This window comes from Carettochelys insculpta, chromosome 4 (assembly GCF_033958435.1).
Source record: "Carettochelys insculpta isolate YL-2023 chromosome 4, ASM3395843v1, whole genome shotgun sequence".
Lineage (NCBI taxonomy): Eukaryota > Metazoa > Chordata > Testudines > Carettochelyidae > Carettochelys > Carettochelys insculpta.
In genome coordinates this window covers 64,258,688-64,402,866 of record NC_134140.1, presented here as the reverse complement: position 1 = coordinate 64,402,866, position 144,179 = coordinate 64,258,688, and the positions used below count along the sequence as shown (strand labels likewise).

Genomic DNA, 144,179 nt, shown 5'->3' with positions numbered 1-144,179 from the left:
GCGCTCAACTTGAGACACCTTAGAGGGGTCTAACTTTCAGAAAATTCTGAGTACCTATTTCTTACTCTTTTGCTATTTTCTAGTACATGGAAACCTCGGTGTCACTAATAACTAACTTTTCCTTGTCACAGTCTCCAACAGCCTCTGCTGTCTAGATATGGCCCAACATGTAGATCACTAAACCAAATTTTTTTCAAAAGTCATTCTCCCCTGATCACAGAAGCACAGAATCATAGGGCTGGAAGGGACCTCACGAGGTCATCTAGTCCAGCCCCCTGCTTCAAGCAGGATCAACCCCCACTAAGTCATCCCAGCCAGGACCTTGTCAAGCTGGGACTTAAAAACCTCGAGGGATAAAGTATCTACCACCTCTCTAGGCAACGCATTCCAATGCTTTACCACCCTCCTGGTGAAGTAGTTTTACCTAATATCTAACCTACACCTCTCCCTCTTCAACTTCAGACCCTTACTCCTTGTTCTGCCATCTGACACCATTGAGAATAGTTTCTCACCCTCCTCTTTAGAGTTCCCCTTCAAGAAGTTGAAGGCTGCTATTAAATCACCCCTCAGTCTTCTCTTCTGTAAACTAAACAACCCCAGATCCCTCAGCCTATCCTCATAGGTCTTGTGCTCCAGCCCCTTAATAATTTTTGTTGCCCTTCTCTGAACCTTCTCCAGCAAATCCACATACTTTTTATACTGGAGGGCCCAAAACTGGACATAATATTCCAGATGCAGCCTCACCAGTGCTGGATAGAGGGGAATAACTACATCTCTAGATCTGCTCAAAATGCTCCTCCTAATGCACCCTAGTATGCCATTAGCCCTCTTGGCTACAAGGTCACACTGTTTACTCATACCCAGTCTTTCATCCACCATAACCCCTAGGTCCCTTTCCATCATAATGCTGCTGAGCAAGTTGATCCCCAGCCTATAACAATGCTTGGAATTCTTCTGTCCCAGGTGCAGGACTCTACACTTCTCCTTGTTGAACCACATCAGATTTCTTTTGGCCCAGTCCTCCAATTTATCCAGATCACTCCAACATATCTACCTCTACCCCTAGTTTTGCGTCATCCACAAACTTGCTGAGGGTACAATCCAGTTCCTCATCCAGGTCATTAATAAAGATGCTGAATAACACTGGCCCCAGAACCAAGCCTTGCAGTACTCCACTTGAAACCAACCACCATCCAGATATTGAGCCATTGACCACTACCCGTTGGGCCCGACCGTCAAGCCAGCTTTCTATTCATTTTATAGTCCAAGGATCCAATCCATATTTCCTCAACTTATTGCCAAGAATGTTGTGGGAGATCGTATCAAAAGCTCTGCTGAAGTCAAGGTATATCATATCCACTGACTTCCTCATGTCCACAGAGCCTGTTACCTCAACATAGAAGCTAATCAGATTGGTCAGGCAGGACTTGCCACTGGTGAATCCATGTTGGCTACTTTTGAGCACTTTCCCCTCTTCCAAGTGCTCCAAATGGATTCCTTGAGGATTCCCTCCATTATTTTCCCAGGGATTGATCTACCCCCAGCCTCCAAAATATGGGGGAAAAGCCAACAAAACATTTAGGTTGTGTCTACACTATAATATAAAATTGATGTTATTAAAATTTATTTCTTAATGCTGGGTTTTATACATTCGATTTTGAGCATCTTCACCTTCCCACGTGCTCACCACAAAAATCGACTTACTGATGCTACAGACAAGTCACTTAAGGTGAGTGCTGAAGCAGTGTATTTTGTATTGTGTATTTAGACATTTTAAAAAGTTCACTCTCTCTCCCAGTCTTTTGAGAAGCCTTAACACTGAGATGTGATTGGGCACGTGTTTGCTTTTGACAGGGCTGACATTTCAAATTCTAACAAACAGAAATTGCTCAAAACAATTCTGGGTACAATTTTCAGAAGCACTCTACTTTGGCCTAATTCCTCTCTCACTGAAGTCAATGATAAAGCTACCATTAGTCTATCTAGTAATGAGCACTTTTAAGTTGTTTAGGGGCAGATCCTCAGCTGACTTCAAAGGAGCTATGACAATTTACATCAAGACAATTTACAACTGCTCCTCCATTGAGACTGTCAGAAGTAAATATGACTGAAAGGAAATTAATTTTTTTTTGCATATTGCTTCTCCTCCCATTCCAGTTTTACACCAGTAAAATTATTCATTTCAAAAGCTACTCCAAACTTATGTTGGTATGGGAGGAGAATCTGAACAAAGCTTCTAAAGCAAAAGGGAGTGTTTGGATTGTGCAGTAAAATCTACCTATTTAATCCAGTCCTAATCACAGTTCTGCATTATTTCTTCCCTCCACAGTAGCAGAAATATTTTTTTCTTTACTTTCGGAATGGGAATGTAGGTCAATGATCCACACAAAAATCTTTTTCTGAGAATTTCAAATAATTCACATGTCAGCCTATGGAGAACAAACCCCCCCAAAAGTATTTCACGTACTGTAAGAATAAAGAAGGTCTTCAAAATGCTCTCTGGAAAATCTTGTAGAAAAACTACCTAAACATCAAACACAGGGAGTGCTTAATACTAGAGTAGATTGAATGAATAAAAGGTTATGAAATAAGTGAAAAACATGGATGCCCTATTTAGCTTGTGATAGAAATCATCACAATTTAAATCCAATTTATAGCAGAGTTTTGCCTAGTGCCCTGCTAGGGGGCAGTGATATAAACCATGACTTGAATCTTTAGACAGACATATTAATCACTAGACAGATGTTTGCTGCCTTCAAGGTCACCAGCTCAGGAAAGAAGAGATGGAAAATAAGAGAGACCGGTAATCAAACCTGACAATCTCCCTGTTAAAGATGCATGACACTTTGAACATAATCTAATAATGACGGTATTGATTTTGGACGTGAAGTAGTGATGGAAGGGAAAACTTTATTTAGAAGTCAGTAGTGAGGGAGGATGATGCCTCACAAGTCCAGGAAAGAATGTTAGACACCTTTAGGCAAGAGTCCTCAATGTACTTAATATAGAAACTATGTATTTCCTATTTGTTGACCAAGAAAATGTTTACAAGTGCTTTTTAATCTTGGCCTTATTCTGTTGTTCTTTTGTTTTAAAAAAGGAGAAAAGTTACATTATCCATGTTTTCCTTCTCAAAAATATATATAGTAAAATATTTATTACAAAATATGATACTAAAGGGAAAGAAAGACCCAAGCTAGATATCACATTGTTCTCACACGAAAAATGAAAGGAGATTTGCTTATAAGAGCTAGCATGTAGAAATAATCATGCAGAACTAGGAGGAAAGCATGTGGATAAATCAGGATGGATCTAATATAACAAGTACTCCTTTGTACCCATTTCCCTTGATGCAGAGTAAAAGTGCAGTCAAAACCAAGTTTCAATTTCTTTAAAAGTAATAAGCCTTCCAACAATTTTTAAAACATGGCAGTTTTTTCCACTTTGTGGACAGTTTAATTTGAAACAAGCACAAGTAAATTTAGCTTAAGCTTACATAATTTTTGCATTGTATTTTATGGTATTTCTATATATTATATAGACAAACAGCTAAGATGCTAATTCTGAAAAAAACACAAAATAAAAAGTAATGAATTTTTGGCTTATTGTGTATGGCGTAATTCAACATTTGCTATTTTATACTTTTATTTTCCAAGCTCTCTCTCTCTCTCTCACACACACACACACACACACACACTCTTGATATTTTTAATATGGTGTCAAAAGGACAGCCTGTGGGCTGAATTCTCCCTATGGAACACCTGGCCCCCAGATTTCTCATTTGTTTTCAGGCTCATCGTTGTCATATGGAGTTTTTACGTGAGATGTGATTGGTGGAAAGTCACAGTATGTTGCACTCTAACTTCCCCATGTAGACACTGCTAGGCTATGTCTACACTAGTGAGTTCTTTCAAAAGTTTTTTCAAAAGAAGGGGTCTCTTTTGAAAGATCCAACACAAAAAGCATTCTTTTGAAAGTAAATGGAAAGAATGTGGCCTCTTTCAAAAGCATTTTTCCTTTCCCATTTCAGGAAGAGCACCCACTTTTGAAAGCTTCTTTTGAAAGAAAGCATGTGGACACTCCACAGCACCCTTCTTTTGGAAGAGCAACTCTCATCGTGCCTCATTTTTTTGCTCCCTGTCCGTTCTTTCAAAAGAGCAGGGGTGGTGTGGACTCTCTCTTTCTAAAGTGCAGCTCACTGTTTTGATCTGCATTTTTGTGTGTGGACGCACTCTTTCAAAAGAAGTTCTTTCTGAAGAGATCTTCTAGAAGGGCTTCTTTCAAAAGATCACTGTAGTGTAGACATAGCCCTGATGTGCACTGAGGTAGTTCTGTTTGTGCAGAACCTGATTTTTCAGTGTATTTAACTTTGTACAGCACTTTATACGTTCAAATCAGAGTTCATATTGACATCAGTTGCAACTGTAAGTGCTCAGCACTTCATAAAATAAAACTTGTTGACCTGTGGGTCAATTTGACTGGCTTCTCTAAGGTTAATTACTAAGTAAGTTCAAACCTTACTAAAATTGACACCAGAGCACAAAGTCTCAAATCAAGCATATATAATGAGGGACATGCAATTAGTGTCCAACTGTGAAAATTTTGATTTGAGTGATTTCCCTAGCATAACAAATGAGACAGAGGTCGCACAGTCAATAAATAGCTTTCTTCAATACATAACTGATTCACCATCCAGAGAAGGTCCCATCCTTTAAATAGAAGGATGTCCCTGTGGAAAAGGCTGTGTTGCTATAGAAAAAAGTAGAATATTCATGTAGGTAAAGAGTGTACCATAATACATATGTGCAAAAGAGCTGGACTGGTTGCATCTTTAATCCTGGCATTTTCTATCTTTTTGAGTGCTTGATTTAGCAACTTTAGCATGTAGTTTTTGTGTATCTTGCAATATTATTTAAAAAGCTAAATGAAAAAAAATCCATTGTATGGCACCATATTAACATTCAGAGTCCTGTAACAGGAACAGAACCTTTAGATTAATAGAACAGATCTTTCCCCAATGAAGCAAGAGCAAAAGGCATGTAGATCACACCAAATAAAACAGACACAAAGAGCATTTGCACAGCTATTCCCCAAGATCTGACACCCAGCACCTGGATCAGTGACTTGGGCTGCACTGTATGTTTGAAATTTGCTTCTTAGAGAATATGGCAGAACTGAAGCACTATATAGCTGTGTCTACACATGCACGAAACATCAAAATAGGTGGGCCCCTTTTGAAAGAACAGGAGGAGCATCTACACATGCAACACGTTCTTTCGAAAGAAAATTAAAGGAACGGGGTACAGACATTGAAGTCAGAACCCTGGTCTCTTATCAGGAAGATAGTCCCCTTTTGAAAAACTAAATCAAAGGAGTACATGTGTAGACGCTCCACAGTCTGCTCTTTCGAAAGAGGTCATGGCACCAGTCAGAGTGCAGGGCTGCTCCAGCCGGAAGCAGTAGGGTTTTATGATCCCTGCATCTGGCCACCCTTTAAGAAGCACGGACACAGGAACCCCGTGGCAGGAAGCTGAATGTGTGCTAGGAGCAGCCCCAGCATAAGCTCCAACAGCACGCCCTCTGCACAGCCCTGGAGCAGCATCAGGCACCAATGGCCAGCAGCCAGCCCCCACGGGAGCCCCATGGCCTCCCCTCCAAGCCCTCGCAGAGCTCTCAGGGTTCTGGGGGGGTGAGAAAAAATGGGCCCCCTCCCGGAGCAAGCAGGAGCTGAGGGATCTCCTGGGCCTCTGGAAAGAGGAGGAGATCCTCCATGAGAAGGGAGTGAAGGGCCCCTCATGAGGCGCCACCCAGAGTGCACTACAGACCAGGTCCACAGCAAAGTTAAAGAACTTGACCAGGGCTATGCTCAGGTTCAGGCCCAGAACCAGGCTGGCTGCTCTGGGGCAGTTCCAGCCATCTGCTCCTATTTCTGGGAGCTCCAGGGCATCCTGGGGACCCAGAAATGCTCCCCACCTCCAGCAGTCCGGGATACATTGGCGGATGAGCTGTAGCCAGAGTGGGAGGAGCAGCCTGGACCAGGAACCAGGGAGCTGAGGGCACCACCACGTGGTTAAGTGAGGAGAGAGACTTCACCATCTATATCCCCTCCTGCTCATCCAGCTGGGTGACCAGGAGCTGGGCATCCCCAGATGTCACCAAGGGACTCTCTGGTACATACATGGTGAGGAGCACACCCCTGTCTATGGGGTGGGGGTGATGCACCAGCCAGCCAGTCACACACAGGACCAGTAGTCTTGGGCTGCACACTTCCCGGCCCAGGGTGGTACATGGCACCCCGGAATGGCCCAATGGCAATGGCTAGCACCCGCCCCCAGTGGACAACACCACAAGCCACTTGCAGGATGATGGGCAGGCAGGCTGGGCTGGACAGCATCTGGGGACCACTCACCATGAGCTGGGAAGCCCCACCCACCTGAGATGCCCCCCAGCCACCATGCCATCAGGTGGGATGCCAGCCCCGGGAGGGAGGCTGGTGCCCCAAGCCAGGGGGATACTGCCCCTTTGTCAGGCCCCCAGCCATACCCAGGCCCTAATATGGTACCAACACTCTGTTCCCTCTCTCCATACAGCTACACCATCCAGGGGCCAGGAGAGCCCCCCACCAGCGGATATTAAGGGTGCCCAGGCCCAACCCCCATGAGGTGCGCCATTGGGGCCATGGCTGCAGGGCTCATTGGCAGGCAGAGGAGGACCCAGCCAGCTGCTGCTAGGCCGTGATGGCCAAGAACACCTCTGGCTCATCAAGGCCGACCTGGAGTGATGGAGGGCAGCATGGGACAGTCTGCTGACCACCATGAAGCGCATCAGCATTGCACTCCAGGAGCATGCAGCCAATGTAGCCCACTTCCTGGAACTCCAGCCAAGTCTGCTGCTGTCCCCCCTGCTGTGCCCTTCCCGTGGCCTTACCTGCTGGTGTTCTCCACTGGGGACCCAGCACTCAGTGTGCAGGGGATCCCAGGGCCTACAGGGCTTGCAGCCCACTACCCTCCTGCCTCCCTCCAGGTTAGGATCCCACCCCCCATACATAGTTTCATGTACCTTTCAGTTGTGTATAAATATTTATTTGCCATACATGCACTTGTGCTATGCTCCTCAGGGAGGGATGGCAGGTGGTGGATATGTTGGGGTGGTGCTGGTTGGGGTGGTGGCAAGGGTAGGGTGGTGGTGGCAGGGGTGCATGGGGGATGAGTGTGGGTGTGGGTCACAGATGGCCATCTGTGAAAGCCTGCCTGAGAGCCTCCCTAATGCGGAGGCCATCCTGGTGGGCCTGGCAGATGGGGGCAGCACCCAGCTGCTCATACTCATACTCAGACCCAGCCCGGGCCCCATTGGCTCCTTCCAAGACATAAGCGGCCCCCTTGCCCTCCACAACATTGTGGAAGACTCAACAGGCACCCACCACCTTGGGCACATGGAGGACTCCAACCTCCAACCTCCTGTAGATGCCCCTCCACCACCACTTAGGGTGCCCGAAGGCCCACTCCACAATGTTATGGGTGTGGCTAAGGCTCTGGTTGAACACGTCCTGGGTGGAGTCAAGGTGGCCCATGTATGGTTGCACGAGCCACAGCTGTAGGGGGTAGGCAGCATCTGCCACCATCCAGAGTGGGATCTCACACTGGGGGACAAAGGTGCCAGCCCCCATGCACCAACAGAGGCTGGAGTTTCTGAAAACATGGGTGTTGTGGGTGTGGCTGGCCCAGCCCACGTAGATGTTCGTGAACCTGCCGCTAGCATCCCCCAGGGCCTGGAGGACCACCAAATGGCAGCCCTTTCTGTTGACATATTGGCCAGTGCTGTGTGCCAGGGCACAGATGGGGATGTCCTTGCCATCCAGTGCACTGAAGCGCTTCAGGAATCCTAGGTCCTTGAAGCCCCTGATAGCGGTATTTGGATCCCCCAGGCAGACAACCCTATGCAGCAGCATCACGTTGATGGCTCTGATGACCTACGTGGCGGGGAAGGGAGGTGTGCTCCCATGAGGGTGTCACAGGCTGTCCCCCCGACCCTTTGCCTGCCCCCCACAACAGAGGGTTCCCCTTGACCCAGGCTCCCCACCCACTTGTGGGAGGCATGTGACCCGGGCCTGACTTACCTCCATTAGTATGGCCCTGATAGTGGCCTTGCCCACCCTGAACTGTTGTCCTACAGAGTAGGAGGAGTCTGGGGTGGCCAGTTTCCAGATGGTAATTGCAACACACTTCTCCAGAGTGAGAGTGGGCTGCATGCAGGTGTCCTGGGTCCGGAGTGCAGGGGCTAGCCAGTGGCAGATCTCATCGAAGGTCTGTCTCAACATGCAGAAGTTCAGCAGCCACCTTTCGTCATCCCACTCCCACAGCACATGGCATTCCCAAAAGTCTGTGCTACTGGGGTGAGTCTAGAGGTGCCAGGACACCTGGGGGAGGGTACAGCTGTTTCCTGGGTGGGGGCCCCATGGGGGCTGCTCAGCCACCCGAGCTGCTCTGGGGCAGCTGCAGCAACAGTGCAGAGCACTGCCAGAAGGTCCTCCAGGAAGGTCTCCAGCTCATGGGGGTGGAGGGAGCAGCTGCCTGTGGCCCCAGAAGGGCTTGTCAGCCATGGGACCCCGTTCACAGCATTTCCTGCCTCCCTTCTTTCGAAGAAGTGTTTGGAGCCATGTGGATGCTCACTTTCAAAAGAACGCAGAGGCCCTTCGAAAGGTCAGATCGACCCATCAATCTGCTTTTAGCATGCAGTTGCTCCCTTTCAAGAGCTGTGCTTTCGACCGTCCTCTTTCGATTTTTGCCATTTCAAAGGGGTGCTCACATGTAGACCCGGCTCATGAGTCTACATATTGTTATTATAATGTTGTATTGGACATTTGGTTTTAAATCATTTAATCCTATTTGCTTCATCTATCCTCCAAAACTTCAGTTATTACCCTTATATAGGCAGTACGTCTTTACATGTTGCTTTATTCTAGTATGTTTGTTAATCACATTCCAATAGTGTGTATTTGTTTTTGCAACCATAGCAATGGAATATATTTATTGGCCACAATAATAAGGATTATAAACAAATATCTGTCTTCATTTAATTTCACATAAGAGCATTTCCCTAACACTAGAGCAACAGGGATTTGGGGAATATGACTATGAAATATTTTATTTCAATTTACTGACAATAGACCAGAAGTCTTTCATATGTGACATTTCAAAACATATAATGATATAGTATCCTATCTGATGGTGGTTTTGCCAGAATTTTGTCTGTGTGTTTTGATTGTTTTGTGGGATATAAACCACTTTGAAAAACATAATTAAGTGCCATATTGAATATAATGGAAATCTTGTACTATTTGTGAAGAGTGGGGGAAAAAACAAATACTGGATTACCATTACATTTACTCTGTAAAGGACTGATTTACTGTGAACTTTTCCTATTCATATTCACAAAAACATAATGTCTAGCTATAATAAAATGGCAGATTTTTTTAGCTGTATTTCCAACTCAGAACATTTAGGATTTTTTTTTATCAAATTTTAAATGAAGTTAATCAGTAAACCTTCTTTGTTTTTTTTTTATTCATTTTGGTTTTAATTACCGTTTCAGCCATGTTAAAATACTAATACTTGAGGATATTTACTGGTGATTGTTGGTTGGGTTTTTTTGTTTAACAAACTCCTATGGCATGATCCAAAGCCTGCAAAATTCAAGGGGAGTCTGGTTATTGACTCACTCAGTCAGGCCAAACAACAAAGCATAAAGTACTAGACTACCGAATGTTTGACCATCACTGAAAAGTTGATGTCATTAAAGGATGATTGCCACAGAAATCCCACTTTCTTTGCCCAGAATTTTATAAAGTTAAATTTGTCAGTTTGAATCTAGTGAATTTTAAGAATGGAATAATATTGGAATCTGTTGTATATTTCATTGCAAATCCAAACTGAAAAATAATAAAAATGTAGACCAAGCCACTTGTAGTGGAAAACCCACTAAACCACACACATCTCCAAATGAACAGAAAGCTTTTTTATCTTACATCACTTCATATGTCTGCAAGAACGCAGAACTATATATTGTCATAACTAGACAAGCAAGCCTGTCATGAACTGAATGGCAGTCACATATTTTGTTTTCAATTATTTATATTCTTTCCATGCTTAATTAATGCCAACTTTTATCTTTTCTTGCAAAAGTAATGGACGCAATATATAGTTATTTTTTCTTCAAAGTCCCAATTTACAATTTCATCTTCCCTTTTTAATCCCCTCTCCCAACCTACTGCTGAATCCTTCAGCCCCAGCTGGCATTTCCAGTTATAGCTTAATATCATCTTCTACTTCAAAAAGATGTGTGTGGTCAGTCTAACATAGATTAACAAGACTTCAGGCAAAGCCCATTAGATGTAAGAGACAGTGGGACCATAAATCCAATCCAGTTAAGAATTCTGGCAACAGATAGATGCTGAAGGGTGGCAGGACCAGAACTGTGATTTTTTTCAATTACCACCAATCTCCAGTAACTTTTTGTCAGCTGACCTGAATGAAGGCCGTGTATCTTAGTGGTCAGAAGGGTGGGAGATCTAGCAGCTGCAGCTACATTATGCCTAGAGGGCAAGGCAGGCTTTGAGAACCAAGGACCAGGATCAAGTCTGGAGCCAGTAGTTTGAAATGGGAGTGTAAAGGTCAAGCTAGAAGTCAGAAGGTAGATACCAGCACTGTGGATCAATAGAAGCCAAGAGGTCAGGGACTCAAACTAGCAGGTTATCAGACAAGGACAAATTCAAGGTAGGGGCAGGGCAGAGGCAAGGCAGGGACAGAAGAAATACAGGAACAGGCACAGTTGCTGCTAGTTTAAGAGCTGTCTGCTGGCCCCTCCATCTGACTAGCTGGCATAGCCCATCAGTTATCCTGATTTAGGTCAACTGTACCAATGAGACTGGCTGAAGATTAGTTATGCTGTAGGCTCTGATTCCTCACAGTGTCCTCCCTTGTACACAAGTATGTTGTCTAGGGGCCTTCAGACCTGATTTCTCAGAGTAAACAATGCAAAAGGCACACAGGAGATCCAGGGCTTGGACATTTTCTGAAGGTTTCCATAAACATTCCTCTGGGCTGTACCCATGCCAGTCAATTAGATTAAGGGTTCTGCTGGTGGTATACAGAGGTCTTCTGGGAGGGGTATATTAACTCATCTAGGTTAGTGTTTCTTAGCCTGTTGGGGGATTGCTGGATGGTTTCAAGTACAGGGCAGCATTAGGGGGTACAAAGTGCGGCAGTTGCTTGAGGATCATGATACAGGGGGCTCTTTGAAGCTAAGCTTCAGGCCCAGGACAGTAGGGCTTGGGCCTTCAGTGGTAGTGGGCAATGACACATTTTTTAAGTCTGATTCTGCAAGCAAGTAGTATCGAAGCAAAGAGGACAAAAAATCAGACTCTAGCAAGGGGTACACTAGTCTTGAAACCTTGAGAACCACTGAATAAGATGTTGTAGTTTTCCTTAGACCCAGCAAAAGTCTAGAATGATGAACCATGTATTTTTCTTAGCCCCAAATGGTTCTGGGGGGCAGCAGTATCATGTGGGAAAGAATTCTTGACTAAAGGTTTAAAAAAGAGACATAAAAGATGGGATGAATCTTGGAGAAATCTGGTTTCTGTAAACTTGAAATGAATTGAATCATCTGTTTCATGAATGGTCCCGGCTTCGCAGAAGGCTGAGTTGATCAGAAATATTTGCCAGAGAACCTTAGGTCCCCTAGGCTGAAGCCAGGTGTTGGCTGCTGGGGTGAGGGGCAGTTGCTAGGGGAAGGGACGAGCTGGCATACCATTTGTAGGTTGCCTTGATGACTTCTAACAGCCTCTAGAGTCATCAGTGTACCTCCTGGATTTGGCCCATGAATTCAGTAGCAGCAGGCATCAATGACCTGGCGCACCACATTTAAGGAAGACTTATTAAACATTGGTATATCATGGGAGGAGGAGGAATTATTTGCAGCCGACCGAAATCACTGGCGAGCACTTGTTGCCCAATGTGCCCCGATGCACAGGCGGACCTAAGTCTAAGGCATCAATGATTTGAAGGAAATCTCTGGATGAATGTAAAAATGGAAATCAGAGTTAGAAAAGAAAGGTTGGTATTGCAAATTAAGACATTGCAGGTATTGTTCAGGGGCCTGACTGACCTTCTCTGCCTACTAGTTGGTATGAGGGTGATAGCCTGTAGACACTGGAACAAGAATAATTACTCAGATGTCACAAAAATTCTCATTAGAAATGGGACTTAAACTGGGAGGCACAGTCATCTACCACACCAATAAGCGAAGTGTGGAGACTAAAGATGTTACTCACAAACAGCAAGTAGTTTCTTGACCACAGGGAAGCACCTGGAATGGAACAAAATGTTCCATTTTGGTTAATTCCTCAATCACCCATAGAATGGTAGTGTGGCTTTGAATTTCATAGTTCCATGATAAGGGCCATGAAAATGATGGCCCAAAGGTGACACATCATGGATAAGGACTGGACAAAACTGAGGCATCTTGAACAGAGGTCTTGGTCTGGATCCAGAGATTGCAAGAATCTACATGGAATGCAATAGAGATAGGTATGGCAGGCAGCCAAATGTTCCTACAAACCAGATCTTGAATCTCTGAACAGCCGAAACAGACTGTGAGGCAACCATGGCAGAGTTGTAGGATTCAGCACTGAGTGGCCCTTTCATGCACATAGATGATTTCCTTACAATAAAGAATCCCATCCTGGAATGTGAAGACTGTGAAGGTCTTGTCTAGGTCATGGTCTAAGGTTTGACAGGTTTTGGGTGCAAAATGGATTGCTAGATAACTGAGAACAGATTGAGGACAATAGATTAGGCTATGGGGCTAGGAATGAAGTTTGTCTATGATTCTCGAGCTCTCATAGTCCCTCACCAGGTTTGTAATACTCATTTTTTTATGACAAAGAATATGCCTACCCCTCTTTGTCCCAGGTCTGGAGGAGATCACAAACTTGAAACACAGAAAGGAGGATTGATTCTACAATCAGTGGGTCCTATTAATAATTACTTAGAGATTGCTGAACACTTCAATTTGCTGACATTCCAATTTCACATTGTCTTCTAAGTGAAGAATTAATGTTCATGTGGAAAGCTGTTGGGGTGGGAGGGGCAGTACTGCCATTTACCTATGTAAATACCTCTCCACTTTGTTCTCTGCTTAGGTTGTACAGCTCTCTCAAGGATAGGGTTGAGCCACCAGCGGCAGCCTGACAATATTAACACCTGGTAGAATTTGCAGTAGAAAAACATGAACATTTGCCAGAACATAATGCCCTGAACAGCAGGAAAACACCCTGGGTTCCTTTACTCTCCAGACCACCAGGTTTTTTTCAAAATCCAAGCTTGACTCACATGGCACTGAATCATTCAAGGTAAGAGCACATGCCATTTTGTCCTCTATCAGTTTGCTAAGTTACATGTGTATTAGCCCAATGAACCCCCCAGTGAGAAGAATTTAGGAAGGAAAAACTTCCCCATAAGCTCTAAGTTTAACACCCTCGTTTAACAGCTTTTTGTCACATCCTTTTGTCTCGTGTCACTCGCTTCCTCAGCTTTTTAGTCATATCTTTTTAGAATGTAAATTTTACAAATCCATCTTTGGACATTTAAGCCCTTGTCTTCTGATTGCTAGTAAAAATCCAGCTTCAGTCTAAGATCTTTTCCTCACAGAGATGAGTTTAAATGTTAATTCAAAGTCCTTGTATAAGACATACGTGGAAAAACTGACTTGAAAAGTGATAGTTCTTGACTTGAAAAGTGATAGTCTGTATATACCCCCTCATGGTAACAATTTACACTGAATTTACTAATTTGTAGCATTAGTACAAAATACGATGTCAACTTGTGCAGACAATGTCATATTCAAAAATCATGATAGGAGGTAGTTTCTAAACAATTCATTCTTTGTGTAATTATCCACAAAGTCTTTGTGCTGTACTTGCATTTGGGTAAATAGATGTACTTCGTCGCAGGTCACTTCTCCTTTTACTTTACTTCATTTTTTTTAACCAACTTTTGACTAAAACTGAAAGCCACAAATAATAAAAAGCTTAGGCTGCTCCAAGCTGATTAGTTCTTACATTTAAAACAGCTGTTCCAAAAGCTGTAGAATAAAGTGTATTAGTTAAACTAATCTATCCGACATGACTGAGATACATGAGAGCCTGTACTTGGCTTTTCTTTAGCTTTACAGATCTCAAACTTCAAAGTGATTTTCTTCTGGCTAATAAGTTTCCAGAATATCCATATAATCCTTCCAGGAGTTTATCTAATTGGGTCAGTCTTTCTGACTTAACGTTGACCCCACAGAGCACTATGTTGAAGTATGTTAAGTACCAAAGTTTCCGGATATTGACTCCATGTATAAAATAGATAGTACAATAAGTTTTCTGTGCTCACTGTAATAGAGTAAGTACTTAGGAGTATGTAGACTATAGAGCTTTGTTAGCAATAAGTTTCTATCAACAGTAATAAGGTCTTTGATGACATTAAAGTTGTGACCTGTACAGAGTTTGTAATGGAGAAAAATATCAAACACCTTTTCCATGAGGAGATATGACTACATAAAGTAATATATTGTGGCTCAGATGGTTAATTTAGAACCCAAACTGAAGTAAACTGGAGAATAAACCAGTGCTATGCGGGGAAACAATGGAGGACAGACTATTCAAGCTCCTGAGTCCTAGAATAATTTTCCTCATAGTTACTACCACTGATCATGGACTTTTTCCATACTGGAATTGCTACTATAGCCTTGGGCATAAATGCAAACTTATTGGCCACATCCCCAGATGAGCCTCCAAAACTTGTGTGACAAAATGTGAGGGAGCAAGATTAAGGCCTTAGTTAATGTTAAACAAAATATTTTCAGTACTTTTTTTGTGCCAGTACTGAGTACCAGCAGTTCTGAAGCCCCAGCTGCAGGATCCTGAGGTGGGGAAAGGGGCATGACTAGCAGCTCTTTTAAAAAACAAAACAGCAGTGGATATTTTCCTAGATTAGGACTTGTATTTAAATAAATACAAAAAAATTTCAAGGGCAGAATGGTTGCTATTTCAGAATTTTCTTTTTCTGCAATGAGAATAAGTGTTTATGTAGTGTGTACGTGCTGAAGAAATGTTGCATGTTTCATATCCCTTAGAGAGGGAAAAAAGCTAAACAAACCCTGCTCTATCCTTGTGGTACTTTTAGCCACACAGAATTCCAGCCTTACTCTAACAGGACTCTGAAAAATTAAGTGCAAGGATCTTAGCTGGTTCCAACCTAGCACAGGAAATTGTGTTCTTAATGGTTATTGTGTGTCTGTCAACCCCATTCCTAAGGACTTCATTTTATTGCAGGATAACAGAATTTTAGTAAAAGTAATTTTCTGAATGAGTTGCTTTCTATGACAGCTGAATCATTAAAACTGAAAATAAATTTATTCAGATTTCACAGTAACCAGCACAGAGTAATGGGATACATAGAAATGTAAGATGTATGAATAGAAGATTAATGTTGATCCATCTGAATGTAGATTCAATTTTGTTCATGTCTCAGGATGCATGAAAAAAATGAAGTTCAGTCTAAATACAAAGTTTAGTTTACCTGTCTAAGTTTTTGAGAAATTTTGCAGAAGAGGTAGGCATGCTCCCTGTAAACCTTGTAGACTGGTCCAAATAAATTGTGTACAATCCTAAAGTGAAGGGGACCTTTGTAACCATCAGTAGGCCCTTCTGCCAGATCCTCAGCTATCAGGTCCTACGATATGATACTGTGATCTTCCTGGTGGGCAAGGATAATGTCACACAGCATCCTCCTACCCATTGTCCTGCCTGAAACAGAGTTGTCTACAGCTCAGAGTCTGTAGGCTTTAGTGAGGAGAAATGAGCAACTTGGTTCTCTCAAAGTTCTAAGTTTTTCTACACATACCTGACAACCAACAAATAACCACTTTCTGTGATCTTAGAGGACTAGTATCCTTGAAAAAACTTTTACATCTGTTCAATAAACTATGTATTTAAAAGGCATTTCTCAGGGAACAGGTGAATCATTATTACATATGTCACTCCTCTTTAAAGTTTAGAGTAACTCTGTTCTAAATTCAGTTCAATTCCTACATTTGGTTTATGTAGGTATTTACAGGTTCATTAATACTAAAATAAGTCTGAGGGCAATGTGCCATAACATATTTTATACTACATGCATTATTACCATGACTTCATATTTATAGAGTATTAATACTCAGCACTTGCATACTGTTTCACAAGTGTCAAATGCTGTACAGCACTAAGTGATGCATCCTCCCAGTACTGTATTTAAATATTATCCTCTGCAACTTACCCATGCAAAAACAGAGTGAAGGTGGGCTGCCACTCTCAACAAGAAGGTCCCACAGCAATTTCCTTTTAGCCTATGTTATATACCTGGGAAGAGTATGATTATACAGATCAAGAGTGGGCCACAAGGGAATCTATTTTACCAATTTCAATAACTTTTTGTAACCATGACAAAAGGGCAGAAACACCCCATTCACAAACAAATGTATGTTTACTTCCCCAGGAAAAAAAATATAGATAGAATATGATGCAAGTCAAACAAGTGTGTGTTTATATAACCATGAATAGAACTTGTGCAGAAGAATGGGGATATTCTTCAACAGGAAAAAGACAGTTTCTTTTTTTTGTGAGGATGGGTACAATACCCGATACTGTGTTGTGAGGGGTACAGCAAAAGGCAAACAATTTGCTCTTCAATAACATTTTGTTAGCTTCAAGAATGGATCCTTGGAATGGATAATTTAGCACTCTCCAGAGAAAGAGTGAAATCCTAAAGCCAAACAAACAAACCAACCAACCCCCTACAACTACAAAATACAAAAATCAAAAACACCCCACACTGGAGTTCACTGTTACCAAGCCACGGCTGGTCTGCCAGGTCATACTGTCTACCAGAATAGTTTCTTACTGAAATTTAACAATGTTTATCAATGTCCATAAATTCAAGTGTTCAAAAGTGTATTTGTTCTTCTATAAAACTGGAAAAAAATATTGACTATAGTAACAGTTACCAAAGTTGGCAAAGAAACTACATTATCCTCTTACATATTACCCTTGATCCATGTGTGCCAGTGCCACTAGAGGCAGTGGAATTAGCATATACAGAGCAAGGGCAATATGCTAATCTTAAACTAGCGAACGTGACTCTTGACTTGAGCAGATGATTTAGCTTTTTACATGGAATAGTTTGCAAAAAAATTCCACCCAAGACTTGTAAACAAAGCACACATATTTTACCAGGATTCTATTACAGGTCACCAAATGCCTTGATCTTAACAGATTGCTCTGAAGGATGAAGGTTATGTTCTTATAAACGATAGGATTCCCATGTGGTTCAAATGTTAAGAACTTTAGATGTAAGGTCACATCTTGCTAAAGATGATTCTAGAAGATTTATGCCCAGGTTTGGAGGGCAAGTAAGCTTGCAAAAGGAAATTCATAGCTAAACATTTAATAAACTTATTTTTTTTACTGCTGTGAGAAAAAATTATAAAAACATGAAAAATACTAAATTAATACTGAAAATTTAGGAGCACACAAGCTTATTACTCTTTCGTATATAAAATGTCATGCTTTGCTTGACTGTATGATCACAAAATTAATTTCAATCATTTGTCCAAGAAAACTGTGTTTCTCTTCAGATTATGTCTAGGATGGAAGATGCAAAAATCTCTGAGCGTGGAATTATTTAGGGGAGTTTGCAAACTCTCTACACTTTTCACAAGTGTTAGACTTTCTAAATCAGAAGTGTATTTAAAAGCTTGTTTCTAACTGTGTATATTCTTGGGGAAACAGTGAAGCCATTAGTAATGTATGGCGTTAAAGTGTTTCATTATTTTAAATAGAATTTTAAATTGTTTCGTTCACATCATTTCTTGTTAATGTATATTCCTTTAACTTGCATTATGTCTCTAAACTTCCTGGCACAAGTACATTTTCACCTAGTCTACATAATGAACATATGCAATAATTAAGCATCACAATTATGTTTAGTTTGTGGTTTAGTTCATGAGCTCATGTCTCCCTCTAGTGCCTTACCCCAGCAATTATTATTGGTATTACAGTAGTACACAGAAGCCTCAGTTAAGACAGGGAGTCCTTTGTGCTAGGAACTCAGTAAAATGTGGTAAGGGTCACAAAGCACTTACATGATGCAGATTAAGTAAGCCAAGGGATGAAGGGTAAGCAGCAAATGGAGAGGAAAGGATGAATGAAGGTCACACACACACACACACACACACACACACACACACAATAAAGTTCTCTTTCAGTTCAAATGATTAAGATATTTTTAGTATCTATGGTTTTCCAATTTTGTTTTTGTTGATAACCATAATATATGCATATCACCATGTGGCCAAAGTTTCTTACAGCATAAGATTTCTGGTACATCTCTCTCAATTTATTTCCTTCAATGGGAAGAAATTTTGTTATTTAGAGGTTGTGGGCTGAATCTCCACCATGTTCAGTGGAACCTATGCAAATATACTGTATCGCCAAGAAAGGTAGATCAAACTCAGAAATTATGCTTAGATTCAGCTAGACCACAAAAGTTTGGCTCTGGCAGAGTTTCCAAATGAGAAACTTCCTACCAAAGAAAATATAAACAGGTCTGAAGAAACGAAGAGGAAACAGCTTTCTACCCACTACCTTCAAATCCTCCTTGACCTACTATTGATAAGAAAATAAGCACTTCAAATTGTTCAACATCACACTAGCCAGCCACATCCTTCCTTGAGGCTACTATTACCAAGTGAGACTGGTTCAAATTAAAGTGAAATCTTGTTTTGTTATATCAGGCAATGGGAGATGATCAACTAAAGTTCTGTACACCAGTTTAAGAGACCTCTTAGGATTCACTTTTCCATAATAGAGTGCTCTTATAGGCTGTGTCTAGACTATGGGGGACTATCAGCAAAAGGTATGCCAATTGTGCACCGCAATTCTCTTATCTTTTGCTGACATTTCTGTCAAAAGAGGCTTTTCTGACATTTGGCCCATCCACTTGGAACCAAATGTATGAAAAAAATCCTTCCATCTCTTCTTTCTCATGCAACGAGGTGTACAGGGATGTTGACAGAATGCTCCCGACTGGCAGATCTTTTCCAATAGATCTGCAGTCTGAATGTGTGCTCTGTTGACAAAATTTCTGTCGAGTGAAGCCTGTCATCTAGATATAGCCACAGAAATAGTTGTATGCAATTTGCACAACTCATCTGTGTTGTTGCCTGAACCATTAGTGTTTTACAGCTCTTATTATACCTAACAATTCCCAGAGAGTTATCTTAGCATCCCAGTGTTCCCAAAACTGAAAGTGTTGACATACAGCTTACGATAATATGCAGTTTTATCTCCTTGAGCACATTAACAAAAGCAAATATGGTTGCTATATGCCAGAGTCTCCTTTCTTATGAATCAAAAATTTCTTAAGTCATTTGTCTGGCCTGAGGAAAGATGTGTTTCATATACAGTATTTTCTTTGGTAATGAATACGTCCACAGTGTTTGAAGGTCTTACGATTATATGTCTCAATTAGTTGCAGTAGTGTATAAAAAAGTCAAAGACATCATATATGATAGAACATGCATTCTAGCACTATTGGTCATTTTATTTTGTATGGACTGAAACCTGAAAAATTGGAGAGTTTTATGTCAGAGGAATCAAGATGATACATTCTATGAAGGTTTCCTTACATGTGTCAAGTGTAAGAAAAGCCGGAACGTTCTTCTTGAGCCAGGATAGCATTTCTTTTCCTGTTATTTCTGTTACTTGGTGGTTGCCACAGGATGTAATTCATTCCACACAAAATACTATATGCTACTTATGTCCCACAAATAAGTCACAAGTGGAACTCAAAAATGGCCTTGTGCTGGCTCTTTGCATAGGGTGAATGCCACCCATTTATGTTTTAGATTTTTGGAATCAAGGTGGCACTTCCAACTTCCCAGGACAAAGAGGAGAGACAAATATATATATAGATTTAAGAAAACATAAAACATCATGAAGTCTTCCTGAAAGAAGAAAATCTCAAAAATATCAAGGCTGTGTCTACACTAAAACAAACCATTGAAATGGACATGATAATGGCCGTTTTGAAGATTACTAATGAGCCGCTGAATTGAATATTCAGCACCTCATTAGCATTAGCATGCTTCCATCCATGGCGGTTCGAAAGTGCTGCTTTCAAACACACACGCAGCATGGTGCAGCTACACTGGCTTTCTTTTCAAAAGGACCCTGCACCTTTTGGCCGTTTCTACACAGGCCACTTCCTTCGGAAGTGGCATGCTAATACACGGAGTGAAAGATGCTAATGAGGGGCAGATGCAAATTCCCCGCACCTCATTAGCATAACGTCACATGATTTGAAGTCTGGAAGACCTTTCTTCCAGACTCCAAAATGGCATGTAGAAGTGCAGCCCCAGGGGTGGGGCTTCCGGAAGGAAGTCCTCCTTCCGGAGGCCCATTCTTCACGAAAATTTTCAGGAAGAAGGGGCCTCCAGAAGAAGGACTTCCTTCCGGAAGCCGCCCGGGGGCCATGCTTCTACACAGCATTTAGGAGTCTGAAAGAACAGTCTTTCAGACTCCAAACCACATGGCGTTATGCTAATGAGGCACAGGGAATTTGCATCTTTTGCTCAGTGTATTAGCATGCCACTTCCAAAGGAAGTGGCCTGTGTAGAAATGGCCTCTGAAATCCTCTTATTCCTCTCTGCTGAGGGGAATAAGGTGATTTCAAAATGTGTGGGGGTCCTTTCAAAAAGGACCCTCATGTAGCCACACTCAGCCATGTGCGTTCAAAACCAGCACTTTCAAAGCGCTGTAGCTGGAAGTGTGCTAATGCTTACGAGGCACTGAATATTCAGTTCAGTGTCTCATTAGTATCTTTCGATTTGGCCATTGGCGTGGCCATTTCGAAGGTTTGTCTTAGTGTAGACACAGCTGAAGTAAATGATGGTAGAACTTGGCTTTTATGCCACTCTCCCTCACTCTTCTAAATTATATTTAAAATGTAGACTGTATACAAAGAAGCGATTTAGGAATGTATTGTTCATATAACATGGAACTGTAGCAATTTGCACATCCAGAACCTGCACTACTTCAAACCTTGATGTATTCCCTCATCATTTGCATCTGTCATCCTCTCTTAATACGTATTTAAGGAAAGTAATTTCCAATGTGAAAATTTCAATTTCTCTAATTAAAATGTAGCATCTAAAAATCTAAGCGACTTTTAATTGCTATTAAAATATTAAAAGCAACAATCTTTTAAAAGTGATTAAGAATGATTAATACTTGCCTTCTCCAGTTACAGCACTTAGATGTAAAACACAGATGCTAAACAAAATTAATTACCAGTTTATAAATTAGCCAAATTAAAATTAAATGTGTTAGGCAGAAAATGGTTTTTGACAAGCAAATTGGATTTAAGTAAAACAAGTAATATTACTACTTGACTTTGTGCATTTAAATTAGTCATTGTTGTTGTTTGAAAAGCTTATTTATTGATGTAAAAAAAGATGAGAAATGCTACTCTAAAACACACAATTTTCATGGACACTATGAACTACAGCAGAAAACGTAAGGAAGGAAATATAGTCATCATAGGCTCGATCCCAAGGTCCTTTAGCCAAAGGAAAAACACCTATTGACTTCACTGTGATTTGGATTAATTTTATAAAAGTCAAATGTTGATCACGGTACCAAGCCAGAAAGGTTAGAGGAGTTTCAAAATATCCTCCCTTCTTGCCATTGGGGCAGCAACAGAACTCTTCAGCAATTTCTATGGAGACATCAGTTCTTAGTTTTCACTCTCTTCTCTTACCATAAGGAGCTCAGTCAGCAAATCTTTTTGGGAGCAGTGACTAGCACTATAGCTTTGCTAATATAGCAAACATATTTTTAGAAGGAGTTCCTTTAATTTTTAATAGTTTCTTTCAACCATGATCCTATCCTTTTCATGATCACTTTCTGTGACGATTCAAAGAAATCAAATTCTAGAAAAACTTAAATCTCATAATTTTATGCAAGTGTGTTTTGTGCCCCCCTATTTTTTGAAAAAGCTAATTACAGCTGACCAACATAGTTCAAATGGAGTATATTGCCTGCTAAATACTTTAAGAGCATTGCTCATGATAAATCTTCATCATATTTTTTAAATCACTTTTTAAAATAAATGTGAAATCAATCTGTTTTTGGATACCACACAAGAGGTAAAATTAGTAACATTTTGAAATGTGTAACATGACAAATTGTTCACAGTGAATAAGTACAGCTTCCTCCGAAGATCAATTTGCTTAAAAAAGGGAAAAAAAATATGATTTTCCCTAACTTTTTTGAAAAGGCCCAGGAGAGCAAATTCTGAACAGGAAAGTGGTAAATGATCCATCATTTAGATGATGTAAAACTCAACCAAGCTCAGTCTACATCAAATTGAGATTGATATTGAAACCTGTATCTTTAAATTGTTTAGGTTCCTAGACAGGAAACTGGGGAGAGGGGGAAGGACAGGACAGGACAGGGACATTTGCAGAAACCCATGTTCTGTTATACAGAAGCAGTTGGACAACTGGCTCACTGCATAAAGATCTCTTAAACTACCTACTGTGAATACTGAACAAAATAGGCTGGGTGACCTAAAAATTTTCCTCCTCCTAACTAACTTACAAATTTAGTACTGTAACTTAATTGTGTACCGAACTTTTCATTTGAATGTGTCATGTAGTCTCAAATTCCTAGAGTCATATGTTCCTGTGGCTTCCAGATCAGAAATGTAACAGCTTAATACAAAATCTGCCACTTTAAAGTAAATTAATGCCATCTATTTGTACTGGTACAGATGTGCATTGCTAATTTAATTGAGCCTGAATCACCAATGAAAATTATTTTAAAATAACAAAAAGTCTTGTGGCACCTTATAGACTAACAGATATTTTGGAGCGTAAGCTTTTGTGGGCAAAGACCCACTTCATCAGATGCAACTGATTCATCTCTTGAAGCAGGTCTTTGCCCACAAAAGCTTATGCTCCAAATTATCTGTTAGTCTATAAGGTGCCACAAGACTTTTTGTTGTTTTTGAAGCTACAGACTAACATGGATACCTCTCTGATACAATTTAAAATAGTTTATGTAGCTAGGTTTATTGAATAAAGACAAATCTTTTTCACTGTAAGATTTTGGTGAATCTTTAGATACATTTTTGGAATAGAGAAGACAACCTACAAGATGCTGGGCTACTCAGTCCATCACGAATAGAGAATAATTATAACTGGAATGAGATAAATTTTCTAAACCAGTGGCATATGCCATACTTCAATATGATTACCAGAGCAAGATCAAGAGCTATGGTTCTCACACATACTGAAAAGGGAAAGATGAATATTACTGTAATTTTCCCTGCACCGGTCATTCTCTTTTCTTTCTTTCATAAGAAGGGTTCAGAAGAAATAATTTATTTCTCAGGAATGTTAGAATGTTGGTATGAATGGGTACAGCTTGCTCAGGAAGGATAGACAGGGGAAAAAGGGAGGGGGTGTTGCCTTATATTAAAAAGGTACACACTTGGACTGAGCTGGAGATGGACATAGGAAACGGATGTGTTGAGAGCCTCTGGATTAAGCTAAAAGGGGTAATAAACAAGGGTGATTTCCTGCTAGGAGTCTACTACAGGCCACCTACCCAGATGGAAGAGATGGATAAGGCTTTTTTTAAACAACTAAAAAAATCATCCAGGGCCTAGGATTTGGTGGTGATGGCAGACTTCAGCTATCCAGATACATGTTGGGAAACTAACACAGCGAGACACGGACTATCCAATAAGTTCTTGGACTGCATTGGAGATAACTTTTTATTTCTGAAGGTTGAAAAACCTACTGCGGGGAAGCTGTCCTAGATTTGACTTTAACAAACAGGGAGGAACTGATTGAGAATCTGAAAGTGGAAGGCAGCTTGGGTGAAAGTGGTCATGAAATCATAGAGTTCACAATTTTAAGGAAGGGTAGAAGGGAGAACAGCAAAATAGAAACAACGGATTTCAAGAAGGCAGATTTTGATAAACTCAGAAAGCTGGTAGGTAGGGTCCCATGGGAAGCAAGACTGAGGGGAAAAACAAAGGAGGACAGTTGGCAGTTTTTCAAAGGGACATTATTAAGGGTCCAAAAGCAAGCTATCCCTCTGCACAGGAAAGATAGAAAATATGGCAAAAGACCACCTTGGCTTAACCAGGAGATCTTGCATGATCTCAAAATAAAAAATGAATCATACAAAAAATGAACACTAGGACAAAGTACAAAGGATGAATATAGGCAAACAACACAGGAATGCAGGGGCAAGATTAGACAGGCAAAGGCACAAAATGGGCTCAAATTAGCTACGGCCATTAAGAGAAACAAGAAGACTTTTTATAAATACATTAAAAGAAAAAAGAAGACCAAGCATAGGGTAGGTCCATTGCTCAGCAAGGAGGGAGAAATAGTAATGGGAAACTTGGAAATGGCAGAAATGCTTAATGACTTCTTCTTAATGACTTCTTCTTCTTAATGACCGGCCAATTTAACTTCTGTGCCAGGAAAGATAATGGAACAAGTAATTAAGGAAATCATCTGCAAACACTTGGAAGGCGGTAAACTGATAGGAAACAGCCAGAATGGATTTGCAAAAAACAAATCATGTCAAACCAATCTGACAGCTTTCTTGATACGATAACGAGCCTTGTGGATAAGGGAGAAGCGGTGGATGTGGTATACCAAGATTTTAGTAAGGCATTTGAGATAGTTTCACATGATATTCTTATCAATAAACAAAGCAAATATAACTTAGATGGGGCTACTATAAGGTGGGTGCAAAACTGGCTGGATAACCATACTCAGGGAGTAGTTATTAATGGTTCTCAATCCTGCTGGAAAGGTATAACAAGTGGGGTTCCGCAGGGGTCTGTGTTAGGACCAGTTCTGTTCAATGTCTTCATCAATGATTTAGATATTGGCATAGACAGTACGCTTATTAAGTTTGCAGATGATACCAAGCTAGGAGGGATTGCAAATGCTTTGGAGGACAGAGTCAAAATTCAAAATGATCTGGACAAATTGGAGAAGTGGTCTGAAGTAAACAGGATGAAGTTTAATAAAGACAAATGCAAAGTGCTCCACTTAGGAAGGAACAATCAGTTTCACACATACAGAATGGGAAGCGACTGTCTAGGAAATGGTATGGCAGAAAGGAATCTAGGGGTTATAGTGGACCATAAGTTAAATATGAGTCAACAGTGTGATGCTGTTGCAAAAAAAGCAAACATGGTTCTGGGATGCATTAACAGGTGTATTGTGAACAAGACATGAGAAGTCATTCTTCTGCTCTACTCTGCACTGGTTAGGCCTCAGTTGGAGTATTGTGTCCAGCTCTGGGCACCGCATTTCAAGAAAGATGTGGAGAAATTGGAAAGGGTCCAGAAAAGAGCAACAAGAATTATCAAAGGTCTAGAGAACATGACCTATGAAGAAAGGCTGAAAGAACTGGGCTTGTTTAGTTTGGAAAAAAGAAGATTAAGGGGGGACATGATAGCGGTTTTCGAGTATCTAAAAGGGTCTCATAAGGGGTGTGTCTACATTTACATTCCTCTTTCGAAAGAGGTATGCAAATGAGGCAAATCAAAAGTGCAAATGAGGCCTAAATTTTCATATTTGGCACCTCTTTTGCATATTCTAATTTCAAAAGAGCTTCTTTTGAAAGAAGAAAGCCAGTGTAGCTGTTGCTCTTTTGAAAGTAAAACCCATCTTCCAAAGAATCCTTCTTCCCATTAAATAAAGGGAATTCTTTCAAAGATGTGGTTTACTTTCGAAAGAGCAGCGTCAGCCCTGGCTTTCTTCTTTCAAAAGCAGCTCTTTTGAAACTGGAATATGCAAATGAGGTGTCATATATGCAAATTTGTGCCTCATTTGCATTTTGATTTGCCTCATTTGCATACCTCTTTCAAAAGAGGAATGCAAGTGTAGATGCACCCCAGGAGGAGGGAGAACACTTGTTCTTCTTGGCCTCTGAGGATAGAACAAGGAGCAATGGGCTTAAACTACAGCAAGGGAAGTTTAGGTTGGACATGAGGAAAAAGTTCCTAACTGTCAGTGTAGTCAAACACTGGAATAAATTGCCTAGGGAGGTTGTGGAATCTCCATCTCTGGAGATATTTAAGAACAGGTTAGATAAATGTCTATCAGGGCTGGTCTAGACAGTACTTGGTCCTGCCATGATGGCAGGGCCTGGACTCAATGACCTCTCAAGGTCCCTTCCAGTCCTAGCATTCTATGATTCTATCTAGAAATAACACAAGGAATGCCTCCAAACTGATGGTAATGTTATTTAAGGATCACGTTCTCTTTTCCACCATCCCATGTGGTAGATACATGTGGATGTGGGGAGGGGAGAAAGATTGAGTGCACTAGACCCTAGCAAGATGGCTGCTAAAGTACTGCCAATGAGAGAGAGAGAACTGATGGCATCAAAAGGGAGTGTTGAGGTACAAGACCTCCACTCCAGTAGCCTTGTGTGCCTATGGTTCTCCCAAGATCAGGAAAGAATGCTATCATTTCCTCAACACCCCTTCCTGAAAAGGGAAGGATGTAAAATCAATTACAGTAAACCCTTGAAATGTGCAATTTCAAGTTGCGCTTAACTCACATTAAGACAAGTTAAGCACAACACAAAACCCACTACCCCCAGCCGTGGCTCAACCTCCCATACCATGCAGCCATGGTTCAACTCTCCCCAGCCCCATTCACCATCCATGCACAGCTCTGGCTGTCCTGCCTGTCCCCAGCTCACTACCCCTCATGCACAGCTCCATCTCAACCCCTCCTTGACCCTGTTTCAAAACCCCCCACTTACTCACCACTTGAGCACAGCTCTGGCTCACCACACCCGCTCACAGCTCTAGGTCAATCCCCCCCTGCCCTGGTTCAATCACCCCGCCCCTCCCGCACTTCCCCGATTCAACCTCCCCCAGTGCTGGTTGAAACCCCTGTGGCCCAGCTCACCTCCCACATGCGTCTCTGGCTCACCCCACAACCTCCGCACCCAGCTTTGGCTCCAATTCAACCCCCCCGCAACCTCCCCACAGCCTGCCTTACTACCCCCACATGTGGCTCTAGCTCAATGCCCTCTCACCCTGGTTCAACCAGCCACCCCCTCAGCTTCACTCCATCCCCCTGCCCCCCCACAGCCCTAGCCCACCACCAGGCTTAACCCCCGTCCCACACTCCCATGGCCCCAACCCACTGCCCAGCTTAACCCTCCCCAACTGCCCCCCCAACCCCAGGGCTTACCTTTAAAAAGGAGCACCACTACTCCTGCTACTTCCCCAGTGTAGAACATGCATTCCACCAGGGAAAAAGCCGCCCCCGACTTATGCAAAATTAGGGTTATGACAGGGTGTGCAGGAATGGAACCCTCACATAAATCAAAGCACTACTGTACTGAAAATTGAGAATTTACTGTTCCCTCTGTGGCGTAGCTGCTTAGAAGTCCAATGATATTTTCATCACCTACAAACGACCTCAAGCTTGTTGGAACTTTGGCAACCTTGCGCTCCTCCAGACTTGCTATCGGTCCCCCCTCTTGTCCAATTAATTCAATTTTTGTCCATCCTCCTTTCAAACAAAGGATTAAGAAACAAGTAAAGCTGGAAGCAAGCTGTGTCCAAAGAGATAATGATCTTTCTTTTTCATTTGAACTGTGACAAGTGTGACAAAGTTCCTTTCCCAGCACTAGCAAAGTCAAAAAAAAAGACTCCATTGACTAAAAGTAAATCAAGCTTTACTGAAAAAAACAAACGAACAGCTAATTGACACTGCTCGGCTTTTAATAAATACTTGGCTTGCATAAATTATTACAAAGAAGTCAGAATATGAACAGCCAATTGCACTTACTGAAAGGCAAAGAGGCTTATGCATCACTTTGGCCAGGTCTACGTATGCCCCTCCCTTTTGGAAGGGACATGTTAAAGAGGCACTGACATGCATATCCAGTGCCTCATTAGCATAATGGCAGCCAGTTGGGCTTCGAAAGTGCTGCTTTTGAAATGCAGAATGGCTACAAGCTCCACACTTTGAAATTTCCTTATGCCCCTGTTACCCAGAAGAGAGAGGCAACTAAGGGAGAGTAAGTGGAAAGGGGAAACGTAAGGCAACCCCTGCTTCAAAAGATGTAGGAAACCTTCTCTTCCCACATCTATCACCAGTTGGATAATCCCAGTGTGTGCCCCCCTCCCAACATAGCATAAATAATGAAAGAAACACTCTAAGGAAATTTACAAAGTGTATTGCAAGATTAAATTACAGCAACTAGAAAAATGGGAACAAGAATAATCAAACAATGAGGCAATAATTAGCATCTGATCATAAACATACAACTAAATAAGAGTGCTAGGACTGTATACACAAGGCATGAAGCCTGGGCCCGAATACTCCTCTAATGGGAATGAGGAAGAACTGTAGAAAGGAAATTAAATAAAGTTTATACTTTGGGTGCTGTGTAGCTGAAGCCTGGGACCTACAACCCTTAAGCTAATTTTAAGCTCTTGGGGAGGAACTCCAGGGAGATCCCAACGAAGATGCTCTGTCTCCTCTTTTGGTAGTACAGCTATGATGGCCCAGTGCAGATAGAAGTGCAGACGGGAGCAATCACACCTCTCTTAGATGGAATTGTCACACCCAAACACTTCTCAGATGGAATAGCGAGCTCCGGCTCCCACTTGAGAGCCAGGTACTATATTAGTCTCTGGGCTGTGTGCAACAGTCTTAGTGCCGTGGGCACAAATTAGTGTTGTATATAGAGTTATGCACCTTCCTGAGGTAATGGAATTCTCAGTTAGGTTTTGGCGGGAAAATCCAGTCAAGACCAGCTTAGTCCCTGACCCTGAGTTCCAAGATGGACTCCCTCTTTTTAAGATGGAATCTCTTCCTTGTGATAGGCACAAGCATCCAGATACCTCATAACCCTTATTAACAGTAACATATTTAACACAACTAGTAATTACAATGCCCCTCAACACCCAAAAAGAATTAGGAATAAGGGAATTTCAAAGTCTGGGGTTTATTTTGGAGTGCACGTGTCCATACAGCCAGTCTGCATTTTGAAAGCAGCACTTCTGAAGTGTGACTGGCCACCATTATGTTAATGCCGTGATGAATATGCATGTTAGCACCTCATTAACCTGTTCAAAAATGCCTCATTAACGTGCCCCTTCCAAAAGGGAGGGCCATGTGAAGACATGGCATTTGTGTTTATACATTCTATACTACCTAGTAGTTAAATACTCTTGCACAGTTGTTGACTGATGTACATTTTGCATTGGTTACTTTTGCCATTCATTTATATATATGTACACACACACGCACACACACACAGAGAATGGACAAAAAACTAGGAATTGCTACATTTTCCCAAAAAATCTTTTTGAAAGCAGTTTTTTATATATGTATTTATTTAAGAATAGGTGTATGTGTGGACACAACTGCTGCATAAATACCAGTCCAAACTGTGCTCTCAGTAACACTGATATTGATCTGAGGTAACAGTAAAACAAAGGAAGAAGTCCTGCAGCACTTTAAAGTCTAACAATTTTATTTATGAGGTAATGAGCTTTTGTAGGTAAAAAAATTGTTTAACTATGTATATACTTATTGGAGTCGCACATAACGGTAAAATTCTCTGCCACTGTAGCTCAGAAGAGAACTTAGCTTTATGTCTACACAAACTTTGGAGGCAAGGATAGGCACACCTGTACAATGCATGCATTATATCCTGCAAAAGTAATTACAGTTGCTTAGAAAAAAATTACAATTGATTTTCTAACCTACATAGAGAGAGCGCACAAGGGAGCATGCATGGCCAGCATTAATACTAATACAAAACTGAATTCCTGCAGAACTTACAAGCAATTTTAATATATTTGCTAACTGGTAATGGAAACTATTCTACTAGCTCCACATTTTTTAAAAGGACATATTCATGTGAAATTTATTTTTAAAAGTCCAACAGGAATCAGATGTTTTCTTTTTAGAGATATTTACTAGGATCAAGTGCAAATCTCAAACCCAGTGTAGTGGAGCACACACAATGTGGTGGTTAAACTTCTGCCAATGTTTACATTGGCTTAATAAGTTCCAATGTGTGATAAAATAAAAAAATTAAACACCCCGTCTAGTCTCACTAAATTTTGAAACAGAGCATTTGAATGGATACAGTCATCTGTTTCTTTGAAATTGTCATAACTTTTACAACTAGTTGGTAGCAACTGCTGGAGAAGTTTAAAATCCAGTTATTCTCTGTAAAATTCTTCCTTTTCTTATTGAACATATGGTATCTAAAAGTCTGGTGTTTTTTTTCAGATGTCCATATTACCTGAACACTTAAGCCATGTCTACACTAGCAAGTCCTTTGGGAAAATCAGGCCCTCTTCTGAAAGAGCAAGCTGAGCGTCCACACACAAAATGTGCTCTTTCAAATTCCTTGCAAAAGAACATGGTACTCCTTCCAGAGGCCCTCTCCCTCTCCAAAATGAGAAAGAGCACCTTTTTCCAAAAGATTCTTTCAGGGAAAAGCCAAAAACACACCACTTGTAGCCAGTGTGGGGGCCCTTTATTCAAAAGAGCGCTCCTCATGGTGCTGGATTTTTCAGTCCATGGCCCATTCTTTTGAAAGAGTGAAGGCAGTGTGGACACTGTTTTGAAAGAGCAGAATGCTCTTTTAATCTGCTTTCTTATGTGTGGGTGCACTATTTCAAAAAAGAACTTCTTCCAGAGATCTTCCAGAAGATCATCTTTCAAAAGATCACGGTAATGTAGATGCCACCTCACAGTTATCACTTTTTTGTGACTATCTTTATGATAATAGAAAAACTAAGGTGAGTGAGGTAAGATTTTTATGGGTCCAACTTTTAATAGGTGAAAGAGATAGGTTTTCAAGCTACAGAGAACGCTCTTTCAGGCCTGGACAAGGCAAAAAAATGTGTGAGAATGAAGTCAGGGCAACCCATTATGTGGTCAGATTATTCTTCCACTTCCTTGTCATATGCACAAAAAATTAAAAAATAAAATCCAGAATAAAAGATCTCATTGCTGGTTGACATGAAAGCAATGATTATTCAGTTTCTCTCCTCTCCCCTACCTCCCTGTAAAAAAACCCTCACAAAAACACATCTTCATTTTGGGATCAAACGAAGTGATCTAATAAGAAGCCTCTTATCTAGTTAAAGACAGAATTAATAAAATTTTCCAGACATTTTGCAGTGCTCTATGCTGATACAAGACTGTCCTCTTCCCATTAATCTACCAGGCCAGGTGGACTGCCTTGGAGTTTGGGATTATGGAAGCTTGGGGGTCTTTGTGAGGTAGTCTACCATGCAGCTCCCTTATCAAGGAGAATTTTGGAACATTTGTTTTTCTGCAGTTATCACTGCATGATACTGTTCAGTCAAATAATGTTGTCTGTCAAGTCAACTAGGAAAGGAAAGGGTTAAAAGTCTCAGAGCTTCAACTTTTCACATTTGCCTAAGGAGAATACCCACTCATTGCAATCTTTTGAGGCTTTACCTGAAACCTATGTAGACAACTGGGAGGAAGAAGGAGAAAGCAGAAAGGTTAAAGGCAACTCACCTACCTTCAATGCAATTATGGGTGGTGAATAACTTAAAATGCTTGACTGATAAGATACAGAATTGAAATATTGTTTTAGCAAAAGAAAAATTAAATTGAAAAAACAATGTGGTAGAATTTTCCAAAACTCTCCACCAGTAACATTATTGTGTTTGTTCTAGTATATGTGAACAGCGTGTACTGTATACTCTTCTATTTTGAATAAACCAGAGACATTTGACCATCCAGCTATCAGAAAGAGAAGAGATGGCTTCCAAGAAAGAAATGATGTGTACTTTACCAGCTCCAGAACTGTAATAGAAGAATCAATTCATGCTTGTTTGTTTTTTTCCAATCATGTTGCTACACTGGTTGCTTTGCAGCTGGCTGGCTTATCTGAAAGCCTCACTGAAGCAAGAGAGAAATGTTAAGAAAAATATCTCTGGTATGAGGTTACATTGAGAAAGACTTGTAATCTGTGGTTGACAGGGAGCCAGAGTCACAGACAGGATTGTTTTCCAACTTCACAAGTAGTTATCTTTGTGCTTTAAAAGTGATAACTTTAAACAACAAGTGAGTTCTAGGGCTATGATTATGAGCTTTAGGATCCCCATGAAGCAGAGGCACAACTAAAAGCTTGGTCAAGGTGGGGAAGACATTCCTTGATTCTGCAATAGGCTGTTCTACTGAAAGTGAAGTCAATGAAATACACAGTGGACAGTGAAGTCCATGCTACCATATCTGAAGTGGGGCAATAAGGAGTAGCTTACTATATTCCTTTGCATGACTGGGCCGTCATGCACTTTTCTGAACAAAGAAATTCCAGGATTCTCCACTGTGTAAGGCACATGTGTTCCATGACAGACTGACATGCTTCAATAATTCCTCTCCACAATGTGAAGTGTTGTCATTTACGGTACTTTCCAAATTAAAACCTCTTGGCTCTTAAAAAACCACCACCAACAAAAAGACCAGCCCATTTTAAAGCATCCTTAACTTTTGGGATGAAGTTTTGCTCTGTGAATCAGATGCTATTCACTATTTGGCTTGTGGGTTTTAAAAAGGAAGGCTGGTTTTAGATATGTAATTGCATAGACCTCTTAATTATTATATCTATTTTTGCTGAATATGATAGCATGGGCTGGTCTTTTAGTCCCTCTAAATCCGAATTAATAATGGCATTTAACATAGCCTTTTTTAGATTGTGCTACCCTCATCTTTGCAATAGTGTGTCTGTATAATATGCACAAACACATAAACGGTAAGAAATAAAGAAATAGTGTTTGCTGCTAAATGCTTATGAGACAAAATTAGCCCATCAAGTGAAAAACTCTTTAGCTAATTGGTGTGAATTCAATCTTTTAAAAACACTCGTTTCCATAAACAGAAATAAGTCATTCTACATTACTGTATCCATGAAGTGTAAACTGGGAGGGTTTTTCTTTTGTTTTGGTTTTTTTTTACAGCTCTAGTGATGGCATTCAGATTCTAAAATCAAAATAATCATTGGAGCAACTGCAAGAAATATGGTTTGCTCCCCCTTTACTAAGCTGAGCCACCTTGGATTCTGTATTTAAACTAACACGATTGTTCTAGTCTAATGACAAACAAGTTATAGAATTGGATGCTTTGTATTTTTACATAAATCAGTTAAAATTTGTCCATTTTGACATGGGATTTTTACAAATAAAAAACTGAAATACTTTCAAAAATTTCCTATTTTTGAATAGTTTATGAGAACTATTTTAAAGGCAAATGAACAGATACATTTGTTTGAAAATATCCAAGTCTTGAAAGAACAGAATGGTTTTAAAGACTATTAGCCATGTTCCACTCTCATTTACTATCACTGAAGCTATTCTGGATTTTTTTATGGTAAAAGTGAGATTCAAAGTTGCTATCCCTGAAACTAGCCAGTTTCTTTTCTTACATTTGCTTTTGAAGAAAATATTTACATATTTTCATTATCTCAAAACGTTCATTAGAAAGCAGATCATCCAGTAGTTTACAGAAGGGGAGGACTCTGGTTTATCATAAAGATTTCTTAAAACATATTTTAAATCACCTGTTAAAGCAGGCAAGTCAGGTGTACATGAGAACTCCTTCCTACTAGCTGCACATTGCTCAGTGTCTGCTTTTTAACAGAATTCAGATGTTATTGTAATTAGACTGAAGGGACTCGGGATCATATGTGACAATTAACTTTGCTAATAAAGTCAATATGGCTAAAGTTTTCCTTTTGGGTATCCTAGAAACATGTTTTTGCCCTAGTTCTCCACAACCTACTTCTCACCATAAGGAACTGATAGGTCCTTAAGCTATCTTCAGTCCACCTTTCTCATTATTAAGACAAACATTTTATATTCCATTTTGTTCCTTATAAACAAAACATAAAATTGATGTTGACAATGAAAGATAAGAGTGATCTCACAGTGCAAATTAAGTTGCGATCACAGTGCTGTTGTCTGTGTTAATAATGACTTAACCTGAACGATTCCAGAAACCTGTATCACTTGAGACCTTTGAAAGACCTTCGAAAGATTCATCAATAGCTCATCTGCCTACCGCATTTCCAGCTTCAGTTCAGATATTCTGCATGTCATTTAGAAAGGACTTAATCTTTTAAGGCCTGGAAGGTGAGGACCTTAGGCTTACTAGTAAGTCACATGAGGAGTGGGGGAAGCGAGGAGTATAACAACTGGAAACGGTAAAAACAAATTCATGATAAAAATATTCCCTCATTTGATATTAAACGACAACTGATCAGATTTTGGGATCTGCTTTCTAAGGGGAAAAAAAACCTCTCAAGCTAGAAGAAATTTTATTCTTGGATTACAAACTAGTCCATAAATCCCTAAAAGAACAAAGCAGCTGGCAGTAACAGTATCAGCAGTAGAGAGACTGGAAAAGGAAGTCAACACAAACCCAGCCCATATTTAACCCCAATTATATATAGGGATGTTTTTGTTATGGTTGTGCCTAGAGATAACAAACAGGTTTGGGGGCCCCATTGTGCTTGTCTCTGCATAAACAACACTCCCAAGAGCTAACAACATAAAAGCAGACATGATAGAAAAAGGGAGGGAGAAAAGCATAACCTGGGACCTCTTGATGAAATGCATGAGTCACTTCTGCTTGAGCTGAAAGATAGCAGTTGTAGAGAATCCTGTAGCAGGTTCATCCATCTCTAGCTGACCTTCCCACCACCAGAGGAAGACAGAATTCTACACTGAGTTGGCATGTCTTACATGCTTATTTTACAGACAAAGAACTGAGGGGGGGAAAGGAGCCTCCTGCCCTAGGGGACACATTCTAGGGCAGAAGCAGTAACTTCAAGATCTTTCCTGAGTCCCAGTTCAAAGCCCCTTATCTGTAAGATTATACTTCCAGTCACATCAAATTAATTCCTCTTTGTTTAAGTGATTTCTACTAATTTGCTCACTCACATACCAGCCTGGTGCAACTTGCAGGAACCATCTGCCAAATGCTGCTCTGAAGTGGGTTTTTGCCCGTGAAAGCTTATGCTCTGAGAAATGCATTAGTCTATAAAAGGTGCACCAGGACTTCTCGTGGTTTTTTTTTTTTTTGCACAGATACAGACTAACACAGCTACCCCCAATAAATGATTATTCAAGGATCTAGCAACCCAGGCATTCTGACCTTCTGTGTAGCCTCTTTCAACACAGTAAAGTGTCGATGGATATTGTGGAGTTAACCATAATACCAGTATGGTATGATACCAAACCTGGTTTCTATCTGGTATGACGAGAATAGTGGAACTGTCAGACCTGTTTTCTGAAATGTTCTTGCTGGCTTCCTCTACTCAGGTGTTAAAAGTTCCATGGAGGGGGAAGACAGAGGAAGGATTCATTCTCTCATTTCCTTTTTGGGACAGTAATTGTTGATCAGTTCCTTATTTCCTGCATCACCCTTTGAGTACTCACATTACACATGCTTTAGCTCCAGATCTAGGAAAAATGAAGACTTGTTTGAACTTTTTTTTAAACCACCACACACACACACACACACACACACTTGAGAGGAAAGAGCATATAATAGACAACTTTCTCCTGTTTTTCCTGAAGCAGAATCTCATTGTTCGCTCCTTTTCTGGGAAGTAGCAAGATGAAATAACCAAGATTGGGCCAGCATAAGGGTGCTTACTTATCTATTACGGGTCTCAGAGCCCAGGGATCTTTTCCTGAATACTTGAATTTTCCTAGATACATTGTATACCTCTATTTAACTTGGTGAGCAGGAGACATCTGTGCAGGACTTAAAGGTGCTTCTGCAAGTGCCCATATGTGGCCTTCCTGGCCCATAAAACTGTATGGCCACAAGAAAGGAAGCAGGAATATTCTTAACCTCTGGAGCAAAGATGTATGTTGCACTGGCACAGAAAATAATGGCACAATGAGTCATGCTGCTTATCCTCTTAGAAGGACTTGTCTGAATCAGATTTTTTCTACAAAAACACAACCTACAGTTCTGGGAGTCTCTCTTTTGCTTGCTTTTCCCTTAGGCTTCTGAGCATATGTCACATACATGCACTGTTATCTCCATGGGACTACTTGTAGAAGTATTAGCAAAAAACCTCACTTTTCAATGTTGCAGGGGTTCAACCACAACATCTTCAGAAAGTGTTGATGTACCCTTCGTAGGCACATTGCCAAAACAAAAACGGAAGGTGAGAAACTTGCTGATGGGCAGAAAAGGCAGGTACAATTGGAACCTCCCAGGAAAACAACCGAATTAAAAAAAAAGACAGGTAGAGTTACACCTTGCCTGAACTCACTCTTCTCTTTTTACCTCTATGGTCACAAGTGGCAAGGTGGCAGGTTACAGACAGATATTGTATGTGGGAAACGAAACAATATATGAGCATGGAGCAATCCATTCTATTCAAGGGGTGCATCTACACTTGCATTCCTCTTTCGAAAGAGGTATGCAAATGAGGTAAATCGAAAATGCAAATGAGATATGAATTTGCATGTTTCACATCTCACTTGCGTATTCTAACTTTGAAAGAGTTTCTTTGGAAAGAAGAAAGCCAGTGTAGACTCTGCTCTTTCGAAAGTAAACCCCATCTTCGAAAGAATTCCCTTTATTTAAAGGGAAGAAGGATTCTTTCAAAGATGGGGTTTACTTTTGAAAGAGCAGCATCTACACTGTCTTTCTTCTTTTGAAAGAAGCTCTTTTGAAATTATAATATGCAAATGAGGCATCAAATATACAAATTTACACCTCATCTGCATTTTAGGTGTACCTCATTTGCATACCTCTTTTGAAAGAGGAATCCAAGTGTAGACGCACCCAAGCTGGCTCTTAAAACACTCTTTTTTCACCTCCACATGAGAAAGCAGTCAGTACAGATGGCAAAGTGGGATCAACGGTACTTCAGGGATACTACTTGCAAGTAAAGACTGGTTTTATATTGACTTTGTGCATGTATTTTGAGTTTGCTTGAATTTGGATGGGTGCCCATCATTGTTTAGCTTTGAGTAAGTGTTATGGCACGGAGTATGTGATAGATTATTTTCATATAGTAATGTGTCTCTTTATGTCAAAATAAATTTAAAAACAATGCAATTAACACCCAGTTGGATCCTTTTACATTTAAATTCAAGTATTAAAATCTAATATTTTCTTGAGGGTCACAAGTGAGGACTGCCGCTTATTCTTTCCAATGAACACAAGACTTCCACTTCCTCAGAGATCAGATTGCTTTTCCTCCTGTCCACAGTGACCTAGACCACTTTCCTCACAACATCTTTTGAACTGAGATTCTTCAGTTCCCTCACCTAGGACCGAATATTTAGTCCATAACCATGTCTCTTATCCTGTATCTCTGGAGATTGGAAGCCAGGTTATTTATGGGGACTTTGTAGCTCCCATTAATAATCACTAAGCCCAATTCAGGTCTTCTTATTGAAGACCAAATTTATTACAGAAACTAGAGATGCTCACACTATAATGATTAAATACAAACACTCTTCAGACCATTGTTAAGCATATCTCTAGGCAGACAATGTTATGTCACAAGTTGTGGCACATTACTACCTATAGCACAGCTCAACAGCTGTTTCTCTGCCTCCCAGGTTAAAGACTATCTCCTTTTAATTTCTAAACTCCTTGTTAAAACAGGGTCATATCTCAGCCCTAGCCTGTATGGGCATTCCAGACCTTACTGGAAAGCCTATGGTGGCTTTTTGTCCCTAAAATTGCTACCTTTGTATCCCAAAGCAGTTCAGTTACATATTGCACCATTTTCAAACTCATCTTTCTCCTCCTGGCATGAAGTGATAAGGTGACCTAGAGAAATATGAGGGCCAAAAGAAATGTGATGAGGTTCAACAAGCAAAAGTGCAGAGTCCTGCACTTGGGATGGAAGAATCCCAAGCACAGTTATAGGCAGTGGACCGACTGCCTAAGTAGCAGTGCAGCAGAAAAGGACCTGGGAATTATAGTGGACAAGAGGCTGTATATGAGTCAACAGTATGCCTTTGTAGCCAAAAAAAGCTAATGGCATATTGGGGTGAATTAGAAGAAGCATTTCCAGCAGATCTAGAGAAGTTATCATTCTCCTCTACTCTGCATTGGTGAGGCCGTATCTGGAGCATTGCATCCAGCTCTGGGCCTCCCCAGTAAAAAAGGATGTGGACACATTGGAGAGGGTTCAGTGGAGGGCAACAAAAATGACTAAGGGGCTAGAGCACATGACCTATGAGGAGAGGCTGAGAGATTTAGGCTTATTTAGTTTGCAGAAGAGAAGACTGAGTGGCGATTTGATAGCAGTCTTCAATGTCCTGAAAGGGGGCTCTAAAGAGGATGGAAACAGACTGTTCTCAGTTATGACAGATGGCAGAACAAGGAGCAATGGTCTGAAGTTACAGGAGGAGAGAAGTAAGTTGGACATTAGGAAAAACCATTTCACCAGGAGGGTGGTGAAGCACTGGAATGCATTACTGAGAGAGGTGGTGGGAATCTCCATCCCTGGAGGTTTTTAAATCCTGGCTTGACATAGTCATGACTGCAATCATTTAGTTGGGGTTGATCCTGCCTTAGGCAGGGGCTGGTCTAGATGGCCTCCTGAGGTCCCTTCCAGCCCTAGAATTCTATGATAAGAAATAAACCATTTCCTTTTTTAGTGGCAATACATGCAGGACTGAAAGGAAACCACTTGTGTTAGAGATCCTTTAGAGTCTCAAATGATACCCAATACATTTATATAATGGGAACAAGTAGGCCCACTGTTACTTTAACAAACTTTATGAACTCTGCCCAGCAACATAAACTCATGTAACTTCAGTAAAGCTGAGAAATAAAACAAAATTGTGAAAAAGTCTAGATGCAACTACCTGTCATATATATCTATATCTATATATAAAGATCCCAGCATTACCACAGTCATGCTGATGCACAGAATGTCTACTGAGTCAGTACAAAGCAATGCAAAACAGATAAAAGCCTGGGTGAGTGTTTTCTTCAAAATATTACCAGATCATTCATCACTGGGATTTATGATCCAATTTGTAAATTCTCAGCCATTTTGACTTACACACAAAACTTACAAGTGTCACTGTACAGTGCACCATTGTAAATCAGCCATGTGTCTAGGTCATGCTGAGAGTTATAGGTAGTTGTGATGCCAAAGTTATTTCAGGTCAGTCATCCCCTTTACTCTATAGCGAGTCTGCTGACAGTAATTTCATTGGATGTGTGAGGGAGACTGCACAGACGATGGATTGCTGGGCCCAACTGACACATCCATGTCACAGCACCGATTTCCACCAACTAGTGTCCACTATCAGCCTACATTAGTGAAGTCTGAATGCATGTTTAATTTATAGCATCAGCTGCTTTCCTTAAATCTTTGCTTAAAAAGTGTAAAAAGGGTCTCGTATCAGAGCCAGTTGCTGGAGCTACAGTAAGTACATTTTTACTGTCCTGACATATTGCCTTTTCCCTATTCAAGGCTTACCCTATTCATTGAGATCACTTATTAGCAGTGCCTTTTTTGTTTAAAAAATAGAGAGAGAGTAAGGAGACAGTAAGCAGCTGGCTTTCTCCTCCCCAACCAACCTCCCACCCAATCCCATTGCTAGGTCCAGTGAGGTGCTGATACTCAGTATTGGCAGTATAGTCACAAAAAAAGGCATTTTTATTAGTGCTCCCATTACAAACTCACTGAGATTTTATGAGTCACTAAAATTTCTTGTTTTGGAGTATCTGCTCAGTCTGTGTGCTTTTAAAATTAAAATTAAATCTGTTTAGAGTATATTATTTTGAACAGGAAAAACAACTGTTCATTACACAGAAGCTATGTGGCCCCATGAGATACAGTAGTTGCTAAATTTAAAAATCAACTTATTGTGCTATAAAGCAATTTATCATTCTGTACAGGCAACAAGGTGCATAAAGGACTGAGTAATAGGTATTAAACACTGCTGGGTTATTGAACTGTACAGGTTACTTTGGAATTGTGTAACTGGCCTCATGAGAGTGGCTTTACATATTTCATGTTGTCACCCAGAAGATAATATTTTATGCAGTGATCACCTATGTAATGTTTCACAAATGCTTCTCATTGTAAACACATAAATGCAAGTGTATAAAATAGTTGCCACAAGTAAATAGGCTGTCCTTTAATTGGAAAATAATATGCCTATATTAGCAGCAAATTCCCTGGCAAATCATGTGCAGTACAAGTATTATAAAAATTGTGGAAATAGGAATAGTGGTGGAAAGTTCAAGTCAGGTGCCCAAGATTACACTATATTTTATTACCTGCTCTTTTCACAAGACTATGGTGGTTCAGTGTGGTTAGTTATTCAGGACAATAGAAAACATCAGTTAACAGCTCTTACAAAAGTAAAAAAAATCATATATATAATTACAGCATATACCTAAAGCTGAAGTAATTATGCTAATGGGAGATCTCTCTCCTGTCAGTACAGAACCTCTTCACCAAATGTGCCACAGCAGTGCAGATGTGCCAACTGAGTGCTTATACTACAGATTAGCCCACAAATTCAGGCACAACAAAACCATCAGATAATGCTCATGTATATTATGTTACAAGTTAATAGGCTTTAAAAATATTTTGAAAGCCAACAAACCCAGATTTCCTGTCACTGAGTATATAACTACAGAAAATGCAGTAATTTATGTACACTTCTGTAACCAAAGAAAACAATAAAATTAAACAAATATAAATAGCTGAAGTTATGTCCAGTAAAGTGAAGTGATAACAAATTTAGTTCTCTGATAGAATACTCCCACTGAAGTCAGAAGTTTGGTAAATTTCTTAGTAGGTTAAATAAACTGTATGAATAAGAGAATCTAGTGACCTTCAAAGATTAAGAGAGGTGTGGTTATGTAAAGAATGTACTATATATACACATTTGAATAAGTGTAGAAATGATCTGTGTAAAAGTGTGGGGAGGAGGGAGTCAATTTTTCACTGATGAAGCTCCCCTTTGTTCTTATTTGTAAAGCTTCAGAAACCATATATAACCACATATGAAGCTTTGCTCTCTCAAGTTGTACTTCTTTTTATGCCAAATCCCAATCATGAATTCATTGTCTCCTCCACTCCACCCCCACCACAATTTATTCATCTAGTGCGATAACTGCAAAATAGGTTAATATTTGCATTTCATTTTTGGTATTCTAGTCAAAGTATTACCATGTCACATTTATGCCAGAAACAAAAACCACTTATCAAATGAAAAAACATCAAGGGACAGATTTTCATCTTAGTTACGCTAATGTTAGTTGAGATTCAGCTAAACAAATCTTGAATTGTCTATAGCTGCTGCACAGCTATGCTACTTTGATTACAGGAAACCTGTTTTTAATTTTTGTTTCCTCGCCCTCCACTTCAACAAAGGAACACAGGGCAAGACTTTTCAGAGATAATTAGCCTCCTCAAGATGCAGGTAGTCTCAGTCTGGGATTTTGAAGACCTAGACAGATTAGGTGCTTAACTCCTATTGATTTCAATAAGAGTTAGGCACTAACCCACTTATGTGCTTCTATATATCTCAGTAGGTGCCTAAGTAAATTAGCATCTATTAAAAATCAATAAGAGTTAGGCATCTAACATATTTCCACACTTTTGAAAATCCCAGCAGGTACCTATCCACATCTTCTGCACAAATGTTCATCAGAAGAAACTTTGAAATAGTGAGTACTGAATTGTATTGTTTAATATAGTTATTGATTTTCTGTTTCCCTGCTGTGCCTACAAGGGCATGCCTGAGATAAACATCATTAAATATGCCACCACTCTTTACCGCTCCCTATTCCTTCCCCTCCACCCCCCATTTGCTTCCATCTGCCTGCTGACTTCTCAGTTTCAGCTTGTTGCTGCTGTTACTAATAAGCACCCTCTTGCAGGAGCAAAGGAAGAACATGTGCCCAAACTTCTCTCAGAGCAATCCAGACTGTAATAAATCTAGCTATCCACAAAAATAGCAAGAATAGATACTGAGCACTGTCAAGTATATAAAGTAATCTGAAACATAGAGGAAAGCGCTTCTCTCTAAACTCTTTCAGAGGTACTGGTTTCAGGAGTTACTTGTAACAACTGCAGATTCACAGTTTAGCAACAGAAATCTGAATTTCAAGTTGCTTGATGCACACTCCCAAAAATTTGCAGCATTCCAGGTCCAAGAGGAGACAGAGCAGGGACAGAGGTGATTCGTGGCACTCTAAGAGTGCTAGGAGGAAGGGGAAAGAATGGGAAGCACAGGGCTCTAGTACCCCTGTGTGTGAGAGGTATGAAACAGAGAGGGCAGATAGAGAGGCTGCAAGATATAGGCGGAACCCAAGGGGGCCATAGGTTGCCCATCACCAATTTACACAGAGCATTGGCTCTCTAACTGCTGTCCACAGCCACCTTGCAAGTAGGCCATAGACTCAGGGCTCCCCTCCCCTTTCCCTCTGCAGCAGTGAGCCAGTGCCAGCTTCTTACATCATGGGGCAGAGGGGAGAAAGCCTCTCATTAGCTGTAATTCCAGAATCATGATCAATAAAAACAGTGGTTGCTGTGCCTGGGACATTGTGCGGGAGTGGCAGAGGAATGAGAAGCTAGTTAAGTGACATCCCCCGCTTGCCCTCATGTCCACCCCCTGCATCTTCATACCCCTCATGAATTCCCCACCAGTGAGAGTTCACACCCCAGTCTGCTCATGCACCTTCCTTCCTGGTCAGACACCCTACCCCTAGCCCACTGTTTCACCTGCCCTCCCTTCCAGACCTCCCACACACACACACACACACCAGCCCACTCCTTCAGCCTACCTTCCACCCAGATGCCTGCTCCGGCACCCTACCTCCCACCCAGATCCCCACTCTCATCCCCATCCCTGTTTCATTCCCTGGCAGCCTCCTCCCATACACTGAACCCCTCATTTTGGCCTCACCCAAGAGTTTCACAGAGCTCACAAAACCTACTAACCCTGGGACCCTAAAAGAATTAATCTAGCCCATGGGAAAGCCTCAACCTTGGCTTTCTCTGCTTACTCCCCACCCCTTCCATGAGTCTGGAGCAGCAGGGAGTGAGGTAACTCACTTAGGGGCCACATTAGTGAGGGTTGGGGCGGTTTTGCGGGGAGAGGGTTGCCTCTCACTTGTCTGGTCCCAACTGATTTTTCTGTGGATCACTGGCCACTGACCCAAAATATAGGTTCCTCACCCCTGCCATAAATAAAGACAACACTGAACAGTTTTGTTTGATATAAATTAATATTTTACTTTATTTGAAACAAAGTTTGGTAAACTAAAATGACAAAGCTAAAGCACAATCTCTTTTATTTTGATTAATATTTCCTTTCTTATGGTTATACATGCATGCCTAGGATATAGCTGCAGTAGCTCAATATGAATACATTTAATATTCAAGTTATTTAGAGATAAATGAAGGCATTTTGTCATCATGAGTGCTTTGCTGGTGGTCCATGGAAAAGTTTTAACTTAGTATGGTGAGAAGCAGACCAAAAAATTTGAGAACCACTGACAAAGTAATGGGCTGGCGGGTAAGTGACCTCTACATCTAGTTATCGAACTCAAAGTGAAAGGCAGGCCTATTTACCAGAGGTTAACATGCAATTATAAATTAGAAGGGGCAACAGTATTGTATTCTGGTATTAAGTTTTTTTTTCAATTTTTTCTTATTTTATGAAGATGTTAGCTAAAATAAGAAGTTTCTATCTTCAGTAATGTGGATTATGTGTTTTCACTGTAACATGGGTTATTTAAAACCAGTTTATACTTCTGTAAATGAAACATGCAGAAAAACATCTGCAATAAGAATCATAGAATCCTAGGGCTGGAAGGGACCTCAAGAGGTCTTCTAGTACAGCCCCTGACTAAAGCAGGATCAACCCCAACTAAATCATCCCAGCCATGACTATGTCAAGTCAGGAGTTTAAAAAACCTTCTAGGGTTGGAGATTCCACCACCTCTCTTGGTAACGCATTCCAGTGCTTCACCACCCTCCCGGTGAAATAGTTTTTTTCCAAATATCCAACCTACAGAGGGAGGAGTGTAACTTCAGACCATTGCTTCTGTTCTCAATGGTGACAGATGGCAGAACAAATCTCTCTCCATTGTCTGTAGAGCCCCCTTTCAGGAAGTTGAGGGCTGCTATCAAATTGCCCCTCAGTCTTCTCTTCTGCAGACTAAATAAGCCCATATCCCTCAGCCTCTCCTCATAGGTCACATGCTCTAGCCTCTTAGTCATTTTCATTGCTCTCTGCTGAACCCTCTCCAATGTGTCCACACCATTTCTATACTGGAGGGGCCCAGAACCAGATGCAATACCCCAGATATGGCCTCACCATGCCAAGTAGAGAGGAATAACAACTTTTCTAGACCTGCTGGAAATGCTCCTCCTACTAATGCACCCCAATATGCCATTAGCCTTCTTGGCTACACGGGCACACTGTTGACTCATATCCAGTTTCTCATCCATGGTAATCCCCGGGTCCTTTTCTCTGCACTGCTACTTAGCCAGTCAGTCCCCAGCCTGTAAAAATGCTTAGGATTCTTCCATCCCAAGTGCAGGACTCTATACTTCACCTTTTGAACCTCATCAAATTTCTTTTGACCCAATCCTCCAATTTGTCTAGGTCACTTTGGACCCTATCCCTACCTTCCAATGTATCTATCTGACCCCCTATCACAGTGTCATCTGCAAATTTCCTGAGGGTGCAATCCATCCCTTCATCCAGGTCATTAATAAAGATGTTGAACAGTACCAGCCCTAGAACCAATCCTATGGCACTCCACTTGAAACCAACCGCCATCCAGCCACTGAGCCATTTACCACTACCCCATGGGCCCGTCCATCAAGCCAGCTTTCTATCCATTTTACAGTACATGTATCCAATCCATACTTCCCTAACTTATGGGCAAGAATGTTGTCGCAGACTGTATCAAAAGCTTTGCTAAAGTCGAGGTATATAACATCCATTGACTTCCCCATATCCACTGAACCAGTCACCTATTCATAGAAGTTAATCAGATTGGTCAGGCGTGACTTCCCCTTGTTGAATCCAGGTTGACTACTCTTGACCACCTTCCCCTCTTCCAGGTGTTCCAAAATGGATTCCTTGAGGATCTCCTCCATGATTTTGGAATGTATTCTGAAGCTACTGAATTGTGTGTCAGAAGGACAGGTGGTACGGGAATACAATCGTATGCAATTACTGCTGCATCTCTCAATGATTCTCATGCTTCTCTAATATTTTATATTTGCTCAGAGATATCTACTGTGTGATTGCTTTGCAAATACAAAGCAGGAGCTCCCTCTGTGCAACTCTGGGTGCATTACTATTCCTTGCTTTGTGTTTGTTTTATAAGCAAGAGTCCAGTTATTGTCTGATGAGCATGTAAAATTTATAAAAGCCAGCTATATAGCATTGGGCAGTGTAAGGGTTCAGTATATTTGGAGGAGGAGATATAAAATATAAGCTAAGGAAAGTTAATATAGTAGTAATGAATGAGGTACTAGTGAAGCCATGTTGAAAATACTCTACCAGATTCTCTGGTGTGATGTTGCCATTCTACAGTATTAATGTAAATCAACCCTAAAGGTGGCTTATACATGCTCAGGAGTGCCATCTTAAATGTGAAGGAGATCCTCTGGAGGTGGAAGAAATATTTTTGCCTCACCTCCTAGCAATTGCCCACATAGCAAGAAGAAAGGGGCACTGGTGGAAAAAAGGGACATGGCCCAGGTATTTGGCTACCTTTCAGCAGCCAACACATGCATTTCCAGCCCCTCAGGGCCATTTGTATGGCTCCAACAGGGTTTCAAAGTCAGACATCTCTGCAACTAAAGAAGAAAACCAAGTATCTTCTCTGAAGAAACCAAATAATAAATGCCTATAGGTACTTAATACAGTTAAAGTGTGCAGTTATTATAGATGTTGTTTACCAGTAGGAAGTTTCATAAAATGAATCAATGCTTTTACAGTGCCATCCTAACACATCAGAGTTATTCTTTACCTTCCCTTCCAGAAACAAAGCTTTGGCTGGGACATTTGTTTCCAAACTACAGACACTGACTAGACTGTAGTAAATCTCTGTATATAGTCATTTGTCTTTCTAATGAACCTTGCTGTTTATTGTAACATTTATTACTCTAAAAGAGCAGTAGAGTTGTAATGCCTGATTAAGACTTTTATAGCTGGAAGATATTTGCTTAATTATCCTTTTAAAATTTTTATTTTCTATTCCAGCAAATCATACTAGCATCTCACTCAAACACACACAGGCAAATACAATAAAGCACAGAAGACATTTCAAAGAGGAACAGAAATCACCATCTTTTTTTTTTTTCCTTAGCATGATATATTACACACACACCCCACCCAGAAAAATTCCCACAATTTAAAGAGAGTCTCTGGCAGGCAAAGTTTTTGGGTTTTTTTCTATGCCACGGCATCATAAAAGAGCCCTCAGGACAGTTTTATGATTGGGATGTTTCCATCTATCTGTCTCCCAATGCCTCACTTGCAGCTATTGTTCAAATAATTAATTTTGTTAGCATCACAATAAACTAAACTCTTCCAGAAACTGGAGAGAGGCACTGCATCCCCTCCAACATACCAAAAGTCACAAAGCATACTGAAGTACAAGACAGTGAACAGCTGTGGGTAAGTTACAACAATTCCCCATCCTTCTAACCTGTCCTGAGAACCAGAATGACCCTGGTATTTCAGCACAAAAGTGACCCAGTTCCTCCTCAGACCTCAAAATACACAACTAACAGCTTTTGCCCCCATAACTAGGAAGGTACAGGGATGAGTTTGACTCTCATGAGTACAGCCCACTCACCACTGCAATCCAGGCCCTGGTAATACCCATGAACATTTAAAAAAAAAAGCCAGTGATATGTAGAGCATATAAATAAGTGTTTATAGGCTCGAGACCATATTCATAAACACTTCAAGAAAAGTAAGTCCTTTAATCTGGAGACATGGTGGGACAAACAGATGATTTAGTTCATCCTATTAATAAGGACTGGATCCTCAGCTGTGCTGAGCCAACTTTGTCATTGGTGGCATAAAGTTGCCTGAAATCCATTTCCCCAACTTGCCTGAAGATTTTCTTTGCTTAGGGGATTCCTCCACCAGCCTGCAGGTGGCATAGTGGTTCCATTAGTAATTGGTATTAATAGCACTTAGGAACCTTAGAAACCAGACCACACTGGGCTAGGTGATGTACAGTCATAGAACAAAGACAGTCCCTGCCCAAAGATATTATAATCTAAGAAACAAAAGACAGTTTTAGTCTCTGTGCTCAGCGAGACAGTATCAGGTTCACCCATTCTTCAAGCCTACAGCAGCAATGGTATGGTTACGGAAAGGATAGGTAGGAGAGGTTATTTCCATGTCCTGGCACTGTTTGGTTGCAAGTGGGAAACTGGTAGCTGGCACAGCTCAGTATAAGAAACCTTTCATTTCTTGAATAGGGTTTAGTATAAACTCCAAGAACTCTAAGGTGTTTCCTTTTAAATTCTGTGCAAATACTGAACACTTGTAGATGAAATATATTGGCACTGACATGTCTCCAATGAAGGATGTTTGAGTACTCAAATGTATCCTTTATTAATGGTTAAATGTGGGTCAGACTGTCTATTTAAACTTGCATCCAACGTTCCTTTTATCAAAAGGTGTTTGGCTATGATCTCTGTCTCTCATAGCCTTGTAGCTTGCATTAGTTCAAGAGATCATTTGCTGCATTAATGGATTTTCCCCTTTTAAAAAAAATGTCTGCATGCCTTGTCCCATGTGAATACCCATTTGTAAATAAAATAACAATTCATTATTATTGCTGAAGGGTAGAGGTTTACCTGGGTATAAATTCATCATTTTTAATGCAGCACAGCTTGGTGCTTGAAATCTCATCAAACACTCTGAAAGATTCTTTGACACAGATTGATAACCCTAGCAATTAACTTAATAATGGCAGCAACAACTGCAGATTAGCATCAACCATTGTGATGCCAAGCCAAGTTTGTTTTCAGTGCAAGTCCAAATAAAGTCAAAGCAGCTATACTAGAGAATTTTTTTTGTTTTGTTTTGACATTTGACCTATTTTTATAAGCAGGACTATATTCCATTAATTTGTGTATGGAACACAGTGAAGGAATGTGTTTTCTTTAAAAAAGGCAGGTAATATTGTTTACACACAACAGAAAAACCTCCTTTACATATAGACGGTCAGAAATGGTGTAATGCTGTTGATTATAAACTCTGACACACTGCATTTACTTATGCAAGCAGCATCAAGTATCGAACAGATATTCTAGACTACATGAACCAAAGGTGAAATAAGGGAACAATTTGCTAAAAATCAACATGAAAAATTGTAGCAGAGTTCTGTGATGTCCTTCACTCCTCAGAAGCAGCCTTGAGGGAATCTCTTCTCTCATACTTAAAATCAGAGTTCTGGTTTTCAAGGTTAGCTGAAAAAGTGTCCTAGTCATCTTCGTGACACCAGCTTATCTCCAATTAACACTGAATTGACAACCCTGTCTCTTTTGGGATAGAGATTCTTTTTCTACAAAGAAAATCTGGTGTCTGGTTAGCCACTCCTTTTGCTAAGCGCTCTCCTAAGAAAGGGTGAGAAGTGGCAGAAAGTTAGGAGGGCAGTACCTCTCAGCCCCTAGCTGACAAAGCTTTTCGGAAGAAGCCCTACAGTTCACCAAGATTAAGGTGATGAATGCTGTCTGATTTGCTGAGGTGCACTCCCTCAAACAAGCTGGTTGTTAGGGTTATCTTCACCTAGAAAGGAAAGGAAAGGAAACGTCAAGCTGCCTAACAGTACATATCCTCCGCTCAGATGTACCCTTTACCATTACCACAACTCTTACACACGGACCACACTACAACCTCCTGTTTTTCTGTTTTTACCCTTCAGTTTGCACCCTTTTAATGAGATTCTTTCCCTGGCCCCTGACAGGACATCAGGTACAATAGTTTGATAAAGGTTTATGTGCTGTTCATATGAATGATTGAAGGGGAAGACTGAAGGCTGGTAACCAGAGGAGCAGAGTTAAGGTTGTGGGGTATGGCATGAGGTACAGTAGTTTTAATGGCAAGGTGCTTGCCTGGAAGAGGAGAGAGCATTATTAGATAGTTAAGAATATTTGTTTCCTTACTTTTATATCAGGCATGGTATATGTGTACATATGTGGGTGAGTGTAGTAACCCTAACTACTTCAAAGTTACTTTGTGCATTGTTCCCAAGGTTTATTTGGTGGTGGCCAATGAATGGGGCAGAGAAAGAGGGAGGTGGTATGAAAAAGTATAGTTGGAGACAAGTATCAGAGGGGTAGCTATGAGAACAACAAGAAGTCCTGTGGCACCTTACAGACTAACAGATATTTTGGAGCATAAGCTTTTGTGGGCAAAGACCCAGTTCATCAGATGCACGAGTGGGGGGATGGTTTCAGAGGGGTATTTAAAGAATGGGGTCACAGAAAAAGGGAGGGTCAGAGCTGACAAGGTCTATTCAGCAAGGTGGAAATGACCCATTATCAATAGTAGGTATCAAAATAACCCAGGAAACTACAGGCCAGTCATCTTAACTTCAGTGCCAGGAAAGATAATGGAGCAGGTAATTAAAGAAATCATTTGCAGGCACTTGGAAGGTGGTAAGGTAATAGGAAATAGCCAGCATGGGTTTGTAAAGAATAAATCTTGTCGAACTAATCTGATAGCTTTCTTTGATAGGATAACAAGCCTTGTGGATAGGGGAGAAGTGGTAGATGTGGTATACCTAGACTTTAGTAAAGCATTTGTTACGGTCTCTCATGATATTCTTATAAAAAAACTAGGCAAATACAATTTAGATGAGGCTACTATAAGGTGGGTGCATAACTGGATGGATAACCATACCCAGAGAGTAGTTCTTAATGGTTCTCAATCCTGCTGGAAAAGTATAACAAAGTGGGGTTCCGCAGGGGTCTGTGTTAGGACCGGTTCTGTTCAATGTCTTCATCAATGATTTAGACATTGGCATAGAAAGTATGCTTATTAAGTTTGCAGATGATACCAAGTTGGGAAGGGTTGCAACTGCTTTGGAGGACAGAGTCATAATTCAAAATGATCTAGACAAATTGGAGAAATGGTCTGAGGTAAACAGGATGAAGTTTAATAAGGACAAATGCAAAGTGCTCCACTTAGGAAGGAACAATCAGTTTCACACATACAGAATGGGGAGAGACTGTCTCGGAACAATTACAGCAGAAAGGGATCTAGGGATTATAGTGGACCACAAGCTACATATGAGTCAACAGTGTGATGCTGTTGCAAAAAAAGCAAACATGATTCTGGGATGCATTAACAGGTGTGTTGTGAACAAGACACGAGAAGTCATTCTTGCGCTCTGCTCTGCACTGGTTAGGCCTCAGCTGGAGTATTATGTCCAGTTCTGGGCCCCGCAGTTCAAAAAAGATGTGGAGAAACTAGAGAGGGTCCAGAAAAGAGTGACAAGAATGATTAAAGGGGTAGAGAATGTGACCTATGAAAAAAGGTTGAAAGAATTGGGCTTGTTTAGTTTGGAAAAGAAAAGATTGAGGGGAGACATGATAGCGGTTTTCAGGTATCTAAAAGGGAGTCATAAGGAGGAAGGTGAAAACTTGTTCTTCTTGGCCTCTGAGGATAGAACAAGAGGCAATGGGCTTAAACTGCAGCAAGGGAGGTTTAGGTTGGACATTAGAAAAAAGTTCCTAACTGTCAGGGCGGTCAAACAGTGGAATAAATTGCCAAGGGAGGTTGTGGAATCTCCATCACTGGAGATATTTAAGAACAGGTTAGATAGATGTCTATCAGGGATGGTTTAGATAGTACTTGGTCCTGCCATTGGGGCAGGGGGCTGGACTCGATGGCCTCTCAAGGTCCCTTCCAGTCCTAGTATTCTATGATTCTATGAAAAGGGGAAAAAACAAGTCAGATCAGACAGGGGGATATGAGCCATTGTCAGAGTCTAACGGGGAGATATTACAACCCAGAGCAGAAAAACTGCCTTTGTAAGCTGCGAGCCACTCCCCAGTCTCTGTTTAATCCTTGGTTAATGGAGTCAAATTTGCAAATAAATTGCGTCTCAGAGATTTCTCTCTCCATGTGATTTCTGAAATTTCTTTGTTTCAGGGCTGCCACCCTTAAATCTGCTACTGAGCATCCAGGGAGATTGAAGTGTTCCCCCTCTTTTGATACCTACTATTGATAATGGGCCATTTCCACCTTGCTGAATAGACCTTGTCAGTTCTGGCCCTCCCTTTTTCTGTAACCTCATTCTTTAAATACCCCTCTGAAACCGCCCCCCCCCCCCCCGTGCATCTGATGATGCGGGTCTTTGCCCACGAAAGCTTATGCTCCAAAATATCTGTTAGTCTATAAGGTGCCACAAGACTTCTTGTTGTTCTCAAAGCTACAGACTAACACGGCTGCCTCTCTGATACTTGTCACCATGCAAGAGGTAGCTATATTAGTCTATCTGCAAATACAAGACAAAGTCCTGTGGCACCTTATAGGCTAACATATTTTTAAGCATAAGATTTCATGAGCAAAGACCCAACACAGGCTAGCCAAGCTGATGAAGTGGGTCTTAGATATTTTGCAGCATAAGATTTTGTGGGCAAAGACCGTCTTTGTCAGCTTCGTTAGCATGTATCCGGTCTTTGCCCATGAAAGCTTATTCTCCAAAATATCTGTCAGTATATAAAGTGCCACAGGACTTCTTGTTGATTTTGTAGTTGGAGAATATGTATGCATCCTTCTCTGCTATAGGATTCAAAAAATAAATACACCATTCACAACCTGTAGATCCTCATAGAGAAGACTGACTGTACAGCTACCTGCCCCCGGCCATCAAGCAGGTTTGCAGTGTCATCAACTCGGACTGCCTGCTCCCTCCTCCTCCTTTCCTAATTCGGATCCATGTATCCACAGGACACCAGCCAGAAGGCTGAATTTTACATCCCATAAAATATGCAGTTTCGAAAGTTTATGGGGCATACAGCGTGAACAACAGCTACAAGTGTCCCTGAATCCAACTTTAAAAATACTAAGGTCTCTGTTGCAACAATTCTCCTGTCCAACAATTCTCTGTCATCTTTTGTAAGGAAAGACATAAATTTAAGAGACATCAGTTAACAAGTAGGACTGACAAGGGTAAATTTCAGCCATAACCCACATTTAGACATTTCCTATTAAAAAGTTATCCATAGGAAACAAGAAGCAAAAATTACATCAAAGTCAAAGAACCTAAAAATTGACCTATTTTAGAGAAAATGAGGTTGTGTTCTAAAAATATTATGCACATGTAAGTAAAGGTGTGTAAACCTGCATGGTTTTTCTTATGCACAAGTCATTTTGCAAACAGTCCAGTTGGGTTGTTACAGCTTCGCTCTACGAGCAGTGCTTTCTCCTGAGAACCAGCACCTCAGCAGCCCCAGCCATGGGATTGGCTATGGGGAGGGGTGTGGAGCCAGCCAAGTACTGGCTCCTCTTTTGTTTAAAAAAAGCACTGGTTACAGGCCACTCTCAGAAATAAGATACTGGGTTAAATGGACCACTCATTTGCTTTAGCATGGCAATTCCCACATCACTTCTTTATCAAAAGGTCCAAGGTAGAGGACTACTTAGTTTGCATGGTGTAAATCTTACTGTGTGCTATGGCTGTATCTACACTTGGAACTAGTGATTCACAGCTCCCCTAGAGATACTCGTGGTAAGTCATGGAGCCAGTCTGCTAAAAAACAGTAGCTTAGTCAGGGTAACAGTGAGCTTGGCATGGGCTAGCTGGGCTGAGCAAAAGCTCCCCTTAAACTCATGAGCATATAGTCATCTTGGCTAGCCTGTGACATTGTTCCCAATACCCCACCTGCACTATTTTTGGCAGGCTCACTCCACAACAGCTAGCACATCTACAGGAGTTGTAAATCACCAGCTCCAAGTGTAGGCACACCATAGCGCATCACAGGATAGCACAAGACAGATTTACACCTTATGTATGTTTGGTGTCCACATGGGCCCTGCTGCCACACACTATGAATCTCCTAAAACAACCACCACAACTGCTGCTACTACTACTACTACTGGAAAGGATTGCCATTTTCTTCCCTCCCCCCATAAAGGTTTATTAGGGAATCATTTATTTAGCTGCCACAGAATTCATATTTTGTTGCAGAAGAAAGTGGAAAAGATTAGGGTGACTTGTCTATTGCAAAAAATTTTGTGATGGCACAGCTACAATATTTCCAAAGTACATTGTAATCTCAGAGGCAGATTCACAGCTCAGATTATATTCACTAGAGCAGTTTGTATTTGCATGGAAAATAAGATTTCCAGTATACAAATATGAAGGTAAAAATGTAGTTTTTACTTCCAACATTGCACAAAGGCAGTTAAAATGTTTTTCTCAATGCAAACTACTGATAAAAGGGCAATAGAGCAGAACATTCTGTACTAGTCTATAGGCACAACAGTAATGAAAACATTGCTAAAGCAGTAAAGTTTTTCAACTACTGATGAGACTCAGGAGAGGTTCGTTAACAGATGTTTCCCTGAGCAAATATATACTTTGCCTATTCTGATTATGACAATCTTGAGAATTAATGAATTGATTCAGCATTTTAAGTCACGTGAAAAACAAGCTCTTGCTACTGGTAAATTCTAAGTTTTTCTTTACAAACAATAGCCAATGTAGCACTTTTATGGGTGTGATTCCTTTATGGCAAAATTGTATTACAACATTTCTATGCTAATGACAAAATTAAAGTTGCTTGGTACTTCAGTCACAGACTGATGAAAGTCATTTCCCACCCCAACTGCTTTCAAAGCTACCATCATTGCAGTAGTCAGTGGCTACTATAAGCTGACCTGACCACCCATTTATTTCTCACACAAAATGTCAACTGCTATGCCTATGCTACTTAAATATTAAACAAACTAGTTTCCTTTGATAGTTATTCTGAGTGCCCAAAAACATGCTAAGTAGCAGTTATCATTCCTGTTAAATAACTTATTCTATCAGATTCTTGTTCCAATGTTAAAAGCGCTGCTGAGGCTTATTTTCTAGAAAAGAGTAGGTAGCTAGTACTAAATTCATTCTGAGAGCAATGAGTGCTACAGCTCTTTACACCAGAGCTGTACGGGTCCCAAGAGAGTAGGGAAAGATAGCTTCAGATGGTGGAAGCTAAAATTTGAAACATAGTCCAGTTTCAAGGTTGAGATAGGGTTTTCTTTTAATTATGAGCTCAGTTTGTCAAACTAGTTTAAGATTCTTGACATCTAGATCTATACCAATTGTAGATTGTGTTCAAACTTCTTTGATCCCAACAGCACTAAGAGCATTCACAAAACATATAATGCACATGTAGCGCCACTGGACTGCAGCCACTTTGCCCATGTAACCAGCTAGTACATGAAATGCAAACACAGAGGAAAGAAAGCTTTGAACATCAATTTCACAAGGAGAACCATGGAATCTTTAGGGTTAGATAAGGCTAGAATTGGGTGGAGAGAGAAAGGAATCCACTGTGGGATGCACATATAACAGGGATTCCCAACCTATGGGTCGGAATTAGATTTGTTAAGGGTCACCAGCTGGGCAGCTCCAAGCTTCACATGGCTGTCCAGGAAGCCATTCGCAGTTTAACACGGCTGCCTCTGGCAACTATCACTAGAGATAGCACGTACCTTATGCCTAGGTGCTGAAAGCTTAACACTTGAGTTAATTGGTTTTAACTACTGTTACCTGCTGAAAGCTGGAGGGCAGAGGGAGCCACCCAACCTAGCAGTCCCCACCTCCCCCACGAAGAGGCTTCAGGAGGGAGGGAAGTGTCTAGGGCTGGGGCCTTTCAGGGCTGCTGGGGGGGTTGCCTATGCCTAGGAGCAGTTTGGGGCTGCAGGGAGGAGGGATTTAGGGCTATTTTGCATTCAGCCCCTGGAACATTTAAAAAATTGCCATGTGGCCCCCAGTGAAGAAGAAGTTGGATACCCCTGCCTTACTCTTTACGAGGACTGCTTCCATGTCTATCATATTCATAGTAAGCCCAGGCAAGCCACTTAATAGTCTCTGGCAGTAATTTTCTCCCCACCTTCTCTCTTCCCCACTTTTGCCCCTACTTCTCTATGTATCTGATTTCTCAGTTTTCATTTGTCTGTGACGCGCCCCCCTCAGCGCCTCCAGCCTCAGAGTGTGGGGTTTAACTGGGGGGGCAAAGGGGAGTGGTTTGAGGAAGAGTCCTTCCCCTACCATAACTCAGATTAAGTATTATAATTATAAAAGAAACTATAATAAACAATTATATTAATGTATTTTCCCTTTCTTATGGAATAACTATTATATATAAATGTGAGGGTGCACAATTTCATATTCTTGCCTCAGGCACAGAATTAGCTAGTTACGGCACTGCTTCCCCTCCAACCCCATTTTTGAATTGCCTTGGGTCAGCAAGTCTTCCTGAGTTATCAAAATGGGTCCCTAACTGGAGAAGGCTGGGAACTGCTAACAGATAAGGAAAGACCGTATGTCTTCTGGGCACTGGAGCACATTTGCTTTTCTCCCCTTCCCCCTCTGAAAACAGGCACTGTCCCAGCAATTCTCAGCTACTGCTGTCTTGGGTGGAGAGCAAGGGGACAGGCAGGACTTTGGCCTCAGGCTTGCCTCAGCTGTGTGTCAGCTTTTTCCAATTTCAAGTGCTCCAGCTGATACTAGCTGGCACACACACCTTTGATCACCTTTATGACACAGTGGCCAGATTTCCTCATAGCTGCTGACTGTTCAAGCACAGCAAGCAAGTTCTTTCATGTTATCCCTTGTGCAAAGAATACCCTTCCAGAGCCACCCCACATGGAAAAAACCCAAAGGCCCACCTCATCTTCTTTTCATTTAAATCCTTCTCAACAACTCAGTTAAGTTAAATAAGGCACCAATCCTGCAGGGACTGGATTTTCCAACGACTCATTTTGAGGGCTACCTACCACCATCTAAATATAGAGTAACAGCAAGAGTATGTGTTCTTATGAGGATTTACACCGGCCTAACTTGCATTGTTTCATGATCAAAATTCAATCATTCCCTTCCCCACCCTCCGTGTTAAGCTCAAGCCAGTCCTTGTTATCCAGTTTTGTCACAGTACTGAGACAAAAAGGAAAATCACTAAACTTCTAAAAGGTGGGGGGAAAAAAGTCTATAGGTAGGGGCTGATTTTTCTGTCATTTCCAGATTTTCTGTAGTTCATAAAAAAATATTTGGTAACTAGAATTCATCCTGAGCTGGAACCCTCTAAAATCCTGCAAACAATTCTATCACTTGATATTGTAAAGTAAATCTAATAAAACTGTTTAAGTTCACACTGGTTTCCTTTAGTATTGCTTACAGTAGCATAGAAATAATGATTGTTCAAAGTTTTTCATACATAGGGGGGATAAACAGAACATTTTAGTGTATGGACTCTTCAGCTCTAATGAGCAGAGTCTAAATCCTGTTGTGGCTAGTGGTCAGATTTAATGACAATATTTTAAATCCATTACATGCTTCATCATGAATGGTAATTTTTTCCTTGAAGAGGCTCAAAATTGAAAGACTGAAGTGGTGTAAGATAGATGAGGGCAGCAGTAGCCATGACCCTGCACCAGACCAACTTGAGTCATTAATAGGAATCCCTCCAAAGGGATTTGAGAGTCTTTAAAGTTCCATACGACTTTTTTGTTTTGTTAGGATACAGACTGTCATGGCTACCTCTCTATTATCCAGAGGGGAGGTTTGGTTTGGTTTGTGTTTTTTTGTCTTAGGCCTTTTCACCAAAAACTGCCTTTTTGAAACAAACCAGAAAGAACTTACACACTGCAATGTGATTTTTCAGCGACAAGAAACTTCTACCTCTTCGAGACATTTTCTTTTCCCCTCCTTTTTTCTGTTGACAAGCATCTTGTGTAGACACCACAAGGTTTCCCCCTTACACCTTTATTTGCCCCCCAACCCCACCCCAGGAAGTCCCACAAGATCCATACTGCCAGTCTGGTCAACAGTTTGAATTCTACTGCCCTGCAGTCAGATAAATAGTCCACCCCTCCCCTTTGCAAGCCCTAAGAATTTTAAATTCCATTTCTGGCTTGCTGACTCGCTGTGAAGAGCTTATTCATGGCACCTTCCCAGGTGACCATGGCTGGCTATCACACCAGTCTCCCACGTGAACCACCCCAGAGCTCCTGGATCTGATAAGTATATGGGGGAGAAGATGGGACTGTGCATTCCCACCCGTGATTGGTCTGTAGGAATAAGGAATTTGGACAAATTTCTCAAAGCTTGTGTTAAAAGAGCTATGACAGGACATGCTGTACTACAGAGTTAAGATAAAGGAGGTCACAGAGGCATACTGTAAAGCAAGGGAGTCAAATTGTCACTCTGGTGCTGCATGTAACATCTTACATTTTTTTATAAAGGAACTTAATGCCATCCTTAGTGGTAACCCCACCTCCACAACCTGTGGATACTTCGGAGGGCATGGAGACAGCAGAAACATGGGAGGATGAATTATTGATGAAGAGGTTGAGCTAGACAATCATGTGGCACTCCCAGCAGTATATAGTGATGGGTCCGGCGTCCAGGGACTTTTCTCCACTCCTGAGGTGCACAGCCAGTCTCAGCAGCTGCTTTCAATGGAGAGAGAGAGGAGACACTGGGTAACTGGCTGTGGCTCCTGGAGTGCAGAGGTGGGTGCAAGGTATTAAAAGGTAGGAGACAGGCTGGGTTTCTGTGAGCTGGTCTGTACTCTGTTGAAACAAACATTCTGATTTGCTAAATGGTGTTGATGGACACTGAGATCTCAATGGAATTCTCCAGAGATCTTCTGGAAAGTTTCCCAGAAGACTTGTGAATCCTCTGCCGCAAGTTAGAGGGCAGTGCAGATTTATCACTGTAGGATACTGTTCCATTCCATTCTGTAATCACTTGTGCAGGGACTGAAGCAGCAGAGAGGCGATCTGCCTATGGACCAAGGCAAAAGCCATGAGCATGCAGTGCACCTGACTAGCCTGCTTACCCTCAGCTGTGGGATGTCTGCTGGAATGATGCCCACTTTTTTCCCCTGTGGAAAAGCATGGAATGATTTTAGAATGAGTTCCTTGCACAGCTGCATTGATGCCGACGTATATGCCACCCAACTCTACCAACTGGGCCTGGCAGATAAAGAGAGAAGCCAAGACACAGCAAAGATAACATTCAGGGAGGTGCTGTAGTCCTCCTCTAAAGAGCAGGGGGGGATTAAAGGAATGCTGGGACACCAACAGGCAAGACAGAAATGAAAATTAAGGCTTTGCTACGGATGCCCTGGAGCAGATGATAAAAGTAATGGAGGAGCAGACATAGATGCTAGAGTTTTAACACTGCAGCAGAGTGAGCAGACCCAGCATTGACTTTCACTGCAATACATGCACAATTCTTTTTCATGCAACCCCCAACTCTCTATGCTCACACATTCCTTTCACTTTGTGGGACTCTTCAGTTTCCCCTTCACTCTCCCCACCTCAATTTGGGACCTATACACACTAAGGTTTTACCTTTCCAAGCCTCTTCTTTACACACATTTGTGCATTTCACTGTACTTTCTCTTAAATCAATAAAGGGAAAGTTGTGGACCAGTAAAACATTATTTTATGTTTCACAAATTCACATACCACTTCAGTCCCAAGTACTTTTTTTGCATGGGTATGTGGCCGTCAAATAATGCCTCAGATGCACCAGGGAAGCAACTCAGTCTGATAAATGCTAGTGTCCCTCATTGTCAAAGTGCTCTCTCAGTGCCTTCTTGATTTTAACAGCAGCCCCCTGGGCTCTTCTGACACTTCTAGCGTGTGGCTGCTCAAACTCTGCAGCCAAGTGTTCTGCCTCAGTGCTCCATGCCTGAGCAGACATTTTACCCTTAGATGCTCAGATTATTCAAACTGTAGCATGCGGCTACCACCATGAGATTACCACCCTCGCTAAGGTCTAGCCTGCCACAGACTCACCTCTAATGTGCATTCAGACTGCCAAAGGCACATATGACTACCATGCAACATTTGTTCAGCCTGTTAAAAATGCTACTTACTGCCATCCAGGTGTCCTGTGCACAGTTTGGAGAGCCAGAGCTGCAAAGGGTAAAACATGTCTCCCAGAATGATGGGCATTTCTATATCCCCAATTGCAGTGTTGCAGCCTGGAAAGAAAGTCCCCTACTTACAGCTTTTTATATTGGCCACTGTTCCTGAAGATGCCTGTGTTGTGTACTTTTCCAAACCCAGTGCTGTGTTTGCGAAACGCCTGCTGTGATCTACAGGCTTCTGCAAGGCCATGGAGAACTATCCCTTCCTATTGATGTACTCTACTGCAAGTTGGCCTGGTGCAAACATGGGAATTTGTGTGCCATCTCTCTCTGCAGAGCCATGCATTATTTCATGCACATTTCCCAGTCATGGTCCTCTGTAGCAGGAGGAGGTTTGTTAGCGTGCACACTTGCAGCAATATAACTCCAAGTGTAGACTTCAACACACCAAATTCATTTACAACTGACCAGTAGCAGTCTGGAGTTGCCATCTTCCAGACAGCAATTGCCACATGCCTCTCCACTGAGAGTGCAGCTCTCATTCTGGTTTCCTGCTACCACAGGTCAAGGCCAGCTCAACAGACAGCTCCAGAAGGTTTCTTGCCATTCTAGAGTTCTGTAGCCACATCTGCATAACACTCAGTGTTGGTTTCTCTAGCTCACAAATGATGGTCTAGGCTATGCAGCTACTCTGTGAATGACAAAAGCACTCATAGGTTGCTGCTGTCCATATCATGCAGAAGGTTGGGTACCTGTGAGTTTTCCCCAGTTAATAACTTCACAGTCAGCCATACTGCCAAATGCAATGTCCTTGTAACACTTAGAGTATAGAGGAGAAGTGCAGGATCCATCTTTCTTCACTGCAGATATTGAAGTGCACATCACAAAATACCAAAAATGGGAGCCAGAAACTATTGGAAAGGTGAGACACAAAACAGTGCTTTGCAGGACTTCGTTTTTCCCCCCATTGTCCCAAGATGTGCTGGGCTCTGTTCCACCATCCTACAGCATCTAGTGACACATGTCGTCACCAGGTACTGTGGGACACTTATCCAACGTGCATTTTTCACCCTGTCATGGGCACAATCTTTCAACAGATTTCAACAACTATTTTGCTAAACTATTTTGCTAGTCTTTTAAGTGCTACTTGACTGCTTTTTGTTTTGATAGTGTATAGACTAGCACTGCTTCCTCTCTGTTACTCTTTCAACAGAGGGAGCCAGTGTGAACACCATTAGTAATTTTACTTTTGTGGATTTTTGTGCATCAACATTAGTTTCACCAAAAAGACTTTGCAGTATAGACAATCCCTTAGAAATAGAAAGTTTGAGCTGGAGTCTCCTAGTCTAGGAGAAATGAGAAGAAAAAAAAACCACACACACACGGAAGGCAATGGAGCAGCATCTGTCAGGAAGCAGCACAAGACAGAAAACACTTTTTAAAAATTTTACTGTATTGACAGCAGTAAGTATTCATAATGTTGCAAATCTTTTACTTGGAACACTCTTTATAACTAATGTATTAATGCTCAGCACTAGAAAACCTGAACACTGGAGCTCATTTAGATCCTCCTGGGAATTTCTCTCACAGTCTACCTCCTCTTTCCAGACCCCCCATTTTATATCCATAAATCACAGTGTGCCATCTTGTCTTGCAGTCCTTACCTTCTCAATGGTTAGAAATTGCTAGGATCATTAACTCACTTTATATTATGCTATTTCTCTTTCTGCCCAACCTGTCACCTTCTTGTTTTCTCCAGCTTTCTCCTGTTTGACAGATACACTTGCAAAAATCTCGGTATTTAGCTTGCTCAGACTCTGCTATAACTCCAACTTCCTCCTGAGAGCGCTGCTGTATCATGAGCCTGTTTTCTATGGTCATGATTATAGCCACTGTATATTTTCCTGCACCACAAGAATGGAAAAAATTGTGTGCTACAGATACATTCTTTACCGTTAAAAATCAACACACTCTGGGAGGTGAGTTATCTTTGATTCATAAAGACAACCGGTTTCTAAGTGAAATGCCTTCCTTGCACACTATAACTAGGGTATACATACACAGCTCAGTGCCTTCCTGATTTTTGCAGAGAAAACATTTGATTTGTATTAAGCCCTTCAACATGGCCAATCTTTACAAGTCTGTCACACATTTCATATATTCGTGACTTCTGACAAGTCAGGACGCTTTGCGTTCTGTGATTTGAGAGTCCAGGGGCTTGATATAGAGAGCTGCTGAGCACACACGACTCAAATTGAAGTTAGTGGGAACTGTATGTGCTCAGCACCAATGAAAATTCCTTTTGTTTTTCTGGGAACCTTGTCATCGGTTGGCATTGCACAAAATAAAGATTGAGCAGCTAACAAGTAATTGTTGTTTTAAACTGTGGTTGTGCCCATATTTGAAGAGGGTAAATAGGATGATCTAGGTAATTATGCTCAAAGTATTCATATTGATTCTTCCCAACCAAAAAAAAACCACACACACACAAACGCCACACCGTTGAACCAGTCATACAGGACTTATTATTTAGCATAATTTGTTCTAATATTTTCTATAAATATGACTTCAGGGTTTTATTTTTTAAAAAAAAACAAGGATACATATTTGCTCCATTGTGTTGGCATACTGGCTGTGGTAATGAGGCACTTTGGGATACGCTAATGAGGTGCTACCATGAATATGCAGCACATTATTATCATAATGGCAGCCCCACATGCTTCGAAATTGCTGGTTTCAAAATGCAGCCACCTGTGCAGCCAGGGGCCTTTCAAAACAACCCCTTATTTTGAAAACCCTTTCTTCACAAAACTAGATGGGAATGAGGAGCTTTCAAAATCGGGGGTCATTTCAAAAGGCCCCCAGCTACACAAGCAGCTGTGTTTCGAAACCAGAAGTTCTGAAGTGCGTGCAGCCACCATTATGCAAATGGGGCACAGCATATTCATGGTAACACCTCATTAGCATATCCCAAAGTGCCACATTACCATAGCCCCTCCAAAAAGAGGAGCTAGTGTGGCCACAGCCAATATGCTTAAGCTATGACATTTGATTAAAATCAAAGTAGATATTTAAAACACTGTACATATTGAATTATTAGAATTTGGTAGTTGAGATCCCGCAAGCCATAATTTTAAGAAGCAAATCATTACCAAACCAGGGCAATTTCACAGTTTCCCTTTGCAAAACAGATCCCTTTGGGAGCTGCTTTTGATCCAGTCCTACTCAATATCTTGATGAAGTTAGCAGATAGTACTACTGGAGTGACCCCTCCACCCCCAAAAAAACCACACACACACACCATGCAACAGATCAATTATCCAGCATTACCTGAATCACTTAGTAAGGTTCCACACAACATACATTTTAATACATCTAACTGCAAGATTGTACATCTAAGTACAATTAATATAGTTCATCTTTACAGGATTGGGAACTATACCCTAGAAAGCAGAGATTTTAAGAAGAAAAATCTACTACCTCACCCATTCCTGAGGTTGCAGGTTCCTCTCTGTGGTTTGACTTTCCAGACAAGTTGTAAAAGTCCTCCCCTTACAGGGAATTTACAGTATTTTCAAAGCTATTGTTTAGTTATTGCCTCCAACACCCTGGCCATTTCACCCTAGTTAGTAGGAGACCCCAGGCCTGCCCTCTACACTGATTTAGGCCATGTCTACACTAGCCAAAAACTTCAAAATGGCCATGCAAATGGCCATTTCGAAGTTTACAAATGAAGCGCTGAAATGCATATTCAGAGCCTCATTAGCATGCGGGCAGCCACGGCACTTCAAAATTGACGCGACTCGCTGCCACGCGGCTCATCCAGACGGGGCTCCTTCTTGAAAGAACCCCAGCTACTTTGAAGTCCCCTTATTCCCATCTGCTCATAGGAATAAAGGGACTTTGAAGTAGCTGGGTTCCTTTTGAAAAGAAGCCCCGTCTGGATGAGCCGTAGCAATTTCGAAGTGCCGCGGCCACCCGCATGCTAATGAGGAGCTGAATATGCATTTCAGTGCTTCATTAGTAAACTTTGAAATGGCCATTTGCATGGCCATTTCAAAGTTTTTGGCTAGTGTAGACGTAGCCTTAAGCTCAAGGACTCTATAACAAGCAGCTATAGTTTCATCTCCTGCTTCTGTTTCCCTGGATATCTAGCTTCCTTCCTCTGTAGGTTTATGAGTTTCACACTCCCTCCACTCAAGAAATATCAAATCTAATTGCCTGTAGACTTTTCCAACAGTAGCTCCTACAGCCTGCTATCTGGATTAATACAGGCCCTGCCTGTTTCTGCTCAGGTGAGCCTACTCTTATTTGGTTGCCTCCAGCCTAAATCTCCCTTGCTTGCAGCCTAATTAGCTGATTGGACCCACCTAGCATAATTCAGCTCTTGCAGTGCTAGGGTGAGGAGCCCAGTCTATTGCAGGGGTATATAAGAATATGATTAAATTTCATCTTTGAAAATACAGATTCTTTATTTTCCCACTGCCTGGCCAGCATGGACTTTCAATTTGATTTGGCTCAAACTACATTCAAGTGATAGTGAAATGCCATCTGTGAGCTGTGGATTATAGGTGAATATATGTCCATAGAGCTTCCACTTGGTCTATAGAACTGAAGTGAAATATCTATAGTGACTTTTTTTTTTTCTGAAGAGCGTAACCTAGGTCAGGTTTCTTTGGTGAGTTTGACTAGTTCTGTCAGTAGCATACCAGACTTTTAACCTAAGGGCCCAAGGTTCAGGTCCTTGGCCAGGCAAGACCTCCTCTACTGCACAACTAGGGGGCCCTCAAGCTGCACCCCTCTCCTTCTTGTTACTTAGAGTTACCAGAGGATTTTATGAACAAATAACTCCTCCTCAAAAGCAAGAAACCATCTTCCCCCTCATCCCCCCACAATCTCCTAAATGAGCACTTTTCTTCTATCCTGTGTGGTAGCTGCTGCTTCTCTTTTGTCGTTAATATTTGTTATAAAATTCAACAGTGTTCAAACATACTAGATATACAAATTGGAAAATAGCACCAAATAGCAGAGTGACTCAGAGATAGCTGCAGGCTATGAGATTACATTTCCCCTAAACTGAACTGTGTTTTGTTAATATCTGTTCATGTGTGTAATCTATCTAGGACCCTTAGAATTACTTCTACATAATATCTGCCAATTTAATTAATGTACTGCTTAATCCCTCTTCCAGATCATTAATGAAGATGTTAAATAAGACCATTTCTAACACTAGTCCCCATGGTATCTCAAACAACTCCCTCCCAACTCAATTTATCATTACCCTTTGTTTGTAGATTGCTTGGAGGATACAGCCGAGGCGAAATGAAGCTGCGCACCTGCTTGGATGTATTACCCACAGGGAGCATATTACACCAATTATTTAAAAACTTCACTGACGTTTTGTTTGATCCTAGCAGCAATTCTGAGTGTTGTTGACATTGATCTATAAAATTGACCTAGCCACCTCAGAGGCTGCAACTTTTGTAACAGTCCTGATCAGTGTAGGTGCTGGTGTTAGCAGTCTATAGAGCCAGATTCTGAACTGGTGTAAATGAACATCCCTCCACTCTCTTCCTTAGAGAGATGCCCATTTATACCAGCTGGCAATCTGGCCCATAGATCTGAACTTCCAGGAAAAGGTTCGTAGTGGAGTGCAACAGATGTGGAACTTGCATTTCCCACTGGACAAAGCCAAAATATGTCTATGTCATGGGTGTAGTTTCAAGCCTTTCTATTTTTATTGCTTTCTATTACAAGGGTAGAGAGGCTGACTGGTTTTACTTAGTTTATTCGGCGTGTCAGATAACTGTTGAGGCCTTTGTATAAACTAGTAGAAAATTTCAGGTAGAAGGCAGGCTACCAATCCACAAAATTCTGAGTACCCCTAGAAATACAATAGAACTAGTTTAACACACGCCAAATACCAGACAATCTTTTCCATGTGGCAAACATTGGTTTATAGAAGCTGACAGCAGTGTGGAACATGGAGGAGTACAGCACATATGCTTAGTGAAAACCTACTCATCTTGGATGATAAAACGCTATTTAATACAACAAATTTTTGGGAATGCTAAACTAAAAGCCCACATCAGGATAATACTTAGGGATTGGTAAGGGCAATGCATAAGATCTCAGCATCTGATTATTAGTATGGGTTTCCTTATGAAGATCAAATTGATCAGTGGTAATGTAAATGTGAGTTTTAGAAACTGAATTTTGTCAGTGTTTGACTTTACACACCTTGGAGGGGGGTTGTCAGCCGAGGAATGGCCAATCGGGGTACCACTTAGAACCGGAAGGAGTCCCTTTTCATCCGAGTCTTTAACTGCTAGGGCAGAGTGTCCCTTCGCAGCGGACAGCCAGCGTGGCTGACGGATACCCCGGGAGTTTGCCCCTTGGCAGGTTGCCAAACTCAATGCTCAGTCTCCAGCACACTAGTACCACTGATCCCAAGAGGCCAATTAGCCAAATACAGCTAAGGTTCTTTTAGTTGTGCTTGGCTTGACACAATTACTGGAGGAATCAGGCGTAATGGTTACTATGATTTATTATAACAAAAGGTTTAGCATGTAAGAGATGTAAACTTACAGGTGATTTGGACTACTAAGCTTAACTTCAGTTACCACAATACAAACTCAACTTTGGTTACAACAACAACGACTTGATTATAACAACATTAATTCAATATACCTAGCATATTAAATGTGCGCAAAAAGAACACCTAGCAGGTATAATTTTCACCCCTGCATCATCTGACTCCAGCGTTACCAGCGTCTGTTACTCAATCCCTCGGGAAGAAGAGTACGAGGAGGGCATCCCCTTACCTCAAGAGGCAAAGGTCCATCCTGACCAGCACGTTAGGCAATTGCAGCTCAGCTCATGTATGCTGCTTGGCCCTACTTTATACCCCTCTGGTTATGTACACCCTTCCTTATTTGAAGACACCAATTGTGCTGGTACATCTCAGTGACGCCAGTCTTAAAAGGCAGTTACTAGTTTAATTTGCATTTGTTAGGTGAAGATAGACGAGTGTTAGCCGAATCATTAAGACAGAACATTCTTTTCACATGGGCGTAGGATTCCTCTCCTGGAACATTATGTGGGTGTATCACTTATCAGTACTGTTCAAGGGTAGCCCGAGGCCATTGGTTCCAGGAACAGCCTGCTTGTCCCCTTTATCTATGTTCTTGTGCTTCTCATGGTTTTGACAACTTAGCACATCTCTGCTTTGAAGTAGTTACAGTGAAGGGGGAAAGAAGTGGGGGGTGGGTTGTCTGGCTACAGGGGTCCACTGATTTTCACTGGGCAGGGGGGTGCTCCGAACTTTCCAAAAGTCAGACTACATTATGATGTCTCATGTTGGGTACCAGAAATCACTAAGCACTTTTGAAAGTTATGGCTAGACTCAACTAAAGTAGTAAAGAGTCTAATGACCATGAAGAAAGCACTTGATTGCTTTTATAAAGGCTATCTGATACTGAATTGTGCCAGAGAAGAGACAGACATCTTTAACCAATTTTGGAAGAATAAATAGCTTTCAGAATAACAAGCTAGATATACCAATATTCACTATCTCTTATGCACACCTTATACAGTCAGTGCATATTGATGAAGCTGGCTCATCCTTTTCAGATGTTCTGTGCTACAACTAAACTTCGCAAAAGCATAAATATAAATTATTTTCTTTTAGTGTAGGGCATAGTCTATTTACTTAAACTCGATTCATATTCAAGTTAACTTGAATTGAGTCAACCCTCGATATTCCACATGAAACAAAGTAATCATCAGAAATTCAATTAATCAGAGCTCTAAGATCCTCAGACTTCAGTCTTTTCACATAATGCTGCCCATTAAGAAAGGTTCTTATCTTTATGCATCACTGTTTCCATTCACCCATCACTGCTCAGTATCACTTCCCATTCAGTTTCCCTGTGTCATAATCTGGTGTTTCCATTTACTTACTATAGGATAGCTTGATGGGGCCTTGTGGTTTTTGGTTTTCTGGTCAAGGCAAGAGCCTTCCCTTTTTGGAATCAAACACAAAACAGATTTTTATTTTGGCCCTCCCCGGACTCTGCACTCTTTGTGTAAGGACTTCCTAAACCGTTCTTTAGTGCCATGCATGGCGGACGCTTATTATATCAGAGTTTGACACTGAACTGTGAGGCAAGACTTTATGCTAAATCCAGGGCTACTCTACTTCTCTGTTTCCCAGTGTCCCTTCCTACAATGCCTGTCCATGGGTAAGTCCTCTGTTACCTGGCTCCCCAGTGCATAAAGCTCTCCCTGTTCCTGAGTTGCCATTCCCAATACATCCTCTCATGGCTAAGTGTGGACTCTGCAGCAGTCTGCCTCAGTTCCCCCTCTTATACTTAGCGCTGCAGCCACTGCATTAATAAGAAGCTCATCCCTTCCAGTCCTTACAAGTCTGAAATAATTACAAGACATAGAGTCTTTGCCCCTGTCTCAGACTGGGCCCAGAGCTCTATCATCCTTTCTCCAATACACAAACACTTCTGCCCAATCTGTTTGGTCCACATTCAACCTCACCACACTCCACTTTTCTTCTTCTCTCTCTCTCTCTCTCTCTCTCTCATTCTCCCCTCCTCCCTGGCTCCTCTGGGTCACTCCCGGCTCCTTCCCAAACCTGGAGCCTTCCACAAGCCACTAGCTCAGGGACAGGCAGGATCTGGCACACCAAGCTTTTTAACCAGGCCAGCAGTTGCCCCTATGGCAGGGACCAGACCTGCTCAAAGCACCTGGCTGCAACCTGGGGCTCTCTACACTGCAGGGTGAGAAGAGCTTCACATGCAAAACCAAGCAACATTTCTCTGCTCCTATTGGCCAGTTTTTGTCTGGCGCTGCTGGCAGGCAGGGAAGTCTGCTTGAGAGTGCTGCTGCATAGAAGCTGCTTAAGTAAGTGCTTCCTGGCCAGAACCTGCCTCTGGCACCCCATCCCAACTCCATTCCAAACCCTATACTTGCTCCCACACCCTTGCCACAGGCCAGAATCCTCTGCAGCACCCATACCTGCTCCCGGACCCCAGTTCCCTACCCCAGGTCACCACCTAAACTCTCTGTACTCTTCTCCCCGTCTCCCCCAGTCACACTTCCTTCTCAAACCCTGCTCCTGCTGCTATTCCTACATCCCTCCCACAGGCCAGACTCCTTTCTTGCACTCATACCTCTTCCAGGACCCTGCCCCATATCACAAACCCTTCCTTCACCCCATTCTCTCTCTCTGATCTCACTCTCTCCTGCATCCCAGACCCCACCCCAAGCTCTGTTCTGCATCCATCCTCCATCCCAAACCCCGCACATCCTTCATAGAAAAGTGCAGACCTAGATACTTACCAAAATCTTTTTTGTGCTGCCCCCCACCATCAAAAAATATTGCTTACCCTTGCAGTAGCTCCTCACATACATCTGCTTCTCCCTGCAGCCAGCCCTCTCCTTCTGAATTTCTTTTACTGGTGGCCAACTCTGCATTGGTGTAGCAGAGCAAAGACTAACGGAGGAGTGCTGACAGGCCCAAGACTTCTGGCCCCGAAAGGGGCAGCTCTGCTATTACGTTCCCTAATATCCTTCTATAGTGCAGCCCTAGGACTCCTCTCTTGCTTTTTCCTGCTTCTTATGGCAGGAAACTACCACCAGTCCTTTTCCAGTTTCTGGAAAACCTCCAGACATAGGGCCAGTCCTTATGCCAGCTATCCTTCCTACCAAAAGCAGCCTACTTCTCCATCACTTGCTCTCTCAGTCCAAACAGGGAGAAAGATGGGTCACAGGTCATGCCTAGGACCCTTAGAGAAACATGCTCAGCCTGCATCAATCCATAATATGTACTCCTATGAAATGTAAAGGTTTTACAAAGCACAGTGGGGGAGTAGAGAGGAGGCACACCACATAGAGTCCAAGATATCCAAAGTTAAAAGGACAAGTGCAAAGGACTGCTCAAGCTGTAAACATTCTCAAGGAAAACAAAACAAATAAAATAAAACAAAAAATGTACACAAGTGCCCAAATATGTCTAACCTGAATAATGATGTGATTCTGTTGCTGTACCTTTATCCCCGTCTACAGGGCTGACAAGCCCAAATATCCAGATATCATGATATTTTTTTTTTTAAAACACATGTCATCATGTTTTGGTAGCTGCCATTTGATTTTTGAACTCTCCCTCAGCCCATCCACAACATGTCTGACACTTGCTGTCACTCACTCTCTTGAATTTACAGAGCAAGGAGATTTTGGTCTCCAAATTTGCAGGCCTTCTCCCTGCCTGACTGAGATGGTAAGGAGCACCAAGTTTCTCCACAAAACCCCGAGTTCAATGCTTCAATTTATTACCCACCTTCCAATCCCAATATGAATTAGGCACCCCCCTCAGCTCCTATATCTGTAACTCCCCCAGCCTTCCCTCTGCTCCCTTGTTCACTCTCAGGCCTGGGGGCAGAAACTCTTGGGGCCCTTTACTCTCTTCTCCTCTTCTCCTTCCCATGCGGGTTGTTGCCAGGACAGACAGGTGATCAAGAAGCAGAGGACCTATCCTATAGAGTGTAATGGAGAGTGACAAAGACCAGAATGACCTGAAGGGCAGAGGGAGAGCAAAGGCACTCGGAGTTGCTATATTCTTTCTGCTCTCTCCTCACCACCCGCATGAGAATGGTGTGGGCCACTCCTTCCCCACCACACCCACAACCCAAAATGTCTTTTGGTGCTTCTTATGGTGGGGAAGGCTCAACGTGCCTGCAGCAGCAGCCCTCATTGGCTGCAGTGCTCCAGGAGGTACACAGGTAGGGAAGGCATCCAACCAGAAGGATCTTCTCCCCAAGACAGGTTTGAGAATGTCAGTGTCCTCATGAGCCTGGTCCCAACCGTGGCCAAACTCAGCAACACTGTATCCCAAAAAAATGAAAGCAATTTGTGTAGTACACTGGTAATGGGGTGGCCAGCTGGGGTCGGGCTCTGGATGCTGCTGGCCACCATACATGGGTAGGGTTTCTGTGCCGATGCTGGGCATGGGTGGCCCACCCCTGCCCTGCAACCCTCCTTGCCCACAGCAGCCCAAAGCAGCCCCCACTCCCCATCACTCCAGTCCCAGTGCTGGATGGATGGGTGTGAGGCCCCAGCACTGGGCCTGAGCTAGCACCCCCAGCCCCAGCATTCAGAAGTCCAGGCAGTGTGGTGGCCCCAGCCCCGGCTCCCAGACCTCCAGGCCCAGTATCTGTAAGAAAAGTCAATTACTTTTATCTTTAATCTATCCCCTCCCTCATATCTGTCATGCATGATGGCTCTGTCAAGTACAAAAATTTCTAAGCAGACTGAGTCAGGATTCGTGTCTTCCTATGCAGTGTCCATCACATTTCTCTGGGAACTGTAAAATAATGAGGGATCCGAAAAAAAAAGATGAAACGAAATTAAAATGCGTGAAAGGAAACTCTGTCATTGCTTCGTCCCCCCAGTTCAGGTTTTGCTACCGTGCTCTTGAATAACTTGTTTATGGAGGTGAAAGTGAAGATAGTAAATAAATAACCTTTACCTATGGAAAGCAGCCAGTGCTGCTTAATTTACAGACAGTGTATAAGAAGCTATGAATCATGTCAGAGATTTAAAGGGATTACTGACAGAGAAGAGTGCAACCTTTCTTCTCATACAACAGCTGCACTGAGAAATTTCCATAATAACAGTAGCTTTTAATTAAATAAAGAATTTCAAAGCCCTTTTAATTTCAAACCAATAATGCAGCTTTGGCTCTAAGTTGCTAAAGAGATAATCCTGGACCTTTTTATCAAAGCTATCTTGTAAATAGCAATTATTTAAATCCTAGTGTCTTAGGTCTCTTAAAATGGAAAAATACAACAGTTTTTCCCCCTATATGGAAAGTATGATTATAGATAATGCTTAGGAAGCATATTTCTTGCATATGAGACCTCCAGGAAATACCATGGATTCCTAAATAAATTCAATTTTTAAAAAAACCAAGGGCACTCATAGGCACCAGTCAATTTTAACACAAAGCATCTATTCGAAATCCTTTGGTAAGAAATACGTGTATGTCTAAAATTGGCACAATCTTACTATATATCTTAGAAATGTGCATTGGTCTGTCTGTCCATCTGAGTCTGTTTGTTCAAGAACTCCTCCTAAAAGGTGAGAGCTAGGACCACCACATTTAGTATGCAGCTTCCTCTTAGCACAACTTAAAGCAAGATCAGGGTTTGGCTGTGCAAGGATAATAGGATGTGCGTGGAATGCAATTGTTTCTTACTAAATGGAAAGGGAGAGGATTGAGAGCAAGGACAGTTATATTCACGCATGACTGCAAGGGAGCACCAACAGCCCCAGTGAGCAGCCGCTGGCTGGTAGCAAGGCCTCTGCCATCCCGGTCTGTCCTGGGGAGCAGCTGTCAGCTGATACGCAGCTGCCCTGGGCGAGCTCTGTGGAGTGCTTGTGGGCAGCTAATGTAGTCTCTGCCACCCCAGGCGACCCCCAGGAAGATGCTTCCAAGGGGTGCATGCTGGCCCCCTCCCATCCTAGGTTGGCCTTGGGGGAAAGCCGGCAGGTAGAATGCATGGCCCCCCCAAACCCATGGAGAAGCCAGAGGCTATTCCCTGCCCTGAGCCACTGACCTCCTCCATGAGCCCCCATCTCCTCCTCAAGCTCCCTTCTTCCCAGTCCCTAATTACTGCATCCCCACTCCCTGCCCTGAGCCCCTCCTCGCCTTCCAGTCCCGACTCACGCACCCCTCCCCACTTCCCTGGACCCCTTCATGAGCCCATCCTCAATTCCCAACGCTGACTCCTGCACCCCTCCACATACCACTCCCTGCCTGGAAGGACCTGAGCAACACAAGGTAAGTCTTCAAGTTTATTGATAAATCTAAGTGGTGGTTGTAGGGAGGAATTGTTTTGTTTTTAGTAACTTCGAGATACAAAACTTCAGTGAAAAACCTGCTTGCTTATCTTCCATTCTTCCAGCTCCTGTCTGTGATTAACACTGGACTCTGCTTGCCTGTTACTTACTCATTCCTCATTTTCTGGACAGATCACCAGTTTGTGATCGTAATTAGGGATCCCTGCCATTCTATCTAAGCCCTGAATCTTAAGGCTAATTAAAACAGTGCTGCACACATGCAAGCAGCTGATAAAGTCTTGTAGCAAATACTGAGAAGAGTAGTTTTTGTACATCAAAGAGGCAAAAAGAAGGTGTGTGGGTTAATCTAAAATTTGCTATGGACCTCCTGCATGGTGGGTGTAATAGGTCAGGGGAGGCAGACCCCCTCCTTTTCCCCTTCCCCAAAGTCCTCACTGGCCACTACTGCTTGTCTGCTTCTTTTCATTTCTCCTCCATTCCATCCCCTTCTCTGCAGGTCCCTGCCACCCCTTGCTGCTTCCTACCTCTCCCCCAGCCCTCCCCGCACCTTTGTTCATCCTGGCTACGTCTACACGTGCACCCAACTTCGAAATAGCTTATTTCGATGTTGCGACATCGAAATAGGCTATTTCGATGAATAACGTCTACACGTCCTCCAGGGCTGGCAACGTCGATGTTCAACTTCGACGTTGCTCAGCCCAACATCGAAATAGGCACAGAGAGGGAACGTCTACACGCCAAAGTAGCACACATCGAAATAAGGGAGCCAGGCACAGCTGCAGACAGGGTCACGGGGTGGACTCAACAGCAAGTCGCTCCCTTAAAGGGCCCCTCCCAGACACACTTTCATTAAACAGTGCAAGATACACAGAGCCAACAACTAGTTGCAGACCCTGTATATGCAGCACGGACCCCCAGCTGCAGCAGCAGCAGCCAGAAGCCCTGGGCTAAGGGCTGCTGCCCACGGTGACCACAGAGCCCCGCAAGGGCTGGAGAGAGAGTATCTCTCAACCCCTCAGCTGATGGCTGCCATGGAGGACCCTGCTATTTCGATGTTGCGGGACGCGGATCGTCTACACGTCCCTACTTCGATGTTGAACGTCGAAGTAGGGCGCTATTCCCATCCCCTCATGGGGTTAGCGACTTCGACGTCTCGCCGCCTAACGTCGATTTCAACTTCGAAATAGCGCCCAACACGTGTAGACGTGACGGGCGCTATTTCGAAGTTACTGCCGCTACTTCGAAGTAGCGTGCACGTGTAGACGCAGCCCCTGTGGCCACTCACTGTGTCCCTCATCTCCCCACTTTTCCTCCCTCCATGGCACCCTCCTTCTGCCATTCTCTCTGCTCACCTCCCCACCCTCACTCCACCCTCCTGTCACCATTTGCATCTGGTGATTGCACTGCTGGTGCCAGCTATGGGCCCAGAGATGGCAGTGGTGGTCCTTGCCCAAAGCCATGCAGGAGATGGATTTCTGAGTGAAGGGGCTCAGGGCTGGCCACCCAGGGAGATACCCTGGTAGTACACTGGAGTGAGTCTTACCAGCTTTCCCACAAGGTACTCACAGCAGGGCTCAGGAGCTCTGCTTCTTCCACCACTAGTCATAGGTGTTAGGCCTAAGCCAGGCTCCTACCACCAGAGAGAGGAACTAATAATGGCCCTGGCTTGTAGAGCTGGGCAGAAAACTCTTCTCCACTGCCAACATCTCAGAAATCCAGCCCTAGTACCCAGCCCTAGGCTGCCCAGTTGCAAAGTGAGACATGCCCCTCCTGCTGTCTCCGGAATAATAGGAGAGGAGGGACATATGCAGTGAGCAGTGCGGAGGAGGAGGAATGGGTAGGAGATGGACCAGGAAGGGGATGTAACCCAGGGCAGAGTGTAGGACAGAGTATGGGTGGGACTACAGGCAGAAGTGGGATGGGGAGCTAGCCTCCCTCAGGGGAAGCTTCATCCACCGCCTCTGATGGACCTCCATTTTGTATTTTGCAATACTGAACTATAAGGAAGCTCTATTATTAAAGTTTGTTGGCTCTTATGATGCATCTGTGCTGTTATTTTAAATATAGGCTTATCCCCATGTTTTTATCTGATGAGCCTGCAAGCACAACCTTCTTATCTCAAGTAAAAACAGTAGAGTCTTCATCCAAAATTCTCCTTCTCCCTTCTCTTTGTATCTTCTCGAGAGGACATATAACCTGCATCTATACCCTCTTTTCGGAAGGGGCATCTTAATGAGGCAGTTTGGAAGATGCTATTGAGGTGCTGACATAAATATGCAGCACCTTATTAGCAAAATAGCAGCCACGCACAATTCAAAAGTGCCATTTTTGGAACGCATGCCACCTGTGTAGATGCGGGCCTTTCCAAACAACCCCTCTGACTCTGAAAGCCTCTTTTTCCTAAAACCAGATAGGAAGAAGGGGCTTTTGAAGTCAGGGGTGTCCTTTTGAAGGGCTCCCATCTACACACAACTCTGACACAGAACATTCAAGAGAAGTGGACCCAGCTCAGAACAGCACAATCATTCACTTGCAATGGTTTTAATGCTATGTAAGTATGCTGCATAGAGTTGTTGCTAGCTGTTTCTGCATATCTCCAACTGGCAAAGACTCATTTTTCTGTATTCTGTCTCTTTAAGCATGCAAATACCCTGGAGGAGCTGCTTGGTTTTTTTTTTGTTTGTTTTTGTTTTTTGTTTTTTTTTGTTTTTCTTTAAATGGCTTAATATATTAGTTATCCTTTGGATTAAATTATTCCTGGGTTGATTTTAAGTGATACACTCCCAGGCAATTGCTCATCTCTGTCAGCTTTCCTTCTCCAAATGAATTTACTGTGTGACCTTACATTAGACTGTGGAATTATGAACAGGAAGAGGCATATGTGCTAATGGGCCCATGGTGAGGCAGATTCCCATCCCAATCAGGGAGGAGTTAATGAGGTCTTCTGGGCACAGTGAGCACTAGCCCTTAAACACCCATGAGATGTGTCAAGCCTGGAGGAGGCCAGGTCCTTAAAAGGGAGGGTACCTGTTTAATTGTGGGTGATTTGCTAAAGGAGCAGGTTGTAACTCAGAGATCACTGGGAAATGCGCCTATATATTAGGGAATTAACTGGAGAGCCTTAGGCTGTGGCTACACTTGGCCAAAACTTTGAAATCGCCATGCTAAGTCAGCTGAGAGGAATAAGGGGCTTTTGAAATGTGTGGGGTCCTTTCGGAAAGGACCCCCGTGTAGCCACACCGAGCCGTGTGTGTTTGAAAGTGGCACTTTTGAAGCACCGTGGCTGGTGGCATGCTAATGCTAATGAAGCACTGAATATTTATTTCAGCACCTCATTAGTATTCTTCGATTTTGCCATTAGCATGGCCATTTCAAAGTTTTGGCCAAGTGTGGCCACAGCCTTGGTGTTCTCAGAAGGAAAAGTTTATACTTTTTTTCCCCCTTTTCTCTCTTTAGCTCCTGAAATCCTCAGGCTCTGCTTTTTTGTAGGCTATGTATAAGGGGACGGATGCCTTGACCATCATAGCTGTGCCCTCTGACACAAAAGCAGTGCCCAACCTCTCACCAAAGACATGTCAGAGAGGTACAGCCTACTACAGGAGCCAAGTGTCTGGTGTGGAATTGGGAAGTTATTTGGGAGGGCAGCATGGGGTTTTTGTCACTATTTTTCCCCTAATCTTATCTGTTCCAAATTTAATTTTTTAGTCTACTTCATCTTGTGATCAACTAACTCTAATAGTTTATAATATTAGAACAAAAGAAAATTCCTTTGGGGCCTATAAACTTCCCAGAATAATTTTGGAAGTGCACATGATATTGCCTAATATGACTATGCAATTTAAGAAGGTCTTTGTCCCTTTGTTCCTGAACATTTTCAGACATTTTCTCAGGGTATTCATATGTGTTGAGATATTCCCTTTTCTCCAGCTCTGCTTTCTAATCCAAGGAAAACTACCTTTAGGATAACATATGGTAAGATTTAATTTACAATGACCTGAGATGCTTTCATCCATCAAGTCAAAAACTGTGATTTAGGAATATGTTTATATCTCTTAAAATTTTGTCCAGAAATGGTGTTTGTTATACTTTCCTGACACTTCTTCCAGATTGACTGGCCTTCAGCTCTGTTTAATAAGAAAATAAAGCAGTTTTGGAGTCCTCTTTAATAAAAATATGAAATATGAATTTAAAAAGACAAAAGTTATCTTAAGAGCAACTGAAACAACCAGTAGAGCTGAGAGGATGGAAATGGAACACTTTCTTTTGATCTCAGGATTACAACCCTGTTGCTGAAAGAAAATTTATACAAAAATACTTCCAGCAACAAGTGATAGTGCTGTATAATGTTTATTTTTAGAACTTCACAGGTAATATAGGACCGCTTATTCTGCTTATACTAGATAAATAACACATTATGTAGCCTGAATAAAACTGGGATTAAGGAGGTCAATTGACCAGTTCCAATAAAGCCCATGGAAGGCTCTGGCACCAGATCATTTAGCTACTGAAAGAGCTGTATCGAAAATTGCAACCCAGGTGCACAGAGAATCTTCAAGAGTGGTTTCAATAAGGAAGTGGCAATATCCTGACTCAAATAAAACTCAGCTGACATAAGATTTGATAATATTTATGGAAGCTGGTTTGTGAGGCCCCTTCTTATGCCCAAGGAAGTTTTAAATTTATTTCTGAATGAGTAAGTCTTGTCAAATATTCATTTCAAACGAGAGGGATCTAGATATTCTATCTGAGTGTTTTCCTAATGAAATATAAAATGGTAAGAACCCAGTCAAGCCAGGTTTCAGATCTGGTATCTCAAAAGTACTGAACCTCCTGGGGTTTACACATAACCAACATGTGCCAAACTAAATGAACATCTGTTCAGATATCCTAGTTCAGCAAGCGGACAAAGGCAGTTAACATAGCATAAAGATCCTTTAGAAAATAAGTATGATTCTGAGTATTTGAAAGGTAATTCACAATTAATTTACTATGTAGTATTCTATGCTATGATTAATATATTGAGAACTAATTTATGAAATAAGCAGTCATAAGGATTGCCAAGGATGATTATTGATGTAGTAAAGAAAAGACAGAAGCTCAGGCAGAGACATGATTTACAGCTATCAATATGATTAAATCTTTACTTAATATAATAATTAACATTCTATTACTAATATGTCAATATTTAGGATTTTGAACAATATGCTCACCACTTGTGAAAAACAAGCTTTTGCCTTGCAAAAGTATGGTAGTACCAACCCTGCAAAATTTCCGCAGTTTAAGATTACACTTTTTGCAACAATTTTCTGGTTCTCATAATCAACTCATCTGACACCTCTCTTCTTCTCCTGCATTTTTCTAAAATCGTATATGTTTCTTGGAGACAATACGATCATTTTTATAAATAAATTGCTTCAAAGTATGTAAGCAAACGTTGGATTTTGATGTTATTTGACACAAATATATTGTAATAAATCTTTTTTAACAATGAAAAATATAGAACATTTTAAAACTTTCACTTGTAAGTATCAAATCATTTGAAAAAAATTTACTTGGGGGATTCAAAAATTAAAAATTCTTCTTTACTATAATAAGTATATTCTCAAAATATTTTAGTTAAAACATTTTTTCAGTGCAGCTATTAGGGGCTGGTTATATGAACTATGGGGCCATTACTGAATGATTCCATAATTAGCATAATTATTAGTTACCTTGGCTACATCTACACAGCAGCCTTATTTCAAAATAAGATATACCAAAATACCTATTTCAAAATAGGTCTGCTACAGACAAAAGTGTATTTTGAAAAAGGTCTTAGATATTTTGAAATACATTGTCTACACACAGGCTGCATTTACACTACATTCCCCTTTGGGAAGGGGAATGCAAATGCAGCCAATTGAAAATGCAAATAAAGTGCTGATTTACATATTATATACCTCATTTGCATAATGGCAGCCACTCGCTGTTCCAGTGAATAGTAATAGAGAGGAAGCTGTGCTAGTCTATACACTATCAAAACAAAAAGCAGTCAAGTAGCACTTTAAAGACTAGCAAAATAGTTTATTAGGTGAGCTTTCGTGGGACAGACCCACTTCTTCAGACCATAGCCAGACCAGAACAGACTGGTGTGGCTTTTCGTGTGGCTTGGGGAAGACAGGGAGAAGGGGCTCTTTGTTTGCCTAACTGCCTGCAGCTTTGGGCAGCTAGGCAAGCTGACAGCCGCAGGACAGTTTCAAGTTCTGCTTAACCTGCATGAAAGCCATGTATTTCAAGGCTTTACTGTATCAGATAATGCTATACTGTTGATTAGTTACATTTTATCTTGACTGCAATATTTAAAAAAAAAATACAAACTAGTCCATACTTAACTTGGAAATCATAATATAGTTAAACTTTCTATTTCTATTTCAACTATGAAGATTTGATTGTGATTTACCAGAAACCTATTTCCGCTTCTTTTTAATTTACTTACAATAGCTATTTATTTTATTACACTCAACAACAGAGTAAATCAGAATATTACAGTTTGTATACAGATAACAGAATTAAAATGCCTTTCTACAAACAAGGGTTCATACCATAAATGCTGCATTTATATTATGGGCTAATAACCAAAGAGTGATTTAACTTTGTATCTATGTGGATGGTATATAAGCTTCAGCAGAGCAGGGCAGGTTCATAGCTCCATGAACAGGGTAAACTGCTTCAACACCACAATTTTGGATTAATTGCATTCACAAACTTAATTTAGAAGGATTTGGTAATGTTCCTACAAGGTTTAAAAAGGATTTCCTTAGGATTACATGGTATGCAATGTTATGCATATTTCACCCTTCTCAGAAGCTCCCTAGGCAACCATGTAATGGATCATGTCAGCTTTGCTTATGCATTCTTATCCAACATTTTCTCACCCTAATAGGAATCCCTGTGCTCTCACTATATATTTTCACCATCCCAGAAGAAAAAGGGCTACAGCCATATGAAGGATCTCATTGCTAAATTGCTTTTATGACTACTAGGGTGAAAAAGTCAATTCTGCATTTGTTGTTTTCAGAGAAATGGACAAGATTACAACTAATTTTAAATATTAATATAAATGAGTCTTTTTCACCAAATGTACTTTTCTTCTCACTTAACTTTTGATAAATTGTACTTTTTATGTACTTTGTTCTGTTCTTAGGGCATTGATGACTACAGAAAATCAAAGTAAGGTAGCAGTAATAATTTCAGGATTAGAGGAATTAGCTGGCTTTATTCTCCACTGTGTTATGTGAGCTTTGTGTTATAACAACATAAAAGTTGTGCAACGGAGTGGAGGATCAGGCCTCATATCTTGGGAAACAGACAAGAAAAAGGGATCCATAAACTTTCTATATAAACCTGGGAAATATAATTTTTTAAGAAGAAAGAAATTATTCTATTGTATTTTTTTCCCAGTGAGCTCGTAAGTGGGATAACATATCTAGGTTTGTTTCCTAAACCACATGCATACAATTATGTTTGTGCAGTGTATGCCTGTGTATGCAGCATATGCCATTGCCGGTCCTAAGCCCGGATGAAAAAGGAGGAAGGTTGGGCATCAGGCTAGCAACTCGATCCCGTAAAACCTACCAATTGCTACAGAAACAACAAGTGCAACCAAACAAAATAAACAAAAATTAACTTGGTGAGAAGGTATTGACTCCTTTTTTATGGTGGTGCTGGATGAAAGCCGAAAGGAAGCTCAGTACCTGATGCAGAGCTCAATTTTAAGTGCCAAAACCACAACAAAAATTAGAACATAGAATGTAAGGACCTTATACCAATGTGGAAAGCTAGCGCAATAACTCCGTGAATTTGACAGTTATCGAATGGACATCTGAGGCACTAGCGAGATGAGATGGACAGGAAGTAATAGGCTAGTTAGTAATGGGAAAACCATTCTTTATTCAGGGAACGATAGTCAGCATATACACGGCGTAGGCCTGATATTAAGTAAGGAAGCGTCACGGGCATTGGTTGGATGGAAGCCAGTGAATGAACGTATTATTACAGCGAGATTCAAGTCAAGGCGCGCGAAAACTACAATAATCTGAGTGTATGCACCAACCGAGGACGCTGACGAAGCTGAAAAAGACGTGTTTTATGATCTTTTACAAGACACCATCAGTGATGTTCCCAATCATGACATTAAGTTACTCATAGGTGATATGAACACGTGAATAGATAACAGAAGACAGGGATGGGAACACGTGATTGGCCCGTATGGATCATCAACGCAAACGAGCGACAATGGAGAGCGCTTACTACTATTCTGTAGCATGAATAACTTGTGCATTGGAAACACCTATTTTGCACACAAGAATATCCACAAGAAAACATGGCGGTCACCTGATGGTATCACTAACAATGAAATAGACTAGTTCTGCATCAGCAAACGATGGCGACCAGCTCTACTAGATGTGAGAGTATACCGTGGAGCTGATGTTGGGTCAGACCAACATCTTTTGATGGCATCGCTCTGTCTTCGCCTTAAAAGAAAACAAGAATGGCAAACAGCTCAGCCCTATGTAGTTGAAAAGTTAAGAGACCAAGCCATAGCTGAACAGTACAAACTTAAACTTAGAAACCAATTTCAACAAATGCAACATGAAACGTCAGTCGAAGACCACAGGATGTAGTTCAAAAGAGCAGTGACTGAGATCACAGAAGAGATGATTGGTCGAAGGAGAGGCACACAAAAAGCATGCTGGATACAGGACAGGACCTGGCAGTTGATTGACGAATGTAAGGTTGTGAAGAGGCAAAGAGATCAGGCAAAGTCGCCAGGTGAGAAAGCGGAAGCTGTGGCGAAGCACCAGTTGCTGGATCGTAGAGTCAAGAAAAGTTGTCGTGCTGACAAGAAAGAATGGTTAGAACGTAAAGGTGCTGAAGCACAAGAGGCAGCGAAGAAATGCGACACCAAGACACTATATCGTATTGTCCGGGAGTTAACAGGAGCAAGAAGCAATAGCAACGCTCCCATCAAAGACAAGAATGGGAAGATCTTATTCAGTAAAGAAGAGCAAGATGCGCACTGGATAGAACACTTCAAAGAAACACTGAATCAACCGAACCCAACCGCAACCTACGATGTCAGTAACTTCAATCTCCCTGACGAGCTGGAAGTAGACCTAGACATGATCACGATTGAGGAAACACATAGAGCCATAAAGGCGCTAAAGAACAACAAGGCTGCTGGCCTAGACCAAATTGCAGCTGAACTATTGAAGTATGGTGGAAACTCCATGGTGCAGGAACTGACAGGGCTATTGAACGAACGTTGGAGAACAGAGTGCGTCCCAGGAGAGTGGAGGAAGGGAATGATTGTCAAGTTACCAAAGAAGGGGAATGTCACTGATTGTAACAATTGGAGAGGTATCATGCTCCTTTCGGTCCCAGGTAAGGTCTTCTGCATCATCCTACTCAGGAGGTTGCAGAGCACGGTGGATAAAACACTGCATGAAGAGCAAGCCGAATTTCGCTGCGGACGATCGTGTAGTGAACAGAACTTCATGTTGTGCAATGTCATCGAACAGAGTATCGAGTTTCAACGGCCGCTGTTAATTAACTACATCGACTTTAAAAAGGCATTTGACAGCGTTCATAGAGAATTATTATGGAACATAGCGCGAACATATGGCATCCCACAACACTACATCAACATCTTCCAAAATCTTTATCTAAACTCTGGTTGCTGCATGAGGACCAATAATGGAATGACAGATTTCTTCAACATTGACTCCAGAGTGCGTCAAGGGTGTGCCCTGTCTCCATTCTTGTTCCTTCTGGAGGTGGACTTCATCATGAGAAAGGCGATGAGTGACGCACTTCTAGGTATCTCATGGAAAGATCAGCGTCGACTCACGGATCTAGACTTTGCAGACGACATTGCACTGCTAGCAGAAATGAGTGAATGCTTGCAAGGCATGATGACAAATTTGGAAGCAGAAGCCAGCAAAATGGGGCTGAGGATAAATAGTGATAAAACAAAGTTGATGTGGGTTGGGAACACTCAGACAAACACACCACTAGTGGTTGGATGCCAACCCATAGAAGAAGTACAGCGATTCACCTATCTTGGCAGCACTCTGTCTAACGACGGAGGTGTCGAGGCAGATGTTAACTGCAGAATCGGTAAGGCGTCAGCAGTGTTCCAAAGACTGCGCCCAATTTGGTCTGCACCAACAATTGACACTGCAACAAAAGTTCGACTATATAACACCTTCGTCATGCCAGTCGCCATTTATGCTAGCGAAATGTGAAAAATAACGTCAAGAGTAGCATGCAAGCTCAATGTATTCCACCAGTGTTGCTTACGAAAGATCCTGGGTGTCACCTACTGCGATCGCGTTACCAATAAGGAGATACTACAAAGATGTGGCTCACGGGCACTGCAGGATATCATGACAGAGCGCAGAGTGCCGTTTGCTGGACACGTTCTGTGTCTGTCAGATCAACTGCACCCAAAGACTGCAATGAGATGGATACCGGCAGAGGGAAGAAAGAAGAGAGGCAGGTCACTCAAGACCCGGCGCACCACATTTAAGGAAGACTTATTAAACATTGGTATGTCATGGGAGGAGGCGGAATTATTTGCAGCCGACCGAAATCGCTGGCGAGCACTTGTAGCCCAATGAGCCCAGAGGCACAGGTGGACCTAAGTCTAAGTAAGTAAGTGTATGCTTAATTTCTGCATGTAGTTATCACAAATGCTACAAAAATTAAATAACTGCACACTGATATCCGATTAGATATGTAGATTAGCATTTAGGCAGTTGCACTATTTTCACACACAGTTAGGCTACGCCTACACTAGAGGGTTTGTCGAGAAAACTAGCATCCAGATTCCCAAGCATTCTGTTGACAGTAAATCAGCAGAATGGAGCACTTTTGTTGACAGCTGTATCCCCCCTCCACCAGTGCTCAGTACCAGCTCACCATCCCCTGTGCCCAGCTTTGGCTCACTCCACCTCCCCCGCAACTGTCTCAACACCCCCAGCAGGGCCGCATGGTCCCTGCTCAACTCCAACCCCGCCCCCTCTCCAGCCCTAACCCACCCCGGGCTTAACCCCCCTCCCAATTAACCCTTCCCAACCGCCTGCCCTGCAACCCCAGGACGTACCTTTCAAAAGAAGCTCCAGGTGCTCCTGCTGCTTTCCCAGCTGCAGATCATGCATTCCGCCAGGGGAAAAAGCCGCTTCCCCGACTTATATGAAATTCAAGTTATGTGAATGTGCGTGGGAACACAACCCTCACATAAATCAAGGCACTAATGTACATGGTTAAAACTTGAAGGCCACAATTTTGAATTTTCTACACTCAAAACTATTGGAGTTATCACAGCAGCTAGGATGATTCTACTTACGAACTTGTAAAATGCAAGCAGTTTTATATTCAGTACACATGCAATGTAATTAGGAAGACTGCATGGTCAGTATTATTGTTTATAAAGCTGCTGTCATTTATGTACTTGTACTGTTCATTGTGGAACAAAAACACACTGATTTACAAAGTTCAATATTTGGCATTTGTTTTAAACTATAAAAGTGTTGTACCAGTGTCTGTTGCAGCACTTTATCTTACATCCCTTCGCTTATAGGTATTTGCACCTTCACATATTTCTCTTAACGTGAGCAAACTGCAAACTGTTTACAAAGTATCACCAAATACCATGATCTCATGGCCACTAATAAAGGTTTGGATACATCTAGAGTTCAATCAGAAGTTGAATGAAAGTGTATGTGAAGGAAGGGTCATTACATATCGCCCGTTAAAATAAAATTAATTAGTGTATCTGACAATAGTGAGAAAGGAAAGATATCCTTATTAAATTACTCTTATTGAAGCTATGGATGCAGCTACTTCCCCTGTAATTGGATGTGACAGTTAAAGCCTCTTCTGTTGTAACATGTCATCACAGGATAGTTACTGACATTTATAAAATGTCCAATTATGAACTATTTTTTTCCACAGGGAAAAATTACATTTTAGTGAGCAAGTAAATGGGAGCTGCTGATTTCAATACTTTTTAAGATGTTCAGAAATGAATTTCAGAGCCCAACATTAGGTACTGTACATTTTAAAAAAATCTTTTCTGGAACGCTATATTAGGTGTTCCAGAAAAATAGACGGAGAGTTGAGATTCGTGCACTGACCGTGAGCATTCATGGTTGCTTCTTCTGGCTAGAAAGACTAATTCTTTGGCCAATAATTGTCATTATGGCAAGTCTTGTTTTCCCATTACTAATTAATCTCCATAGCTTCTGAATCAGCATGTTTCTTGAACATGATATGTACACCACATCATACACTTTTTAATTTTCTGGGCATCATGTCTTATGATTTATTTACAGGAATATTTTGCATATTTGGTAGGGCATTGCATAATATTTGATCATACATATCTGTTGTAGGCAGCTTTATAATCTTGAAATAAAATAAAATAGACGGCATAGTTATCTACTTGTTATCTTGTCTGACCTGCTTCTTTGGACAGTAGTGTATTTATCAATTTCTTCATACACCCCTAGAAGAGTATAGGTATATGCACAGTTGTGGAGAGGGTGAACAAGTCTCTTAATAGTGTATATGCACAGGGCTGCCTCATGTTTAGCACAGGGGACCTGAAGACATAATTATTTGGCTCTGTTCCCAGTTCTTGTGTCAGGTCACATCCAGACCAAATCACGTAATAGTTTCTAAAGTATATATTCCCTTGGTGATAGTTAAAACATGTCACGATGCTCCTGAAGTTGCAAGGGATATTTTTTTACATACATATTTAAAGCATATCTGTCAACACTTTTGATTTGGCTGTGAAATTCACTATTCCAAGCCAGTGTCTCATCATCTTTCCTGAGAGTGTGTGGATTAATACATACAATGGCAGTGCTTACGTTACCATTCAAGGATTCATGCGATAACATCCGTGAATCATTATTTAAGACAAAGCATTACACTGAACGGAGTAAAGAATTCATGGGAGAGCTAAATGACAAGTTAGATCAAAAACAGCAAGAAGTCCCATGGCATCTTTTGGACTAGCAGATATTTTGGAGCAGAAGCTTTCGTGGGCAAAGACCCATTTCCTCTGCTGAAGCACGTCTTTGCCCACGAAAGCTTCTGCTCCAAATTTGTTAGTGTATAAGGTGCCACAGGACTTCTTGGTTTTGAAGATACAGACTAACTCGCCTACCCCTCTGATACAAGTTAGGTCAGTAGCTCCAGTCCTTTTTCTCCTGGAACCCTGTCTTGGGTGGTATCAGAAGAACACCTCATTCGGGATGCACTTTTGCCCTATTCCAGTTTCTACCTGTTCCCATTCTGATGGGTGGATACTGCTGGGTGCCATGACGCTCTGGAGCTGGGAAGTTCAGCTCCTGCACTGTGGTGTGTTTCTTTAGAGACTATGTTTGGCACATTGATGCGGGCCTAGACCCCAGCTGGGGCTGGTGTGCAGACTGCGCTGGCTCAGCTTTGGCGTTGAAGCCATGAGACCCCTTCCTGGGGTACAAGGACGGACACAAGGGCTCCGGCCCCACTCCCAGAGGAGGGGGCCACGTCTCAGCATTGCACGCGGAGCAGAGAAGACGAATGATGTCGGGCGACGAGCAAGGGGCAGGGATCCCGTGTGGCTCCACCCCGCCGCACGCAAAGGCAGTGACTCCCTCCTCCTTCCGCTGGAGATCAGCCCAGCCCAGCGGGGCGGGGCAGCCGCGAGCGGGAGATTTGAGCGAGTCCGGCCATGGTGGAAGGGCCGGGCTGCGCCCTGCACGGGGAGAGGATCCGGGCGCGGGTGCGCCAGGGCCAGGCAGTGCGGGGCGTGCGGGGAAGCGCGCTGCTGCCAGCCCGGCCTGGGGCCCCCGGACCCGCCGCCTGCACCGGGGTGAGCTGCTGCTGTGCGGTCGGGAAAGCCGGGGCGGTAACAACCGCCTAGAGCGGGGCGGGGCGGCCAGTTGCTCAGTGGCCCCGAGGGGGGCGGCAGCGACACGCTGCCAGTCTCCCCAGGGTGCTAAGGGAGCTGGGGGCGGGGAGAGGGGGCACTTGCCACTGCGGGGGCTGTCCCGTGGCGCCCTTGGCTGAGCTCTCACTTCCCCCATGGCGCGACCCCCGTTTCCGAACGTGGTCGTGCGCGCTGGAGCGAGTCAGGCCCTGCTGCTCCCTGGCCCCTGAGGGCGTCTCAAAGGGGGTTGGCGCTTCTGCGGGCACAGTTCTGCCCATAGCCTGACTTCCGACCTCTGCGGCTCCTCCAGCCCGTGGGGGGATTGACTGGGGTGACCTGTCCCCAGTGGGCGGGAAGGCCCCGTATTTGGGAGGCCAAAAGTGCATCCTGACTTATTTTTGTTGAAAGAGACTAACTGTCCCCTATTAGGCCCTAGGGGCCAGGGCTGGGAGCGCCCATAGTTCCTGCTGCTGTTTCCCTGGAACTGGGTGTGCCCGCTCCCCGGGGCCTGGTGCAGCCAGGAGGAGCTGCCCCTTCTCCCCCTACCTCCCTGCCCTGTATTTGGGGCGCGGCGATATGGTCACCCGAGGATTGACATAAGGCCAAAAAGGGCAGTTGTCGCATAGCCGTAAGGCTCCATAATTCCGTTTTGTTTAAACAATTCACTTTAATGGGCCAAGAGAAATGCTGTGTCACTCTTGCTTTAAAATAAAGCGTATTTGTATTATGCATCATGAGCAATAATCAACAGGAGTACATTTTAAAGCATAACTCATGATGCTACATTAATATGTTTAATATACTGGGGGGAAGGGGCTTGTGAGTGGGTAGTCCCAGGGCCCCACCTGTTCTTAATCCACCCTTGCTCAAAACAGGCATTTTGATAGCACCTGCCATCTGTTGCAATGTCACCTTTCAGGGAAGCTGTTGCAAAACCAAATTCTTTTGCAGCTTCCCTACTAACTGCAGTCAGGGCAGAGTTTTCAAAAGTACAGTTTTGTTTTCAAGAGAGCTTTAGGTGCTTAGAGTTAGATTCTGAAAAGAATTTAGGCACCTAAAATGCAGAGAGGCATCTGGTGGAGTTTTAAAAAGTGCCTAGACTCTTAACAGCCCATTAAAATGACTTCTTTGGGTGTTATATTCCTAGGCACCTAGTTTGGCTTTTTTGCTTTTGTAAATCCCATGTGCATCTTTAGGTGTCAAAATACTTTTCACAATATTTTTGCTCTAAATGCCAGATCTTTTAAGTATAAACTTCAGGTTCCTAAATCAGTTGCTCACTTTCAAAAACTATACCTTCTCTCTTTAATGTTAGGAACCCAGATTAAGTGGAAGTGATAGATTAATTATAAATGTAGGTGTTACACCAGTGCAAAGTGATGTGGTTGACATTCCTTTGAAAGAATGCAAGAGAGATTTATCAAACTTGTAAAAATTTGCAGTAGTTTTGGGGATGGTAATATGTGCCTGACTAATCTGAACTTCAAGCGAGATCATTAGTGTAACTGACAGACTTTTTGCTTTTGCAAAAATCATTGCAGAGTTAACTACAGCAGGGAGTTCTGGCAGTTGTTTGAGGAGTTTCATTCATATATAGATATAGATATAGAGATATATATATTTTTTTTTAAATCAGTGTACCATAATACATTCTTGTCATCTACATAATAAATCAGCTATAGCAAATCTGATGAATTTGAAGAGATGATAGTACTGGGGAAATATGAACCCATGTATGAAATAATGAAGGAAATCTTCTTAGAGTTACTTTATATAATCAAAGAGATGGTATTTTTTTTTTTTTTTAAATATTGAGTTAAGGAACCCAAGGAAAATTATAAAAATAAAAAAGCATTCAGGTAGCACTTTAAAGACTAACAAAATAATTTATTGGGTGAGCTTTCATGGGATAGACCATAGCCATACCAGAACAGACTCAATATTTAAGGCAGAGAGAACAAAAAATAGTAATCAAGGCTGACAAATCAGAAAAAAAATTATCAAGGTGAGCAAGTCAGAGAGTAGAGGGGCAGAAAGGGCGGAGGGAGTCAAGAATTAGATTAAGCCAAGTATGCAAAAGAGCCCCTATAATGACCCAGAAAATTCCCATCCCCATTCAAACCACGTGTTAATGTGTCGAATTTGAATGTAAACAAGAGTTCAGCAGCCTCTCTTTCAAAACTTGTGAAAACTCCTCTTCAGTAACATACAAACTTTTACGTCATTAGAATGGCCTACTCCATTAAAATGCTGGCTGGCAGGTTTCTGGATCAGGAGTGTCTTTATGTCTGCTTTGTGCCCATTAACTCTTCGTCTAAGAGTTTGACGTCTGTCCAATATACAAAGCATCTGGACGTTGTTGGCACATGATGGCATATATGATGTTAGTTGAGGAACATGAGAATGTGCCTTTGATTCTGTCAGTAACCTGGTTAGGTCCAGTGATGGTATCTCCAGAATAGATTTGTGGACAAAGTTGGCAGTGGGTTTTGTTGCAAGGAAAAGTTCCAGGACTGGCTTTCCTGCAGTGTTCCCCCTTCTGCCCCTCTACTCTCTGATTTGCTCACCTTGATGATTTTTTTTTCTGATTTGTCAACCTTGATTACTGTTTTTGGTTCTCTGTGCCTTAAGATATTGAGTCTGTTCTGGTATGGCTATGGTCTGCAGAAGTGGGTCTGTCCCACGAAAGCTCACCTAATAAATTATTTTGGTCTTTAAAGTGCTACTTGACTGCCTTTTTGTTTTGATAATAGACTAGCATGGCTTTCTCTCTGTTACTAAGGAAAATTATAGAAGTTGTTGCTGTTGCTAGTTGCTTTTCAATTATATAGGTGAGAAGTGTGCAATACAAAGCCCAGAGGAAGAATGAAATACAGTAGCCCACAAAAAAGGAATTTTTACTTTGAGTTAATGTTTTAAAATACATTAACTAGACAAATTTATTTAACCAAATTGAGCATGGGGTATCTGCTTTCCACATATGCAGTAAGTAATGGGTCTGCTGATACTTACCTTCATTGCTGTATAAAATTATTCAACAGTATACAACTTTGGAGCCTCTAACCATTTTTGTAATAAGAGATTAAAATATACATAAGCAGACCTGGTTAATGAGCTCAGAAGATTCAGTACCCCATTCCTCATTGTTGAGTTGACTTTTTGTCGGGGAGGGGCCAGTTTCTGCACAAGTGTGGGGAAACTTGATGCATCTCTTATGTTCTAAGCAGCAGAAAAGTCGCAGGTTTTTTGTTTTTTTATTTTTTATATAAGCTTCCATACAGACAAATGCTTTCCTCTTAACTCAGCAGTGCTCTTGCGCATGACTCAAAAAAGAATGTAGTGAAAGAGATCATGTCATGAATTGATTCTTATCACATTCTGATTTCAGGATTTGAATAGTATTTTTACTTTTTGAATAAATTATGTCCTCATGAGTTTAGTAAAGGGGTAAAGACACTCATGTTCTCAGCTGGTGGAAATTCATCCTGGATGAATTTTCTCCCTGGGCAGAGGAACATCACAAGGTCAGTGCATCAGTTAGGTCTGGTGATGGTCCAATGCATATGAATGGATCATCCAGTGCAGAGGCCTCCAGAAGACTTCATGGCCTATACAGATTTAAGTGGCGCATAAAGGCCACTGCTTTGGGAAAAATTTAAGGCCTTACCTAAGTATGGACGCTCAAGTGGTTTGATTTAAACCCTTTAAAGATAGTTTTTGCTGTGTCAAAACACTTATGGTTTAAACTGGTTCCTAACTGACTTCAAATAAACTATAATTAACTTTCCTTATCCCAAAGTAAGTGTCAAGGGATTTCCACGTGCTTAAACATAGTCTTTCAAAAGTGCATGTTGAGACTGACAGACAACAGTCTCATATAGGCTGGGTTTACATTTGACCCTCAACTTCAAAGGGGGCGTGTTAATCGGGGCCATGGGAGATTACTAATGAAGTGCTGCAGTGATTACACAGCAGTTTGTTAGGCTAATTCTATCCCACAGTAACTTCAAAGCATCTAACTTCGAAGTGCCTTTCCTCCTCAACGTTTCCACAAAGCTATTTAAAAACAAAAGGTGGAGATCGAGAAATAAGTGTTGGTCTTATTAATTACACACAGTTCTGTTTGGAGTGCTAGAGAAACTTCTGTATGTATAAAATAGAGGATTTTAAAATAGTACAGCAAATGAATTGACTAAGAATATCATCATACAATTGTTTTAAAAGGGAAAAGTGTCAATAAGGAGCAGTTGAACCATTAAAACAGCATTTGTTTCCCAAACATGTTTTGTTTTTTGGGGTTTTTGTTTTTGGTGTGTGAATTTATTTTCAGAATGCTGTGACTGGGAATAATACTTCCTGTCAGGATGTCCTGAGATTGCTGGAAGGATGTCTGTACACTGGTGTAGAGACTTTGGGGAAGGAGCTTTTTATGTATTTTGGACAGAAAGCATTGAGGTAAGAGAAATTACAGTTTTTCCTCAGGTATTCTAACCGTGTATGTTTTAAGAGTTGGGGAGGGGGGTGACTTCTTTGGCCTGGGGGTGGGTTGAACCTCTTGGTATGCTCATTTTTAATTACATGAGAGTTAATTAGTATTGCCTGGAAGTTTCCCTATGCAGTCTGTATCTAGATACTAGAAATACTAGATCAGGGTTGCCAACCTTGTCGAGATGGTGACCCATTTTGACATTTCAGTAAGTTTTTGTGACTCGGGGCAATTCAAAACCGGGGCGGGCAGGGTGGGAAGTTGTCAGTGCTCACGCTGTAGACTTGTCTGGTGGCAGCTGTGGGGAATCTGTTTTAAATTTGGTTGAAGACAGAACCCCAGACCTAACACAATTTGGCAGCCGGTGTAGGTGGGGGAAAAATGCCTCATAGAACAGGATTCAGTAACGGATGGTACTTTGGACTGGTGCTTGGGCTAAATCACCTTTTTAAAATTTTTTAAACAGCAATATTTGCACTGACAAGACACAATGGTCACATCTACACAGCACTCCCTTTCCAGAAGGGGAATGCAAATGAGTGAGATCAAAAATGCAAATAGTGTGATTTACATATCTTACGCTTCACTTGCATGTTCTCATGCAGTCCTCCTTCCAGAAGAAGCTATTCTGGAAGCAAAATCAGCTGTGTAGATGAGGTTCCTTTGGGGTGGGGGAAAAAAAAAACCCATTTCTCAAAGAACCCTTCTGCCTTCATTTCAGGAAGAAGGCCTCTTTTGGAAATGGATTTTTTCCAAAAGAACTCTGTAAACATGGCGGCTTTTGTTTCCAGAAAAGCCTCTTCCAGAACTTGATTGCATATGCAAATGAGGCATAAGATATGTAAACTTGGGGTCATTTGCACTTTTGATCTCACTCATGTGCATCCCCCTTCTGGAAAGTGTGTGCTGTGTAGGTGCAGCTAATATGTTGACACATGATTCAGGTATGAGCTTTGATTGTGCACCCTCAATAGTGGTTCTTATAATTCCATGTGTAAAATAGGCAGACCTGGTGCCATGGCCAGTGGCCATCAACATTTTTACCACCATGTTTTCTAGACCTTCTCTGTGCAGGTTCAGATGACGTGGTGAGTAAAGTGCCAGTAGTCCAGCATTCAAAAATCACGAGTCAGGATCCAGAATGCCAAGATAAACTTAAAAATCCTGAGTTTAACAAACATAATAAATTTGGGCTTCTTTTATATTTCTTCTTTCTGAGCGCTTAGCTGCACTCACTTCATGTTTTCAAAGTATTTCTCTGAAGCTACAACGATTAAAAACACGCTTTTAAAAGAAATACAACTTGAGGTTCTTATGTAATTACCCAACTCCAATTGCTAGGGCTTTAAGCAAAATATTAATTACTGAGACTGTCAATAAAATCATGAGTTGGCTAAACTGCTGGCCTGAGGTAAGACTGACCTTGTTACCACCAGTAGAACCGCTTTGGTGGGAAATTTGTAAAGAAAAAAATGTAATGGTGACATAGTTTGAGTTACTAAGGCTCATTTTCCTGCTGCACACAATAGTTCTATACCTCTCAGCCCCAAACCACCCACCCCCACTTCACATGAGCTCCACAAGCTGCTGCTGCCCTCCCCCTACTCCTTCTCTGGGCTGCCACTGAGTTGCAGCAGTGATTATGGTAGTGCATTTATACATGGCTGCATAAAGCTTTTAAATGGGCCACTGACATCCACGCTGCTCCAGCTCCAGTGGAGCTCATTTAAAGGTACTTTGTGAGGGGCTTGGTAATGTCCTGTCTTTGTCAACAATATCATTTTGCAAAATCTTATGTCATTATATGTCTTTCAGAAAAGAGCATGTACATTCACTGTAGTGTTTTTAGAGTACAGTTGCATGGTACTGAAGGATTTTAAGTACATTTTTAACCTACAGGATTAACCTCTTAAATCCAGTACCCTCTCATATGGCAATGTACATGGTCCAGGAGGACCATGAAAGTTGTAGGACCAGAGAATCCTGGGTCTGGGGCCAGAGCAGTGGCTGGTAGCATGGACAGGGCCAGAGCTAGAGTAGTCACCTGCCCCGCTGCAGTGGAGGGGAGGTGGCAGAGGTTCCCACTGAAGTGAGGAGGAGGAGGGGCCAGAGGCTCCTGCTGCAGTACAGGGCTGGGGGCCACCTGGGGCAGAAGCCCTGGACCTTCCATGGTCCAACAAATTCTGTCCTGGACCTCCCCAGGTCCTGACCGTGCTGGACCAGGGAGGTGTAACCTGTACAGTACCTCTTAAAATTAGTTACTGAAAATATGTACTCAAAGCTTTCAGTACAACAATTAAAATTATAGGGATTCTTCATTTAACCCCATCTGTTACTGGTTTGAATCCTGGTTGGAAAACTTAGAGGATTTTTAACTCTGGAAATTGATGCCCCTTTTTTAAGGTGCAGTGTTTGTGGTCAGTTCATACATCACTGACTGCTCTGGATACCTTTATAAATTGCACCTATGAAATTCATCCTGAGAGTAGCAAGCAGAAATTCCTTGTTACCATGGAAAATAAAACTGTTCTTTTAAAGCTGGATTTCGTGTAGCTCTAATACAAGAGACAAACTGGGAAAGGGCCCCAGGAAACACTTCTTCCTTGGCCAAGAGCCAGCAGCTCTAGATGTCTGTCTCTGTGGTTAGCATCATTTTGCGGAAAAGGACAATCTGGTCTTGAAATCCTCTGTGCTGATGGAATGATTCATAGATGAATGACGTACATCATGGAAACTAGCACAAGAGAAGCTAGCACGAGAGAAATCCATTTTTGCTGAATTTGTGGCCCAGCTATCCCTGATAAATGGGACACTATGATCCTCTTTCTGATAAATGAACAGTAATGTCAGGGAACAGGTGTTTTTGTGTTTGTTTTTTTTTTCTTTTGAAGAATTGCTTTCATTTGAAAGCAAACAGAGAGTAGTAGTTGTAGTAATAAAAACTGCTGTGGTGAATCCATCGAATGCTGCAGTAAAAGCAGTGGCATGAATAATTTGAACTTAATTCTGAAGCTTTCCTTTAATTTTGTTTCTCTTAGTTGATTTCTGAGGATTGCCACTAGGTATGTGTGTATTTATGATAGTACTCCCTCTTAAAACTAGAAAAATAAATAATCAGTTAAAATCCAGAGAGGTGAGTGGTGGAGAATTCTGTGTCTTAGCACAGTGTAGGGTTGTATTTTATTGGTGACTAGAGACTAACTTGCTCTAGACTGAAGGGAGTGACAGTTGGGGTTGTGAGCAATACAATGCAAAGGATGTTTCAACAGCATGTTTTCTTCAGCATAGCTATAAACGTACCCTGGGACCTCAGCTGAATAATTCCATCTGGAAATCTTCAAGAACCTGCTAAAATATGTTTTTATTTTCTTTGAAAAAAGGCAAACCCCAGACAATACATGTCATTAAAAGCAGTGGAAAGAATCCACCGATTTCTTTGGAAGTCAGATCCAGGACCTTAATGCACCTTTGTAATAAAACTGTTACCACCTTTTTTTTTCTTCTTGTGCCTATAACATAGTTTGTGCTGTTACCAAGCAAAAATTTTCTGGGAACTGAGAACACTGCAATTAAAAAAAACCCCAACAAACCCCCTCAAAACTCCTACACACCTTGTACACAATGTCTTGTACACAACTGGATGGTTACAATAACTCTTTTTTTTTCCCCGTTCTTTTTTTAAAAAAAAAAATCAGCTTTTTAACAATAGCTGTCATTGACCAGCAGAACCAAGATTTCAATTAAACTAGCTTGCATCCCAACTTTTCCCTTAATTAAAATGACAGGAATGCTATTTGTCATTGTTTCAGTACATCAGAGATAATGAGGTGCACTGGAATGGAATTTGTAAAGTTCTTAAGTCTTTTAATGTGAAAGGAATTTATGCATAGAAGTGATTGTGAAATATTCTTCTGCTGTAGCCATGAACTGAGAAGTAATGACAGCTAATTGTTATGACTGTAATCTACCTTTAAACAGGGTATTGAACCTCCATAAATGTGAACATTTGTTACTCACATACACTATTTTTTTCTTAAGAAAGGTTGGGAAATGTTAAATGCACCATTCCCTCCTTCCCATACTGCTCACTCATGCAATGCCATCATATGGCATGGGAGAATTGGAAGCCCATAGCAGTAAAAACTACTGCCAAAATAGCTATATTTATTAACTTAACAATAAGAAAAAGCTTCTGAAAGGTACAATGTACTTTTGGAGAACCAGTTTACAATACAGTTCTTCTTTTGGATTTGTAATCGATAAGCTAACCTAAACTTTAATATTAACTAATTGACATACTTGTAGCCTTGAAGTTAGCTGTAATATATAAATCTTTCCAGTATTTACTGAAAAGTAAGAATAAATGGGTGTGGCATTTTCAGGGGTGGATTAAAACAGATGATTGAAATGCTGTCTTTGTGTTTTTTTCATGAGCCAGGTATGTCCAGTGTTGCTTGTGTCCTCGAGTTGTGTGGTTCCCCACCCCCCGCCCCCTTCCTGTCCTGGGCTGGAGGGATTAGGCCACAAATTGTGGTCCCTCATGACTGGCCTGGGAGTGTGGGGGGGCTGCTTTGTGTTATGGCTCCCAGCCCCTCCTTCCCACTTGTCCCTGGGTTGTGGGATCAGGTTGGGCTGTGACTCCTGCCCCTCATCATTCCTCAGGGTGGATGGGGATGGTTTGGGCCACAGTTCCTGCCCACAGGGGGAGTTGGTTTGGGCCACATATGTTTAGATAGGGGTGGGGGGAGACAGCTGGGTTTCCTGGTTCCAGCATGTTGGGGGCTAATTCTGGGGGACAGGATTTCAGGGTAGCATCAGGGGTCCCTCTGGCATGGGAGGTGGCGAGGACTCTACCTTTCTGCAGTCAGGCAGGTTCAAGAGCCCTGTCCCCATGTGCCCACTGTTTTTTGCTGTGGCTGCCCCAGTGGTTACTCTGCAGTATCCCTGTTCCCTTGGTTCATTGCCTCCAGTGGTGTGTGTGTGTGTGAAGTATGTCATCTCTCCCCTGGGTGCCCTTCCCTTTCCAGGTCCTGAGAAGTCTTAGGTTATCAGGCATTTCCCACTTCCCAGGCACAACCAAACCCTGGTATTGGTTTAAAATAGGGTAAGAGGCATACCACATTTTGTGGTCATCCTTCTTACGGTTTGAAGAGTTATTGAACAAAAACCACCGCAGATGACATCACTTTGCATTTTTTTGTGCCTTGAGTCTTCAAACTCATGGTCACTGATAAACACCAGCACTTACTTTGAAATAATTTTTAATAATTTTTAAAACCTACAGCATCTTTGCTCTGGGGAAAGAATGAGAAGGGGAAAAAGAAACAGCTCCACCATGGGACAGGTGCTAGTCCATGTTGTTTTGAGGACACTTGGTAGAACCTCAATACCATAGTGAAAGTTGTAGTAGTGAAACAGCTGGCAATTTTGACTTTTGTATTGTATCATTTTCACTTGGCAGAAGAGCTGACGATGGAATATTCTTTGAGAAGTACACTGCTCTCATTTTAGAGCGTCTTAATTTAAAATGAGTCATCAAGAAAACGAAAAAAAAAAAAGTGTGTTTTTTCCCATCATTCCTGGGCTTTTGAGCTTCTGGCAGGGTGTCTAGGAGGGCAACATTACTGGTGAAGAAACTCCTAGGATGCTGCACTGTACTATAGCAACACAAAAGCATTCCAAATTTAAATAATTAAATGAGTGACAGTTTTGATTATAATAAAGTCACTGTATAGTTAAGTGATTCTTAGTTCCTACTAAACTGTCCTTTGTGGCAGGAAAGAGAGATCATGTAAACAAGCCCTTCATGTCACCCTCTTGCTCCCATTGCTAAGGATTATTAGATATACTTAATGAATTTAATTGCTAAGCTAGAAAGTAACCTATTAAAATGCCTGGGAGTGTTTGGTAAAATAAAGAATTAGGATTTTTTTTCTGAAATGTATTTCTGACCCTAGGGTTCACTTTGGCATGAATGGTTCCATGAGTATTAATCCCACTGCAAACAAAGACCGAAATGGAGCACCACCAATTCTGGAAATACAGCTTTCTGATGATATGGTTTGTTTCTTTGATGCAACAGTAGTGCTTAGGTAAATTAAAACATTTCTTCAGTGTTCAATCTGCCTTTTTATTATTAAAAAAGGGTTTTCCCCCCATAGGTCAGTACTCAGATGTTAGTTTGCATTTATATACAGTAAACCGTCGAGTTACACGGGGGTTGTGTTTCTGCATCCCCTACAGAACTCAAATTTTCATGCCAGTTGTGGGGGGTGGGGCAGAGAGAGAGAGATGGAAACAAGGCTGCAGCCTTGTTACTGGCTCCCCTGGGCTTGCAACTGTGAGGGATTGCTTGGTGGTTTGGCCATTGGCCTGCTATACCCAGGGTTGAGAGCCCAATCCTTAAGGGGGCAATTTAGGGATCTGGGCCAATAGATTTAAAAAAAAAAAAATAATTGTCAGGGATGGTGATATGTCCTGCTGTGAAGGCAGATGACTGGACTTGATGACCCCTGAAATATTCTTCCAGTACTATGAGAGAGGTGTTCCACTTGTAGATGAATAACCAAAAAATATTGACTGGACCAGAGAGAGTCAGAAAATGAGTAGTTATATTGAAACTCAGTTAATGAGTGCCAATGATCCTTGTACAGTTAGCCAGGGTGGAACAGCCTCAGTGGAAGAGACTGAGGGAGCCCCACCTCAGAATATCCCATCACACAATGATTAGAGCACTCCCTGAGGTGCGGCAAGTGCCTGTGCCAGTAGAGCAGGGACTTGAATCGTTTCCCATAGTCCAGTGGTGTGTCAGGTGAACACCCTAATCACTAGGCTAAATGAGATGCTTGCCTAGGCACATGGCCTATCACTGGCTTAGTCTATTTCTGTGTCATTAAACCACCATATTTTTTTAAAGGAGTAAGGCTTCTGTGGTTTTCAGGATTAGCTGCATGGCTTCTTCATCAGGGTGTAATGTGCTTTTGCACTCCTAAATGCCACACACTGCATAAGTGCAGTTTAGTTGCAATGCAAGATTTTGTTTTGTCTTGCAGGAATGCTGCTGAAAGCAAGCAGAAAGTAAGAATGATGGAAGACTTAGATGTATGTTCTCCAAAATTTAGCTTCTTACGAGCAGAAAGTGAGATTAAGCAACAAAAAAGTCGCATGTTATGTGATGTGTTGTTGGATCAGGCAGTGTTACCTGGAGTTGGAAACATCATAAAAAATGAAGCACTCTTTGACAGCGGTCTCCATCCAGCTGTTAAAGTAGGTGAAATATTTCCAGGGATTCCTTTCTATACTCTTGTATTCCAAGCAGCTATTAATAACATAACAAAATATTTTGGGTTAGTTTAGACTTTTGTTGGGAAGAGCATGTAACTTCTAAATAACATTTTGTTCCCTCCACTTTTCCCTAATTACTGCCATCCTAGATTCCAGTGATCTCCTGGACTGGACTGTCATGCTTGACTACGCTGTGTAGGTGTGTTGGAACTGGTCAGGGGTTGGATAGGAGAATTGCTGCACCACTTTGTCTTCCCCATATGGGCAGGAACAACTCACATCCCTTCTTGACTAGAAATTAAATTTAATTTTCACACTTTGGATTGCTGTCTTGAATCATGTACTACCAGTCTGTTACAAAATAGATTAAGAAGCATATAACAGAGTGCCCTCGTGTTGCTTTTAAATGCCTACAAAATCTCTGTGGGCTCTAGATATGTTAAATTAAAATATTTTCTTCATTATATTCAGTTGCTTTAGTTCCTCAAACTCTGCAGTGCATGTGAAAAGCTTGAGAGCATTCACCATACTTCATGGAACTAGATCAGTGATTTGAGGCTCCAGACCTTTCTCAATGTGCATAGGTGTTTTGTGACAGGTCTGAATGAATAGCCTGAAAATAGCATAAAACCACATGGATTCTTAATTTTAAAACATGGGCAAAGCTTATGCTCCAAAATATGTTAGTCTGTAAGGTACAACAGGACTTCTTGTTTTTGTAGATACAGACTAACACAGCTGTTCCTCTGATCCTTGAGAGACAATAGCGATAAGTCAGTGGAATGAAAATGTATCTAGCCTTTATACTGTCAAAAGCTAATTTAGGTGAGTTACAAATGCAGGACATGCTCTTTCAGAATGAACTCTTTAAGCTAGTGAGGCTTCATATAGCTACAGGGGAATTCTCATTCTTTTTGCAGAACCTTTTTGGGGCCTTTAGGTTAAAGACTTAAGTATTCCTGTGGAAATGGGTTTTAGGCCTTATTTACATTTGAAAAAGTTACCCCAAAATTCCAACTGGTTCCTCTCAACCAAGGTTAAAACCTGTAGGAGCAATAGCTTGGACAAGTCTCTAGCAATTAGTCAATTTTATCACCATTTCAGTTTAGAGCAAATTTAACTAAAATAGTGATTTAAAAACTGGTTAGCTGCCAGAGCCTTGTCTACACTCCATTTCCCGTTGGTTTTAACACTGGTATAGAGTGTTTTGTTTCTTTTCATATAATTCCCCAGTGTTGACAAAGCTCTAAGAGTTGAGGTATTCCTGTCCATTCCTTGGATACTTTTGTTCATTTCATTGTTAATTTTACTTACAGTTTGTGCCCTGGTGGTCATGCAGCTTCTACATGATAAGTATGTTCATCAGTTACACTAAGAATTGGAAATCCTTTGTCCCTCACTTCATTTGCTCCCTAAGGGTATTTTTACAGGGATAAAAGACCTGAGTGGCTGGGTTGGGTTGGCTGACTTGGTCTTGTAGGCACTACGCTTGTGGTGGAGATATTCAGGCTTAGCCTGGAGCCAGAGCTCTGGGGCCCTTCATCCTCACAGGGTCCAGCCCATGCCAGAAACTATTACATAGCTTTTCAACTTTGGAGCTGGAGCCCTGCTAGCTTCAGTTAGCTGACCCAGGCTGGCTAGGTTTTATTCATTTATTTGTTTTATCAAACTCTGTGAACGTGCTCCAAGTTTAAAGAGAAACCGTAGGGCTGTGATGTTTGTCCTGAGAGTTCATAAATCTGGACTCTGGTGGAGAAGTACATTGCAAAGTTTAGGGACCCATAACAGAATCCAGTGCAAGAAATGGTGTCCTGATTACAATGAGGAGCCTTCCATTCAAGTCCATGGAGACATGCACTCATTATAGCTGAGTTGGTTCCAATATATTAGAGAGACAACATAGGTGAGAAAATATCTTTTATTGGACCAATTTCTGTTGGTGAGAGAGACAAGCATTCAAGCTAACACAGAGTTGAAGTGAGGTGGTGAAGATGTCACATGCAAGATAAACTCTTTAATAACAAGATTCTAAATCATGGAGGAGTTGGCATTAAACTCTGTCAAGGAACCAAAAGGCAGCTAGTACAGATTACTACATGAAATTGAAACCCACTCTATTGTCCTACTGGGGACCATTAGGTCAATCTTGAAGTAAAATATATAGCTGTTTTAGGGGAAGCGGCAGTAACTCAGATACTGTGGAGAAGGCAAAAAATATGAGAATATTTGAGACCAAGCATCTGTGTAATGCCATGTTTTGTGGAGTGAGTCCACAGAGGCATTCTAATCAGGACCATCTCCAGCAGGGTGCAGAGCCCAGAACACCCTCACTGTCGTGCCCACATCTGTCCTCTTCCTGCCTCTAGTCTGCTCCACCTGTACTCATGCCTCCCCCAAAGCCTCTAAACGCTCCTCTCCCAAGTGATGCTGGGAGTCACCGGTCACCTTGTCCCACTGAAGTGTGGGACCCCTGAGCGCAGGGACACCATAAACCGTCCAATGGATGGGATGGCTTTGGCTCTAATTGTAAGTTTCTGTACTGTTGTTGCTCCAGTGTATTATAGTGTTATAAATATTTTTAACATTTTTTTGCCTTATTCACAGGCTTGTCAGTTAACAGATGAACTGACACATCACTTGGTGAAAATGATTCGTGATTTCACTCTTCTCTTTTATAAGGTGAGGACAAGAACTTCTAAGGGAGAAAATCCATTGAAACTTAGTACCAAAATGAGTAGGCTGTCTGAAGCCATCTGGTGGAAACAGTCAAAAGATGCAGCAAATAAGCCAGCTGGAAGTGGGAAGGACTTTTTGGTTCAGGCACAGTTAATTGTTTGAGGAAAAAGTAAGCCAATTCTGCTGTGAAAAAGTTTGAGAGTAATTGGATCCTCATTGTTTTAATAAAGTTTTGAAATGAGATGTCGCAGTTATTTAAATACAAAAAGTAGATTTGACCTCTAGTTTTTTTTTTAAGATTTTGAACTTAAATTATGTAGAAATAGCGTACATGCCTTCACTTTTTCCAAGGCAATTGTCTCATTCACCAGGGATGAGTGGGACTTTAAAACTTTGAACTCCCTGAAATCAGAAGGAGAATTCTGAAAAGGGCTGAAAAGAGAGCCAGAACCAAGAGCTAGGAGATGTGGATTCTATTCCTGGTTGTTGAGCGTGATGTTGGCCAAGGAGCTTGCCCTCTTTTATGTCTTGGTTTACCAGTCTTTAAAATAAGTGTAGTATTGTGCATTTACACAGCATTTGCTGTTCAGGAAACTCAAAAAGGATTTTAGAGAATAAAGTAAGCCCCTAAAACCTCCAAGATAGCTAACCCATTTTGCAGTGTTATTAGTAAGAGTTATAACACTTCATCATTTTTTCTGAAATGTTAAATACTGTAGTGTATGTGAATTCCAGTTTAAACTTTACATGATTGCAAATATTTTGGGCTGTGTTACGAGTATGCAAACTTTGGGTATTGAAATAGGAAGGAATGCAAGTATTTAACGAAAAGTTCCAAATTATGGAATGTACTGGCTGGTAATGAGACTATACTTCTAAATATAGAACAGAAATCTAAAAAAGAATTAAATTTGTGAATATTTGAATGAAGTATTATTAATTCATGTTTGAATCTGATGCAAAGGTGATGGATGTTTGGCCGTTCTTAATTATCTGTGTAATATTTTAACTGCGAAGTTGTCAGGTTATGTGTGTTTTTGTGTGCATATACTCACTCAGTCTTTCTCTATATACTGGAAGATAGGGTCTTGCACTGAGTCAAATCTTGTTCTAATGTATTATAAAAATGTTCTGTTTCAGTGCCGCAAGACAGGATCAGCACTCTACAAACATTACAAGGTATACAAACGCCCTCACTGTGGTCAGTGCAGTGGAATGATCACTGTTTGTCGTTTAGGAGAAAATAACAGGATGACATACTTCTGTCCTCAGTGTCAAAAGGATAAGCCTCAGCTTCTTGATGTTAGGTATGGCATTTGCTTTATAACCTTTTGAAATGAGGCCCTACTCTGAAAAGTGCTGAAAGGAACTTCTCCCTGTGTATATTCTAAAAACTCTCTCTATGTTGCCTTTACTGATGAAAAGGAACTTTTTCCCCCCCTTGTTAGCACTGCAGAGCTAGCTTAGCTGAGGCTATGTTTTTATACTACATGATAAAGTCAAGTTTAAGTCTGTTATCTCAATTTTACAATATCATTGTCTTCACTGTAAATATCACTAGCTCAATTTTAGGAAGCACTAAGATTGATATAACGTTGTTGAAAGCAGCTGGGTGTAGCATCAAGTTTGAATGAAAGCTAATGTGGAAGTGCCATGTCTTTGAATCGAATTCCTTAGCCTTCAGAGGTGTCCTGTATGTACCCCACAGTCCCCTACTCTGACTGCTTCCATCTTCGCTGCTCTCTAGGTGCACAGGTATTAGGTAGCAGGAAGCCCACCAATTTGAATCTGGCACCGGGAAGCCTGTGGCTGTGGGGTCATGCTTGTATGAAAAGCTGAGAAACCTCTTTCTTAAATGTTTATCTGATACATTTTTATAGTTTGTCAGTTACACTCACAAAGAAAGAAAGTGTTTTATATACGATTCAGGTTTCACAGCTGATATGTATTTTAAATGAGGAAATGGAAGAAGAGAAGGTGCCTACAGAAAGTAACCCTGGCTATGATATACACAGTGCTTTCTCTTCCTGTTTTTCTTAAACATGAAATCTCACTGTCTTTACTAGAGGAGTTGTTGCATTGAAGCAAGACTTGGCCCTATCTGTACCTTAACACGTTATTGTTTGAGCCCAATCCTGTTCCTGTTGCTATTGATGAGTACTAGTAAGCCCAGGATTTAAACTGATTTCACAAAGTATCCAAGATGTGTAATGTGCCTGAGTCAATATAGTGGTAGAAATTTTAACTTCTGTGTTTTTTGTATGTTTTTATTATAACTGTGCAGCATCTCTTACTTTGACATACCTTTTTATGTTACGTTTCCTTTGTTTGCTTTTTTACAAAAGCAAATATACATATTTATAAAGATTTTCCAGTGAAGAGGAAAAATGAAGTACCCAACTTGATGGGTGCCAAATTTGACTTCTTACAGAGGCCAGATTTCTAGGAAATGCTGATCTTCCATTCTTTTCAAGTTGGGCACCCAAAGTTACTCCTCGCTTTAAAAAAATCATGTTTGTCATTTTTCCTTTTACCAGCTGAGTGGACCTAGTTAGCCTTTGTCATTTACTGTTCAGCTGAATGGGATAGGAGGGGAAGGAATTCATGCCATTGATGTTGCTGTTGGTTGGCTGTGAGCTAGAAAAGTGGATGAACAGGGCAGCAAGCATGCCTATGTAATTTGTTCTGACTTTATGGTTCCCATGGTAAAATTATGAAAATTTAAAGAAGAAAACATGGACTGTGCAACACATTAGAATGGAGCAAATTTTTGCAGTGTTTTTCATATCATGGGGATCTTTAACTGTTTTAATCATGCTTACATAATTTTCTCCTGAGTTTTGGATGGATTTTAACCTGTGTGCCACTGAGACCTTTTCAGGCTTAGACAATTGGTGGTAACTACAGCATTTCTGCTTCTTAAGTTGAAAAGGGGTAAAATATGATATCTCGGAGTGGCAAAGAGTACAATTTTTAAAGGTGCCTCGCTTTAATTGTCCTCAGTTCCTTAATACCTAAGATATCTTTGAAAACTTTAGCTGAGTTCATTTAAACACATTTTTTAGCAAAGCTTAGAGAACATTTTAAGTATTTAAATCACCATCACAGTCACCTTCTTTACAAACCGTTATAACTCAAATAGCTTAAAGGGGTTTTGCTAAAAGTTTTCTTCAATTTTTGAGCACAGATCAAACAAAGCTTGTTCTTGTAAGCTAGAATTTGCTATGTGCTAAAGGTAGCTGTAGACTAAAATAATCTCTTTTCTCCCAATGCTATTGTTGCTCAGGTGTCAGAGCACATCATATTTCATTGCTCTGTGTTTTCTATTAGAAAGTACCTTTGAGAGTGAAAACACACTTTTATGAAGTGTCAAGGATTTTAGGAAAAGGCTGATTTACTGCTTCAAGAAACTCTGAATTTTTCTTTAAATGGCAGAAGGGAGTATTGCGACTTGCCGCGGGTGACAATGATTAAAGTATTCTAAAGACTGAGATGAATTCTATTAAATGTTCTTTACCTTATCGAACTCAAGTAAGTCTCCTGTCTTTTAAATAATGAAATGACAAAATTCCAGTGAGTTAAGAAGAACTTTTTAGATTACTAAGCAGTCTTCAAACATAGAGCTGGCACAGAGCCGGTCAAGCACCCCTTTAAGGGGTGGGCCTTAAAACCTACCCCTAAGCTTGGCATTTCCAGCTGGATCGCTGAGGAAGCTCTCCACTCATCTGGCTGGCTCCCGTAAATCCCATATTAGGCGACTAACTCTCTGTGCATTGTACAGAGTGTGCATACCTCAAGGCTATGGATTCCATGAGGCAGCAGGGTACTTCAGTCTTGCAATGTTGTATCTAAATGCTCTTTTTGGATATAGTCCTTTGAGACTTCTCTTCTTAGCTTTCCCTCTCTGACCTGATTGGTTCATCCACTCCCTGTCACCTGCCACACATCCTGGGAGTTGGGTGGGATGGGGGTTGTCTCTGTCTTCCTCTTATGTGTCTAATACTACACTGGTTACAGAGAGGTGATTTCCTGAGGAGATAGTTACTCTGCTGGACTACCCAGGTAAAGCCTATTTGGTTGTGTTCAGGTGCTAATTATGCTTAATTATTGGCCATAGTCCCCCCATCTGGGAGGGATGGTTTTAAAAGGCTTATCGGCAATGGTGGATACATAAATCTAGATACATCTGTGATAGAGTAGTTTTCATACAACAACTTCATAATATCAACCAGAATACAGTTTTTTATACAGACACATTTATGCAGTCGTCACTAGAGTTGTTCAGGATCTATTCCTCTCTACAGACAATTTCAATTTTTGGTGAAAATTCCAAAACCAAATTTCTTCTTTCAAAGCCAAATAATTTGCTTTGGAAATGCTATCACAGTAATTTTCATGGAGCCTGAGATTTTCATTTTCCTCTGTGATTACATGTCACATGAAGCAACACAGATTCTCATTTCATGTTGCCCTTATGAAAGCAGCATGGTCTAGTGGCTATGCCAAGATGAAGAATTAGAAATCAAGGTTGTATTACCTACACTGACACTGATTCACTGTGATCTTGTTCAGTTCAGCCTTTCTGTGCTTTATTTGCCCATTTGGTTCATTGTTGAGGAATTCTGTGTGGGGAGAGGAAGCAGAACAAGAATTGGACTACTAGATACTGCCTACCCATACACTTTTATTTTGGTGCTGGTTAGAAGAGACTATAGAATAATGATAGTGAACTTAGCAGATAATAACCTTTGTTAAAACACTTTGAGATCTTCTGAGATGCCATTGTAGTTTGAACTATTTTTTGTTGGCTTATTCAGCATTGATGAGTATGTGCCCTTTGGGTAAAGGAGGAATCTAACTTATCTTTTCATGGCGTTCAAGCTATGATTTGCAGTTATAGCCCTGGGTATCACTTGTTCTCCAGTCCCACATCTCCCAATACACGCGGGAAGCAAGGCAATTTGTGGAAGAAACTTCACAAAAGGTGAAGTTTGTTTGTTTTTTGTTTCACAGCAAATTGCCAACTAGAAATAGCCTAATTGATTGGGCATGTAGCAGGGGATCATACGCTAATGAACATGTGGCTCAGAAATCTGAAGAAGAATGGATATGTACTCTCTGCACTCTAATAAACAAGCCTTCTGCTAAGATCTGTGATGTCTGTTTGGCTTCAAGGCCTAGAGGTAATGATGGCTTTCAAGTGCCGCTTTTGTATTCTGTCTGCAGTATTGTTGTCTTGTTTAAAAAAAAAAAAAAAATGACATTTTACAGGTACATTTTGAAAATTCAATTTTTATTTGTTGCTGCAAATTCCAGTGTTTTTGTTTTAATTTTAAAAACAAATTTTAGGATCAAAAATTCAATGATTTCCATCCCAGGACATGAACTTGCAGGTTATTTTTAGGTAACTGCGTATTTGATTATCTAACTTTTGTGCGCCTGGGGATAGAATTTGCACATGAGCACCATGAGCAATTTACTTGATTCTATAATCCTGTCATATTCGCTTATAACAGCCTAATTTTACAAAGAGCAGTGCATGTTTAACTCCAGTCTGTTCAGAATAGAGATGACTCTTGGCTCTGCTAGTTCCCTCTTGGAAGGCAGTATGGCTCCTACAGAGCTATGCTACTTTTGAATTGATCTCCTTGAGACTGCTCAGTAGCAGCTTTGGATGGAATTCCAGCAATATGGGAATAGAGCTCTGAAATGTGTTATCTCCTGCCTGGATTGTCTGGATCCACCAGGCAGGGAATGCCTGGGCTTCTTCACTTCCCAGATACAGTTCTACTAGATAGGTCTGCATAGGTACATTATGTGGGGCAGTGGAGAAGGAATCCTTACCAATTCTTCCATCTGAAAAAGAGATCTGTGTGTACAAGGGAACTCTTCAAAACGGCTTATTAGAATAACCTGGCACAAAAATTCTTTTATTGGTACCTGTATTCTGAGAATCTGCAAGCTAAGATTAAATGATTTTGTTAAGGAAGATTACTTAGACGATGGTGCATGTGCCTCTTTACCTCAAATACACTCACATCTGTTACTCTGTACTTACTCCATACTGTGCTTATGCTTTCTATGTATAGGTGCAAGAAGTGTAAAGGATCATGTAGATTGTCAAAACCAGCTAAGTAACTTCAACACACAATTCCCACAATGGCTATGTCAACACTACGGCAATCTGTCAACAGAAGTCACTGTTGGAAGAGATCTTCTGACAAAACTTCTGTTGCCAGAGTGAGGCCACACAGAGAAAAGCAGAAATGGAAAAAGAGATCCACTCTGTTGACAGTGTGTGGCGGGTCTGCCCAGCCCTCTCTCAACAGAAAGGGCTGCCCGGTGACCTGGAAGCCCTGTCTGTCAACAGAGGGCCCCTGGAGTGTTCTCACAGCATGTTGTGGTGTATTTTTTGTCAACAGATTTGTTTGAGGAAAGGCATTCTGTGTCAGCGAAGGTGCAGAGTTTTGTTAACAAAATCCCACTTTGTCGGCAAAACTCTGTAGGGTAGATGTAGGCAATATATTTAAATTTCCTAGTCCGTGTGAAAATCTTAACTATAGCACCCAGGTTTGTGTTTTACCCCTTTTTTTTTTTTTTAAACTGAGGCTATTAATTCAAGCTGGTTGTTCTTTTGTACTGAAGAGTGAGATGCTTTGACTCCTACATCACGCTTAGCTGGCACAGATTTCTTTCCCCAGGCCAGAAAAGGAAGACAAGTGTTTATTTCTGCAGCTAGTACAGATTTTTGTTGCCAGCAGAGGCTGAACTTGCTGGTTCTTTTTCCTCCAGAATCCCAGGGTGATAAACCTGAAACCTGTCTGCAAGCTCAGTTTTGCAAATTAACTTTTTTTTTTAAAAAATCTTTTTTTAAAAAACCCAGATGACTGTCTAACTCTTACAGCAGTCTCTGCAATGAAGGCATTGTCGCCTATGGCTTTAGAGCAAAATTCTGATTTTCTTTTCCTCTACCTCTCTTCCAGTCCAAGCATATACCTCTTTAACTGTTATCAAAGACATGGGTCTGGAATTTTGATGATTTAGTTAATTCAGGGAAACATTTTTATCCACAGAATTTCAATTACATATTTTGTATTTAAATCAGACTTTGTTCATGTCACATATGTCAGGAGGGCTCCTCTTCCTCCCCCACATTTAGGTTGTTTTTTCATTCACCTATCTTACTGAACATAGAGATTTAGTCCTTTTTCCCCTTTGTTATTTTGGTCCTCCTGCAGTACATGTGAATTTAGTTTAAGTTTGTGAAGCAGTTTGAAATCCTTTGCTAAGAGGGAGAATATAGAACATATAAAGATACCAACTGTTCAGAAATCTGTAAAGTTCTTGGATATAAAGCCATATATTTGTAAGGCTGACAGACCCAGGTTGTCAGCAGGAAGGAATGAAGCTGCAACCTTAGGGGTTAAGCCAGGTGCCAGCTGGCTTTCAGCTAAGGCTGTAGAGCAGAAACTTCACTTTCCCTTGCCAGTGGTCTGAGTGTCTCTGAGGCTGCATATTGTGATGGTTAAAACAAGGATACTTAGCCTTAACTCTCACATTATCAGTCTTTTCATAAGGACAAATCTTAATCTACTGCAGCTCCCTCCTGAAATGCACCGGAACTAGTATAAGTCTGCTGCGCAGAAGGAGCGTAGTGCAGAGAGGTGTAAAGCAAAGCTGTTTAGGGACTAGTATTCCATGTACGCTGAGCAGTTGGATGGCTGGCCAGGAGAGATTCATTTGCTGCCCAGCTGATTAACAGAGTTCCCACAGCTGGCAGCATGTTTCTGTTGGTGATGCATACCCACATGTGCCTTGGTGCATGTAAGCAGAAGAAAAAAAATTATTCCACCTGGGGATGCAAAAAAAAAAGGGAACAGTGGTGGGGACTTCTTGTCTACTGCCATGAATGATGGTGGAGGCAGTACCAATCTGCATGGATCCTTCATTTGCCCGGTTCCTGATCCCTTCCCTCTCCCACTCTGTGGTGGAAAGTTGCAGCAGATATTGCTTTCACTAAGGGCAGCGTGTGGGAGAGGATTCCATTCTGATCTGCAAGGTATTCCCCAGAGGTAGGTCACTCAAGTTATGCAAGAGGGAGTGGGATTTGCTGCATAGTGTATTGTGGGTATTTTTGTTTTCTTTTCCCACACACTGACATTTTTAACATGGGATTGGACCTTTAAGGATCTTTAAAATTAAGAAGCCTGACATTTGTTGTAATACGTCATGTTATGTGAAATGATGAATAATTATGTTTATAATTATTTGGGCCTCACTTCCCTGCTAGCGTCAAGGAGTATACAGCTCCACTCCAGAATGGGGCTTCCGTGATCCCAGAGGGCCTTTATGGCAGTCAGGATTCAGTTAGTCTGGGGCTGCCTATGGCTTAGGTTGGAGACCTCTAGGTGAAACCCTGGTAGTGCAGCAAATCACAATTGTGACTCAGTGAACTGGCACTTTCCTTCTGGGTCAGTGTTAAAGAAGTGCCTCAGCATGGAACTATATTGCATTGCTGTTTGGAGGTGCCTTCTCACAGAGGAGATGCACAATATATGCCCAGAGCACTTGTGGTCATTAAAGAGGTGTCCTGTGTATATACATAATCTGCAAAGTAATCTGTATAAATGTATTGTGGATGTTAATATATACACCTCATGTATAGATTATAGAGAAACTTTCTCACAAATGGATAACCAAAAATTTTTCCCCCAAGTTTCAAAGGTAGAAAATGACGAAGAATCTATAACTTCTAATAGCAGCATAGTCAAGTACCCGTGTAACTTCTTTGGAAAGCCAAATACAGAAATAAAGGTCAATAGGAAAACTGCATTTGGAATGACAACTCTAGTCTTGACAGATCTCAGCACTCCCTTAAAAAATGGCAGAAGTGATAGCCAAACACCAGATGGGAATTCTCAATGTGACTCTCCAAGAAACAGATATTGCCAGAATAACACCCACCAGAAGAGTGGAAAAAAATATGAATTTCATTCATCACATTCACTAACTGCAGTAAATACAGCATCACCCTCCCACCATCAGTCTGATTCTTCTAATCCTGTGCAGAAGAAACAGAAGATTGATCATTCATCCTCAGATATCAAAAGTTATGCAAGTCTGTCAAACAGGTAAATTATTTTCCAGAACTTAAACAAGTTTTTCCATATATAGTACATGCGTCTTCTGTAAAAACAAACTTTTGAACTGGAAATTCATGTAAGTCTATCTTTGTGGGAATATTTGGTTTTGGCCTTTGATGCTTTACTTTAAAAACCTGAGACTGTTTACGTATTTCACTGGTGCTAGTGTGACTGAGCAACAGCAGAAGTGCTTGCTGTAACATCAGAAGGCTGAGAGGCAGAAGGGAGTCAAGCTTGGGGGAGACATTGGTATGGAAAGCACAGGAGATGAGGCAATGTGTCCAGTTGAAATGAAGAAAGTCAGAGTGTTGAGTAAGCATCGGGGGATGGGGATGGAGATGATAAAGCCAAAATGGGAAGAAGGAAAAAAAAAAAAAAACAAAACACACACACACACAGAGAGAGAGAGAGAGACTGATATTTTTCCTAAAGGAGACAACAAAAGGCAGAAAGAGATTAGGGTGTGATAATGTTAGCCGATGGCCAAGGATGTTTGGTGAGGTGCCAGCTATGCCCGTTTTATACCATCCGTGACTTTAACCGCTAGGATGCACTGTCCCTTCGCGGCGGGCAGCCCGGGCTAGGCTGACGGATGCCCCAAGGTCCTAACCACCCGTGACTTTAACTGCTAGAGCTCAGAGCTCCTTCGCAGTGGGCAGTCAACACTGACTGACAGGTGCCCCAATGGCAGCACTAAGAGCCTTTCCACACCCGTGACTTTAACTGCTAGAGCTCAGAGCCCCTTCGCAGTGGGCAGTCAGGATTGACTGACAGGCGCCCCAAGAGTTTGCCCCGTGGAGGCGGCACAACTCAACGCTAGGCTCTTAGTACTCTCACCTAATGGCCAGGCTTTATTGCCAAAACGGCTGAGGTTCTTTAATTGTGTTGGCTGCTTTACAGTAACCCAGAGAAAACAAGTCAGGCTTATGCACAAACGGTCATCAAAAATTTATTAAACTAGATTCTAATCATATGGTTACAAAATTGCTAGTGCCTACTTATTTAAATGTATAGATGTTACACACACAAACAAGTTACACAACTGAAGCCACAATCCCAAAGAAAGAAAACAAAGTATAGAGCTCTATGTCAAAATATGTGTACACTAAAGATAGGAGATCAGGTGTGGGTGCTTCTTACCCTCCTTGCATCTCTCGATTCCAGCGGTGCCAAGCCAGGATCGGTCACTCAATTCCGCGGAAAGACGAATAAGGGACAAGGCTTAGGGACCCTTTTAGCTGCAGAAGCCTTGGGAGGCTGTCACTTATCTGACCAGCAGATAGATAGTGAAAAGCACTCAAAAATCATGGTGCTGTAGGTCCCATACTTATACCTCTGTACTCCTTTATTCTCTTTCTCCTTTCTTATGCCAAATTGGGGCTGGTCTGTCTGGGCGACGCCAGCTCTCGCAAGAGTAGTTTACACTTGCAAGGGAGAGAAACAATAAGTTTCGACTACTGGACATTCTTTTATTAGGGTAAATATTTTCCCACCTAGGATGTGGGTGTGTGTGCATCACGTTATTTAGTAGGGGCTAAGAGCCATGTCTGTCACAGCTTCTCTGTCTGCTGTGAGCCTAATTGTTGTATATGTTCCCAGAGGCACATTGTAGCAGCACACCTGTGCTTCTCACAGCTTCAAAGGCTGTGCTGGAATTTATGTTAAGTGTCCTGTTGTTTTGGCTCCCTTGTGTTCCCAGCAATGCTGGTCTGAGAGGGGGCTGGCTGTCTGGCTACAGATGATGAAAGTGTGCCAATGTATTACTAAAAGGAGGACTTTAAGATAGGCAGGGGGAAAAAAAGGAGGAGGTGTTGAATTATATATTAAAAATGTATGTACTTGGACTGAGGTTGCGATGGAAATAAGAGACATATTGAAAGTCTCTGGGTAAGGATAAAATGGAAAAAAAAAAAAAAAAAAAGCATGATGTCATGGTAGGGATCTACTATGGACCACCTGCCCAAGAAGAGAAGGTGGATAAGACTTTAAAAAGAAAAACAAATTATAAATCACCCAGGACCTGGTGATGGAGGGGACTTCAACTACCCAGACATCTGTTATGAAAATGACACAGCAGGGCCCAGAGGATCCAACCAGCTCTTGGAATGTACTGAAGACAACTTTTTATTTTGTAAGGTGACAGAAACCACCAGGAAGGAAGGTGGGGTGAGGTTCTTAGATTTGATTTTGACAAATAGGGAAGAAATAGTTGAAGGCAGCTTGGGTGAAAACAATCATAAAATGAGAGAGTTCATGATGCTAAGGAATGGCAGAAGGGTGAACAGCAAAGTGGAGACAATGGATTTCAAGAAAGCACACTTCAGCCAACTCAGATTATTGGTAGGTAAGATTGCATAGGATCCAGGTCTCAGCAGAAGAGCAGTTCGAGAGTTGGTAGTTCATCAGATGTTATAGGCCAAACAGCAAACTGTTCCACTGCATAGGAAAGATAGGTAATATAGCAAGAAACCACCCTGGCTTAACTAGGAGGTCTTCAATGATCTAAAAATAAAGAGTCCTGCAAAAAGTGGAAACTAAGTCAGATTATGAATGATGAATATAAACACTGAAATTTGTTAGACAAACAAATATATATGGAAGAAGTTAGAAAGGCTAAGCCACAAATGAAATCAAACTAGCTAGAGATAGTAACAAGAAATTCTACAAATATGCGAAGCAAGAAAAGGATTACAGGGATTTGTTGACAGAAGTTTTTATCAAAAGATATCTTCCAACAAAACTTCTATCAACAGATTGTGGCCAAATTGCCAAGCAGGTCACACGTTTGCCAGGTGCTCTGACAAAATGGAAGCACAGGAAACGGGGTGCCCGGTGTTGCAGATGGCGGGGGCGGGCCAGAGCATTCAGGCCAGATGCGTTATTCCTTGGAATATTGACAGAGGCGTTATTCCTCAGGGGGAGCGAGTACAGCTGTCAACAAAAGTACTGCATTCTGTCAACTTACTGGCAACAGAACGCCTTGGGAATCTGGACATTCCTTGGGTTTTGTCGGCAAAACGGTTGTTTTGCTGAGAAAACCTTCTGCTGTAGACATAGCCATGCTCAGTGGGGGAAAACAAGAGAAGGTGTAGAAATGGCAGAAGACTTCTTGGTTACGGTTTTCACCAATGAATACCAGTGAAAATGAGGCAGAATCAGAGGCTAAGATAGGAAGAAAAGTTTAAAAATCATGTAGACAAATTAAATGCTTCATGTCACTAGGGCCTGAAGAAAAGAATCCTAAGATACTCCAGGAGCTGTCTGAGGAGATATCTGAGCCATTAGCAATTATCTTTTAAAAGTCATAGAATATGGAATACAGGAGAGATTCCAGAAGACTGGAAACATAGTGTCCAGCTACACATGGGGAAATAAAAACAACCCAGGGAATTAGACCAGTCAGCTTAACTTGTGTACCCAGAACGATAAATGTAGTAAATTTTAAGGAATCAGTTTGCAAACATCTAGAAGTTAATAAGCAACTGTCAGCATGGATTCATCAAAACCAAATTATAACTGTTCTCTGACACTGTAGCAGGCCGTGTGTGCGCACGTGCACGCTGTAGATGTTATGCATGTTTTGATACAGGCTCACGTGACTTTCTCATAGACAAATGGGAAATGCAACCTAGATGGAGCTACTTATAAAAAGGGGAACTGTTTGGAAAAGAATTGGAGAGAGTCATTATCAGTGCTTCACAGTCATGCATAACAAATGGGGATCAGTTCTGGGTCCAGCTCCGTTTCGAACATGGAAGAAGATATTGGATATCTTCTAGTGGTCTAGCTACTGTGCCATTGATGGATGGTACAAAATTGGTCAGAGTTGGCAGTGCTTTTGGAGCATAGGATTAAAATTCATTATGATCTGGAGAAACAGTCTGAGGTAAATATGAAGAAATTCAACAAGCACAAATACAATACCCCACTTAGGCTATGTCTCCCCCTCTTCAAAGGGGGCATGGTAATCATCCTGAGTGGGGAATAATAATGAAGTGATGCAATGAATATGCAGCACCTCATTAGGCTAATTCTACCTGTGGCAACTTCAAAGCACCAATATAATGTGTGGCCATGGGCACTTCAAAGTGCTCTTACTTCCAAAATGTTCTGGGAGTAAGAGCATTCAAGTTGCATGGGTACTTCAAAGTGCTCGCAGCTACACGACATGCTGTGCTTCGAAGTTTGCGACTTCAAAGTTGTGGGGAGAATTAGCCTAATGAGGTGCTGCATATTCATTACAGCACTTCATTATTATTCCCTTCTCAGGCTGATTTACCATGCCCACTTTGAAGAAGGGGGCTAGTGTAGACACAGCCATAGGAAGGAATAGTGCGCACATACAAGATGGAAAATGATTGCCTAGGGAGGAGTATTGCGGAGAGGGACCTAGGGGTCTTAGTGGATGATAATCTAAACATGAATCAACAGAGTAACGCTGTTACACAAAGAATAATACTTATTCTGGGATATATTAGCAGAAGTGTTGTAAGACACAAGGCTATGTCTACTCTAGCCCAAAACTTCGAAATGGCCATGCAAATGGCCATTTCAAAGTTTACTAATGAAGCGCTGAAATACATATTCAGCACCTCATTAGAATGCTGGCAGCCGCGGCACTTTGAAATTGATGCGGCTCATCCAGACGGGGCTCCTTTTCGAAAGGACCCTGGCAACTTTGAAATACCTTTATTCCTAACAGCAGATAGGAATAAGGGGATTTTGAAGTTGCCAGGGTCCTTTTGAAAAGGAGCCCTGTCTGGACGAGCTGTGTGGCGACAAGCCGCGTCAATTTCGAAGTGCCGCGGCTGCCGGCATTCTAATGAGGCACTGAATATGTGTTTCAGCGCTTCATTAGTAAACTTTGAAATGGCCATTTGCATGGCCATTTTGAAGTTTTGGGCTAGTGTGTAGACCCAGCCAAGAAGTAATTTTTTCACTCTATACTGTGCTGATTAGGCCTTAAGTGGAATATTGTGGCTACTTCTGAGTGCCACATTTCAGGAAAGATTTGGAGAAGGACCGGAAAAGAATAATAAAAAGTATTAACTGTCTCGAAAACATGAGGCAAGAGTGAATAAAAACTGGGTTTCTTTCATTTGGAAAAGAGACAATTAAGAAGGGACATAACTTTTTAAGCACACACAAGGTTTGTAACAAGGAGGAGGGGGAAAAATTGTTCTTAACTTCTGAGGATAAGACAAGAAGCAATTAGTTTAAATTTGAAGAAAATGATGTTTAAGTTGGAAATTAGGAAAAACTTCATTAGTAACAGGGTGGTTTAATGAAAAAAAAATGTCTAGGGAGGTTTGGAAAAATGTTAAAAGCAAGTTAAACGCCTGTTGTTGATTATCAAGGTATGGTAATTCCTGCCACAAGTCTAAGAGATTGAACTAGGTGACATCTCAACACCCCTTCCAGTTCTATGATTAAAAGCTGGAAAATGCTGACCTGGAAGACTGATACATTAGTGTCAAAGCCTGGCAGAAACATGTTCCACCCTCTCTCAGCAGTAACAGAAAGGTAGCGTGTTAGTCTGTACTCCAACAAAACAAAACAGCAGAAATGTAGCACTTTAAAGACTAACAAACTGGTTTATTTGGTAATGAGCTTTTGTGGGACAGACCCACTTCATCAAGATCAATATCTCTCAATTTTGTGTCACAACGGACAGGAATGAATGGGCAAGCGTTGCAGGGAACATGTGATTGGGTGCTTTGGTGGATGACCCAAGAGCCCAGTTATGTGATTGCACTGTAGTGAGAACTTCAAATGGTATTTACTGAAGTATTGCTTTCATTCCTTTGACATTACCTGAAAGTATAGTGATCACAATTAAGAGATGGGATGAAATACCACATTTTTGAGGACTGCCCTATGGACCACTACGCTGTGGGTCATCATCTCTCTTGGTAACTATTCCACAATAATTAAACACTAATTGGGCCAGAAAGAAAGGCATTCACCAAATGGTCCCATAAAAAAGGTGTCTCAAACCTATTTCTGGCATTGGGACCTACAGAGGTGAAAATGAATGTAGCTTACGGAGTGACTTTTGGCAGTGGGAGGGGGTTGGATTACCAGGTCATGTACACTGCATGAGGCTTCTGGACCTGCAGCTTAAGGAATGTATCTTCAGTGCAGTCTCGTTCTGATGTATATGAGCATTCCACGGGGCACAAAGAAAATACATTCAGTTAATAAAATACTTCCAATGGCATTTCTACACAAGTGAAATGTGTGGTTTGCAAATTCCTTTGGTCTGGTTTGTTTCATTTTCCTTTGACTAAAGGCAATAATGCATTCTGAGGAGCAGCTGAAAATGAGCTACTTCAGAAACACTGAAAGCAGTCACAAAATTAGCCACCCATGCCTTTTGTCCCTAATAATTGCTGGTCTCTGAGGCTAATTGGATTTTAATTATATTTATACAAATATCCACTGGGCCTTAGACCATGATTTTTGCCTAAAATGAAAACGTCTTTAATTGCCTTGGGGTGCAGGAATTGACTCATTCTGAATGATTGTTTAAAAAAAAATTAATGGTACCAGTTATTAATTAAACAAAACAACTAAAATAATTTAGGCAATGTTTCGTTCTACAACGTGACCTAATTTATTGCAAGGATTATCAGCTTCCTGCAGTTATTTCATTGTATTATGCACACCTTAAAGCCAGATTCTCAGTTCCTAATGGTTAAAGAAATCCATCCAGTGATGGATATAGAGGGTGGTCTAGCGCGCCATTGCTAAAATTCCCTTCTTAATTTAAGGGAAGGTTTGAGTGGTGTTCCTTCTTCCCATGGAGCTATTCCATAGTTTGATTCTTGCTGAATGTGACTTCATCTTGTGCAAAACAAACAAACAAAAAACCCCACTACTTTCTCAAGACTTGTTTTAATGTGAATTTTTTTTTTGGCTGCTGCCCCTACCTTGAGAATGGACAAAAATTACACCCTATTGCATTCACTTGCCAAAGAATAAAGTACTCTGAGGTCATAAACCTCTCTTCAAATTGCACCATTTAAACATTATCCTGTTCTGTCACACATCTTACAGTACAACTTAGTGATGCAGTCAATGTGAAAATCACACTTGTTTCAAAATTTGTGACCTATTCTTGTTAAGAGAAATAGCTAAGATTACTAAAATGAAACTCAAAGTTCCCATCACGATTTAAACCATGTGTTAATGTGCCAAATTTGAATATAAAAGCCAGCTTGGCTGTTTCCCTTTCCAGAACGGTGTGATAATTCTTCTTCAGTAACACACACACATCATGATGGGAACTTTCTGAGTCACTATAGGGGCTCGTCTGCATACTTGGCTCAGTCTAATTCTTGACCTCCCCACCCCACCCCTCCACTCTCTGATTTGCTCACCTTGATTATCTTTTTCTGACTTGTCCTCCTTGCTTACTGTTTTTAGTTCTCTGTGCCTTAAATATTGAGTCTGGTCTGGTCTGAAGAAGTGGGTCTGTCCCACAAAAGCTCACCTAATAAACTATTTTGCTAGTCTTTAAAGTGCTACTTGACAGCTTTTTGTTTTGATAGTGTATAGACTAGCACGGCTTCCTCTCTGTTCCTACTCAGGAATATGAGTTGATGTTCAAAATGCTGCTGTTCTCCCTAATGGCACAGCCATGTTGACTGCAATCTGTCTGGTGGGCCATTCTCCAGGTATAAACACCATTATAAAAGGTACTTAGAGGCTCAGTCTACACTACAGAGTTTTGCCAACAGAATGGGCCATCTGTCGACATAACTCAGGGATCATCCACACACCTAAAGCATTCTCTCAACAGAACTCTGCATTTTCCTTGACAGTATTATGCCTCAAAAATTTGAGGTGTAACAATCGGTGGAAAGAATACTGTTGACAAAAGTGCAGTGTAGACACTTCTGTTGACAGAGATGACTTCCTGTGTCCGGGAATCCCTCTTTGCAGAGCTGCCATTCCGCTTTCTGGCACCAGAGAGCAGTGCAGCTTGGCAGTTCTCTGTGGACAGAGCAAGTTGCATGTAGATGCAGTCCATCAACAGAATACTTTTGAGATTTCCCTGTCGACAGTAACTTCGGTCGACAGGTGCTTCTAGTGTAGACATAGCCAGACAGTGTTCCCAATTCAGATGCAAAAATGACACACACATAGGCTGGGCCTACACTATCTGGTGTTAGGAAGAAGAGCTTTCCAAAAACTGAGGGGGGGGGTCCTTCCGGAAAGTCTCGTCTCCACGGATGGCGCGCGATTCGAAAAGCCGCATTTTCGAATTGCCATGGCTGCCATTATGCTAATGAGACACTGCATATTCATTGCAGTGCCCCATTAGCATCTTTCAAACCTGCTCATTAACATGCCCCTTTCGAAAGGAAGGGGCTCGTGTAGAGACAGGGATACTGAATACAATTATCCTAGTTGTAAATTATAACCTTTTCAATGAGATCTTACCTGATCCATCTTGCCTAAAACATAATTGAGTTACGTCATTTATATCATAACGATCTCCATGGAGAATTTGGGGCATAGTGTCACAATACCCATTTAAAAAAAAAATGGTGGGCTGAGCTCTGAACGAACAAAGTCCCTGTTAAGACAAAATGCAACTGGTTGGAAGGAACTAAGGTGGTCAAGGGTGAGAAGGGATATATAGTCATATTAACTTGTGTAGTGCGTAATATGCCTGAAACTTTTAGGTCAGATTTTGCTCTCTTAGATAGTGATTGAACGAATCTGTTATGTTTTCACCTCGGGTTACATCACTTCATAAACATGACATGTAATCTGTAAAAACATTTTTTTTTTTTCCTTTCTCTAAAATACTGTTAAAGAGTGGCACTTATTTAAACTGTAGGGTGTGTTGAATTGTGGTACAACCTCCAACTGTTCTTAGCAATGCTAGGAGAGAATAAAGCTTCCCTACCAGCTTAATATAAAATTCTGCTCAGTCAGCAAGACTGTTCCTTGCTGGAATGTGATTGGGATCATTACAGTAGTTTTGATCAAAGAGCATGAAAAATTGTCTTAAAAGTGGTACGGGGGAGAAATCCCTGTGGCCTTGTTTACGCTATTTGTGGTGGTTTTCCACTGCAAGAAAGATTGAGAGGATTGTAACTAACCTTTGCTGTTGAAATTCAGTGTGTCTTAAACTAGATAAAAGCAGATTCATAGTGGGGAAAACTGGTGTATTTCCATATAATAGGTATCTAAGGTACATTTAGATTGGAATTTACTTCATTTTTAGCTGTTTAAATTTAGCATTCAATGTTATTGAAATAATTTGTTTTATGTAAAGAAACAATGAGGTGGATTAAAAAATTCTACGCAGCTGTCATGGTGTAAAGGTTCCTTATTGACAATCTGGTATTACAAGCAGGAGTGGTTTATTTATGTATTTATTTATTTATTTTTGTAGTGCTAATCCCTTTAACATTATTCAGGAGTTATTTTGTAACCTGTCGTTACAGTGAACATCGAGTTAACATGACAGATGGTATTTGTACATTAAATGTGGGCAGTCCTCGCTGCAGTAAACACAACCGTCTCTGCAGTCTCAGAGTTGTGAGAAAGGAGGGAGAAAACAAGGGCAGACAATTTTATACTTGTCCTCTACCCAGAGGGACTCAGTGTGACTATTTTGAAGTAAGTACAAGACCTCAGGCCTTAGTGTTAAACTTTGCAACAAAATAAAACTATCATTCACCAGTCAAAACTCCTTTTTGTGATGACTAAGTTCTTTTTTCCTCTCAAATATTTTTAAACATTTTATAAAGTATGAATTGTCCATTTAATATATAGTTTTGTTTATTAAATAGACAAAAATATCATGGGGAGTCTATGAAATTCTTGCCAACAGTTTTATTTTGTAACTGAAGAACATTGGATTGTTGCGGGTTTTTAAATTACCGTTTTTCAGAAGTAATGCCTGAGAGAGTCTCCATTTTGGCTACATCTGTGCTGTCTGCTGGGTGTGTGACTTCCACTCACATACATACGCATGCTAACTCTCATGGAGCTAGTGCAAGTATACATACCGGTGTAGCCATGATGGTAGCAGAAGGTATGTGCCGAGTCCATTTAAGCCAGGCCACCACAGTCACCACCTTTGCTGCAATATCTAGGTTGCTGTTTGTTTGTTATAGCTCAGTGAGAGCGGAAGAATCACACCCCTACTGCACAGGGCAAACCTAGCCTGTATGTAGTTCAGTAGTGTTTGAAATAATATTTGATGGTAGCAGCAGTGGGGGGAAAAAAAAAAGAGTATAACTGTGCCTGCATACTTGCAGTCTTCTATATCCGAGCACTAATGGGAAATTGCAATTTTATCTTGGATACAATTTCAAAAGTACCCAAGTCCCACTAACTTTCAGTGTGACTTAGGCTCCTAAGGGCCAGGATTTCAGAAGTATATTTTGGTGAGGAATCAATAGTTACCAAAGGTCATTTTCAAAAGTGCTGTAGCAGGGGAGGCATGCAACTCCTAATTCAGATGGTCATTTACTCTAGAGCTTGGGGCTGTCACTTGGATAAGGAAAATGTGTGCACCACCTTCAGGGTGTGGTGATTTTTACACCCACCGTTCCTACTGCATATTGTATGGGGGGGTGGGACCAGTGTTTTCTGTAAGCTGAGCACTTGGGTGGTTACCCAGGCAAGATTCAAAGGCAGCCTAGCTGGTTAGCAGAGTGCCCACAGTCATCAGCATGTGCTTTTGTGCTAGTGGTGCATATCTGAATGTGCCTCTCAACACCCAACAAAGTTTATTCTACACAGTGATGGAAAAATCAGGTGAAACATTCACGGGGACCGATGCTTTCAAGTCAGTGGTTTTATGGCAATCTAACCAACTAAGATGCCCCTCAACTCCCACGTGAGTCAATTTTGTAACAGCATTTGCTTCCCTTGGCTATTCTTAGTAAAATAAGGAAATTGTAACTTGGTCGCATGCATGGGCCATTAGGTCTATCAGGCTACTGAGCTGAACTTATAATACGATAATGGCAACACTTCATTCTGAAGACAGGTGGATTTTAAATGCCAGGTTGAAGTTTATATATATAAATTTATTTACCATAACCTCAGTTATAGTTATGGAATTCAGACTGACTCAATGAAACAAGCTGTTTTCTGGGGAGTCTGTCTTTGACTGCCATTTGCAAGGCTGATTCAAGTGGAAAGGCTTATCCTGTGGGTCTGAATTTTGAGCTTGGGTATTTGCCCATTCAGCACAGTGATACTGATTAGTAAATTAATTTCTCTTTACAGTGGGCAGACTTACACTTTCCATTCTGCAATCATGGAAGGCGCTGCATTATGAGAACAGTGTTGAAGATTGGGCCTACTAATGGAAAGAATTTTTTTGTGTGCCCTTTGGGGAAGGATAAACAGTGTGATTTCTTTAAGTGGGCAGAAGATGGACCAGGAGTGAAAATTATTGCAGGCTGTTGAGTTTTTATCTCTCGCGATACGGGTCTTTTCATACTATAGTTCTCTGCTCCAAAGAATATTGTTTTAGGAGATTCATGATCAGGTGACCTTTCACAATGGAAAAACTTGCCTAGATTCCTTTTTGAAAAGGAAAGGTGTGAAGTCGGCATTAGAAAAGAAATTGTTCATTAGCTGTGGTTTGTAGCTATTGCATCTTACAGAACGTGCAATTAACAATCTGGAATTCTGAAAATTAAATACTGGTAATTTAGCTTGCGAGTTTCTTGGGAGAAGACCTAGACTGACTGGAGGAAGAGGAAGAAAAGTATCTGTCATTATGATGTAGCTGTCACTTGCAGTTCATGTACTGTAATATTCTGTCAGTGCAATATTCTGGTTTTTGATTGGTGTCTGTTTCTTATGTAGGATTTGTGTTAGTTTCTTAGCATAGCAGGTATTCACATTTATTGTGATAGTTGACTTGTGAAAAACGTAACACCTGTCAATATATTTTAAATAATTGCATTTTAAAATAACTTCTCATGTAATGGAAGGTAAATATTGTATTCAATAAAACTTAAGAAAAAGTTCACTGTCTACATTTTAGTTATACAGATAAATCGTTCATTCTGAGGATCAATTTTTTGTACATTTAAATCTTAATGAGTTAACTATCATTTGCTGGACTTGTAGAAGATACTAACATTTGTTTTACAAACTTTACAAGTCTCTAATGCCTAGTTTCGTATTCTGTCTTGATTACTCTAGTGCCACTTAATATACCTCTGAAAGGCTGTTACTGGTTTCCTCCTGTGTAGCAATACTAAGGACCTTTATTCTGTTGTGATTAACAGTCAGTGTAAATCCCTTGAGCAACAATGTTATTCATCCTTAATAGCTTCTAGAAATGTATAGAAAAATCGCATTTGAATCGAGTTACCAAAAAAGCTAAGACTGAATGAATGGGTGTGTCTACACTTACATTCCTCTTTCGATAGAGGTATGCAAATGAGGCAAATCAAAATGGAAATGAGCTATACATTTTCCATATTTGGCAGCTGATTTGCATATTTCAAAAGCTTCTTTCGAAAGAAGAAAGCCAATGTAGATGCTGTTCTTTTGAAAGTAAACCCCATCTTCAAAAGAATCCTTCTTCCCTTTATTTAATGGCTTTCTTCTTTTGAAATAAGAATATGCAAATTAGGTGCCAAATGTGGAAGTTTATACCTTATTTGCATTTTCAATTTACTTCATTTGCATGCCTATTTCAAAGGAGGAATGCAAATGTAGACACCCAATGTGTTTAGAGCACACTTAATTTTGCAGTAAGCCCCACTGAACTCACTGACACTTCTGTTTTTTGGTTTTTAAGTATAGAAAGTATACAAAGTTTAAAAAAAAAAAACAAAAAAAAAAAAAAACAAAACAAAACAAAAAAACCCTGAGTTATGCAGAAGCAAAATAGGGACTAGACTTATGGCATCACCATGAAGGACTGTGGCCAGGACATTCCAAAATAAGGGGCATGCATTATGTAATACACAATAAATGATAGTGACAATTTGCAACTCTAGCATTCTTTATTACATACTTGAGCGATAGATTCTAAACCTAGTTAACTAATTAATTAATTAAGATTAGGTAAGCTAAACTTTTCTGGCAACATCCAATAAAACATCTTGGGAATTTACTTCTCAAATCACACGTACACTAAGGCATAGAGTATTGAAGAACGATGCATTGCAAATTGAAGTATTTCAGTTACTAACCAGTTGATCCACTCACCAATGTGCATATCTTCATCCACATTATTTCCTCCTAATAAGCAGTTTTTCTTATGACAGTTCATTCTTGCATGGCTTAAATTTGACATGTTTTCCTTTTTTTTTTAATCGCAGAGAACTAATTTCTTCAAAATATTCTCAGGTTGGGTCTGTGTTACACCCAGAAGCCTTGACAACCTTTCTGTTGCAAAAGTGTGGGGAGAAATAGAAAGATGAAAAGATGAATGTGCCCAGTGCATAATGTCTTCCTTTTTTGCTGTAGTCCACTCAACAGTCCACTTCACTGTTCTTTTCTGTGGTGCCTTTGTCTTTTTCCCTATATGTTGTCTCTATCTTTAAGACAACATATTAACTAACTCTTCTGCTGTGCTTGGCCAAGATCCTTGACCACTTAAGCACAGAACACAAACAACTCTGTCCAGCCTGTTTGTTTCTTTGCGCATATTACTTTTTAGTCTGCTGAGAAACAGAAAACCCAGAACTTTCAAGAAGAAAGAGCTAGTTGTTAGACTGGAGAGACTAGAGCTATTAGTTCGTTTTTATGGAACCGTAAATTTACTTGTAGCATGTTGTGATGAGATCTAATTATAACTATTTTTTAAAGGAGAAATTTAGTGTCTTGATTATGATTTCAATTAAAAATTTTAAAATCATCTATTCGTATTCACCCTGTGTATCTGTATTTCTCTGTGGCTTTTGTTCAGGATTATGGAAAAGAGAGAGCGTGGGGGAGTAATCAGAAACCTCTGACTTCCTTACTAAAATATATTCAGCTGAAAGTAGAGTGTTAATTGGAACCTGAGTTACAGAGCCCTGTGACCTTTGTCCTAAGAAGCAATAATGAATTTTTTATAGTACAAGGAAAATAAGAACACAATGATTGTAAGGCGTATTTAGATGACAGACTGCTAAGGAGACAGTTCCTTCAATTTACAGTTTCCTACCTCATACAACACTTCCGATTTGTAAAACCTAAAGTCTAACTTTTTTCAACTTTTGTTGTCAGTTTTACTTTGTACGAGCTGAGTGAAGTGCAAAAGGAAAACACGTCATTTGTCACTCTTAGCTCTCCTTCATGGGCATAATTCTGCAATGCTTGAGTGGCAAACACGTTAAGGAAATGACTCCATTATAAATCAGCATTTTTAGACTTTTTTAAATAGTTGCTTAACACTGGCTTGTATTAAATTCTTCTGTAAGCCACTTTTGGTACTGTCCATTTTGCAAACTGAACCAGTATTGAAAGGTTTTAGTTCTGACTTCTGTGAAGTTAATCATTGATTTTCATCCCAAGGTACTCTGGTACCAAACACATTTATGTGCAACCTTGGTGTTCATTTTGGACAGTCGCATGACTAGCACACAAATCCAATAACAATTCACTTCTTGGGTCCATGCTAGGGATGCTGTTCCACTCAATCACTCCCGTCCAGGTATTGTCACTGTTCCCTACATGAACATTGAAGTCCACCTTAGAACCAAAGAGTTCGTTAGTGTGAAGTCTCATATTTAAAAAAAAAAACAAACCTGAGTCTGTGCAGCTGTTCAAGATACTTAATCACAGTCACTTAATAGGTCATCCGAGGAGATCTCTCTGATGCCATGTTTGAGTCTCTGCATTAGGTTTTAATATGCTAATGGGTTTGTTATCACTGTTGCCTACTAATAGGAAAGTCCTGGAATAAATTTGCAACAGAGCTCACTTTGTTAAATAATTAAAAAAAAACAAAACTGCAAGCTTTGATCCCAGATGTAGCATTTGCCATTCTAAAAAAATCAGTTTTTTTAACTTGGTAACTTAATTCTATTACATTTAAATTATTTAGGCTTTGTGAAAATTCATTATTAAATGGACGAGCTAATAATTATGACAAGTATTTAATATTTCTTACTCATTCTAAATTGCTTTCTGGAATTCATAGCAGGAGACTTTGTCAGACTTGTTCAAATAGTAGTAAGAGTCTATGGCTGTGTCTACACTTCTTCCAAAAGTGGCATGGTAATGAGCAGCCCAGAAGATGCTAATGAGGTGCAGAGGTAAATTTCCCATGCCTCATTAGCATGTGGCCCCATGATTCAATGTCTAGAAGAAGCTTTTCCAGACTCCAAAATACACATGCAGAAGCACGGCCTGTGGGGATCTGCTGGAAAGAAACCCTCCTTCCGGAAGCCTCCTCTTCCTCAAAGCATTGCTAATGAGGCATGGGAAACTTACATCCATACCTCATTTGCATCTGCTGGGCTGCTCATTACCTGCTGCTTCCAGAAAAAGCGGCATGTGTAGACGCAGCTTGTGTGTATTACATGCCTAATATAAAATCTGTTGAAATCACTGGGAGGTCTATTCATTGACGTCTCTTGGTATTGAATCAGATCCTGACAGCAGGTATTTTGTAAAATAGGAGCCCCTTTTCTAATCTACTGATTTTATGCATGGCACATATGATGTCCTCATTTTATGCAGGACTGGCCACTTGTTTCAATGGTGCATTCTTATTTTAGAAGTAATATTTGATTGCTTTATAATTCATGTTTCTTTAACCAGGTCATTAACCTTTCAAGACTGATATATTCTTCTATATAGATTCCCAAATGGCTGGAATAGAGGTGGGAGAAAAAAAAGGAAAAGGGGTACAGTGTTTTGTTTGTTTATATAGCATGTTTTTAACAACCTTCTTTGGTTTAAACAACTGGCTAAGAGGAATTCAAAAGTTTCCAAAATATGCCTTCTGAATTTTGAAAAAAGGCAACATTTTTTGAAATGTCAAAGAATGGAGCAGAGCTGGCAGCTGAGCACCACTTGGTTGTGAGCTAGATTCTACACATGACGCGCTGGTTGGACAGACCCAGAAGGCCCCGAAATTATACATGTTGCCTGGGAACATCTGGTGAAAGACACTGGAATTACCACCTCTGGAAGAATTTCTGTATTCCATGTGGGGTCTTGTACACTATCCGAGTATACCATGTTCAGGGACTGAATTGTTGAAGCAGCCATGAAAAGAGATGGTATGTAGGTAGTTGGTGCCTGTCATGGTGGCAAACTGAGGATGTGCTGGTGGATTCTAGTGTTGAGGGAAGCCGTCAAGTCAAAGGAGGCAGCCTCTTCTGAGCAATGCTCATGAACCAGACTCCTGAAACTGCTGAGAGGTACTGGCTGATTTAAGAGTGCGGTGGCAGTGATGGTCACTGAAGCAAAAGTTCAGGCTTAAGAGGGTTTTGGAGACTACCATAGAGAATTTCTACCAGACAGTCTTGAAGGTGTTCTGGCAAGCTATTTGTCATCTTTGTAGGATGTCAGCAGGACGTTGCCTAGGCTGTACGCAGTAGAGGTGGTGAAATGTTGACATCAACTGAGGAGATTGACAAGTGGGATGAACACTTTGAGGAACTCCTAAGCTCAGTGGACACACTCCCCTTCCAGGAGGCAGTGCTGGAACTTCTGAGGAAACTGGATCTGTTCCTGAAGCTGATCATAGTGATGAAGAGCCTTTGTACTGGAAAGGCAGGGTAAGGGGTGGATGGGATTTACCTGGAGATGCTGAAAGCACTGGACAATGCTGGGTGTCTTCAGCGTTACATTGAAAGCAGGTGCAGTTTCTCTAGACAGGCACACTGGAGTAATGATCTCAGTCTTTAAGAATGGAGACCAACTCTGTGTTCCAATTATAGGGGAACATCACTTCTCAGCCGCCCTGGCAAAACCTAGGTCAGTGTGCCAGAGAGGCAGTTACACCCATCAGTTCAACCTCAGGCACAGGAGAAACAAAGAATCAATTCTTTGCACTTTTGCAGATGTGAGGGGCCATGTACTGAACTCAGTCCATACACATAATTCACGTTTAAGAGGCATTCCATCCCTGGGTCAAGGCTATTCAATCACTTTAAGTTGATAATTCATTAGAAAAAAGAAGCAACCTCTAAAATATTCACAATATACAAATTTTAAGAAATCAAGGCATAACAACTACCCTTAACTTTCTCATTCTACTATAGAGAGATTCAAGTTTGAGCTAATGTTAAAGCCGTGCCTTTACATGCACAGTGCAAGTTGCTCAATGTTTTATCTGCATTAAATGTACATAAGTCTGCATATAAATCACAATATCAGAATAAAAGGGGGTCCATCCTCATACCATCCATCCAAGCACCTTTCATGTACAATCATAAGCATTGGCTAACTTGCTCTGCAGGAAGCAAGAGATGATTAAAAAAGAAAACCTTAAACCCAACACTGAATTGAAAGCATTTGTCATATATTCTCACTTTTGAAAATATATTTACTTAGCTTAGAAAAACCACAAAAGCAAATGATTGCTGCCATATTTTTGCTTATGATCTCTAACTTCCAAACTACTATCACACACAAGAATTACCATATAATGCTAGCTCAGGGGCGTACAACCTGCTGCTCTGGAACCCCATGCAGTTCTTTAAGGATGTCTTTTTGTCTTCTGATGCAATAATTGTGAAGTTTATATGGATATATTAAAAAAAAAACACACCTGATTATTTTTGATAAATGATGAATGTCTAAAAGCCCAACAATGAACCCATATCTAATTACCAGATGACATGTGATCTTGGAATATCGGATAACTCCCATTTTAATATGTGCAGTGCATTTTGGGATATAATCCTGTCTCTGTGTCTTGATCATGTTGCTAATAAAATCTTGATTTTGAAAAAGAAAAGGAAGCTTTTGTGGGGTTCTGCTGTGAAGGGCAACTTATTTTAAGAAAGAAAACTCAAATGTGAAGTAAAATTGACATACTTAAGGGTTCAAGAGTGAAAACCAGGAAGATAATAGTAAAAACACACATGTAAAGGAACAGAATATGTAAAAAGTTTGTGAATGTCCTTCAGTAAACATGTATTACATTACAAATCATTGTGATGTGTTGTTCTTAAAATAGGAGTTACAAAAAGTATGGTTTGATATTTATTAAGGACCATCTTGTTGTCGCATGCAGTGCTGCTCTTGGATTATTCAGTTTTTACCAAATTTAAAAAACAAACAAACCTGTGCTAGCTAATAAGCTCCTGCAGCTTTGCCCTTCAGCTTGAATCTTATCTGTACTCACACTTTTATGAACTTAAATTGACATTTCCCTGTGCTCTTGATTCCAGCAGTTGATATTCAGCATGTTTGAATTTACATACTGTACCCACCTTCCCTTTGATTCCTCTTAACTTCAAAGAATATTTCCATTTTCTTCACTTGAACATTCAGGATATAAGATACAAATCCAGTCAGGCCATTGTAGAAACACAGTATAACCAATTTTGTAGCATGCATAAAAACAATCAAACTGAAAGAAGGATGAGGGTTTTTTTTATTATAGTTGGAACAGAAGGTGATAAGAACAAACATTCACGGAAATAAAAGGTAAGAATAAATCATCACACTTAAATAAAAGCCTAATTTAAAATTCTGTGGACACAATCTCTATGCTCATTTCTGCCTCTGCAAAGTTATGGGTTGGTGGAACTTGGAAATGTACAGACAGCTAAATGCAAATAGTACTTTGGTGGTTTTACTTGGATGAAAGGGGAAATAGTTTCTTGGTAGCCACTAGTCACTCCTACATGATGTGCTGATCTCCTTGGACCCCAGATTTTATCATTTTTATTGTGAAAGCAGGTTCAAATAACGTAGCCATTTCTAGCTGTTATGGTTGTGGGCATGAGTCAGAAATAGGGAGGTTTAAGATGAATGACACATTGGTGCAGATAGTTTGGGAGTATAAGCAAAAGTAAGCCCCCACCTATGGAGAGACAAGGAAAGAGACAAAAGAAGCCCAAATTCAAGTGAAAAATGAGGTAGGAGTGAGGAAAAGCTTTGAAGATCAGAAGATTGTTCCTAGTTGCATTTGGAATTGGTTGAGAAACCACATGAAGGGCGGAAGTGATATGCTTCAGCTCTTTTGCAAGTTCCCCCCTCCCCTCCCCTCCCCTCCCTGAAGTCTTCACAAATGTAAGTTGTGAAAGAGAATTATAATAGTAAGGAAAGTGATTATGGCAAGGGAATAAAAACTTCAGTGGAGGAAGAATCAAGGAAGTGAAATTCTGGCAATGTGCTAGAGCTGGCAACGGACTTCTACATAGAACTGAGATGGGATGAAAATATATTAAATAAAGGATGACACCAAGATTTAAGATGTAGGAGCAAATCTGATGTCTGTTTAAGAAGAATGGCATCAGAGCAAACAGGACTCCTGACCTTGAATACCATCTGCACTTGGAAGAATTCTAAACAAGGAAATCAGAATGCACTCAGGGAACAAAGGCTGAGGTGAGAGAAAAATTAAATAGCAAGGTATCCCTCAACCTTCAAACATGTCAGAGAACTATTTTAATCAAGAAACCAGCTCTCTGGTAAATAATATCCCTGCATTACTGAGCATCTATGCTAAGATTAAGGTGCCAAATATGAAAGACAAATCTGCTTTTCTTTCATAGTCCAGGGCTTTGGCCATGACAGGCTTGCTCATTTAATTGCCTCATGTCCACTTAGTCTGCTCATTCATTGCCAGTGGCATTCAGTACCTTTCAGCCAGTGACAAAACTGTTCTATTCTCATCCGAATCTGTCTGGGAAGAAGGAAGCAGACTGTAAGTTATATACCATCTAGGAGTTGCTGGGCTTCCTGCTCCTTTACAGATGTGCACTATATCTTACATAGGAAGTAGCCAGGTCCAAGTGGAATAAAGGCTGAACAGCACAACCAGTGTGCTTATTGTGATGCAGTGCCAGAAAGGGTTAAGCACTTTGCAGGATAAATGACAAAGGGGTGGGTGGGGGTGTTTTTTTCCCCCTCACCCTATTAGCTCCTAGCAGGGGTGTCCAACCTTTACTTCAGGGGCCACAGGGCAATTTTCTTCTGTGTTCTAGGGGCTGAACACAAAATACCCCCAAACTGCCACCTCCACCCTTAAACCCCCCCACAGCCCCAAACTGCCCCTAGCCTTAAACCCCTGCTGCTATAAACCATCTCTGCCCTAAACCATCCCCACTCTTAACTTCCCCATAGCCCCAAACAGCCCCCAGACTTAGACCCAATTGCCCCCCCCCCACCATTCTAGCCCAGCTTCTCTATGTCTCTCTGGATGCCTCCACTGCCTCTCCAGCTCTGTCTGTACAGCTGTCCCAATAACTCCCCACACTCCCTCCAGCCCTGCCAGTGCCCGTCTCTTCCCTCCCGGTGCCCCAGCTCAGTTCTGGTTACCTGTCTGTCTCGACACCTTCTCACTGCCCTCTAGCCCAGCTAGTCCATCCATCTGTCTCTCCATTTGGGGGTCTGTTATCTTGATGCCACTCATCTTGGGGAATAGATTGCAAAACTCCTGTGGTGCCACCTTAGGATAGGGTAGTGCTGGCCTCACAGCTGCTCCTCAGTGGTGCCGGCCTGGCCATAGCAGGCAGGCTGCGCCATGCCATTCAGCAGTGTATCCAGCAGCTTCATGCCTTTGGCAGGGCTGCTTGACCACTGTGCCAGGCCGGGAGTGAGCAAATGAGCTTGGGCTGGGACTACTCATTACTGGGGCCATGTGAGAACAAATGCCTGCAAGAGATGGAGCCCATGTTCTCTGCAGCAACCGCTACTGGCTTCCCCCTTCCCCCCACACCAATATGTTGTGGCAGGGTGATGGGAGCTGCCCCTGCCATGCTGTTCAGGAGATGTAGAAGGGACTGGCAGTGGTGGCAGGAGCTACATGCTGCTTAGACCGATCCAGCCACCTTTTCAAATTGATGCAGCTGCTGGCTAAAAAGGTCCTGCAAGCCAAATGTTGGACAGCCCCGGCATCACAAAAAGGAAGCAATCCTGTGGCGATTTAGAGATTAACAGTCTTCAGAAGTAAATTTTACTCAAATGCTCATTACCTAATGCATTTGTTAGTCTAAGGTGCCACAGGACTGCTTGTTTTTTTTAATATTTATGTAGTTAAAGGTGACCATCATTACCACAGGGGTCCTGTCTATTTTATATTCAGCTCTTTTTGGCCATGGATAGCACATCATTTGTGAATAGTAGAAAGCACTATGTTAATTTGTATGACTAACTGTGGGTGATGCTTGGGCAATAGACCTATTTGGAAGTTTGCAGGATTCCTAAAGACTGGACGATGAACAGAAACCTGGCTCTGGATAAAAGACTTTTGGGGCCTGATCCTTTTGCTTGTTGCTATATCAGGGAAAGCTTTAATTCATAAGAATTGAATTTTCCAACCAGGCCTGGATCCACCTGGACATATGTATCAATTTTGTAAGAGCTCTTTGCTGCTACAAAGCTGGACTACTCTACCTTGAATTTTATCTCAGAACTGTATGTATGTCTTTGTATATTGCTCTTTTAACCAGTATGCTGTCTTTCAAAATTTAGTTTAGTTAAGCATTGGCTATAAGTATGTATTTGGGGTGAGTGACATATTCATTGACACTGGAGGTAATGTGTTTGACATTTTAGGATCTGACAGCTGCTTTTATTTCCTTTCCACTTAAAATACTTCAGAAAATATAGTTCTGGTTAAGAGCAGAGAGTACTAGTGAACTCTGGATCAGATGCACTATAGGCAGATCATACTGCTTGAGATGTCTAGTTAACTGCGCCTGAATGCCCCCACCTATTTAGGCTAGACTTACAACCTGAAATCAAACTGTAGCCTAGATCTTTAGAAAGGTACTAAGGCTCCTAAGTTCCATTGACTTCAATGGAATTTAGTAAACTAAATACCTTTGAGAACCAGGGCCTGCGTACCTGCCCCCCTTTTCCCTGGGGGGAAGGGTGGCCCTCTTCCTACCCAGGGCTGACCATTCAAATAGCTTGTCTTCTACAAAACTTAGACTTCAAAGTTACCTAATGTTCCACTCAGAAGCGCTGTGAGAGTCTCCCTATGTAGCTGTACTTGCAGTTATCGTATCTGGCTTGCCTTATGATTTTGCTATTTATCATTGGCTTCATGAAGGCATTTGATTCAGTTTTGAGGGAAGCATTATGGAAACAGCCAAAACTGTTATTCCCCCTTGATTTATTCTCAGTAAGACCCCCCTGCCACTGCAGAAACCTACAAGAGTGCAGCTAGCTGATCAATGCAACGCCAGACTGCTCTGAAGCTGTACTGTTCCATGCCTACTACATTTACAACTGGCCTTCATCTGTTACTTTCCTCATGATTTTTCCCATACTGACAAAAAGATTATAGCTAATTATTTAGATCAGCAGGCTCTCCTTTCTTTGGGATTGGTACAACTATTGCCTTTAGCCAGTCATCTGGTACTTTCTCTTGCTCCCATACCTTCTTATACATATTTTTATAATACTCATAGCAGTTCACCTGCTGGCATTTAACAGCTCAGCTGTTACACTGTCTGTTCCTGCACCTTTCCTATTTTTTAAACTACATAGTTGCTCTTTCAGTCGCTTTTGATGGTTCAGTGCTGATACTCACTCTTCTTGAGAAGTGCCCTGTTCATTTACCACGTCTAAAGTGCATCCATTTGGCCCAATACAGGGTTCCACACTTTGTCAATATGCTCCTTCCATACTAGTGATCTCTTAATGGGGTGTCAGTTTTCTAAGGCCTTTTGTTACCACTTGCATCTCTCAGGATTAAGCCCAGACCCTACTTTACTTCAAACTTTCAGAAATTATAAATGCTGAATTCTATCATAACCTCTCAAGTTATTTTCATGACTAGAGTTGATATTCCCCAATAGTTATACCATTGTGGTGCTCAGTATTTTACTAATAATTGAATTTAGTTCTTTATTATAAGTGTTTCTGCAGACTGATCTTCTAGCCGCCACACAAGGAAAACTTCCACTAACAGCACACAAAAGATTCTCATTTTCACACCATTCTGTTAAGACAAAAACTCATTTTCTTCAGAAGGTGTCAAATTGGACAATTCTTCAGTCATCACCAGAACTGCCATTTTACTGTTGCTTAATGAGATATGGGTTTGTTTTCTGTACAGCTGACCTCTCATAGTTCCCCAGGCTCTATGTTTTTATTGCATCACTGCAGGATTGCTCTATATAATTGTAACAATGGCTGGCTGAACAGTTGGAAACTCTGCTAGAGACAATACATTCTTGGCAGAAAATGTGTGACTAAGAAAGAAACTGTCAATTCTATATTGCTCCTTGATATGAAAATGACTGGTGCAGGTTTTTGTTTGTGTTTACCAAGCTACTGTATACAGGCCCCTGCCAAGCTAAGACTCATTTCTCACAAGTCATCTATGATCATTTTATTTGGACTTTTTCCCATTAGAGAAGATCTAGGAACAACTATAATGCAGCCACTTACTGATGCAGTTTAACTCTAACTTCTTGCCCTTCTATTTTTTTTGTATGAGAACACAATTATCAGAGCCTGGCTGTCACCTGCATGGTGGAAGGCTCTTTGGCAAAAAGAGGCATCCAATTTTGAAGGGGACAGGTGACACAGACCCAGTACCCTGGAATGTCAAATTGCTAGAGTAAACTGGTTTTAAAATCACTACTTTCAATATTATGCCAGGTGTCCATGTTACAGATAAACAAGTATCACTCACTACCCAAGAGCAATGTAGAAAGCATGTTCCAGTTGCTTATGTTAAACGACCAATTTCTTTACAAAATATTCAAGTCAACATATAAGGAAGCCAACCCTACTCCATCTTGCATGTAGGCCTTTGCTACTGCCTGGTATTACACTGTTTACCCAACACCCATTCAATCCAAGCCGAATGGCCAAGAGTGAAAGGAAAGTAAATACTGAATACAATTAGCTATAGTTCTGTCCTGGAAAAAGAATTGTCTTCAGGACACTGAAGAATGTACCTGGGTAGAATTAAGGCAACAGGATGTGATGTAATTGTAGAATGGAAACGGTTTGATGCATCTTTGGTTTTGCCCTATGAGACTTTCAGGCCCAGATAATGTATTCAGTCAGGTGTATGAAGCCTACTACGCCCACAGTGATTTCAACTAACTTCAGTGAGGCTCCCCCTATATACAGCTGTCTGCATGCAAGTTACACAATACTGTGTCTGGATTTTAACTTGTACATATATTGTACGTCTAGGAGACATTTAATGATGCTATTCATTATTCCCTTCAACTTGCACTTATGTCAAGATAAATTAGTTACATCTTAGAAAAGATTGATAAATTTCTGAAACCCAGAAGTAGTAAAGACATAAAACAAAATATTATACCTAGGAAGTCTGATATGTGCCGAGTGTTCCATGAATAAGGGAATAATAAAAAAGATCTATATCACAGAATTTCTTGATTTAATTCCCTAATGCTTTTGAAGTCTGATATCTTCAGAGGTAAAGTGATAGGTAAATGCAAAAAGAGTAACCATGCAATTCAATTAAACCTTCAAAGTGCATTTAAGAGGCTTTACAATTTCATTTTTTGGGCTTTATCCAGTGCATTCTGACCAATCAAAGTCCAAAGAAGCTTCTTCAACAATGTAAGTGAATAAAATACAAACACAATGAAATGTAATTTGCTGCCAGCCTTGGAAAGAACACCGTTCAACTGTCAGAAAGTAAGACTTCCTGTTTAAAATCACACAATCTTATGTGGATCATTTCTAAACAGCAGTTGATGTTTCACAATAGTGAATTTGCAAAAGTTTACCCAGGGAGGGAAAAAATCCTTATATTTCTAAAGCTTTTTCCTATTTTGTTTCAAACACACCTTTACAAAAATCATCAGTAACACCTCACAGGGATTACCTGAATAAGTGGCATAGTTACAAGTTGCAAAGCTTTTATTTTACATAACACCACCTGCGACTGTAAACATAACAGCTATACTCTGCAAGAAAGAACTGCAGCAGCAGGTGTATTTAGCTATGTTGATTCCATCTGTCTGGGGGGCAGATGAAAACCCACCAAATACTCTTAAGTGCACAACCATCTAAAATGTTTACTGCCTGCTTCAGCATCACAAACAGTAATGGCAAAACTAGTCATAAAAATCAGAGATTCTGCCACATCTGCTGCATGGACATTTCCATAAATGTTCTTTCGCTGTAAATTTAATGGGAGTTACATGAAGGAAAGAACAAACCCCCTAGTGAGGACATTTGAGATGCAGTGCTTAATTTACATACGCTCCAGTTAAAATAAAGCTAACCATGCAACCGATGTTTGTCTCACTAGTTCCAACAGTTAGTAATTAAATTCCATACAGCACCTATTTCCTGCATACACCTTGTTTTGAGATAGAGGGGAAAAAACCTAGTAATGCAAGGCAATAGTTATGTATACCACATCACTAGTAAGTGCCTATAGAAAATTCAAACATTTCATCTTTTTAGGCAGCAGCACAGGCTTTGCTATTTCAAAGAAGCGACAATACAACTCTCGTAAGGGAAAGTCTTGTCCAGTAAAACACATAAAAATAAAAGGACTATCAGTGAATTAACTAAATAGCAGTTCAAAGCTATATAAGCAAGCTGTGGCATGTTTTCCCATCAGTTAGACCCAGTCAGCTGAATTCTGCAACCTGTGTATCTATCTGGCAAATATCTAGTTCAGAAAGGAATACTAAGAACTAACATCCAAAAAGAGGTAGGTAGCACAAATTAGATTTTGAATTTAGAAAAAGTAGGTCTCAAAAGCATATAACAGTAATAAAATATTTGAAGCACTGGTGACTTGAGCATGTGGTTTGGACTTGAGCTATAAAATTGATGTATAAATATTCAGACGTGGTCTGGAGCCTAGACTCAGATTCTGCAAAGCATGGTACCAGAACCCAGGCTTGGAACACGTACACTGAAAGTTTATAGCTCTGCATCCTGACCTGGAAACAGATAACATGGGCCAGCCCAAATCTTTTAATGAAGAGTAGACATACCCAAAGGATTCAGCAAGCAGGACACAAAGGCTGCATCTACACTAGTAAGTTTTTTAAATATTTTTTGGAAAAAGAGGGCTATTTCAAAATAATCCATCTGAGTATCTACACACCAAAAGCATTCTTTTGAGATTAAATCAAGAGAAAGCAGTGCTCCTTTCAAAAGCACTCTTCCACACCTGGTTCAGGAAGAGCTCCTTCAAAAGAAAAATGTGTGGAGACACTCTGCAGGGCGGGGTGCCCCCCCCGCAAGAGAACAGTTCTCATGGCACCTGATTTTTTCAATCACTGGTCCATTCTTTCAAAAGAGCTGGGGCTGTGTGGACACTCTCTTTCAAAAGAGCAGATCACTTGTCTGATCCGTTTTTGTTCATGTGGACGCACTGTTTCGGAAGAAATTCTTTGAGAAGAGATCTTCTGGAAGGACTTCCTTTGAAGGATCACTGTAGCGTATCTGTTGGGACCCAATACACTTACATTTGATTGATCCAAGCATTGAATGTACATTTACCTGTTTTGGGCGCACTGTTTTTTAGGTTCTCTTTCTAGAGCATGAACCTTCTGTGTGCTTAATGAATTAAAGTACTGAATGTAATAGATACAATTTTTAAGTTATCATGGTTATGAAGCATGTCTCCTATCAGCTCCATAGTGCACACATACCACACAATGCTACTGCAATAAAATAGTTTATGTAGAACCAAGGATCCGTAAAATATAACTATGACATAATGCCAATTACCAGCTCACTTTCCCCTTCACTCCCATTTAAATCCCACAGTAATTTGTCCAGTCATTTTAGGAATTAGGAAAGCAATACAACAAGTAGTTTCTCTGTTACATGGTTTGGTTTCCGCCTTTCAAAGCAATCAAACTGTCTAGCAAGTTCTCCAATTACTTGATGAAAGAGACCATTTTTCATAGTGATAAACCCAGGGAAAGAACATCCTTTTAACATTTACTACCTGGTGGACTAAAACGGTTTGAAACATTGTGGATGATCAGTGCAAATTTTCTGGGACATGTAAGTTTTTCTAAGTACTAATCTTGAAACATTAATAAAATCATTTTAATGTAGTTTTCTGCCTCTATTAATCTTTTAACACATTCTTTAAAAGGTGAACTGTGGCAGTGCGATATCAAATCAACCAGGGGGTCAGCACCCACTGGTGTCTGATGCCTCTCAAGCTGTTTCTTTCAATCTTTCTCTGTCCAATGCGTGGCTTAGTTTCTGTAGAGTAGCTCTGCCCCAATCTACCCATTTCTGTGAGTCTGCCTCTCCTATTTGAGCCGTGGATTATTCTGAATACCAGGGTGTTGATATTTTGTTCATTCTGCAAATATGCTCAAATAGTTATAACTTGTGTTGTATGACATTGTGCAGTAGATTCTTTTGGCTGTATCGTCCTATATACTTTCTCCTCGGTGTCCTTCTGTCTGGGTCCTATTCTCAGGATCTTCCTAGAGCAATTCCTCTCAAATGCCAATAGTCTGCTTTTCAAATCTCTTATCACCCATGTCTCACATCTGTACAACATCCTGAATGTTTCCAAAATGCTCAGCTTCTTTCCTTTGCTTTTCCACATCTTATCCATTGCCTTCAAACTCGCTCTTGCTTTTGCTCTTCCAGTTGCTATTTCCTTCTTACAGTCTAGATTATGACCCTAAATTCCATATACAAAAGCGATCCCTGTTTGTTTAGGGACTGGGTTTATGAACATCCTCCCCTTTTAATACTCAAAATGGATTATAATTAGTTGAAGTACTTTTTTCAAGCACAGCTTATCACTCAATATCACACCCTCACGCTCTCATGAGTTTCAAAATGGCACACCCAATTCTTATTTGTGGCATTCCTGATAATGCCTCCATGATAAGATTAAACACTTTTAACCAGTATCCATGTCTTACTGAGATGCATACAAGTTCTGCCAAGAAAGGGCTAAACCCAAGATAATCAACAGACCTCCATGGCATCTTCAAGCCTACACTTAACTCAACTGAAAAGAGCTTTGAAGAGTTCTCATTGCATTACCTTTTTTCTCCCAGCTCAATTTTATGTATATCCATTTGTTCTCTATGTTGAGCTTAAATCCCAATAGCTCAGTCCTACTTGAGACTTGGACCCCATATGCCTGCCAGGAAAAGAGGCTGAACATCTTCCACTTGCGTTGCCTCAGGCACATCCTTGGAATATCATGGAAGGACAGAGTTACCAACACTGCCGTCCTCGAGCAAGCTGGAATCCCAACCATGCACACCCTCCTCAGCCAGCGTTGACTCCGCTGGCTTGGCCACATCCACAGGATGAACAATGGAAGGATTCCAAAAAACATCCTGTATGGTGTTAGCCTCTGGCAAAAGACCTGCCGAACACCCCCAGTTGCGTTACAAAGATGTCTGCAAGAGAGACCTCCGAGAGGTAGACATCGAGCTGGACAACTGGGAAGAACTAGCAGACAACTGCAGCAGATGGAGGCAGGGGTTACACAAGGGCCTTCAGAAGGGCGAGTTGAAGATCAGACAGCTAGCAGAGGAGAAGCGAGCGTACAGAAAGCACAGTAAGGACTTGCCAGACACCCACTACATCTGCAAGAGATGCAGCAAAGACTGTCACTCTCATATGGGTCTTTATAGTCACAATAGACGCTGTAAATGAAGTCCTCAATTGAAACTTTAAAGGGCGTGATCCATAGTCTATACAGACTGAAGGATGCCATCTACTACTACTACTTGAGGTGTGTGGTTACTCTCCCCTCTGCAGCTCAGGGAATACTTAATTCATAGAAAATGGAATGGTTCTAACAGACTACCCCACAATTCTGTGGATAAAGTGCTACTTGACTGCTTTTTGTTTTGATCGTGTATAGACTAAAACGGCTTCCTCTCTGTTACTATTCTGTGGTTAGGTTATTCACAAGGGATGAGACCCAAGCTCAAGTTCCTGCTCCAAATCAGGCAGAGTGCAGATCTGAAGACAGCCTCTTTACACCATAGCTCAGCTGTCACATATTCTGGACATGCCCCACCCAAATCTAGCTGCTTTTTTTTTTTTTTTTGTAGGTTAGGAATGCTCCATGCACACTCACTGGATCACATAAAAAGGGAATACCTGGAGAATTCCACTGGAACTTAGGTGTGAATGCAAAACAACTCTGTGTCAGCAGGACAGAGGGTTTTGTGCATGCTCACTGCTGGCAATTTAGGGTAAATATCTAAACTGATACTTTACAGAGCTTAGTAGCGGTCTTCAGTATCTAAATTGTGCTCAGATATTGGCCTTACCTGCCCATTTCCCATTGTTTCTATAGCTCTTGGCTACTTGTTTGCATGAAAATTAACAAAATGTACAGAGAATTGACACTTACAGAACACCACCACTCTGGGTAGAGTTAATTCAAACTGATGCAAACCTTCCACAAGTGTTTTTATAGCATGTTTTCATTCCGTATTCAACAGCCAGTGAAGAAAATTAATCCCGCAGTTTGAACTTCATCAACAGAACCATTATAGCATTTCATTAAAAACCAACAGTAATCCTTAGCTAGAAGCTTTTCCAACTTTTAAAAAGACAGAAACTCAGAACATATGGCAATGGCTATTTTAAGGTAAAATCTACAAGGATACCAAAAAACTAATTATTAAGCTACATTAAAGTAAGCTTGCATTACCCAGGGGTTTTATTCAAAGTAGAAAGTTAACTGAAATATTTATAGAACGACATGGGAAAAGGATGCATTTCCCTTTAGTAAGCCTACTGCAAACAGAATGCACCAATTTTCCAATAATTCAATTTTCAATACAAGTGGCACACTGGGAATAGGAAAATTATAATTTGATGGAGAAAACATGCTGCAAGAACCTACAAATCAGGGTGGACTGATTTGAATAAGTTTTCCCACTGATACTTCTCCGCATATTTCTTAAACAGTGGTGCAAATCTGATCACTAAAACATGTTAATTTACAACTCAGTACAGCATTTTGCAAAATCTAAGGGGGCATACCATGCACAATTTTCTAGATAAACTGACTTAAAAAAATTACACACAATATTCATTACCTGTGTGCAGATGCAGCAGCAGAATATTAGGAACAGTAAGAAGAAAAAAAACACACAGGAACACAATAGCACTTATGTCTTATTAAACTATAACTTAGCTGATACATTTCATATTTGCAACTGCAGCAATCTCTTTACTGTTGAATTTTTGTTCTGTTTTCACTGCTACTTTTTAAATATTCCGTTGTGAGGGCATTTCCCAAGGAGTCTACTGTTTCTGAAAGGTATGAAACCCCATCTCCTGTTGTCACAGGGGCACATATTACTGGACTGTTGTGTACATTACTCCATGCATCAAGGCTTACAAATGAGATATTTGCCAGTTTATCACTTGTACGCTGTTTAAGTTCCTTCTCATAGACTGTATATATCAATTCCCACCCCCCCACCCCCGGTGTCTGCTCTATCCAGTGGAGTGTAGCTGCTCAATAGGACCCCTCCATGTCAATGAAGGTGAATTTGTGGCATAAATTAAGTGTACAATCTTTTCACGTATAGTGTCTTTTTGGCATTTACTAGTCCTTACTGCACAATCACCCTGGGTGGTGATTTACTGAAATCTTGTTTGCTATTGATATTTGTTGTCCGAAATATGTTTAAGTTTTGCAGCCACAAGCACCAACGGATAACTAAGATGTTGCAAAACAAAAAGCAGTCACGTAGTACTTTAAAGACTAGCAAAATAGTTTATTAGGTGAGCTTTTGTGGGACAGACCCACTTCTTCAGACCATAGCCAGACCAGAACAGTCTATGGTCTGACGAAGTGGGTCTGTCCCACGAAAACTCACCTAATAAACTATTTTGCTAGTCTTTAAAGTGCTACTTGACTGCTTTTTGTTTTGATAGGGTATAGACTAGCACAGCTTCCTCTCTGTTACTATTTAAGATGTTGCAGATCGACTGTCCAAGGCTCTTATGTGCAAAATGAGATACTGAAACAATTCAAAAGTGTTTTTGTTTGAACAATTGTTTTTCCTCACTATCAGTTGATAAGGTGCCACAGAACTACTTCTTGTTTTTCTCACTATAATTCAATTAATCATTCAAATTTTTTCCCCCAGTATCAAATATGTAAAACTTTTGCAAATTGGGGGTATTGGAATATCATCTAAGAGTAAAGGTATTATCACAACCTGAGGAAACAAGGAGAATAAACTATTAAAAAATAGTAACCACCAGTTCTTAAGTCAGTGACACATTTCAAGTGTTAGTCTGCTTGTGACTAGAGGGGAAAAAGAACAGTTCAGTTTATTAAACTATTGGACAAGAAGAGCGGTTGAAAAAAAAAAAAAGCCACGCTTTTTTTTTTGCGCCAATTTTACAATTTGCATTGTTGGAATATAGCCTAAATTGTGATTAGCAATTTAAACAACCTGTACATTGCAAACAGTGCTGTTGCTATTCGAAGAACACAGACAGCAGTATAAGTTTTCACATAATGAATAATGAGGAAACATGGGACAATGTACTGTATTTCATAATTAGGCACCAGAAGTTTCATTCAGGGCTCAGTTGCCAAAAAGGTGCGTTCAATGAAGAGATTCACAATATGGAATTATTGCTAGTGAAATCATTTAATACAGAAAAAAATCAGACATATACCACCCACTGTTCTTCTTGAATGGTCCTGGAGGCTTGGAATCTGTACATCTTAGGCAGCAGTGGAATGCTGAGCATAGAAACACAGCCCACAATGACAGAACACAACAGGGAAAAGGAAAAGGGAAAGAAGGAAACCATCTCCTGAAAATGAACCCATCAGCTGCTGAGATCCAACCCAACCCTTATAGGATGAAAGGAGGAGTAAAAAACATCTGTTTGTTCCCATAAGTAGTAAATAGGGAGTGAAGAGTTTTGCTGTCACTTGATAACAAGTAGGACCTCTTCATGTCACCCTCCTATTTGTGCGTCCATTGATGGTTGACCAGCTCGATTCTGGAGCAGCAGGTCTCATCACAGAAGGAGCAGGTGTTGATACCTGATGGAGTGGGGTACAGGGCAATTTTTGAATTGAAGATAGCGTACCTAACTAGCAGCAAGCCACAAAACAGAGTAACTTCCTAACACTCTGGGATAACATTTGCAATGTAACACTGCATCACTATGACTGAACATCATGGTATGAGGATGCATCACCACAAAAGCAGCAGCAGCTAACTTTGTTGCTCTCCGTTGTACCAAGAAAAAACAGTCGGGAACAATTTTGTTGGTCTATAGTCATACAAACTTCCATCTGTTTGAGACTGGTTCCAAAAAGATATTTTCCATTTTAAACTATAATCATCCAAACACACCAGCAGGGTATGCTGAAATTCCATTTTATCATTAGTAGGTATTTTTGATCTCTACACAGTATCCTGAAATCTAAAATACATTCCCACAAACACATTCAGCTAGCAGATGAAAGCAAAGTGCCTACTGGAATCTGGAAATAATCTAACGCATTAATAAGTTAATTTGCTATATTAAGACCAGGTCAAGTTTACTGACACAGTAATAAAAGAAAATATGCTAAAACGAGAAAGATATGCACTCTCTCTCTCTCTCTCTCCATACAATGCTCTTCATCAAGTATCTGTACAAAAGGAAACTTCAAACTCTAAAATGGCACTGAACCTTTTCTGCCTTCTATTCCTCCATGGTTTAAGTGTAAATGTAGTTAGTGCAGAAAAAAATTAAATGCAGTCTACTATTTGCTCAGATGAATGATTTAGAAAAGGACTAAAAACCATGAAGTGAAACTGAGTGAATCCTGGAACTTTATTGCAGGCAGCACCTAGAAAAGTTTAAAAAAAGAGAAATAAAAGTGACTTAACATGTTCCCTAGAGGATTAATACGTCTGCCAAATTTGATATTCTAAAGAACCAATTATTAAATTTTGTCAGTGTGAAAGGAAATTGCTCCAGTTCATTTAACCAAAATGCTGAGATTTCTTCACATACATTTTTTTCAGGTGGAAACAGTGTACTTCACTTAATAAAAATTAAAAAAAATATACAGCAGGGTCTCAAGGTTCATAAACTTAACATTCATGAATTCAATTATTCATGAGCGCCAGCAGCCGCTGCTTCCCCAGAGCAGGAGTGCCAGCAGCTGGGCTCCAGGCGGGAGCCATATTTGCAAAATTCAACATTTGTGAGGGTTCACAACATGGAGACCCTACTATATATGCTAACACTGACACGTTTAAATGTACTCCTCCAAGGTTAATCTCTCAAACACAGAGCTGCGGGAAATCAGAGACATACAGCAATCAGTTTACCCTATAAGCCATACTGATCAGCAAAATTTACTTTCTACTTATTTAAGCCTAAGGTTAAACCACTGCAATGGCAGCATTTTAACCTGGCAGTGAGGTCATGGCACCAAATACTTGGGGAGAGCTCTCTCAGGAACCTATGCAAACCACTTCCACAAGGAGTGTAGCTCCCAGTGCTAGGAGCCTGTCTACAATGCGCTTTACAGTGCTATTAACTTGCTGCACTCAGGGATGTGAAAAAACATTTCCCTGAGTGAGGAAGTTACAGTGCTACAAAGTGGCAGTGTAACCAAGCTCTGAGGCTGTGTCTACACTACAAAAATAACGCTGAAGTTGCTTATTTCAAAGTAGAGTGCCTACACACACCCTTCGAAGTTGGGCACTACTCCATTCCTGGGAATGGAGTAAGGACTTCAAAGTTAGGCACCCTACTTCAAAGCTAACTTCGAAGTAAGGAAAAAAGTGTGTGTAGACTCTCAGCTGGCTACTTTGATATAGTGCCTAACTCTGAAGTTAACTTCAAAGTTAGTTCCTGGTATAGATGCACCCTAAGAGTTCAATGATGAGATGCCCAGCACAATGGTGGATCTTGGATGTTCTGATAAAGACTGCCTTGTGCCACATCCTAAAGTCTGGTTTAAATTTTTTTTCCCCTCTTCCAAATTCCTCATACCTGTGAAAGTATGAGAAACTCAGTGTGTTAATGGTTTCATATATCAGGAAAGTTCTGTACAAATCTTAAACACGAGGCTGAAGAGGTCCAACCTCGATTCACTGGGTGTTTGGCAGGCTCTCATTTTATCACGTACCTCTGGACCTAATAAAATGCCTGGTATTTGATAACAAGAGTGGAAAGACCACCTATACCAACTCCCCCAACATGGTTAAAGTGAAAAAGCATTGTGACCTGCCAGCTGCTTTAAAATCCACCTTTATGTTTCACTTGCCTGTGTCAAAATTCTGTCTTGAACAAAATATAATAGGAAGATATACCATAAGTTCCATTAGTGTTGGCACAGATAACAGCACCAAAGAAGTCTGG

General features: G+C 41.2%; 2 protein-coding genes and 1 pseudogene across 5 annotated transcripts in view; 2 read left to right on the top strand and 1 right to left on the bottom strand.

Annotated features, from left to right (window-relative positions):
• The first annotated feature begins 35,397 nt into the window (after positions 1–35,397).
• Positions 35,398–82,940, top strand: LOC142012911 (uncharacterized; annotated as a pseudogene).
• A 3,015-nt stretch (positions 82,941–85,955) lies between these two features.
• On the top strand, positions 85,956–121,309 carry NEIL3 (nei like DNA glycosylase 3). Its single transcript, XM_074991856.1, is given in 10 exon segments — positions 85,956–86,165; positions 90,484–90,608; positions 96,597–96,731; positions 97,692–97,905; positions 100,528–100,602; positions 101,740–101,906; positions 105,613–105,782; positions 109,316–109,730; positions 119,207–119,381; positions 121,005–121,309. Coding segments are annotated over 10 exon segments (1,869 nt in total). The 3' UTR covers positions 121,188–121,309.
• A 19,906-nt stretch (positions 121,310–141,215) lies between these two features.
• AGA (aspartylglucosaminidase) overlaps positions 141,216–144,179 on the bottom strand; it is an 18,862-nt gene continuing 15,898 nt past the window's right edge. The window contains exons 8-9 of one of the 4 annotated variants that reach the window (XM_074992983.1): positions 144,131–144,179; positions 141,216–141,855 (exon numbers count right to left, since the gene is read on the bottom strand). The exon at positions 144,131–144,179 is cut by the window's right edge and continues 85 nt beyond it. In XM_074992983.1, the coding sequence (XP_074849084.1) occupies positions 141,776–141,855; positions 144,131–144,179 (129 nt within the window). In that variant the 3' untranslated portion in view covers positions 141,216–141,775. Of the gene's footprint in view, positions 142,654–144,130 lie in introns of all 4 variants that reach the window. The other 3 variants (XM_074992985.1, XM_074992984.1, XM_074992982.1) reach the window with 3 other exon arrangements.